The 144,179-nt window shown below is 39.2% G+C and overlaps 2 protein-coding genes across 3 annotated transcripts; one reads left to right on the plus strand and one right to left on the minus strand.

The window, feature by feature from the left end:
• The first annotated feature begins 4,435 nt into the window (after positions 1-4,435).
• ECHDC1 (ethylmalonyl-CoA decarboxylase 1) lies at positions 4,436-57,617 on the plus strand. Its single transcript, XM_070795820.1, has 6 exons — positions 4,436-4,728; positions 26,257-26,475; positions 31,153-31,295; positions 35,939-35,991; positions 41,077-41,157; positions 55,986-57,617. Exons 1-6 carry the CDS (start codon positions 4,719-4,721, stop codon positions 56,392-56,394), a joined length of 915 nt encoding a protein of 304 aa, XP_070651921.1. The 5' UTR covers positions 4,436-4,718; the 3' UTR covers positions 56,395-57,617.
• A 464-nt stretch (positions 57,618-58,081) lies between these two features.
• On the minus strand, positions 58,082-85,429 carry RNF146 (ring finger protein 146). Of its 2 annotated transcripts, none has more exons than XM_070795818.1 (3): positions 85,291-85,429; positions 76,933-77,040; positions 58,082-59,794 (listed from the first exon to the last, which is right to left on the minus strand). In XM_070795818.1, coding segments are annotated over exons 2-3 (1,044 nt in total). In that variant the 5' UTR covers positions 76,935-77,040; positions 85,291-85,429; the 3' UTR covers positions 58,082-58,752. The 2 variants fall into 2 exon arrangements, with proteins under 2 accessions (XP_070651919.1, XP_070651920.1); XM_070795819.1 differs by having other exon boundaries at positions 76,933-77,035; positions 85,291-85,409.
• Positions 85,430-144,179: the final 58,750 nt, after the last annotated feature.

The raw sequence follows: 144,179 nt of genomic DNA on the forward strand, positions 1-144,179 counted from the left end.
GGTAGGTGTTGCAAGAGGGCATCAGAGGGCAAACACACTGAAACCATACTCACTGAAAACTAGTCAATCTAATCACACTAGGACCACAGCCTTGTCTAACTCAATGAAACTAAGCCATGCCCGTGGGGCAAACCAAGACGGGGGGGGGGGGGGTGATGGTGGAGAGATTTGACAGAATGTGGTCCACTGGAGAAGGGAATGGCAAACCACTTCAGTATTCTTGCCTTGAGAACCCCATGAAGAGTATGAAAAGGCAAAATGATAGGATACTGAAAGAGAAACTCCCCAGGTCAGTAGGTACCCAATATGCTACTGGAGATCAGTGGAGAAATAACTCCAGAATGAATGAAGGGATGGAGCCAAAGCAAAAACAATACCCAACTGTGGATGTGACTGGTGATAGAAGCAAGGTCCGATGCTGTAAAGAGCTATATTGCATAGGAACCTGGAATGTTAGGTCCATGAATCAAGGCAAATTGGAAGTGGTCAAACAAGAGATGGCAAGAGTGAATGTTGACATTCTAGGAATCAGCGAACTGAAATGGACTAGAATGGGTGAATTTAACTCAGATGACCATTGTATCTACTACTGCGGGCAGGAATCCCTCAGAAGAAATGGAGTGGCCATCATGGTCATCAAAAGAGTCCGAAATGCAGTACTTGGATGCAAGCTCAAAAACGACAGAATGATCTCTGTTCATTTCCAAGGCAAACCATTCAATATCACAGTAATCCAAGTCTCTGCCCCAACGAGTAATGCTGAAGAAGCTGAAGTTGAACGGTTCTATGAAGACCTACAAGACCTTTTAGAACTAACACCCCCAAAAGATGTCCTTTTCATTACAGGGGACTGGAATGCAAAAGTAGGAAATCAAGAAACACCTGGAGTAACAGTCAAATTTGGCCTTGGAATACGGAATGAAGCAGGGCAAAGACTAATAGAGTTTTGCCAAGAAAATGCACTGGTCATAACAGACAACCTCTTCCAACAACACAAGAGAAGACGCTACACATGGACATCACCAGATGGTCAACACTGAAATCAGATTGATTATATTCTTTGCAGCCAAAGATGGAGAAGCTCTATACAGTCAGCAAAAACAAGACCAGGAGCTGACTGTGGCTCAGATCATGAACTCCTTATTGCCAAATTCAGACTGAAATTGAAGAAAGTAGGGAAAACCACTAGACCATTCAGGTATGACCTAAATCAAATCCCTTATGATTATACAGTGGAAGTGAGAAATAGATTTAAGGGCCTAGATATGATAGATAGAGTGCCTGATGAACTATGGAATGAGGTTCGTGACCTTGTACAGGAGACAGGGATCAAGACCATCCCCATGGAAAAGAAATGCAAAAAAGCAAAATGGCTGTCTGGGGAGGCCTTACAAAATAGCTGTGAAAAGAAGAGAAGTGAAAAGCAAAGGAGAAAAGGAAAGATATAAGCATCTGAATGCAGAGTTCAAAAGAATAGCAAGAAGAGATAAGAAAGCCTTCTTCGGCAATCAATGCAAAGAAATAGAGGAAAACAACAGAATGGGAAAGACTAGGGATCTCTTCAAGAAAATCAGAGATACCAAAGGAACATTTCATGCAAAGATGGGCTTAATAAAGGACAGAAATGGTATGGACCTAATAGAAGCAGACAATATTAAGAAGAGATGGCAAGAATACACAGAAGAACTGTACAAAAAAGATCTTCATGACCCAGATAATCACGATGGTGTGACCACTGACCTAGAGCCAGACATCCTGGAATGTGAAGTCAAGTGGGCCTTAGAAAGCATCACTACCCACAAAGCTAGGGGAGGTGATGGAATTCCAGTTGAGCTATTGCAAATCCTGAAAGATGATGCTGTGAAAGTGCTGCACTCAGTATGCCAGCAAATTTGGAAAACTCAGCAGTGGCCACAGGACTGGAAAAAGTCAGTTTTCATGCCAATCCCAAAGAAAGGCAATGCCAAAGAATACTCAAACTACCATACCGCGTAATACAGTATACTAACGCATATATATGGAATTTAGAAAGATGGTAATGATAACCCTGTATGTGAGACAGCAAAAGAGACACAGATGTATATAACAGTCTTTTATTTTTATTTTTTTAATTTTATTTTATTTTTAAACTTTACATAATTGTATTAGTTTTGCCAAATATCAAAATGAATCCGCCACAGGTATACATGTGTTCCCCATCCTGAATCCTCCTCCCTCCTCCCTCCCCATACCATCCCTCTGGGTCGTCCCAGTGCACTAGCCCCAAGCATCCAGTATCGTGCATCGAACCTGGACTGGCAACTCGTTTCTTACATGATATTTTACATGTTTCAATGTCATTCTCCCAAATCTTCCCACCCTCTCCCTCTCCCATAGAGTCCATAAGACTGTTCTATACATCAGTGTCTCTTTTGCTGTCTCGTACACTGGGTTATTGTTACCATCTTTCTAAATTCCATATATATGTGTTAGTATACTGTATTTATGTTTTTCCTTCTGGCTTACTTCACTCTGTATAATAGGCTCCAGTTTCATCCACCTCATTAGAACTGATTCAAATGTATTCTTTTTAATGGCTGAGTAATACTCCATTGTGTATATGTACCACAGCTTTCTTATCCATTCATCTGCTGATGGACATCTAGGTTGCTTCCATGTCCTGGCTATTATAAAGAGTGCTGCGATGAACATTGGGGTACATGTGTCTCTTTCCCTTCTGGTTTCCTCAGTGTGTATGCCCAGCAGTGGGATTGCTGGATCATAGGCAGTTCTATTACCAGTTTTTTAAGGAATCTCCACACTGTTCCTCATAGTGGCTGTACTAGTTTGCATTCCCACCAACAGTGTAAGAGGGTTCCCTTTTCTCCACACCCTCTCCAGCATTTATTATTTGTAGACTTTTGGATCGCAGCCATTCTGACTGGTGTGAAATGGTACCTCATAGTGGTTTTGATTTGCATTTCTCTGATAATGAGTGATGTTGAGCATCTTTTCATGTGTTTGTTAGCCATCTGTATGTCTTCTTTGGAGAAATGTCTATTTAGTTCTTTGGCCCATTTTTTGATTGGGTCGTTTATTTTTCTGGAGTTGAGCTGTAGGAGTTGCTTGTATATTTTTGAGATTAGTTGTTTGTCGGTTGCTTCATTTGCTATTATTTTCTCCCATTCTGAAGGCTGTCTTTTCACCTTGCTAATAGTTTCCTTTGATGTGCAGAAGCTTTTAAGGTTAATTAGGTCCCATTTGTTTATTTTTTATTTTATTTCCAATATTCTGGGAGGTGGGTCATAGAGGATCCTGCTGTGATGTGTGTCAGAGAGTGTTTTGCCTATGTTCTCCTCTAGGAGTTTTATAGTTTCTGGTCTTACGTTGAGATCTTTAATCCATTTTGAGTTTATTTTTGTGTATGGTGTTAGAAAGTGTTCTAGTTTCATTCTTTTACAAGTGGTTGACCAGATTTCCCAGCACCACTTGTTAAAGAGATTGTCTTTAATCCATTGTATATTCTTGCCTCCTTTGTCAAAGATAAGGTGTCCATATGTGCGTGGATTTATCTCTGGGCTCGAATAGCCAAAGTGATCTTGAGAAAGAAGAATGGAACTGGAGGAATCAACCTACCTGACTTCAGGCTCTACTACAAAGCCACAGTTATCAAGACAGTATGGTACTGGCACAAAGACAGAAATATAGATCAATGGAATAAAATATAACAGTCTTTTAGACTCTGTGGGAGAGGGAAAGGTTGGGATGATTTGGGAGAATGGCACTGAAACATGTATAATATCATATAAGAAATGAATCTCCAGTACAGGTTCAATGCAGGTTACAGGATGCTTGGGGCTGGTGAACTGGGATGACCCAGAGGGATGGTACCGGGAGGGAGGTGGGAGGGGGGTTCAGGATGGGGAACACGTGTACCCCCGTGGCGGATTCATGTTGATGTATGGCAAAACCAATACAATATTGTAAAATAATTAGCCTCCAATTAAAATAAATAAATTTAAATTAAAAAAAGAAAAGGTACAGCCTTGGTAACTTCTCTCCCCTCCCCTTTGGAAATTCTCCTGGACTGTCTTTCTTCTCCACGTTTACATGGAAGCCTGAAAAAAAGCAGGACTGCAGGATTTCAGAGCTTAGGGGCCCCAGCCCTGCATAGCGAAGCTCGGGCCCAGAGACCCGCTTTCCGAGATCGCTTACTACATGAGCACCTGCAGGCACCTGGCAGAGAGCGGGGCGCTCCGCGTCCGGGGCTCCTGGGTCTGGGGTGCCCGCAGAGGAGCGGAAAACCCAGACGCCCAGAGAAGGAGCAGACATTTAACATAGGAACCTGGAAGCAGCGGGCCAGAGAGAGGGCGGCCGGCGCGGCCGGGACGGAGTGGAAAAGCGGAAGGGAAGCCGGACGGACCGGAAGAGGGGCACGTCGGGGCGGAAGAAGGGCGCAACGGGGCGGAAGAGGGGCGCAGAAGAAGGGGAAGGGGATGTCGTCGCCAGTGCTGTCTTCAGGTCCCTGTGGCTGCGGGAGCTGCACTTTAAGGAGCGTGTCTTGGCGAACCCTAGCAGTCACTGTGTAATGGACTTTAGCGCTTCTTCACTAGAATTCCAGACGACGACCCGCGGGGCTTCGGCGGCGCTGTCCGTATGAGGCCATGCGCAGGCCCACTGCCCTGTGCGGGGCGCAGGTATCCTGTGCAGAGCGACGCAGAGCCCTTTGAGGGAAGGTGATGGGAAAAGGTCAGTGGAACTTTCCTGTGAAGGTGAAGAAATAGCTGATGTTGACATTTTCAAAAGGATAAAGACGCATGATTTCAGTGCTGAATTTATTTAAATTTCATTCAAATGCTGAATACTTTCTTATTCCTGTACTCAGTTGTTGTTGTTCAGTGGCCAAGTCGTGTCAGACTCTCTGGGACCCTGTGAGCTGCAGCACACCAGGCTTCCCGGTCCTTGAGTATCTAACTGAGTTTGCACAATCTCACGTCCATTGAGTTTGTGATGCCATCCAACCATCTCATCCTCTGTCCGCGGCTTTCTCCCCTTGCCCTCAATCTTTCTCAGTAGTGTTAAAAAAAAAAAAAAGACGAAAGAAGATACTTTAGGTGATACATTTAAGTTCACACTGCCATGAAGTGGGCAGCCTCCTTTTGGAGAACTGCAGAATAAAGTGGAAGGCATGAAGCTTTCAAGATAAAAATAAAATATCCAGTTCTTTTACCAGCAAAATGGGCTTATTTGGGTGTAGCCAAGGAATTGGAGTTGGGACAAGCGAACTATAGCAAAAGCCATAGGTAAGTTCAACAAAGGAGAGGCCCATTATGTTAAAGAGAAGAAGGAGGAAGTTGAAAGGAGTTGTTTTGAAGAAAGTCCCTGGGTTGAGGTGAGAGTTCAGGTAGTGATGGTTTCTCATAGGCTAAGTAGCTAGGTACACAGGAAATGTTCCCTTCCAGTGGGTCTGTGAGTGATGCTCTCTTGTTGGAGTATGTTATTAACAAGGAGTAATTGATGCCTTCTTTGGTAGTGTGTCCTTCCAACTATTTTAAATGATTTTTTTTTTTTAATTCAGTTTGACGTTTTCTACTTTTTTCTGAAAGCATCGCTGATGAAGAGGCAGGTTTTCTAGTTTCAGTGGCCTTTGTCCTTCGGTGCCAAGAAGGACTTCTTGCTGGGTGTTGTGCCCCACCTTGGCGGGAAAATGCACCGATTGGAAACCTATTGAGAAAACCTACCAAGGAGGAGTAGGAGGGAGAAATTGCGATCTTAAGATCTTAAATCGTTTGAGATCGTTCTGATCATTTTGAAATGTGGAGCAGGCCTCATCTTGTTGGACAAACTGGTTGTACAAAGATTTGACAGGCAACAAAATACAGAACTTAAAATAGTTATACAGAGTTAGAAGTTTAGAACCAAATTGTGTGATGGTTCTAAACAAAGACCTTAAGCCTGAGAGTAGCCGATAGAAGAAATCATGTTGGGAAAGGGGGAGTGTCAGGTGACTCTGTTGGAAGTGGTCTTTCTCTCTGATTCTTCTATGCAATTGAGTTTCTGCTTCTCTAATCATGTTTTGTTTGACATTTACTCAGACCCAAGGGAAAAAAGGCTCTTCCTACTGAGCCAAACCTGGAGTCAGGTATGCTTCCTGGAAGTTCCCACTCAAGGTGACCATGCATGCATACTAATTCGTTTGAGTTGTCTCTGACTCTTTGTGACCCTATGGACTGTAGCCTGCCAGGTTCTTCTGTCTATATGATTGTTCTGACAAGAATAGTGGAGTGGGTTGCCATGCCCTCCTCCAGGGGATCCTCCCGACCCAGGGATCTAACCCACATTTCTTACATCTCCTTCACTGGCAGGTTCTTTATTACTAACACCACCTGGGAAGGCCATTAAAATAGTATTGTTATTTCAAAAGAACTGTTTAGAACCAAATGTATTACCCAATAATACAGGCCGTAAGGTTGCAAATTCAGAAGCCATGAATCTAGGTAAGAATCCAGAATAGTTAATAGTCCAGACAAAGAAAAACTTAAGTGAATTCTGAACCTTCTAACTCAAAAAAGAAAAACAAACAAACAAAAAAACTGGCAAGTGAAAAGATTAATTTGTCATGGAGATTCTGAAAAGCCATAATCAAAAGAAGAAGTTGTCCCCTTTCACTATAATTTGAGAAATACCAGTAGGTATGTTGGGTGTTGTCTTTCCGTGAAAGAGAGAAAGGGTGTTGTCTTTCCGTGAAAGAGAAAAGCAACAGTGACTAAACGGGTATACAAGCCTGGTCAGGTCATCTTTGGAAAGCTGTCTGCCTCAGTTATTAGCTGCTTCTTTTCCTAGTCAGTTTGATTTAGGCGTTTCCAGTGTTTGTACTGGAGAAGGCAATGGCACCCCACTCCAGTACTCCTGCCTGGAAAATCCTGTGGATGGAGGAGCCTGGTAGGCTGCAGTCCATGGGGTCGCTGAGGGTCGGGCACCACTTGAGCGACTTCACTTTCACTTTTCACTTTCATGCATTGGAGAAGGAAATGGCAGCCCACTCTGGTGTTCTTGCCTGGAGAATCCCAGGGACGGGGGAGCCTGGTGGGCTGCCGTCTATGGGGTCACACAGAGTTGGACATGACTGCAGTGACTTAGCAGCAGCAGCAGCAGTGTTTGTACAGGACCAGCTGTCAGGTGCAGTCTTCTTTAGCTGTGAGATGTGTACTCAAGTTTCAAGTCCTTGAAGTTTGGTTACCTTCCAGGTCGTGAGGAGGACCTGGTATAGACTGTTCTAAGGAAATTCAAGAGCAGTCTTTTTTTTCTTACTGATTTCAAACCAGAAAAGTGGAAGAAAATTGAAAACATTAGTTTGAAGAGGAGTAGCCAGACATGTAAGGATAGGAAAAATATTTGACCAAAGAGTTACTTTGGCTACCTGCTGCCAAGAGCTGGCTCATTGGGAAAGACCCTGATTCTAGGAAAGACTGAGGACAGGATGAGAATGGGGCGACAGAAGTTGAGATGGTTGGGTTGAATCACTGACTCAATGGACATGAGTTTAAGCAAACTCTGGGAGGTAATGAAGGATGGAGAAGCCTGGTGTGCTGCAGTACATGGGGTCACAAAGAGTCAGACATGGCTGAACAACAACAGCAGAAAAATTTGGAATCCAGTCCAGCATATATAGGTATGTAACAAAACCTTGAAGATCATTGGTAGGACTAGAACTTAATATCTGTGTAAGTGAAAATATGATTTCTTTCTCCCATGTTTATCCTTTTATTAAAGACACTCATAGTAAAACTAACTTGTTGGTATTGAACTTGTTTTGATTATTTACATAAATGCCATGAGAATAGTGACTGACCATATAAGCTCTTTTTCAAGTTTGTTTTGCTTGAACCTTGTAAACAAGGTATCTGGCCAGTTTATTTATTTATTTTTCTTGAGTAGGTCCTTAAAGCTGTCTGGTCACATCTGAGTCTATGTACACCTTTCCTGAGTATGATAATGCAGCCAAAACTATGGTAATATAGCCAGTATTTCCAGTGGTGTCTTGTTATGAGGAGAACAGATTCCCAGTGAATTTATGCAAATATACATATTGTCACGAAGAAAAAAAAAAACTTAGGTTTTCAAATTCTGGAGGAATCAGGAAGGGAGGAAAAAAAATAAATGTTTTAACCCTTGTTGTAAGATACATTTTCTTAAAGGAGAGGAAAAAAGGGTCCTTTAAATCCAGTTCTGTGCAATATCTTAAATTTATCTAATACTTTCATCCTAGAGTATTTGTCAGGATCTTTTCCATGAATTTCTTTGAAGATAAATACACTTGCAAAAGCCTCGGCGTATGAACAATAATTGTGTATAAATGACAAAAGACTTAAAAATAGTAATAATTAAAGATGAAGGTTCAATTTAATGTAATCGACAAATCTGTTTGGTCATTTCTTTGACCACATCTTTAAAACCATGGCTGTATATCGTCAGCCTGTTTATTTAACTTATGTGTAGGGTACGTCATGAGAAATGCTGGGCTGGATGAAGCACAAGCTAGAATCAAGATTGCTGGGAGAAATATAAATAACCTCAATTATGCAGATGACACCACTCTTATGGCAGAAAGTGAAGAAGAACTAAAGAGCCTCTTGATGAAAGTGAAAGAGGAGAGTGAAAAAGTTGGCTTAAAATTCAGCATTCAGAAAACTAAGATCATGGCTTCTGGTCCCATCACTTCATGGCAAATAGATGGGCAAACAGTGGAAACAGTGACAGACTTTATTTTTGGGGGCTCCAAAATCACTGCAGATGGAGGCTGCAGCCTTGAAATTAAAACCACTTGCTCCTTGAAAGAAAAGGCATGACAAACCTAGACAGCATATTTAAAAGCAGAGACATTACTTTGCCAACAAAGGTCCATCTAGTCAAAGCTATGGTTTTTCCAGTAGTCATGTATGAAGGTAAGAGTTGCATTATTAAAGAAAGCTGAGTGCTGAAGAATTGATTCTTTTGAACTGTGGTGTTGGAAAAGACTCTTGAGAGTCCCTTGGACTGCAAGGAGATCAACCAGTCCATCCTAAAGGAGATCAGTCCTGAATATTCATTGTTAGGACTGATGTTGAAGCTGAAACTCCAATACTTTGGCCACTTGATGCGAAGAACTGACTCATTGGAAAAGACCCTAATGCTGGGAATGGTTGAAGGCGGAAGGAGAAGGGGATAACAGAGGATGAGATGGTTGGATGGCATCACTGACTTGATGGACATGAGTTTGAGAAAGCTCCGGGAGTTGGTGATGGACAGGGAGGCCTGGCGTGCTGCAGTCCATGGGGGTCTCAAAGAGTTGGACATGACTGAATGACTGAACTAAACTGATAACATTATACTAGAACACATGAGAATTGTCAGAATTTTCATACAATATCTAAAATTTCATACAATATCTAGATATTTCATACAATATCTAGATATCTACAATATCTAATATTTAAATAACATTCATGTATACAAGATAACCTAAGAAAGTTTATTATAATTTCTTTGACAAAGCTTCCCATAAAATTTGACATATCAAATAAACCTAATTACCATCTCCTTTTATAAGAAGAGAGAACATGTTCTTTAAGAAGTTCTAGGGGCCCCTCTGGACATTCCTAAAGTTATTTTCAGGTCAAAAAAACTTAATTTAGAGTTTGAATTTTGGGGGGAAGTTTTTCAAAAATATCAAAAGGTTTTGGACAATTCAACAAATAGGATTACAGAAGATTACAAAACACTAAGTATCTGTTTAGTCAAAATGACAAAAAGATTTCAGAAGATAAATAGACAAGGTTACATAGCTGCAAAACAAAAAAGCCAAACCAAACCCTTAGCTCTTCTTTATAAAAAAGACAATTTTTAACTTAAAGCACCTGAAATAAATTTGATTAATGTTTTGCCAAAAGTTTTCACTTTTGTCTCGGTTCAAAGGGTTTGTTAACCTAATAAGCCACTCATTCTATACAAACTAAATAATACCAATATTTATTAGAGTTTTCTAGCTTACTTTCAATATGCTGTAACATTGAAGAGAGAAATAGAAATAGCAGAGGATACGTCATCAAATTGGGTTTTAACCAACATCCAGACTCAAACAGCGCTGGGAAGTCCCATGACACAGCACATCTGGAGTCCTAATTGGGAAAAGGTCCTAGGTAGCACGTCCACTCTGTGGAAGAGACTTCAAAGACTGCACTTCAGGGTTCCTGCTTATAATCCTAGGACACAAACTGATATCATCAACCTGTGAGCAAATTGCAGCTCTGAGTTCCTGTTTATCCTTTAAACTTGGAATGTTGTTAAGCCCGGGGCTTGACTGGCCACCCTGTCTTGAGGGGCTCAACAGTCTCAAGATTCGTCCCCTGTCTTACCTATGGTGCTGCAATTCTTACAGTCATAGCTGTCACTCACAGCCAGGGCAGTGTCCAGGCAGGTTAGAAACAAGGTCATAGGTCTGCTCTGCTGTGTCTCTGAAGCCTAAACAAAACTAATTTCTCTAACAATGAAATGGTCTCTGAGGAAAATGAGAGATACCAAGGGAACATTCCATGCAAAGATGGGCACAATAAAGGACAGAAATGGTATGGACCTAACAGAAGCAGAAAATATTAAGAAGAGGTGGCAAGAATACACTGAAGAACTATACAAAAAAAATCTTAATGACCCAGATAACCACGATGGTGTGGTCACTGACCTAGAGCCAGACATCCTGGAGTGTGAAGTCAAGTGGGCCTTATGAACTATCACTATGAACAGAGCTAGTGCAGGTGATGGAATTCCAGCTGAGCTATTTCAAATCCTAAAAGACGATGCTGTTAAAGTGCTGCATTCAATATACCAGCAAATTTGGAAAACTCAGCAGTGGCCACAGGACTGGAAAAGGTCAGTTTTCATTCCAATCCCAAAGGCAATGCCAAAGAATGCTCAAGCTACCACACAATTGCACTCATCTCACACGCTAGCAAAGTAATGCTCAAAATTCTCCAAGCCAGGCTTCAGCAATATGTGAACCATGAACTTCCAGATGTTCAAGCTGGATTTAGAAAAGGCAGAGGAACCAGAGATCAAATTGCCAACATCCGTTATGTAGAAAAAGCAAGAGAATTCCAGAAGAACATCTTCTGTTTCATTGAATATGCTGAAGCCTTTGACTGTGTGGATCACAACAAACCATGGAAAATTCTTCAAAGATGGGAATTCCAGACCACCTGACCTGCCTCCTGAGCAACCTGTGTGCAGGTCATGAAGCAACAGTTAGCACCGGACATGGCACAACAGACTGGTTCCAAATTGGGAAGGGAGTATGTCAAAGTTATATATTGTCACCTTGTTTATTTAACTTATGTGCAAAGTACATCATGTGAAATGCCAGACTAGATGAAGCACAAGCTAAAAACAAGATTGCCGGGAGAAATATCAGTGCACCTCAGTGGTGCAGATAACACCACTCTAATGGGAGAAAGCCAAGAGGAACAAAAGAGCCTCTTGATGAAGGTGAAATAGGAGAGTAAAAAGGCTGGCTTAAAACTCAACATTCAAAAAACTTAAGATCATAGCATCCGGTCCCAACACTTCATGGCAAATACATGGTAAACAATGGAAATGGTGAGAGACTTTATTTTGGGGGGCTCCAAAATCACTGCAGATGGTGACTGCAGCCATGAAATTAAAAGATGCTTGCTCCTTGGAAGAAAAACTATGACCAGTCTAGACAGCCTATTAAAAGCAGCGACAAAGGATGAAACAGAAGTGTTTAGAAAAGACACATGTAGGTGGGAAATTAGTGTGTATGATAAAAACAATTCTAGTCAATCATGTAATTTATCTTGCAAAACTCTGACGTTTTAAGTTACCTCAAAAGATTTCAGTATGCTATTTTAAGTACATATATCGTAAAATATAATTGTTGCACCTAAAAACTCTTATCCCATTTTCATCTATCTGAACTATTTGTTCCCAACATTTATGTTTAAGTTCCTCACAAAAACTTAATGAGTCATTAGACAAAGTCTGCCATCATCTCAAGCAAATTTTTTTTCTGACAGATTTGCAGCAGAGATAATGTGAATTTATCTGACTAGTAAACGCATGTGGGATTAAAGTATTCAGTGCTGATGACACTAAAGACGTGCCTGTTTCAGTTAGACTAACAAATTTAAACTATCACATGAACCACAAAAGCATTTGTGTGAGTTGCTCTTATGTTTCTGATAATTTACTTAAGTAATATTTTTAGACCAATTAAATGGAGCTCTTTTTATAAATTAATTTTGGTAGTACCATCTGGCAGTATAAAAATAAGACATACCTGTGACATAACATACAGCCATACACAGAGATCTTTTAGCATGGTACAAAACTCAAAGGAGAATATTTAGATACAAATTGTACTTCTGACAGATAAACTAAGTTAAGCCTACCTGTTTATTTGCATGCTGTAAGGATCCTCTTGGAGCTCTTTTCAGACTCATCTTGTCTTTTTAGAAATTTCTGCTTACCAATAAAAGAAAGCATTCCATGGTCTTTGAGATCAGGTGCCCCAAATATCAAACCTGAGTTTGAGCAAAACTACAGTTGTTTTGAAGATTTATATTCCCTTGAGGCCAAATGTTTTAAAAGGTAGGTGCTGTCTTCCTATGAAGAAATTGAGAAATTTCGGGGGGGGGGGGGGGTGGGGTGGGAGAGAAACAGATTATTTACATAGTATAACAGAGTAGAGAATATAAGACTTTATCGAAAAATTTGATCTCCATAGGAATGGATGTCAGTAGCATGTAGAAGTTGGGAACAATCAAGTGTCAAGGGATAACAGTGTTATTTATTGCCCCGAGGTTCTGAGCAAACCTATCCCTCTGGCCTTGGGTTTTCTCATGGGGAAAATAGATGTGTTACAGGGAATGCGTTTATTGCTTTGAAAGATATTTATCTACTATCAAGTTCTGGAATTATTATTTCCTTTTTGGGGGAGAAAGAAATCCCAGGATGATAACTTTTCTAAAAAGTCTTGGCTGGATCATCGAAAAAGCAAGAGAGTTCCAGAAAAACATCTATTTCTGCTTTATTGACTATGCTAAGGCCTTTGTGTGGATCACAATAAACTGTGGAAAATTCTTAGAGATGGGAATACCAGACCACCTGACCTGCCTCTTGAGAAACCTATATGCAGGTCAGGAAGCAACAGTTAGAACTGGACATGGAACAACAGACTGGTTCCAAATAGGAAAAGGAGTGTGTCAAGGCTGTATATTGTCACCTTGCTTATTTAACTTATATACAGAGTACGTCATGAGAAATGCTGGGCTGGAAGAAGCACAAGCTGGAATCAAGATTGCCGGGAGAAATATCAATAACCTCAGATATGCAGGTGACACCACCCTTATGGCAGAAAGTGAAGAGGAACTAAAAAGCCTCTAGATGAAAGTGAAAGAGGAGAGTGAAAAAGTTGGCTTAAAGCTCAACATTCAGAAAACGAAGATCGTGGCATCTGGTCCCATCACTTCATGGGAAATAGATGGTGAAAGAGTGGAAACAGTGTCAGACTTTATTTTTCTGGGCTCCAAAAATCACTGCAGATGGTGACTGCAGCCATGAAATTAAAAGACGCTTACTCCTTGGAAGGAAAGTTATGACCAACTTAGATAGCATATTCAAAAGCAGAGACATTACTTTGCCAACAAAGATCCGTCTAGTCAAGGCTGTGGTTTTTCCTGTGGTCATGTATGGATGTGAGAGTTGGACTGTGAAGAAAGCTGAGTGCTGAAGAATTGATGCTTTTGAACTGTAGTGTTGGAGAAGACTCTTGAGAGTCCCTTGGACTGCAAGGAGATCCATTCTAAAGGAGATCCAGTCCATTCTAAAGGAGATCAGCCCTGGGATTTCTTTGGAAGGAGTGATGCTAAAGCTGAAACTCCAGTACTTTGGCCACCTCATGCGAAGAGTTGACTCATTGGAAAAGACTCTGATGCTGGGAGGGATTGGGGGCAGGAGGAGAAGGGGACGACAGAGGACGAGATGGCTGGATGGCATCACCGACTCGATGGACGTGAGTCTGAGTGAACTCTGGGAGTTGGTGATGGACAGGGAGGTCTGGCGTGCTGCAATTCATAGGGTCGCAAAGAGTTGGACACGACTGAGCGACTGAACTGACTGAACTGTGGTCCTAGTGTGATTAGATTGAACAGTTTTCTGTGATTATGGTTTCAGTGTGTCTGTCCTCTGATGCCCTCTTGCAACACCTACCATCTTACTTGGGTTTCTTTTACCTTGAACGTGGGGTATCTCTTCGAGGCTGCTCCAGCAAAGGAAATAGTGAAGGACAAGGAAGCCTGGCTTGCTGCAGTCCATGGGGTCACAAAGAGTTGGACACGACTGAGTGACTGAACAGCAACAACAGAGTCCCTGAAAGGGGAAAATTCCTAAACAAATTGCAGGTCATAGTCCAGCACAGTTCCAGTGGGAACAGCTTAATTTCAAAGGAGTTGGGCCAAATGCTAAGTGCATGAGTGCTCACAGGAAGGATAAAGCCTTTAATACAGAAAGTTATCTACTGGAGGTTGTGTCAGTTTGGATTTGCTGAGGAGGCAGCCCTGGCAGCAGTAGCTGTATTTTGTGCCTAGAAATTGATTCCAACCGTCAGTAATGTTCTCTGGGAACTCTATAATTGTCCTTCTTGCTGCCCATATTAAGTTATCTTAAGTAAAATTTGCATCATTGATTTCATGCAGCCAGCTTTTCAACAACAAAAATGAAAAACTCATTTTTGGTAAATGTTCTTTCATTCTAGTATTCTTTTTGAGCCTCAAAAATTCTTTTAATACTACACACACACATGTAATTGTGAAATCAGCTGGGGGAGGGAGGAGCATAGTAATAAAACAGCTGATCTTTTCTTGATAGTTTATTGGTCTGACCTGAAAGATGAGTAGATCTTAGTTAGCTGGTGAGTTGGCAGTGATAAGCATTCCAAGAAGAGAGACCAGCTTGCATAGAAGAATGGAACTGAAACAAGGTAAGTGGTGGGATTAATGAACAGGGTAGGTGGAGTTGACTTGTGGAAAGATTCTTTAGCCTGTCTCGTGTTGTGGATTCTCAAGCCTTGTGTGCCAAATTGTTATTGGCAAATATTATTTGTCAAGTACTGTACCAGGCATTCGGAGAAGGCAATGGCACCCTACTCCAGTACTCTTGCCTGGAAAATCCCATGGACAGAGGAGCCTGGTAGGCTGCAGTCCATGCTAAGGGTCGGACACGACTGAGCGACTTCACTTTCACTTTTCACTTCCATGCATTGGAGAAGGAAATGGCAACCCACTCCAGTGTTCTTGCCTGGAGAATCCCACGGACGGGGGAGCCTGGTGGGCTGCCGTCTATGGGGTCGCACAGAGTTGGACACGACTGAAGTGACTTAGCAGCAGCAGCAGCAGCAGTACCAGGCATTGCCAATGTCCTCTTGCAGCTAAATCTAGTGGGAAGATTTGGTTAAAGGAATAGTTACAGCAAAGTTTGAGTGAAGGTTAATGAAGGATCTAAACATTGTGAGAGCAGACAGAGTATTTTGTGTAGTTGAGGGTATTAGAGGAGTTGATTTGGAGTTGCTTTGAGGAAGAAAAAACTGTAATGGGGAATCACATACTCAGAGGGTTGGAATGAATAGAACAACTGAAGGATATGAACAACTGAAAGAAGTTCATTTTGGCTGGCAGGAAAAAAGGTATATGTGGCATACTCAGTACATACACAGTATAGTGTATGACTCAAGTAGTGAAACTTGAAAGTTAATTAAGAAAGAAAGAAAGTGAAGTTGCTCAGTCTTGTCTGACTGTTTGTGACCTCATGGACTGTAGCCTACCATGCTCCTCCCTCCATGGGATTTTCCAGGCAAGAGTACTGGAGTTGGTTGCCATTTCCTTCTCCAGAAGATCTTCCCAACCCAGGGGTCGAACCCGGGTCTCCTGTGTTGTAGGCAGACGCTTTACCGTCTGAGCCACCAGGGAAGTGAAGTGTTAATTAATGACAGCCTAAAACCAAATTCAAATGCCAAAAACAAGTCATATGCTGACAGTCTGAAACGGAATAGTTCTGATTTTTTTGTTTACTCCGTGCCTTATGCTTATTTTTTTCTTGCTCAGTATGTGTTTGTGTTTACTTTCTGGATATTTCCAGCACCTGATGAAACAGGTTACAGCTTCTGAGAGAACAGAGAGCTTAGTCTCTGTGTAGGGAAGGGAGCTTACTTGTTTGCCTTTGAAAAAGTTAGAAAACATGGAGAGAGTGAAACCTTTGATCTCGGACCTCTTCTCTTTCCCCTTTCTGATGGCATGGTTATGAGCTTGTTCAGCTGGGCTGAATCTGGTTGTGGTAGGACAGCAAAGCAACCAGCAGGATGGATTAGCAACCCTGACAGGCTACAGTCCTTGGGGTCACAAAGAGTCAGACATGACCAAGCAACTGAACTGAACTGATCCATATGATTTGTGGTAAGTTGCTCAGTCGTGTCCAACTTTCTGCAGCCCCAAGGACTGTAGCCTGTCAGGCTCCTCTGTCCGTGGGGATTCTCAAGGCAAGATACTGGAGTGGGTTGCCCTGCCATTCTCCAGAAAGTATTCATAATAGGCTCTCATCCAGTGTCAAGGATTAGACCCCTAATCTTGGAACTGGCAAACTTGAGAGGCTTAGCATTGTACTTGAGTTTCTCAGGTACTACTCTTTGCCACAAACAAGGGGATCTGAGGAGAGAAAAGAAGGGAGAGTTAGTGGAAGGAGGACAGGAGTTTGGGGGGCCAAAAAATGGAATCAATAGAGGAAAGGATCCATGAGGTTTTTATTATGAGGTTTCCATGGAAAAATGAGTATATCAAAGATGTCCAATGAGGCAAAAATATTAGTGACATAATGTTGAAATTTGGTAATGATTTAAGTGTAAAAAGGTACATCTGATGATGTCTATACTGATTGCCCTTGTTTTGGATATTGGAGTGGGGTGCCATGCTAAGTCACTTCAGTCATGTCTGACTCTTTGCAACCCTATGGACTGTAGCCCCAGCAGGCTCCTCTGTCTGTGGGATTCTCCAGACAAGAATACTGGAATGGGTTGCGGTTTCCTTCTCCAAGGGATCTTCCCGACCTCGCGTCTCTTAGATCTCCTGCATTGGCAGGCGGATTCCTTTACCACTAGCGCCACCTGGGAAGCTTCATTGGAAGTGGTGGGCGGGGAGGGGGATGTATGTGAAGACAAAACAGACAGACTCCTTACAATGAGAAAAGATATGTTGTTTATTGATTCTATTATCCCTTCATAATTAAAAATGCTAATGATTTTATAAGTCTTACTCCTTATTTTCTATTTTAACTATTTTTTTATTTTCCCTAAACAGAATACTGTGGAAAACATAGGCAACTTTTTTCTTTTTTTAAATAGCCATCTAAGTTCTCATCAAGTTTCTTTGGCACAGTTCTCTTACATTAAAGTCACGGTCAACGTGGAAAAGACCTCACCCCCAAATGAATTTTACATTTAATGGTCTCTTTTATATATGACTATATATGACTTATCACTTGGGGCAAAATGTGCAGAGAGCATATTCTAGGCAAAAGCCAGCTTGGTCATGTTGTGTTTGGCTCTCTCTGTGTAGGCCCCTCAGTTTTGTGAACTGATCTGGCCAGTGACCTTGAGAGCTTATTTTTCCTAGACTAGAAGCAGGCCTAAGGAACCCTGAGCCCTACAGCTTTAATCTTCTTCAAATGCCTTCCCAAGATAAAGGCAGCCCCTGGTTCCATGTCCCACACAAGCTGAGAGGCAGAGAGGGGAGCATGAGAGAGAAGGCAGTAGAGATGAAAATGACGAAAGAAGGGAAATTAGAACAAAGAAAATTCAAAGCGGCAGCAGTACCAGTGGAAATAGTTTCACTCTGTTGCCTTCTACGGAAAGCTGTAGTGCTGTGACTGAATTACTTATCTTGGCTCAAAACCAATAGTTTTGTTCTTTGGAAGAAGGACTGGGGAAAGTAGATCAAGTCATGGGTTCTCCACTTAAGTTTGCCGCTAACAGTTACTAGGTCTTAGGCTCAGTACTCCCTGGGTAAAATGCCTCTGATTCTGAGAAAGTCAGAGAACGTAACTGCCTCGCTCTAACCCTTGTGATAGAAATCGTTATATAGTTAAAATATGAAGTACACTACTAACCAAATCCTTGTAAAATGTGAATCACTAACCACAGACATTATAAGTAGGTAATGTCTTATTATCTATAACTTAACCTCATTTCTTAAAAAGTGTCAGTATTTTTTTTAATCATGTGGTAAAGATTGTGTTGTATGCAAACCTGATTTGTATACCTGAAAAAAAAAAAAAAAAAATCAGACCCACAGCTCTTATCCTTCTTGTGAAGAGGGGTAGGGACTCCTAAGCTGGGAATGATAGTGGAGTGGTGGTTCTGCATCAAACTGACCAGGGGCCAATGAAAGGGAGACCTTCTTCTCTGGCTGACTCTAATACCCTTAAGCACTTAGAGCTACATATTCTGGACTTGGAATTCCTAAAATCCCCACAATGAAATAAACTTTTTCTGTCTGGCAGATAGAGATCTTTTATTTAGTTTGGGAAATGATGGTTAAGTATACAGTAATCACTGGGCTTCCTGGGTGGCTCTAGGGGTAAAGAAGCCCCTGCCAGTGCAGGAGATGCTGGTTTGGTCCCTGGATGGGCAAGACTCCCTGGAGGAGGAAGTGGCAACCTACTCCAGTATTCTTGCCTGGAAAATTCCATGAACAGAGGAGCCTGGAGGGCTAATAGTCCGTGGGTCACAAAGAGTTGGACATGACTGACCATACAACAATAACAACTATAGTAATCCCTATACAGTAATAACCACATTAGGTGTCATTTAGTACCACAAATGTTAAATGTAAAAACTCTGTGCGCTAAAACCATGAGTAAGATGTGGTCCCTGCCAATAGGGAGTTTTTAAATTTACTGGAGGCAGGAGCATCATTATGAGTCGTTATAATTTACTGGAGGCAGGAGTGTCTCTAATTCTTTCTTACCTGGTTTCTGGTCATACATCAAGTTTTAAGAAATATTATTACCTTTAATGAGGACACTTCTTAGTTTTCAGAACTGCCAGAGACTGCAGATACCTATGTGGCCACCTATAGCAATATGTGTGTTCTTTATTAAATATCTTCTATGCAAAAAACAGAATACTTACAAAAATTAGTTTTGAAATTAGTGTTTTAGAAGATTGGGAGAGATTATTGGTAAAGGCAGAGACATCTCTCCATTCCACATTTGAAATGGTATCCTTTAATAAAAAAAAAGTTTAATGAGAAATGTAGCATACTTGCACATAGTTTCAAAGCATAAGAAGAGTTTAAAGAACAGCAAAAACAAAAATAAGTACCTGTTTATCCATTGTCTAGGTTAGGAAATACAACACACTCATTCTGAAACCTAACTTTTTCAAAAGTATGTTAGGTTAGCTTTATTTATGTCTACGTTTATTTTCCTTCTAGCCACTGTACTGAAACCTGATTTCAAATTTAAGACAACAGTCTTTTATAGAAGTAATTTAGGAATAATAATATCACAGTTTCATAACATAAATATTTTTATTTCATCAGATACATATTTTATGTAAAATATATTCTTATCTGTTCAAAAGATTTGTGATTCTGGGCAGCTGTTTAGTTACTTGAAGTGATGCCTCAAGTTTTAAAGCTTTTTAATAAATTAATATTATGCTATAAAAATATATGTATTTATTTAGAGAAAAAGAGTAAGAACTTTGAGGTCTTTCCTATTGCTTCAGAATTTGACAGTAAGTAGGTGACTCCCTAGAGGAAAGCTTCACATATAGGTAAGCTTTCATTACTTATGAAATGGAAATGTGGGCCTTGTTTCTTGTTTTCTTAGATTTGTTTTGGAAGGGGAGTGGGGCTGTATCATTTTCATTCTAATTGATTAGTGCTAATTTGGCTGTGTGGATCACAGTAAACTGTGGAAAATTCTCAAAGAGATGGGAATACCAGACCACCCGACCTGCCTCTTGAGAAACCTATATGCAGGTCAGGAAGCAACAGTTAGAACTGGACATGGAACAACAAACTGGTTCCAAATAGGAAAAGGAGTACGTCAAGGCTGTATATTGTCACCCTGCTTATTTAACTTATATGCAGAGTACATCATGAGAAACGCTGGACTGGAAGAAGCACAACTGGAATCAAGATTGCCAGGAGAAATATCAATAACCTCAGATATGCAGATGACACCACCCTTATGGCAGAAAGTGAAGAGGAACTCAGAAGCCTCTTGATGAAAGTGAAAGTGGAGAGTGAAAAAGTTGGCTTAAAACTCAACATTCAGAAAACGAAGATCATGGCATCTGGTCCCATCACTTCATGGGAACTAGATGGGGAAACAGTGGAAACAGTGTCAGACTTTATTTTTTGGGGCTCCAAAATCACTGCTGATGGTGACTGCAGCCATGAAATTAAAAGACGCTTACTCCTTGGAAGGAAAGTTATGACCAACCTAGATAGCATATTCAAAAGCAGAGACATTAGTTTGCCAACAGAGGTCCGTCTAGTCAAGACTATGGTTTTTCCAGTGGTCATGTATGGATGTGAGAGTTGGACTGTGAAGAAAGCTGAGCGCCAAAGAATTGATGCTTTTGAACTGTAGTGTTGGAGAAGACTCTTGAGAGTCCCTTGGACTGCAAGGAGATCCAGCCAGTCCATCCTAAAGGAGATCAATCCTGGGATTTCTTTGGAAGGACTGATGCTGAAGCTGAAACTCCAGTACTTTGGCCACCTCATGCGAAGAGTTGACTCACTGGAAAAGACCCTGATGCTGGGAAGGATTGAGGGCAGGAGGAGAAGGGGACGACAGAGGATGAGATGGCTGGATGGCATCACCGACTCAATGGACATGAGTTTGGGTAAACTCTGGGAGTTGCTGATGGACAAGGAGGACTGAATATAGTTAGGTGAAGAACGGATACTCTGAAAGTATATAAGATGAGAGTTTCTTAAAGGTAGCCCCCTCTGCCAACATTTTGGCCACAAGACACTGTAGAGAAAAGCTAATCTGAGTTTACTTTTTCCTTTCCTTACTCCCCAGCAAATTAGGATGGTGCTTAATTTTTGTTCTACTTCTGCCTAAAATGTTAAAACTTGGAAAGAACGAAGGGAAGTTAAATATCATAATCCTATGCACTGATTTAGTATCTTCAGGTCCCTTTCTGCCTATAGAAAATTCTCAGACTTCATGATAAAAGTTTACTGGTGAAGAGAGGGGAAAAAAATCAGGTCTCTAATAAAGCTTAATAAAAGGAGGAATTTTGTTCTATTTTCAATTAGAGAATTGAGTTATTTTTGCTTAGTAAATACTTCATTTCTTTGATAAAACTGAAAATTTGTTGAGGGTAAAATTTTTTTTTCCTGAAATAGCTAGTTGATAGAGGGGAGATGACTAATAAGAACTCAGTTAATTTCCACTGAACTGTTACCAATTATATCTTACCAAATGCACATGTGTTTATATACTAGGATCCCAGTCCTATGAATTTCTTGACTATAAAAACCTACATGTAGTGTGTAATTTACTTACTGGGTCTTAAGCACAGAAACTCTTCAACCCACTTTTTATTCTTAGAATGAAACTATTGTCTATTTTAAATAATCCAATAAAGAATCCTGACCTGTTTTAAAAGATTTATCTTAATTGCTAATCTAGTCGTTATGTATATTTCTCAAATTTTGTCTTCAAAAAGCAAAAAGGCTTCCAAACTCATTTTGAAATGATGTACAGTAATTTGATCTATTTCTTTATTTTTCCCACAAACATTGATCACTGAACTTGAATCTGGGGATAGTGAAAGGGGAGATGAAAAAGAAAGAACAGTGTTTGAGGTCGAGATGGATTTTTTATGCACATGGCTGGAGTTGTGAGCTTATGTATGTTGTAGGAAAGGGTCTGCAGGAAGGGAGATGCCGTCCAGGGTCCAAGAGTAGTCTCTTGTCTAACATTTAGAAATGAATTGTTCCAGATGATAAATGTGTTGACAAAAAGTGGCTCCCAGATGAAGAGCAGCAAGGTAAGGGAACCCAGAGCTGCTCTGCCACGTGGCTTGCAGTGTTGGTTTTATGATAATGGAGTTAGTTTCTGGGTTGTCTCTGGCTAATCATTCTGACTCAGGTTCCTTCCTGGTGGCCTGCGCATTGCTCAGCCAAGATGGATTCCAGTGAGAAGGATTCTGGGAGGTTGGCAGGACATATGAATTGGTGTCGCACTCCTTTTGACTTCCCGAGTTCTTTCAGTTGGTGGTAGCTTCCGTGTTCCCTACCAAGGTCTCCTGTTGTAAGATAACTCATGCAAGGGGTTACTGTTGACCCTGGCCAGCGTAGGTGGTTTTGGGCAGTGGTTCTCCTATGTATATAGGCATGAGAATATAAGTTTTGTTTGCTAATTTAATTTGTTTCGAGCTCCATTGCTTGTCATTTCTCAACAACTCCTGAAATTTTTAGTGTAGATTTCCTCTGCTAGCTAAGAGAATCTTGAGAAAACTTGATATTTACATTTAGCAAATAATTTAGAAAGCCTCTAAAATCCTTTATTTTTTCATAGCTATTTCATATTTTAATTAGTAAAAATACTATATTTTTGAACTTCACCTTCCATTTCCAATAGACCTAAGTTTATCAACCTTTATCACTTTATTTCTTCTTCATGTTCATTTAGGTTCATGCTCAAGTCCTGAGAAGTCACCCTATTTTAAATCTTTTCAGTTTCTTTGAAAATGTATTTGTAGATTTGTGCTTTTAGGAGCATACAGTATAAAGGTAGCTCTGATTTTAAGGAGTAGTGTGAAACTAATGGTGGCCATTGTATTCATCCAGAGACATAGGTTTGAACTTTGTTGTAGGGGAAATAAAGGATTAGAAAAATAAAAAAGGTAGGTTGTACATGAGATATGAAGGAGGGGAAGGAGATTGGGAGATTGGGTTTTCTACTCTGGCTTTCTCTGTGGTTGATACTACAGATAGTTAAGGGAAGGAATAAAGTAGTTACAGGTTTTAGTAGATTTAAACTGATTTTGAGAAGCCTGTGGTACATCTAGAGGTGAGGAATATGGAAGTAGATTTTTGTTTGATTTAGGAGTACACAGGCATTTCCAATGGAGATGGAAATGCAGGATTTATTGTCATAAGAATTTTAATAAAAGCTGTAGGCAAATGAATAAAAGAATTTCTACAAGGTAGTAGTAAAAGGTTCAGTTCAATGCCATGCAGTGCAGTCGCTCAGTCATGTCCAACTCTGCAACCCCATGAGCTGCAACACGCCAGCCCTCCCTGTCCAACACCAACTCCTGGAGTCCACCCAAACTCATATCCATTGAGTCGGTGATGCCATCCAGCCATCTCATTCTCTGTCGTTCCCTTCTCCTCCTGCCCTCAATCCCTTCCAGCATCAGTCTTTTCCAGTGAGTCAACTCTTCGCATGAGGTGGCCAAAGTACTGGAGTTTCAGCTTTAGCATCAGTCCTTCCAAAGAACACTCAGGACTGATCTCCTTTAGAATGGACCAGTTGGATCTCCTTGCAGTCCAAAAGATTATCAAGAGTCTTCTCCAACATCACAGTTTAAAAGCATCAATTCTTCGGCACTCAGCTTTCTTCACAGTCCAATTCTCACATCCATACATGACCACTGGAAAAACCATAACCTTGACTAGACGCACCTTTGTTGGCAAAGTAATGTCTCTGCTTTTGAATATGCTATCTAGGTTGGTCGTAACTTTCCTTCCAAGGAGTAAGCGTCTTTTAATTTCATGGCTGCAGTCACCATTTGCAGTGATTTTGGGGCCCCCCAAAATAAAGTCTGACACTGTTTCCACTCTTTCCCCATCTATTTCCCATGAAGTGATGGGACTGGATGCCATGATCTTCGTTTTCTGAATGTTGAGCTTTAAGCCAACTTTTTGAGTCTCCTCTTTCACTTTCATCAAGAGGCTTTTTAGTTCCTCTTCCCTTTCTGCCATAAGGGTGGTGTCATCTGCATATCTGAGGTTATTGATATTTCTCCCGGCCATCTTGATTCCAGCTTGTGCTGGAATAAAAGGTAAATAAATAGAAAAAATGGGTAAAAAAACTTGGAAGAGGCACTTTACAATAGATGATATACAAATAACAAATTAGCATATGAAAATGGAGTTTCACTTCATTAGACATCATAGAAATGCAAAGTAATACCACAATGACTGTATCACTATCTAGAATACCTAAAATGGAAAGAAAGGAAATAAAAAGACATTAGCAAATGATTAATAAGATCATGGAGCAACTGGAATGTTCACTGTGTTTGGATATGAAAACTCTTATTAGCCAATATCTCTTAAAGTGGAACAAATGAACTGGTATGATCATTATGACCAGCCCTTGGAAAATGGCAAATGGCAGTGTGTGTGTGATATGTGTGAGTGTGAGAAGGAGAGAGAGATTGATATGTAGAGTTTGCTGATACTTTTCACCATGAGTAATTTCTGTGGGAAATAAAGCCCACTTGCCCAGACTGAAAGAGGAACTTGGAGACACTAGGTGCAGCTAGAAGAGAGGCTTTATGACGGTCTTGCAAGGTCTGGTGTCTGGTGGGCAGGCATACCCAGTGTCATTAAAACAAGCAGTTTTATCCCCTAGCATGCAAGCCCTTCCCCCGGTTCCTTTTTGGCTGAGTACTGTGTGATGAACAGTCTTCCTGGATGTTGCCTAGGTTTGTTCCCTCTCTCTATATGGGCTTGCCCCTCCCTGACATCTTGTTTCTTCCTTTCCTGTGCACTCATTCCTGTTTTCTGTTTTGAATTCACTAGTAGAATGAGCCTCCATGAAAATCCTAGACATTCCACTCTCCCTTTGTTTGCCCGGACTTTCCAGTTTTATAACCCTTATGGTTACTGTGTCAGTAAGCTGTTAGGCCACTTTGGCTGGTAGTAATTTTTCCACCCACAGTCAGCACCCTTGAAAATGGACCATTTTAAGTTTTTTTATTTCTTATAATTTCAAGCTACCAGTGGTTTAAAAAAAACAACTTGCAAAATTCTTCACTGTTTAACAATCAGTTTTAGCCAGCTGCTGCCTGATCCACTACTTCTATTTTTAGATATAGCCAACAGAAGTGCATATGTGTTGACCCAAAGACAGATACTAAAATGTTCACAGCAGCTCAACTTGTAATGCCAAAACCCAGAAACAACCCTAATGTCTGTTTACATTGGAATTGATGAATGGTGGTATATTCATATAATGAAATACAACAATGAAAAGAATGGACTATTTAGAATTTCATTACACATAATAATAGTAATAGGTGTCACAAACATAGTTGAAACCAGACAAAAGACGATATACCATATTTTTCAATTTGTATAATGTTCAATAGCAGGCCAACTAATCTTGAGTGTTAGAAGTCAAGATAGTTGTTATCCTTATTTGGAGTCATGACCAAAAAGTGGCACAATGAATGGTGGACCTTATAAGGTTCATGTTCTGTTTCTTGATCTGAGTGCTATTTACTTGAATGTATTTGCCTTGTGAAAATTCATTGAACTGTAACTTATGATTTGTATCATTTCTGAGTGTATTTTTTATGTCAGCAAAAATACTTAAAAAAAGCATTTGAACAAATAGGTGATTACCCGGAGATGAGATATGTAAAATGAGAAGAGTTGACAGAACTTTGGGGGATGCAGAAACCTTACATATGTGTTCCTATTTCTTTCCCTATTTTCCTTGGGACTCCTTCCAGCTGTTTCTGTGAGAGCATTACATAAGATAAGGATAATACCAAGAATACCGCTCTGTTGCATTTCTGCCTAGAGGTTGTTTCCAAAGGGACTTTTGGACTGAATTTTTTCTTAGATTTAGAGTTAGAAGAAGAACTGCCATCATGAAGAAGACTCCCTGAAGGCAGGAGATGATGCAAACTACAGAACAGCAAGTTTTCTAAACCCTCCTAGTGTGTTGGATCTCAGTAAATGTCCTGTAACTGTGTCATCATCTCCTAGTGATGTACTGAAATCATGTACTTTGGGAATTGTTTGGTTTGAGAAGCTGGGAAAAGGGAAGTAATCCGGTACTTAGAGTGCTTTGAGAAGTAGGGAAGTCCTTTCAGTAAACAGAAAGGTTCCTCGCTAAAGCCTATTAATGTGTTATATTAGAAAAGTGTCTGTTTAGCTAGACTACTGCCTACTTCTCTCTTTTTTCCAGAAATGGCAAGTCTTTTGAAGACATCGCCTAACGCTGTAAAGAAAAGATTGCTGCATCAGATAGGATTGTCACTTTATAATACTTCTCATGGCTTCCATGAAGAAGAAGTGAAAAAAAAACTTGAACAGTTTCCTGGTGGATCCATTGACCTTCAGAAGGAAAACAATGGCATTGGCATTCTTACTCTGAACAATCCAAGCAAAATGAACGCCTTCTCAGGTATAGAGATCTTTGTTATGTTAAAGAATGATACTAAATCTAACCTGCTATCTTGTGATTTTTATTCTTAAACTCTGTAGACAGAATTCTTGAAAGTCATGGTACTCTTTGTAGAACATGTAAAAATGAAAAGCTGTCACATGAACCAGGAATATTTTTAAAATTTATTTATTTTTAATTGGAGGATAACTATGTTGTAATATTGTTTTGGTTTCTGCCATACATCAGTCAGTCATAGGTATACATATGGCCCCTTCCTCCTGAACCCCCCCTTCCACCTCCCACCTGATCCCTTCTATGTTGCCACAGAGCACTGGTTTGAGCTCCCTGCATCATACAGAAAATTCCTGCTGGCTATCTGTTTTACATATGGTAGTGTATCTGTTTCCATGCTCCTCTCTAAATCTCCCCCAGCTTCTCCTTCCCTCACCGTGTCCACAAGTCTATTCTCTATGTCTGTGTCTCCATTGCTGCCCTGCAAATAGGTTCATCAGTTCCATTGTTCTAGATTCCATGTATATGTGTTAATATATGATACTTGTTTTTCTCCTTCTGACATAACTTCACTCTGAATATTAGGCTCTAGTTTCATCCACCTCATTAGAACTGAACTGACTCAAATGCATTCCTTTTTATGACTGAGTAATATTTCATCGTATATATGTACCACATCTTCTTTATCCATTCACCTATTGATGGGCATCTAGGTTGCTTCCATGTCCTAGGTCTTGTAATAGTGCTGCAGTGGACATTGGGGTACATGTGTCCTTTTCAGGTTTGGTTTTCTCAGAGTGTATGCCCAGTAGTACAATTGCTGGGTCATATGGTAGTTTTATTCCTAGTTTTTTAAGGAATCTCCATACTATGCCCCATAGTGGCTGTACCAGTTTACATTCCCACCAACAGCGCTAGAGGCTTTCCTTTTCTCCACACCCTCTCTTAACATTTATTTTTTGTAGTTTTTTGATGATGGCCATTCTGACCTGTGTGAGGTGATACCTTGTGATTTTGATTTGCATTTCTCTAATAATGAGCTGTCGACATTGAGCATCTTTTCATATGTTTATTAGCTATCTGTATTCTTTGGAGAAATGTCTGTTTAGGTCTTCTGCTCACTGTTTGACTGAGTTGTTTGTTTTTCTGGTATTGAGCTTCATGAACTGCGTATCTATTTTGGAGATTAATCCTTTGTTAGTTGTTTCATTAGCTGTTATTTTCTCCCATTCTGAGGGTTGTCTTTTGTTGTCTTTATACCTTGTTTATAGTTTCCTTTGCTATGTAAAAACTTTTAAGTTTTTAAGGTTCCCTTTGTTTGTTTTTATTTCCCTTAATCTAGAAGGTGGGTCATAGAGGATCTTGCTATGGTTTATGCCAAAGAGTATTCTGCCTATGTTTTCCTCTTAAGAGTTCTATAGTTTCTCATCTTATATTTAGTTCTTTAATCCATTGTGAGTTTATCTTTGTGTATGGTGTTAGGAAGTGTTCTAATTTCATTCTTTCATATGTGACTGTCCAGTTTTCCCCACCACCACTTATTGAAGAGACTATCTTTTCTTCATTGTATATTCTTGCCTCCTTTGTCAAAGATAAGGTGCCCATAGGTACGTGGGTTTATCTCTGAGCTTTCTATCTTGCTCCATTGGTCTGTATTTCTGTTTTTGTGGCCATACCATACTGTCTTAATGACTATAGCTTTGTAGTATAGTCTGAAGTCAAGCAGGTTGATTCCTCCAGCTCTGTACTTTCTCAAGACTGTTTTGGCTACTCAGGGTCTTTTGTGTTTCCATACAAATTGTGAGATGTTTTTTTGTTCTAGTTCTGTGAAAAACGCCATTGGTACTTTGATAGGGATGCATTGAATCTGTAGATTGCTTTGGGTAGTATAGTCATTTTCACAGTATTGACTCTTCCAATCCAAAAACATGGTATATCTCTCCATCTGTTTATGTTGTCTTTGATTTTTTTCATCAGTGTCTTACAGTTTTCTGTATACAGCTGTTTTGTCCCCTTTAGGTAGATTTATTCCTAGGTATTTTATTGTTGCAGTGGTAAATAGGATTGATTCCTTAATTTCTCTTTCTGAAGGAATGCAAATAATTTCTGTGTATTGATTGATTTTGAATCCTGTGACTTTACTAAATTCACTGATTGACTCTAGTAATTTTCTGATAATATCTTTGGGATTTTCTATGTATAGTATCATGTCGTCTGTAAGCAGTAAGAGTTTTACTACTTCTTTTCTTGGATCCCTTTTATTTCTTTTTCTTCTCTGATTGCTGTGACAAGTACTTCTAGAACTCTGTTGAATAATAGTGGCGAGAGTGGGCACCATTGTCTTGTTTGAACTAGGAACATTTTTACTAATTGTGTGTTTTAATTATTTTTAAATATATGAATACAGATATTGATAAAATTAATCAAATTGAGCTTGATTATGTTTTCCATGGAAATTTTAAGTGCTTAATAACTTCATTTGTGTTCAGCTGTCACTAGGAGACAAAGGGAAGGATATTTCAAAGATTAAAAACTAAAGAGAAAAGCCTAAAATGAAAAAAAAAAGTTAGTTTGATTTTTTTGTGAACTAAAATAAGACTGCCATTTTAACCATGTAATTCTAATAATCAGTGAAAGCACTGCACTTGCCTATTTGCTGCCCCTTTTCTAACTCTGAGATACAGGTAAATACCTTCTATTGCTAGGCAACACTCTTGGCATATAAGAATTTTACATTTAAGAGACCTCAACGTCCAGGACCTGGATAATTTGTAATTTTTTGCCAAAGCTCAAATTTGAGTTATTCTACCATGATGTAATACAGAAGGCAATGAATAACCTTGCTGACTACCCAGCACTCATGTTTCAAGGTGATTTTGGCAGTCTCTGTTTATCAGTTATATGCTTCATGGAGGGAGGGGGTTGTGAATTATATTTTGTAGTAGCATTTGAAATATTGGGTTCAAAAATATCCCAATAAAGTTTTATGTGTCTTTACATAATCATAACTATAGACATAATTCGATAGACTGTAAACTTTGTAAATTATCAATGATGTCTTTCAACACAAGATGACTTTTCTTTACACTCAGCAGAATTCAGAGATATCTCTTGCTATTAATGTTAACGAATAGAAATATAATGCAGGATACAAGTGTCAGCTATATATATCATTTAAAATTTTCTGGTAGCCCTATTTTTAAAAGGAAAAAGAAGGGTTAATTTTAATAACATTGTGTTTAATCAGTGTATTCAGAATATTGCAACTTGTGATTGATATTAAAAGTATCAATGAGATATTTTCCTCTTTTTCATACCAAGTCTTTGAAATCTGCTATGTATTTTACACTACTGTTAGTAAAGTGAGTCTGGCTGCTTGCTACTCAAAAATCAGCATTCAAAACAAGTGTTATTAGGAAAGAAAGTTGCTTTTAGTCAGAATGCTGGCAATTTGGGGAGATGGTGGACTCAGTGTCCCACAAAAACCACCTCTGAAGATTCTGCTCAGCCATGAAAGTTTTAAGGGAAAAAGGGGACATAATCTCAGTCACCGGGATAAGGTGTCTGAGTCATTGCCATCCCCCACTGTGTGCTGGCTTGTTGACTTCTTGTAATTTTTCTTTAGATGCTCTCGTTCACACAGTTTGCACGGATTTGTTCTTGAGATTTCTGAAGAAGAAGCTAGGGAAGAGATCTAGTCCTCTGTTACTTATTCTTCGTCTCTACTTATCTGATCTATGGAAAGAACCAACATGTTAGGCAATGTATTGTGTCATCCAGAGATCTGATAGTTGTGCCTAAGGCCAGAGATGAGTAGAGGATGGGATTGCCTGGCCTAAGGTTAGTGACAAGACAGGGGCTTCCTGTCGAGAGCTCTTTCCTGCCAAAAACTGTTTACACTACTGCACATCTCAGTTTAGACTAGCCATATTTCAGGTGCTCAGTGACTTCATGTGGGTGGTGGCTACTTCATTGGACAGTGCAGCTCCATACCTTCAGTTGGTTCAGAGAATAAAAGGCAACTTTTATATGAGCCTAGAAAAAAATAAAATTAGAAAGGTAAGACTGTTCTAGAGATTTTAGACTAGCTAGCTACTAATTTTAACTAACTACTGAATAGCTATACTTTATGATTTATATCAGTAAAGCTTTTTATTCAAATGGAAACAAATATTAATTTGATGCCTAGTGTTTAAAACTAATACAAGCAGAGCTACTTTGATTAGAGTGATGGGGTTGGTTTGGGTTGAGAGATGATGAATGAGCCCTACACTCAGAACTCTCAGGTCTTTGCCTGAAGATCACCCAAGCAGATACTCTTCATGGTCCATTTCATCTCATGTTTATTTCACAGAGTCAATAAGATTAGTTTAACTACTGGTATAGGTTTCTCATACTCAGTGCCAGCTTTTTTTTCCTACCTAACCACATATTTATGTGGTGTCTTAATTAAGGGGAAGATAAAGAGAGATCACTAACAAATTGTAAATTTTTAAAGCAGAGAGACTGTCATGCTTATCTTCTTCGTATATACTCAGTACCAACATTATAGGCATTTGATAGACATTCAGTATTTGTAAAATTTGTGATCTAAGAGTCTTGTTTGACACCTTACAGTTACTAAATTATTTCTATTTGTCCAATATTTTATGTGTATGTGATTCCCCCTCCCCTCTCCGGCAGGTGTTATGATGCTACAACTTCTGGAAAAAGTGATTGAATTGGAAAATTGGACAGAGGGGAAAGGCCTCATCATCCGTGGGGCAAAAAATACTTTTTCCTCAGGATCTGATCTGAATGCTGTGAAAGCACTAGGAACTCCAGAGGCAAGTATTGTATGAATTATGCAGTAGATTCTACACGTTTGTCAGCCATCTATGGCTAAGATATTTATATTCTACTTATATGGTTATTATGATGACAGCTATTCTCTAATAGCTTTCCAAAGATCAGAGTTTTTGTTTTTGCATCTTAAAGATTAGCTTGTAATAGTGTGAAGTGATGGGGAAAAAATGAAGGACAGGAAGGTTAGCAATAAAACGTCCACTATTAAAACCAGCAAGGATGTGAAGCCCTATAGCATCTCATGATATGGAGTTTTGCATGAGGTACATATATAAAATACCTAGCATGGCTTTGGCACTTGATAGGCTCCAACAAATGCTGGGAGTTGAAACATTTGCTTTTGAATTATGGTGACAGAAAAGCAGTCTGAATCATCTCTCAGTATTTGTCCTCCATGGAAGCTGTTTTTCTTGAATTCACCCCTCCACTAACATCCCCTAGGCAGGAAAAAAAAAAAAAGCAGATGAGAGAGAGAGGAAAAAGGGAGAAAAATGTATCTGTTACCATTTAATGATAGATGTGAACTGTATGTAGGTAATAATGTTTTAATGTTATTGGACAGCTCTGGCACCACTCTATGTAGTATAAGGATTTCAAGTTGCATAATATCTATGAGGAAAGATCTCTCTTTCATAGTATCTCTTTCTTTCACAGTATCTCTTTCTCTTTCACAGTATCTCATAACCCTGAGAAATCGCTCTGAGGCTGTGAAGGGGAGCCAAGATATATGGGTGTGTTTGCAACAAAGGGCAAGTAGTCAGGAAATTATTGTTAATTAAAGAAAGCCAGACATTGAAGTTAAGGAATTCAGCACTTTTCTGTGTATGGGTAGATTCAAGAGTCTGGGCTCACTGAAATCGTTTCCTTTGGTATGTACCTCAGCTGTAGGGGCCAGTATCCTGTTTTCTCATCCTGAGTTCCCTCAAGCTGCACTGTTGGGAGTGGCTACAGTCTAATGACTGCTCGATGGGGGTGCATTCCTTGTTTCAGTTCTAAGCTCCCTTAGGGTTCACCATCAGGGTTGACTGTGATCGCTGATGACTGCTTCATCCTTTGTTTACCTATAGGATAGGCAGTATTTTATTTTTCAGACTAATGTGTTGAAACCCTCCTGTACTCAGAATCGACAATCATCAGCATTGTATTTGCTTATCTATCGGTAGTTTTTTTCTTTTTTTCTTTAGGACCTGGTCTCAAGAGGTTGGTTTCATTTTGATACCCTTTTTTTAATGAGCAGGGAAAAAAGCTCTCATTGTTCCTAGTGAAAGAAAGTGAAAGTCACTCAATCATGTCCGACTCTTTGCCACCCCTATGGACTATACAGTCCATGGAATTCTCCAGGTCAGAATACTGGAGTGGGTAGCTGTCCCCTTCTCCAGGGGATCTTCCCAACCCAGGAATTGAACCCAGGTCTCTCGCATTGCGGGTGGATTCTTTACCATCTGGGCTACCAGGGAAGTCCCTAATTGTTCCTATTAGACAGTTAATCCTTCATTAAGATGGTCCAAGCAGAGAGATGAATTAGCCCTGAAAAGCATTAGCCTTGAAAAGTTTTGGAACAGAAAAAAAGAATAAAAGAGGAAAAAAATCTAGTGCAATATTAACCCATTTCTAAGATGTGACTTGATGCTGCAGATGTTCTGCAGACTCTGAGAAGTCTTTTTTCAGAGGACAGAAATAATAAGAGTCCAGTTGAAGCTTTAAGATAGGGGGAAATAAAAACCTTCTTACTCTGCAGTGAATGGGTTTGATGCCTCGAGGAAAAGTTTGGCCTTTTAGAAACCTGTATATTTCTCTATGTTCCTTGAAGATAGTATCCTCCTTTGTTCAGTGACTTCCCTTGTTAAGTTTCTGGCCAGTCTGTTGCCCCCTATTTCTCTGTGGCCTAAATTTTCGCAGTTCTTGTCAAAGAGCCTCAAAGTTCTTGTCTAACTTCTTTGCTTTTGCTGTGCTTATTGTACAGTTCCATTGTAACCTTATTGATTTGTAGACAAGCTGTTATAAATTTCTCAAAACACTTCTGTGTATTTTGAGGAAATTAGTAAATTCATACAACAGGCACTTAGGGAAAAAAAGGAAGGCCCATTTATGGTTCTCTTACTGGAAGGGGGACCGCTTCCAGGGCCCAAGAGTGGGCTCCTGTCTAACACTCGGAAATGAATTGTCCAGGGAGACACATACTGACAAAGCAAAATGCTTTATTGGGAAGGGATGCCCAGGCAGAGAACAGCAGGGTAAAGGAACCCAGGAGAACTGCTCTGCCACATGGCTCTTGGTCTCAGGTTTTATTGTAACTGGGAGTTAGCTTTCCAGGTTATCTCCGGCCAGTCATCTTGCTTATATCCATATTTGGTCCGATTCCTAGCAGCACATACATCTCTCAGTCTCGATGGTGTCCAGCAAAAGGATTTCTGGGAGGTTGGCAGAATATATTATGGGCTGGCATCTCCTCCCTCCTTTTGGCTCTTCCCAAATTCTTCCCAGCTGTATCATACTGGATCTACTACTCATTGATTGCCTTTATTTTGTGAAACAACGTAGTTCTCCATCTCAAATTCATCTGAGTCAGTTAACTTCAACAAGCACATACTATATGCAGAACGTTGATTACACTGCTAGCTTCTGAGGATAAAGAATGCGTTTTGTCAGCCTCAAATTATCTAGCAAATGCCATCTCCTCTTCTTCTCTGTAAAGCCTCCTCAACTACTCCAACCCAGTGAATCGTTTCTTATTTGCCACTATTCTCAGCTTGTTTAAGCATTTCTCAGAATACTTAATGTGTACCTTGATGCATGATGCATTTCTTTTTTCTCACAAGACTTTTGAAGACTGGGAACCAAGGCCACATTCTACTGATCATGTTCCCTATCTTTATCTTGTATAGATGATGTGACTAATAATAAATCTAAACACAATGTATACAATCTATAAATTCTCTAGTTAAGTTAGAAAAAGGAAAATACTACAGAAACACAAAAGGAAAAAGTTGTTACTCTGGGATTTAGAAAATCTTGTTGAAAAAATGTTTGATTCAGGCATTCCTTGAAATAGGTAGAGACAAGGACCAGCTGTTCCAAATAGTGGGAATGACGTGAGCCAAGACATAGAACAACAATAAATGTAAGGTGTTAAAGGAATGGCAAATAGCTTGTTGCAGAAGAAGTTAGGATGCTTTACTGAAGGGTACAGTAGTCAATAAAGTTGGTAAAATAGTTTGGGATCAATCCTTCCCAAGGAATTCTGACCTTATTTTATTGGTGATATGAAATTATCCTGTAAGAAGGTTTTTCAGGCAGGATGCAAGATACATTACAGAGGAAAGAGAAATTAAATACAGAGAGGCCAGTTAGGAAACAAGGCTGTTACAATAATCTAACCATGAGTAACACAAGTTCAAACTTGTGAAAATAGAAGACAAAGGGATTTAAATTAGGAATATTTCAAAAGAAGGATTGAGGGGACATGCTTGGTAACTCAGCAAACACAAGAAAACTGAAATGGAGGAGTTAAAGATAATGCCAAGAATTAGACTGAACCTGTTGGACTAGAGAAACCGTTCCTGTTAATTCAGAACTCTGTGATCTATTACAAAGCATCTAGGTACATTTTCATCTTTCTAACCATTCTTTAAATCAAATGGAACAAGTCTTTAAATTTTTTCGTTCCTTCCTTATTGTGTAAGAAAACTGAAGTTCATTGTTATGACTTGCTCAAGTTTATGTTTTTATTATGTGGTGATACTCGTGTTAAAAGTAAGCTTTTTCATAACTAGTTGGTTTTGTCATGCCAAATTTGAAATGTTGGCAGAATGTGAAATTTCTTAGCAGGTTTTGGGACTCTTAAAGGAAACACTAGTTGAAGCAATGGGAATGGATGACACTTCCAAGGAAGAAATTATAGATAAGGTAGAGAAAGAGAATCATGGATTGGATTTTTGGTAACATGTATTTAGCTGAATAAAAAAGAGACAAGAAAACTAGAATATAGTAATCAAAGAAATAGGAAGAGAATTGGGAGTTGAAGTGTCGCTAGAAACGGAGACTATCAAAATGAAAAAATTGATCAAAGGAAGATGCTACGTATGTTATGGGGATACAGAAGGAGATGAGAATAAGGAAAAGCTATTTAATTTAACAAATAGGAGATTGTTAGAAACCTTTGAGGAAAGTTTTTTGACAGAAGGCTGAAGACCCCATTATACTTGGTTTAAGAAAGTATATGAGGGTAAAAAGAAGAGGCAATGAGTTTATACTATTAAGAAATTTGTTTTTTATATGTTTATATTCATAGGGGATCAGAGTTTGGGATAATAGGTGGGTATGTCTTATGCCTTGTCCTTCCAAGTTACCCTGAGTAGATCTCTACACTTTTCTGAGACCTGACTCTTACACCTAAGTCCATGGTAATACCTCATACAAAGCTGAATTCAAAAAACCCTTGAAGATCAACACAATAAATACACTATAATTTGCATTTCAGACAGCTTCAAAGAGTTTTTAAATGAAAACCTCATTTTAAAAATTTCATTATTTTTGGCTCTACTTTCTAAATCCTAAAAGTGTTTTTCTTTTTAAATTTCTTATGTAAAACATTTACATTGTATCTTTGTGTTTATTCTTAAAGGATGGAATGGCCGTATGCATGTTCATGCAAAACACCTTAACACGATTTATGAGGTAATGTGTCTTTGTTTTTAAAACATGATTTCTATGCTTTCTTCTCTGTAACCACCCTCTGTGTTTTTTCAGTCTTCTAACTTTATTGAGGCTTTCCGTGGCTAAGTCAAAGATCTCTCTTGGTAAATGTCACATGGTACTTGAAAATGCATGGGTTATTTTCAAATATCTTTTGATACTGATTTTTAGCATCATTCCACAGTGGTAAGAGAACAGACTCTGATTTCTATACCTTTAGACCATGAAATTTTTGCATCTTGTTTTATGTCCCTGGATATGTTCCAGGGCCTCCTAGTTTATAGTCTATGAGAACTTGAATAGAATTTGTATCCTCCTATTGTATGAAAATTGTATAAATCTTAATTATGTTGAATTGGTTCATGGTACCTTTCAGGTCTACTGTATCCTTCTACTTTTTTGTATGTTCAGTCCATTAATTTTTGAGAGTTTGATATTGAAACTCCAACTAAAAATCTTTATTAAAAAAATAATTGTAATATATAGTGGAACTGTATGTAACTTTGTTCTGTATTTTCCAAGTCTCCTATAAATGTGTTATATTTTCATAATTTAAAAAATAAAAAAGGCAATAATTAAAAAAAGAACACAATTTCTAAAAAAAACCCAAATAACTCTTTATTAGTCTATGCTTTGCACTAGTTAAAAAATAGTCACTGATACTCTATTCATATTTAGAATATATGAATCCAATATTCATATATTCTGGTTCATATTTATTCTAATGATGAACTGTTTATTTTTGCCATCAAGGACAGTCATATAATTAGGTGTTAGTGAAGTACATACAAATATTTAAAAAATAAGAGCCTTGAGAGGTAAAAAGAGTTTAAGACTTAGCTCTTTTCCCTAAAGAGTGTGTATTTAGTTATAAGCTGGCTATATTTAAGTATAGTTAAATACTGATACTAGAGCAGAAAAGATGCATAAAGATAACCTAATATTCAAAATTAGTAGAATGTATAGGAGAAGGCAATGGCACCCCACTCCAGTACTCTTGCCTGGAAGATCCCATGGATGGAGGAGCCTGTTAGGCTGCAGTCCATGGGGTCGAGAAGAGTCCTACTGGACTGCGCGATTTCACTTTCACTTTTCACTTTCATGCGTTGGAGAAGGCAATGGCAACCCACTCCAGTGTTCTTGCCTGGAGAGTCCCAGGGACGGGGGGGGCCTGGTGGGCTGCCGTCTATGGGGTCGCGCAGAGTTGGACACGACTGAAATGACTTGGCAGCAGCATAGTAAAGTGGTCTGTATCCACAAGGAGAGAGAAGAAGAGTTACCAGTTGGAGAAAGCTTTTACATATGTCTGAGAAAGATGGATTCACTTTGCACCTAGAAGAGGAAGAAAAGGGAAAAAATTTGGGTCCTGTCATTATGCATTTGGGGTTACAAACTATGACATGATTGGGGTGATTAGCTTTCTACTTCCATATTCTGAATGTAAAAAAAGTTAAAATTCGGGGAAACTAAGGAAATTCATACTTGTTTAGCACACTTATTTATTGGACATGAATGTATTTTTGTTACTCTTTATATATGAGAGTCTAGAAAGAGTGATCTTCGTTGTATTAGTTCCTATTCATCACATTTGACCTTTTCTTAAGTAAATCTTAGAAGTTTTTTTCTTTAGATAATCCTTTTTATTTGGAAGCAGTGTGTGTTAAGAAATGTGTAATTTCTTAAGACCTGTATCTTTTCATTTTGGTTAGACCTACAAAAAAATTTATATTTTTGAAACACTTTAAATTCACCTTTTAATACACAGTTCTGCAAACTGTGTCTTTGCAAACATGTCTTTTCATGTCTTTGCAAACATGAAAGGTGAAGACTATTTTTACTTCAGAACCATTCTTTTATGTAGGATCAGTTTCTGGGTCATTTCAATGAGGAATGAAAAGATTTTTGGTAGGAACCTTCCATACCACATTTCTTCCTTTTTGATACAGCCTTAATTTTCCCATCTATAATTTGATATCAACAAAAATGGACTAAGACTATAGCACACCGAATAATTCCCAATTGTCAGGTGCTTAGAAATTCCAGGAGCTCTCTACAAGCTTGTTAGTCAGTCACTCAGTCATGTCTAACTGTTTGGACCCCATGAACTATACCCCACCAGGCTTCTCTGTCCATGGAATTCTCCAGGCAAGAATACTGGAGTGGGTGCCATTCCTTCTCCAGAGGATTGTCCCGACGGAGGGATCAAACCTGGGTCTGCTGCATTGCAGGCACATTCTTTACCATGTGAGCCACCAGGGAAGCCTGTATACAGGCTTACCTCGGAGATGTTGCAGGTTGGGTACCACACCACCACAACAAAATGGTAGCAAAATAAAGCAAGTCACAGAATTTTTTGGTTTCCCAGTGCATATGAAAGTTAATTTATACTCTACTGTAGTCTGTTAAGTATGTGATAGCATTATGTCTTTAAAAATGTACGTATTAATTTAGAAACACTTTATTGCTGAAAAATGCCAATCATCATCTGAACCTTCAGTGAATCTTAAGTCTCTTTGTTGGTGCAGGGTCAGTATTGATGGCTGCTAACTGATCAAGGTGGTAGTCACTGAAGGTTGGGGTAGCTGTGGAAATTTCTTGAAATAAGACAACAGTGAAGTTTTCAGCTTCATTTGACTCTTTCTTTCATGAACAATTTCTCTGTAACATCCAGTGCTGTTTGACAGCATTTTTACCCACAGAGGAACTTCTTTCAAAATTGGAGTCAATCCTCTCAAACCCTGTGGCAGCTTTATCAAATACGTTTATTTAATATTTAAAATCTTTTGTTGTCATTCCAATAGTCATCACAACATCTTCACCAGGAATAGATTCCATCTCAAGAAACCACTCTCTTTGCTCATCCATGAGAAGCAACTCCTCATCTGTTAAAGTTTATCATGAGATTGCAGCAAAATCAGTCACAGTTTCAAGCTCCACTTCTTATTCTCTTGCTGTTTCCACCACATCTGCAGTTACTTTCTCTTTCTCTAATGTCTTGAACCCCTCAAAGTCATCCAAGAGGTTTGGAATCAGCTTCTTCCAAACTCCTGTTAATGATGTTTTGAGTTCTTCCGATTAATCACAGATGTTTTTAATAGTGTCACCAGGCTCCTCTGCCCATGGAATTTTGCAGGCAAGAATACTGGTGTTGGTTGCCATTTCTTCCTCCAGGGGATCTTCCCGACCCAGGGATCGAACTCCAGTCTCCTGGGTCTCCTGCATCACAGGCAGATTCTTCATCTGCTAAGCCATTGGAGAAGCCCCAACAGCATCTCAAATGGTGAATCCTTACCAGAAGGTTTTCAATTTACTTTGCCCAGATCCATCAGAAGAATCACTCTCTGTGGAAGCTAAAGACTAATGAATTATATTTCTTAAATAATGAGACTTGAAAGTTAAAATTACTACTTGATCCACAGGCTGCAGAATGAAAGTTGTATTAGCAGGCATGAAAAACAGCTTTTATTTCACTGTACACCTTCATTGGAGCTCTTGGGTGATCAGGTGCATTTCATTGTCAATGGGCAGTAATAGTTTGCAAGAAATCTATTTTTTCTGAGCAGTAAATCAGCAGTGGACTTAAAATATTCAGTAAACTACGTTGTAAACCAATGTGCTCACCCAGCCTTTGTTGTTCTATTTATATAACACTGAGTAGATTGAGCATAATTCTTAAGAGCCCTAGGATTTTCAGAGTGGTAAATGAGCATTTAGTTTCAACTAGTAACAGGCTGCCCCTAAAACGAGAGTTAGCCTGCCCTTTGAAGCTTTGAAGCCAGGCATTGATGTCTCTCTAGCTGTGAATGTCCTAGATGGCATCTTCTTCTAATATAAGGTTGTCCTAGATGGCATCTTCTTCTAATATAAGGTTGTTTTGTCTGCGTCCTCACCTTCATGAATTATGTTAGATCTTCAGGATAACTTGCTGCAGCTGGCATCTGATCTGCATCAACACTTGCTGCCTCACCTAGCACATTTATGTTATGGAGACGACTTCTTTCCTGAATCCTCATAAACCAACCTCTGCTAGCTTCACACTTTTCTTCTATGTCTTCCACATCTCTCTCAGCCTTCATAGAACTGAAGAGAGTTAGGACCTTGCTCTGGATTAGGCTTTGGCTTAAGGAAATGTGGGTAATTTGATCTAATATCTGGACCAATAAGACTTTCTTCCTATTAGCAATAAAGTTGTTTTGCTTTCTTATCTTTCATGTGTTTACTGGAGGAGCACTTTTCATTTCTTTCAAGAACTTTTACTTTGCATTCACAACTTGGCTAACTGTTAGCCAAAGCTTAATCCAGCACAATAAGTGAAAGTGAAAGTTGCTCAGTCATGTCTAACTCTTTGCAACCTCATGGACTATATGCAGTCCATGGATTTCTCCAGGCCAGAATACTGGAGAGGGTAGCCTTTTCCTTCTCCAGGAGATCTTCCCAACCCAGAGTTTGAACCCAGGTTTCGCACATTGCTGGCGGATTCTTTACCAGCTGAGCCACCAGGGAAGCCCAATAAAATGAAGCACAAAAAAATGAGGTGTGCCTGCATTATACAGAAGCAACTGTTTATTTGGAAGAAAGTTAATATGCCTATAGTTTAAATAATGATTTGGGGAGGTATGTTGATCAGTTTGGGGCTTCCCTGGTGGTTCAGAACAGTAAAGATGGCAATGTAGGAGACCCAGGTTCGATCCCTGGATCAGGAAGTTCCCCTGAAGAAGGGAATGGCTACCCACTCCAGCATTCTTGCCTGGAGAATTCCATGGACAGAAGCTGGCAGGCTACAGTCCATGGGGTGGCACAGAGTCGGATACAACTTAGCTACTAACACCTTCACTTTGATAAGTTTGCATAGCATTTAGTATGAATTATTATATCTTCATTATTATACTGTTTTGCTTCTCATGATTTACAGGCTAATGAGTCTACTGTACCTTGAGGTGTGCTTGTTTTTTAAACATAGATCAATAATTTTGTTTCTACTGTATTTCAAGTTTTTAAAATATTTGTAGATTAATATCAGAATTTAAAATATTAACATCCATTTGTCCTTCTTCCTTCAATATACAGACTTCCTTTAATAAGTGTTGCACTGGTTCAAGGTCGGGCATTGGGTGGAGGAGCAGAAGTTACTACAGCATGTGATTTCAGGTAGGGTAAAAATTGTATTACTCCTCACACAAATATAATTAACGTGTGAAATTTATTTCTTTGCCTGAATTATAAGTATTTAATATATTTTAAAATAGGATGATTGATGAGGAAATATTTTCTTTCTGCCAATCATATCATTAAAGTAGATAATGAGTCTAATATAACTCCATAATTACTTCATTGCTGTGCATTTCAAAAAGTTAAAATGATTTTGAAAAAAATCCATATTAACAAAGTCCCCAGGGAATGAAGCCAAGGAAATACAAGCCAAGAGTCACAAGAATTATACAAGAAAAGAATAAATACAAGCCAAGGAAATACAAGCAAAGAGTCACAAGAATTATACAAGAAAAGAATTAAAAAAAAAAAAAAAAAACAAAGAAATAGAATGGGGAAAGGGTCTGCTTGGGTCTTCCTCTTACTAATGACAAAAGGTTTTCTGAGACCCTGTCTCTACTGTGATTTGTAGAAACTTTGTGGGGATTTTGAGCTGATTAGAGAATTCATTTAGAGAAAATTATTTGGTATCAATTAACCCTTTAATCCAGAGAAGGCAATGGCACCCCACTCCAGTACTCTTGCCTGGAAAATCCCATGGATGGAGGAGCCTGGTAGGCTGCAGACCATGGGGTCGCTAAGAGTCGGAAACGACTGAGCGACTTCACTTTCACTTTTCACTTTCATGCATTGGAGAAGGAAATGGCAACCCACTCCAGTGTTCTTGCCTGGAGAATCCCAGGGACGGCGGAGCCTGGTGGGTGGCTGTCTATGGGGTCGCACAGAGTCAGACACGACTGAAGCGACTTAGCAGTAGCAGCAGCAGCAGCAACCCTTTAATCCTAGAATTCTTTTTAGTATTGGATAGCTGTACTTTTGGAGAAGGGAATGGCAGTCCACTCCAGTGTTCTTGCCTGGAGAATTCCAGGGATGAAGAAGCCTGGCGGGCTACAGTTCGTGGGGTCGCAAAGAGTCAGACACGACTCAGTGACTAACACATGCAGCTGTACTTTATAGGAATGATACAGTTTTTGTAAGGCTTTCTGTATTTTGGTTTTGTGTGTATAAAACATAAATGTCAGTTTAATGACTTGCTACAAAATAGGAAGCTATGTAACCATCTTATAGGTCAAGAATTGAAACATTATCAGCATTCCTGAACTCCTTAAGTCATAACCCCTTCATTTCCATCTGTAAGAGAGTATTACCCGAAATTTTATAATTACTTTCTCATTATCCTTTATAGTTTTATAAGTTAACCATTCTATAACCAATATATTCTATTTATTTTCCTTTTGAACTAAATATAAATAGCATACTAATAGAAATACTATGAGGAAAGATTCAGTTAGCTAATTCATGCAAAAGAGGTAACTTTTTAAAATTTATGACTCAGGTTTCAGTTTATAAGTTGAAATATGTCACTTTATATTCAAATAAATTGAGATTTTAAAATAGTTTGGGTGTATAAGACAAATTACAAAGATCCTAGTCTCTTTGAAAACTGTGTTAAAGTTGCTTCAGTTGTGTCTGACTCTCTGTGACCCTATGGACTGTAGCCTGCCAGGCTTCTCTGTCCGTGGGATTCTCCAGGCAAGAATACTGAAGTGGATTGCTATGCTCTACTCCAGGGGATCTTCCCGACCCAGGGATTGAACCTGTGGCTCCTATATCACACGCAGATTCTTTACCTTTGAGCCACTGCCACCTGGGGAAGTCCCTTTGAAGACTACTGCTGCTGCTAAGTCGCTTCAGTCGTGTCCGAGTCTGTGCGACCCCATAGACGGCCGCCCACCAGGCTCCCCCGTCCCTGGGATTCTCCAGGCAAGAACACTGGATGGGTTGCCATTTCCTTCTCCAATGCATGAAAGTGAAAAGTGAGTGAAATCACTCAGTCGTGTCCGACTCCTCGCGACCCCATGGACTGCAGCCTACCAGGCTCCCCCGTCCCTGGGATTTTCCAGGCAAGAGTACTGGAGTGGGGTGCCATTGCCTTTTACTTGCTAATTGGGGAGCATTCTTGTATACAACAAAAACTGGCCATTTCACACGACAGTGCCCTCTGCTGTCATCAGTGCAGATTGCATTCAGTTCAGTTGCTCAGTTGTGCTCAACTCTTTGAGACCCCATGGACTGCATGCAGCACACCAGGCTTCCTTGTCCATCACCAACTCCCGGAGCTTACTCAAACTCATGTCCATTGAGTCGGTGATGCCATCCAACCATCTCATCCTCTGTCGTCCCCTTCTCCTCCTGCCTTTGGTCTTTCCCAGCATCAGAGTCTTTTCCAAGGAGTCAGTTCTTCGCATCAGGTGGCCAAAGTATTGGAGTTTCAGCTTCAGCATCAGTCCTTCCCATGAATATTCAGGACTGATTTCCTTTAGGATGGATTGGTTTGATCTCCTTGCAGTCCAAGGGACTCACAAGTGTCTTCCTCAACACCACAGGTCAAAAGCATGAATTCTTCAATGCTCAGCTTTCTTTATGGTCCAACTCTCACATTCATACATTACTACTGGAAAAACCATAGCTTTGACTATATAGACCTAATTGCAGATTCTATCAGGAAGCTACATTTTCATTCTATGAGGAGGAAGCAGTTATATTGGCTTTATGGACGATATGAGACTAAATAGAAAATGTGTGTGAAAGGATTAAATGCTTTTCTCACTTTACCCTGAAATAAAGGTACTTATGAAATATATCATTTAAACATATAATTATATGATATATAAGTATAAAGTATATATTTAGATATAATGTAATATATCTAAAGAATCCTAAGCTATATGTAAATATACATTATTACACTTAAAAATCCTCTACATAAAAGTAAGTGAAAATTAAAACTTTATAGATGTACTCTGGACAAAATGTACCCTCTAACACAGAATGGTGTGCTCATCTTTAAGCATTTATTAGACTTTTCCTTCATCTTTTATACTCATTGCTGATCTGTGTTTGGGTGGAGTTAGGGTTTAGGACAAAAGGCAAAATCACAGAAAAAATAATTAAAGATTACTTAGTCCTTTAATACTACTAATTTACCTTTCTATGTTTTTCTGTAAATGAAGTGTCATATGTCCTAGAACCTCATAAAATACTGAGTTTTTTTGATTATGAGAAGTCTCAGGGTACTACCCTCATCAGATATATTCAGTATCATAAACTGATACAGTCACTTTTCCGTGAAGACATATTCATTTGTGGATCAATGACTTGGCTTGTATAGATCCTCATATTAAGCTGCATTCAGTAGAGTCATTCATTAAACATATATTTAGCACACATTTATGCTAGCTCGGGAAGCAACAGTTAGAACTAGACATGGAACAACAGACTGGTTCCAAATACGAAAAGGAGTACGTCAAGGCTGTATATTGTCACCCTGCTTATTGAACTTATATGCAGAGTATATCATGAGAAACGCTGGGCTGGAAGAAACACAAGCTGGAATCAAGATTGCTGGGAGAAATATCAATAACCTCAGATGTGCAGATAACACCACCCTTACGGCAGAAAGTGAAGAGGAACTAAAAAGCCTCTTGATAAAAATGAAAGAGGAGAGTGAAAAAGTTGGCCTAAAGCTCAACATTCAGAAAATGAAGATCATGGCATCTGGTCCCATCACTTCATGGGAAATAGATGGGTAAACAGTGGAAACAGTGTCAGACTTTATTTTTTGGGGCTCCAAATCACTGCAGATGGTGATTGCAGGCAAGAAATTAAAAAACGCTTACTCCTGGAAAGGAAAGTTATGACCAACCTAGATAGCATTCAAAAGCAGAGACATTACTTTGCCAACAAAGGTCCATCTAGTCAAGGCTATGGTTTTTCCAGTAGTCATGTATGGATGTGAGAGTTGGACTGTGAAGAAAGCTGAGCGCCAAAGAATTGATGCTTTTGAACTGTAGTGTTGGAGAAGACTCTTGAGAGTCTCTTGGACTGCAAGGAGATCCAACCAGTCCATTCTAAAGGAGATCAGTCCTGGGTGTTCTTTGGAAGGACTGATGCAAAGAACTTTGCAGTACTTTGGCCACCTCATGCGAAGAGTTGACTCATTGGAAAAGACTCTGATGCTGGGAGGGATTGGGGGCAGGAGGAGAAGGGGACGACAGAGGATGCGATGGCTGGATGGCATCACCGACTCAATGGACATGAGTTTGAGTGAACTCCGGGAGTTGGTGATGGACAGGGAGGCCTGGCGTGCTGCAATTCATGGGGTCGCAAAGAGTCGGACACGACTGAGTGACTGAACCGAACTGAACTGACTGATGCTAGCTCAGCATTGCCATTCAAGAAAGTTGTGTGTCTTGGTTTTTCACTTAGTATTTTTAGTAATACAGTTTTATTACATTTTATAAAATCCTTGGTTCACAACTTATAAGAAGTTTTAAAAACATAGAAACTGATCCTTCACAGTAGAAGTGTGAAAAACACTCTGCTAGACTATTCAGCTCTTTTAAATGTACGCACTCAATACAAGGGTTCTTAAAGGTAAAGCCTAATAGAAAGGCTTGTATAACTGAAGTACATCACTAAGCACTAGTTACAAGGTAGTGATAAACCAATATAAATTACTCTAGCTGATCTCCCACCTAACTGTACCATTGTTCTGTCGCATATTTTCTATAACAAACTGGAAACTATTTCTGGAGATGAGAGATACTTTTTTTTTGAGACATATTTTTAATATGAATATTCCTGATAAGTGAGTGCATTACCCCACTCCCTGCCCTGAAACCCTTTAAGCACCAGCTGATAATACATGTAATGAATTAATATGTCAGAAACACTCAGGTCTACATAACATATATAGACTCTCAAACTGAATTGCCTTCAGTTGAGTCATCATTTTCTGTAAAACTTGCTTAGAGAAAATGGCTTTTAAAAAACATTTTCTAAAGTTGGTAACTTAAAAATTGTCATTCCACAGTGCTCAAAAACTAGTCATTCAAACATTATGTTTCTCTTTAGTGACAAAATTGATGAGGAAATAAAAAGGTAGAACCATGATAAAATCATCTGCTTCTAACTTTTAAATTTGTCTTGATTAAATGAAACACAAATTAAGAAAATATGTATTTGGATATTAGTTTTCTATTGCAGCCATAACAAATCACCACAAATTTATTGGCTTATAACAGCACGTGTTCATCTCACAGATATATAGGTTGGAGTCTGGCTGGGCTGAACTGCGTTCTCTAAACCTGGTCACGCAAGGCCCAAGTCAGTAGGTTGACCGGACTGAGCTCTAAGGACTCGGGGGAGCGTGCACTTCCAGGCTCATCCTGGTTACAGCTGGCAGAATCCAGTCCCATGCACTTGTAAGACTGAGGTCTCTGTTCTTCCATCAGCATGCCAGCCAGGGGTTAGTCTTCGCTCTTGGAAGATGCCTGTATTCCTTCTCATGTTTTCCATGTGACCCCCTTCAGCAGCGGTGGGTTAAGTTCCTTTCATACTTTAAATCTTTCTCACTTTTCCCTCTGCTGCATCTCTCTGACTCCAGCTGGAGAAAGTTTTCTGCTTTTAAGAGCTCACTGGTTAGAATGAGCCCACTCAGATAATCTGGGATAATGCCTCTGTTTTGAGATACACACACACACACACACACATAACCTTAATTAGATCTGCACAGTCCCTTTTATCATGTAAAGTAACATATGCACAGCTTCCTGGGATTAGGGCCTGGATGTCTTTGTGGGACCATTCTGTCTCCATCACAAGGGCTTGTCATAGAGAATATAGTTGCCAGCTTTTTTTTTTTTGCTAACTTTTATATTCCTATTTGATCACCAATTAAAATTGGTAACTTTGTTACTCTAAGTTACCTTTGTGAACTGCATCTTTTTAAACTTGTTTAGATATACCAAATTGGTAAAGGTTCATTGATACAAAAATTACTTAATGTGTTGTTATATTATAGTTTCTTAGATTGGTTTCAAGCTCAAGATTCTAGAGTGTGCTTTAGGAGGTACTTAGAACACTCATTCCTTGATTCCCCTTGTCTTATGCCCTATCATTCAACAAAAGGAAGGGGGTGTGAGAGGGAAGGGGAAAGGAAGGAAAATCTCTCAGAAATATCCTAGAAAATAGAAAATTACAAACTCAAACTGCTTGAGTTTTCAGCATCAACTTTTGGCAGTCAGAAACATGTCAACAGTTTAATTCAGTTTTTGCTACTTAATTTGGTATAAGAGAGAAATTGGAATTGTGCTTTTGGTTTGAATTTACAGTCAGCTCTCTGTATCTGTGGGTTCCAAATTCAAGATTTCAACCAAGGATTGAAAATACTCTGGAAAAAAATTCCAGAAAATTTCAAAAAGCAAAACTTGAATTTGCCATGTGCTTGCAACTACTGATGTTCCTTTTACACTGAATTAGGTATAAGTAATCTGATAGAAAAGTGAAAGTGAAGTCGCTCAGTCGTGTCCGACTCTTTGCAACCCCATGGACGGTAGCCTACCAGGCTCTGCCGTCTATGGGATTTTCCAGGCAAGAATACTGGAGTGGGCTGCCATTTCCTTCTCCAGGGGCTCTTCGCAAACCAGGGATCAAACCTGGGTCTCCTGCATTGCAGACAAACGCTTTACTGTCTGAGCCACCAGGGAAGCCCTGGTGGGTAATCTAGAGGGATTTAAACTATATGGGAGGATGTGTACAGGTTATATAAAAATACTACACCAATTTATGTAAGGAAATTAAGCATCTGAGGATTTGGTATCTGTGAGGGATCCTGGCACCAGTTGTGGAATGGACAAAGACTCCCTGCACCATAGTATAATGTAACTTCACCAATTTTTAACATTTTGCTGTTCTGTTTTTCACCTCTTATGTGTGTGTGTATATGTATGTTTTATATATATACACACACATATATATGTAAAATAATTTTTTATGAGAAATTTGAGAGTAAGTTGCAAACATCTTACCCTTTTACTCCTTTATACACACACACACACACACACATATAAATATATATTCTTCTTTTAAGAACTAGTTGTTCAGTTGCTCAGTTGTGTCTGACTCTTTGCGACCCCATGGATTGCAGCATGCCAGGCTTCCCTGTCCATCACCAACTCCCGGAGTTTGCTCAAACTCATGTCCATTGAGTTAGTGTTGCCATTCAGCCATCTCATCCTCTGTCTTCCCCTTCTCCTCCTGCCCTCAGTCTTTCCCAGCATCAGGGTCTTTTCCAATGAGTCGGCTTTTCACATCAGGTGGCCAAAGGATTGGAGCTTCAGCTTCAGCATCAGTCCTTCCAATGAATATTCACGGCTGATTTCCTTTAGGGCTGACTGGTTGTCTCCTTGCAGTCCAAAGGACTCTCAAGACTCTTCTCCAGCACCATAGTTCAAAAGCATCAATTCTTCAGCGCTCAGCCGTTTTTATGGTCCAACTCTCACATCCATACATAACCACTGGAAAAACCATAGCTTTGACCAGATGGACCTTTGTCAGCAAGAGTCCATATAGTAACTGACTATACTGTAATGAAGAACTAGAGTGTTCTTTATATAACCACAGCACACAGTTGTCAAATGCAAGAAATTTAACATTGATGCCATACTTCATCTAATATACTATCCATATTGTAATTGTGTCAGTTTGGCAGTGATGTCCTTTATAGCACTCCTGACATTCCCTCTACTGCAGGGTCGTGCACTGCACTTAGTTGGCAGAGCTCTTCATGTTCAGAACTGAGATAATGCTTATAAGCCACTAAGTTCGTGTGATAACATCAATAGAAAGTAACACAGATAATGATACTTTAAAAATGTTTATTGTGCTTTCTATTGTAAAAGGATATTTTGTGCATTCTGGGGAATATGAATCACCTGAGGATTTTGTTGAAATGCAGTTCTGATTTCATCTCAGGGGTGAAGCCTGAGTTGATGCTGATATTACTGGTTCACAGACCACTCAATGAATAGCAACGTTCTAGATTACTTTGTGTGTTGGTCATTCAGTCGTGTCCAACTCTTTGTGATCCCATGGACTATAGCCCGCCAGGCTCCTCTGTCCATGGGATTCTCCAGGCAAGAATGCTGGAGTGGGTAGCCATTCCCCTCTCCAGGAGATCTTTCCGACCCAGGGATCAAACCTGGGTCTCCCACACTGCAGGCATATTCTTTACCATATGAGCCACCAGGGAAGATTGTTTTGAAAATACTTACTTTGAACATATTGTAAATATTATAATAATAAAATATACCTTACTGTATATTAAATTTTAAGAATATAGAGTTAGCTATAGCATAAAAATTAAAGTTGCAGCCAAAGGTAATTAGCAGTAGCACTGCAGTGTGCTTTCTTCATATCTTTTTAAAATAGACATAATTTTCTATTTTTAAAAAATTAGGATCATATGACCTATATTTTATATTTAATGACAGTGTTCCCATATCACTTGTGTACTTGAAAAATATGAATTTAAAATTTTTTAAAATATCCCATCAGTTTGGATGTACTAAAATATCCTCTTTTGGCTGTTTCTAATTTTCCTCTATCATGATTAATGCTGTGATAACTGCCTTATATGTAAGGCTTTGTCATTTTGGATTATTTTCTTTGATTTATTCTATAAATCCTAACACTTACTAAGTATTTCAGGTACTTAGTCAAAGAATGTGAACATGTTTGAAAGTTTGGATACATAGTGCCAAGTTACCCTCCAGGAAAGATTCTGCTAGTTTATGCTACGACCAGCAGTATATGAGTGTCTATTGGAGAGCATCCTTTTTACAATAAGTATTACTCTTTTAAAAGCTCTCTTCTAACTTTGATAATCAAAAATTAAATTTTATTTTGTGTTTTTTAAAGTTTTGGTGAGGCATAAATTTTCATATATTCATTGATGTGTATCTGTGTGAATTGTGTGCATTTTCTTTTTGTTTTTCTTTGGAGTATCTTAAGATTTTGCTGTTTATACACTGGATGAAAAACACATTTTTATTCCGTCATCTCCCTAGAGGAATAAAATTCTCAATTATGCAATTTAGAGCCTGTTATTTAATTTGTTTTCAATCTTGAACATTGATTTTATGAATATAAATAACTCTCAGCCAAAGGTATTAGCATTTCCAGCTGCTACCTTTTAGTTCAAAGTATATCACAAAGAAAGGGAGCTGTAAACAGGCTTGTCCCAAGGGAGCTACTGTACATAGCCCTTTTCTTAAAATACTAACCTAATAAGTCAAACATGAAATACAACATAATATTCATACTTGCACAAATGTGCACACAAACACACACACACCCCCTAACCACCACATCCCAGAGTCATTAAAAAGCAAACTCCATTTTTGCTGTGGCAGTGCCTGTATTCTGAATATGAGATGTCCAGCTCAGGAAGCAGTCACATTTCCTGTGCATGTTGCTTTTTCTGTAGTTATCACTGTTTTATGTGAAAAGTCTTACTTCAGAGCCTGTGGTATCAAGAACATCCCCTTCTCTGAGCATGCTAGGATTACAACTGAATACTAAAATCAGACTTTATATTCCCCAAACATTCTCCTGCCTGTTGCTCTCTCACTGTACCACCACCGTCACACACAAATGCGCACATGCACAAATAGAAAAAAACTTCATTCAACCACATACTTCTTACTCAAGCGGTCTCTTTACATAAAGTACATGGAGCCTCATGAGACCAATCAGCTAAGAGCAGGAAATCAGAAAGGTGAGATAAGGGGAGGATCTTTGAGATCTTTCCCTCTCTTTTCTGTAATTTGCCTGTGATGTGATAGACAACAGGAGGAAGAAAATGCCAGGAAGGTACGCACAAAAATAAATAAGTGTCTGTGTTCAAGGCATGATTCTAAAAAGTATTGTTTGCGGTCAGAGATGTTGCTGCTTATGTACCGTATTTCTCACGTCACTACAGTTTGCTTTGTTGTATTTGGTTTGTTCTTAATGTCATGTAAACGACCAGCAATTTCTGACCCTAAAAGTTTATTTAAATCAATGATTCCGGACTTTAAATTTATGATATCATGTGATTTAATTTTATAACAGGACTGCTGTCTTTAAAATTTTAAATATTTATGCTTTTACTTATATTGCACAATATTCCTTAAGTTAGTCTTAGGTATATGTCTATTTCTATGTTTTTAAAAAAAAATCAACTTGGAATCTTCCACTTCAGTCATATCTATAACGGAACACAGTATTATTTCTACCTTTATTTGGAAATTAAGAATTGTATATAGTTTGTAGTCTCCGTTAACAGATATTGAGGAAAGATAGTGTATCATTCAGAGAAGGCGATGGCATCCCACTCCAGTACTCTTGCCTGGAAAATCCCATGGATGGAGGAGCCTGGTGGGCTGCAGTCCATGGGGTCGCGAAGAGTGGGATAAGACTGAGCGACTTCACTTTCACTTTTCACTTTCATGCATTGGAGAAGGAAATGGCAACCCACTCCAGTGTTCTTGCCTGGAGAATCCCAGGGACGGGGGAGCCTGGTGGACTGCTGTCTATGGGGTCGCACAGAGTCAGACACGACTGAAGTGACTTAGTAGCAGCAGCAGCAGTGTATCATTATTTGCTGGGCTTCCAGTGCAAGTATAGCTCTTTTACATTTCAATACTTTAGGGATTGAATGACTTTAGTCCAGCAAAAAACTTTATAATGCCATTCTAGCAGAAACACTGCTATTATTTGTAGTGACTTACCTGTTAAGGCAACCAACTTGATAATAATGAAAGCTAGTACACAGAGAATGTAATACGTGTACTGTGAGGCTATAAAATACATAGTTTTTATATACCAAATAAAAGTATAAATAATACTGTGTTCTATAGATGTGGCAGAGGCAGAAAATTTCACACTTTTTTTTTTTTTTTTTTGATGTGGACCATTTTTAAAGTCTTTATTGAATTGGTTACAATATTGCTTTTGTTTTATATTTTGATTTCTTGGCCAGGAGGCATGTTAGAATCTTAGCTCCCTAATGAGGGATCAAAGCCACATACCCTGCACTGAAAGGTGAAGTCTTAACCACTGAACTGCCAGGGAAGTCCCACACTGATTTTTTTTAAAATATATGTATAAGCAAGTTCCTCTAGGATTAACAGAATTGTGGTGTATATATGTCCTAAGTAACTTTCATATATTAACTCATTTATTGTAGTACTCATAGAAATTCTAAGGCATAAATACTATCTTTATATCTATTTGCTGGACAAGCATACAGAGGCCCAGGGATGTTAAATAATCTACTCTTGCTCCTCTTTATAACATTGAGTCTTTGGTCTCTGCTGTGTTTTACAAGGTGTAAAATGCAGCCGGTCTAGTGGTCAGGCCTGGTAGTCTGGCTTAAGTTATATTCTTCCCCAGTGCAGTTATCTATTTGTTTCTCATTTCTTTGCCATTTAGTTCATGAAAAGTACCTTTCTTTAATAATAAACATTTTTAACACTTAAAAAAAATAACTTTTAGGAAAAAGTTTCCTATTTTAATACAATTTGGTAATTGTTTTTCTTGAATAAGTTTGTTCAAAGTCCTGAAACTTATAGCTCAACTTATCAGAAATTAGTAGCACAATGAACAGTCTTTTCAGGTATCAACATTGACTTTGCAACACCTGTCAAAAGATACTCTCTTCCAAGTTATGGTTAGTTTTTCCTGATGTATCCATACCACAACACCAGGTATATCCAGGTTAGATTAATTTCCTTATCACCCCTCTCAGTGGGTGTCACAGGAGATTTTCAACCTTGCCAACGATAATGACACTAACAGTCAGAGGATACTTACAGTTCTACTTGTCAAAATTCTAAGAGAGTTAATATGGTTTAATGAGTCTGCTATAGGGCTTCAGAATCTTAAGATTTGGGTCTTCCAGTTTTCTACATAGATTAATAGATTATCACTTGCAGGAAACTACATTATACGTGGTGCCAGATAACTGCATCTAAACTAGCAGGAATTCGTGTATAATCCTGTAAGGGCTCTTAGGAAGAAGTTTCTAATTTTGGATACATCTTGTTGATGGGACATTTTCTTCATAAATTCTGATTATCACCATTGAAAATTTTATATTTAAACTTGAACTTTTAGATTAATAAAGAGTCTTGTGAAGGGTTATCATCTAAATGTCCCATATTTCTCTCATTGTTAAACTACTTTGTGTTCGTCACTAATAAAATTTTTGGTCTTATTTTCTAATGTAATATGCACTTCAGTTCACAAGTACACCCTAGGCATGACGTATAAAGAATGGATGTCAGAGTTTGATGACAACAGGTATTTATACAAGGACAGCCTCAGGATTTGTTAGCGTTCTTTACAAGTGATACCTCACCTTATAAAACGTGGCAAAAGGAAAACAACCAGTATAAAGATGATGTTATTCTTCAGGAGAAGTGAAGTCGCTCAGTCGTGTCCGACTCTTTGCGACCATGGACTATAGCCTACCAAGCTCCTCTGTCCATGGGATTTTCCAGGCAAGAGTACTGGAGTGTATTGCCATTTCCTTCTCCAGGGGATCTTCCTGACCCAGGGATCAAACCCGGGTCTCCCACATTATGGGCAGATGCTTAACCATCTGAGCCAACAGGGAAGTGGCTTTAGAAGGCATTCTTTACAAGCAATTCCAAATATATATATGTTTTATACATAATAACTTTTGTTGTCATAAGTTCATCTGCATTAGCCCAACATCTAGGACTTTAACCAGCTTTTATGTTCAGATGATTTTAAGTGAATTTTTTCCTGACATAGTCCTTCTTTGTATTGTAGACATAGCTCTGAGCCATCAATGTCAGTTCCAGGGCATAATTAGGAATTGTGACAATTTTATCTGTGAAAAGCTTTTTAGGATTTTCAACATTAATAATATTATTTCCCAGTTATTAGACATTACTGTAATTTCTACTTTCTTTTGACCTTGATTTCTGTTTAACGAAGCTGTTCTTCCCTCACAATCTGGGGCTAGTTCAGATTCTTAAGACACTTGGTTCCTTCTTCCTCCCATTTGAAAATTATTTATTGAAAACTACTACTTTCATGGCTGTTTGCTTCTAAAAACAGTGGTCCATAATTGAGGCAGATTGTCCCTCATAGGAATTCACAGCTGCCAAGGAGAACGTCCTCTTTCCCAGTGGGTTAGTAAATAGGCTTTTGTGAGAATTCTCTATTGGAATATTTCTCTTGATTAAAGGATCAGAGACTGAGAGTCTGTTGTTCTTGGTGCTGAAAGAACCAACCACCTGCAGCTGGGCATTGAACACTTGGGAAATGCACAACTAACTTAGTCTTCATTTTTGTAATGAGTAGCTTGAAAGCAATAATTTTTCTTAAAAAATTAAAATTCAGACATGACCTTTAAACCAAATTAGATTTTAATAGTGAATGCATAGAGGCATGCAGTCAAAATACTGATAGGCTGCATTCCCCAAACACTGTGGCTTTATGCAGCCTATTAATAACAGCATACACATAAATGATAAATGGTAAATGATTGCTGTGCCTACTAGTCTCCTTGTTTATTCCCTTTTATTGTTCCACTTGATTAATCATCCTGTACATAAAAGTCCCAATATTTGGGGAAAATGAATCCCTGCTGTAGGAAATCATCCCTCTCAAGTCCAACCCAAGCCACTGTCAGCTTTCTTACTAGCATCCCCGCTTCCACTCTCCCCTAGTTACCTATTGTATGTAGTGGGAGGTTTAGAGCATGCGTGGGGAAGCTAACTTGCTTGGATTTAAAATTCTGTCCCTGCTATAGCTGCATGGCCTTGGGTGTGCTATTTATTTCATCTGTTGCCTCTGTTTCCGTCTGCAAAATGAGCATATTACTATACCTCCAGGGTTGTTCCGAGGATGTTAACATAGAGTTCCTTAAATAGTTCGTGTGCTATTAAATGCTAAATAGGCAACTCTTACAAAATAAATCAGATACTACTCCTTTGGATGGTCTCCTCCTAAAGAGCCTCACACTTAAAAAATAAAATCTGACCTCCTATCCAAGTGCCTATAAGCTCGCTCTGATCTCATCCCCCATTTCTGTTCGCTGTATTCCTGCTACATAAGCCTGGTCCCCAGAGATACTAAGCAGTTCTGCTTCAAGGCCTTTGCACTTGTAATTCCCTCTTCCTGGAATTCCCTTCCAGAATTTTGCATTGCTCACTCACTTGGGTAGTTGCTCAAAAATTCAGAGGCCTTTTCCATATAAGATGGCACACACCCAACACATGTATCCTCATACTCTAGTCCCTTGCCCCGTTTTCTTTGTAGCATGTAGCACCACTGACATTATATTGTTGTTCAGTGTCTTTCTCTCCTAACAGGAATGTAAACTGAGCAGATTTTATTTTGGTTATTCCTGTAGTCCTGCATCGAGACCACCTGGCATTGATAGAGCTTAGTAAATACTTGTGGGAAGAGTGGAGCTAAAAAACAAGTCCCAAGTTAGAAAACAGTATTTTTACCCTAAGGACTAATGACTTGAACTTATTATAATTTTTTTTTTATAGTATGCACCTAACATTTTCTACTCCCATATATTCACTTTAATCCAGGTTTTCTCATTAGGCTACCACTCACTTTAGATTGGGTTTTCAGAATAAACGTCAAGATTAGATTCATATATGCAAAGTAAAAGATAACACAAGATTGGTGACCTTGTTTTCAGACAGAAGCACTAAATGCCATGTAGTAAATTGAATTCTATACTTAGCCAGGTTTTTTGAACATTATTTTGAATGACACAGCTACCTATAAAGACCTATGAGATTTCAGGTCAGATTATGAATAGGTAGTACTTTGTGACTAAAGCATACATACTTTCAATTAGTTTTTTTTTTCTTTTTTTTTTTTTGCAGGTTAATGACTACACAGAGTGAGATCAGATTTGTCCACAAGGAGATGGGCATAATACCAAGCTGGGGCGGTGCCACCCGGCTGGTTGAGATCATCGGCGGTAGACAAGCTCTCAAAGTATTAAGTGGGGCCCTTAAGCTGGATTCAGAAAAAGCATTAAATATAGGAATGGTGGACGACATCTTGCCGTCTTCAGATGAAACCGAATGTCTCAAAGAAGCACAAGAGTGGCTACAGCAGTTTATCAAAGGGCCACCAGAAGTAATCAGAGCTTTGAAAAAATCTGTTTCTTCATGCAAAGAGCTTTGTTTAGAGGAGGCATTACAGAGAGAGAGAGATATTCTAGGAACAGTTTGGGGTGGACCAGCAAATTTAGAGGCTGTTGCTAGGAAGGGAAAGTTTAATAAATAATTTTTAAAAATACATCAGATCAGATCAGATCAGATCAGTCGCTCAGTTGTGTCCGACTCTTTGAGACCCTGTGAATTGCAGCACGCCAGGCCTCCCTGTCCATCACCAACTCCTGGAGTTCACTGAGACTCACGCCCATCGAGTCAGTGATGCCATCCAGCCATCTCATCCTCTGTTGTCCCCTTCTCCTCCTGCCCCCAATCCCTCCCAGCATCAGAGTCTTTTCCAGTGAGTCAACGCGCAAGTTAAAACCCCAATGATTAATATGGATAAAAGTTGAATGATACCAAATATGAATATCAAAACTACTTAGAAGGTAGTATTAGTATTTGTAGTATAACAGCTGTTTGACTACTTGAACTCAGTTGGCCTAGTTTTCAGTTTATTCAGGTAGTTGCTAAGTAATTCTGAACCTCTAACTAAAATACACAACACTTTGGGCTTAAACATAATCATTAATTCCCAGATTCCCATGATAGTTATTAGGCTATACCCAAAGACTAGTTTTTGAAAGGAAAAACTACACAAAACCTATTCCTGGTGTTCTTTCTCAAAAAGTCTTTGTCTTGTCTTAACCTGGAAATAACTTACAAAAATAACGTAATGAAGCTAAGAGAACAAAATTGTAAAGGGGTCAGGGGACAGGAAGATACGCAAAGTTATGATTCGTCCTTTTCTTCCCCTCCATGCAGCTGCATTAAAGAAGTCATGGACTGGCCCTTCTTTTAAGGATGCTCCTCACCCCACCCTTCTACGTATTTGGACCTTATTTGATGTTTCAAATAATTACTAATTTCTATTTTTGGTTATCTATGAAACAATGATGGCCACCATACAAAAAGTCTGTTGATTCTACAAAATTGGCCAGTTGATTTGTATGCACCAGAATTTCCAAGCTAGCAATTACTATAGTTTATGTAGTAATCAAATTTTCTTTGATCAGAGACTCATGAAGCACTGTGTTACACATGAATCAGATTTCTTTTTTTCCTAAGAAGTAGCCATCTTCTTTTATAACTAGCTATATTTAAAAGTAAATTTAATAATAATGGATGACAAACTTTTATGATCTTAGTAATACAGACTTAAAAAAAAAATCTAAGTCAATTAAGTCCTAATCTAAGAGGTAAAAGGTGATTTTATTAATGCCAGTTTATACTTGCCATTGTAACATTCAATTCACATTTGATAAATTGTATTAAAGACAACTTGCATATGCTTCATCAACATGATCCTGCTGTTTTGATTTAGGAAAATACAGAAGATAAACTCATGTTACTTTTTTGCAGAATCAAATTCTGGATTACCAAGTTAACCCAACATTTCCAACCTTGCTGTAGATTCTACATTTTGTGTTGAGTGAGTTTGTGTCTACTAATGCTATTTAGAAATAAACCTATCATTTAATTCATGTAAGTGCTAGCCATTAATGAAGACTGGCAAGGAAAACCCAGTATATACATAGCCTCTACTATCAAGTTATTTAAGACAGGCTTTAGGTTTATTTCCACACATATTTATTCCATGAAAATTCCCTGGAGACTGTTTAAATATTCTCTATGAAGAAATCAAACTTTTCTGAGCAAGTGGCCATGTAAGCTGAATATACCAATTTAAATCACCACTTTTAGTGATCTTTGGCCACAAAATGTTTCCCATTCCCTTCCAGATTCAAACAAGAGACAGATTAATTTTGATAAATTCTAATATTTATTAAATTATAAAGTCTGTAATCAAAAAAAAAATGTGGAGCAAGAGAAACCTCTTAACTACAAGGACTAGACAGCAAAGCCTATGAGAACGCTATGAAGTGTGTTACAAACAAGATTCTGAAACATAAGTTATAAGCTGTTTCCTTTACATTTCCATTTCAGTAACTTTACTGTTAAGTAGTTGTTATTTTAAAACCCCAAATTCACATTTGTTCTCACGTTATTTAAGCTTTCTGTTCATACTGATACCAGACATCTTGTAGGTGCCAAATTTTGGTAATGGTTTTACGTCAATCCATGCAGAAAAATATGAACCAAGGCAATAGTCAGATGAGGACCATTAATGCCCAAATACACACACGCTGGCCAAAAGAACTGAAGGTATTTTAAAAAACTATAAAATAAACAGACCTCAAGAAAACTGCGTTATTACTAAACAGCTCTCAACTATTAACACCCAAGTTCTTTATATTAAATAAATTTCTCAACAGAGGTGTGTTAGACATATTAATTACAAGTCTATCCTTCCCATACCCCTTCCCACCCCAACTCCCAAAATGCACTACTGGGGATGAGTATAATGTTACGTGGGCAAAAATTTACAGATAACCATTTTCATCTTGAGCATGGATCTGAAAACTTTTATTTAAACTTCCGTTACTGTGCACTGTCCATCAGGCCTTCGAGATCTGACACTCACTGTTCCACCCGCTGCCACTGATCGATCAGATACTGTCTGACTTGGATTAGGAACCAAAAGTCTCTGTTGGGTCAAGGAGTGTTGTGCAACAAGCGCAGATACATCCTCACTATCACTACTGGCATCGGATTCGGTTTCTTCAATCGAAGTGTCTGGTGCTGGTACCCTGCCTGAAGATGGTGATTCATGCTCTTCTTCTCCTTCCCCTCTATGACTCCTTTCCGCTATGCTGTCTCCACCAAGTTGTAAATGTGCAAAAGAGTCTTCCAGAGAAGTGCCTGCATCAGGGGATGGTGTGGCGGGGCTTGTTAGCTGACCGTCTACTGACGTCAGGGGCCTCACAGAAGACGACTGAACAGAAGCTCCGCTCTGAGCTGGTACACTGTCCGCTCCGTCAGCAGAGCTCTCTCTCGCCAGGTTTACAGTATTAGCATCACAGTCCAGCCTAAGTCCAGCTACTCCCTTCTTTGGTATATCTATTATATCCCGCTTGATCTTCCTGCGACGTCCATGTTCGTTTCTCCTATACTGTACCATATTTTCAAGATCGGCAACATACAGAAACCCGGCAATTAACATTTCAGTGCTCTTTTTACCTTTGGAAAAAGCATCTTCCAGCTCTCTGCTAGTGCGCTCGTCATACTGCCACCACCCATTTCTTCCTTCATAATACCAGGCATATTCACCGTTTCCTCTACTTGCTGCCTTGAGTTCTTCTGGTGACAACAAGGTTGGCTTATCAAGGAAATCTTCGGGAATTTCTTGTCGACAGAGGGCACATCGCTTTCCAAGCCATGAAGCTCCCTTCACACACAGATAGCAGAAAACATGCTTACAAGGCAGACTGACTGGGTGAACACATGTCTGCAGACAAATGGCACATTCAGGGACAGTTAGAGAAGGTGCAGTATTAGAACAGGACTCATTTGCTTTCCTGTTTGTAGGAAGCATGTTTATAGAGTGATCAATTTCTCCACAGCCAGCCATCCTGAGAAAATGAGAGAAAATACATGTAATATTAAAATCTTGTTTTAACTCTTCCAAAATCTTAATTCAACATTCAGAAAACACTTATTAAGCACCAATTATATGCAAGTCAAGACAATGGGGACACAAAATTGAAAGCAGAGAAAAAACTTATGTAGAAAAATATTTTTGATTTGAATTTATTCTTATTTGTGGGCAGGAAATGAGGCACAAATAAAAAGGTACAACCAAAGTATAGATTTGAAATAAATATACCATTTCTATTCACAGAATAGAACTAAATGCTAAGATTTTAAAATGTACACTCCATCTACACTTTTAAAATCAGTCTGGACAGTAGAGAAAAACAAAAAAATGGTTAAAAATAATTCAGATTACAATCTCAGAAAGTAACAAATTTTATACCTTTTAGGATACCACTAAGTGCAATTCTGCAATACTTCCATGTATTAATGTACTTCTGGTACTTGACAAGTAGACCATGTAAAATGACTAGAGCTGAAATCCTAGAAACTCCGTTTCTCTGCTGTATAATCTTAAAAACACTGGTTAAACCAGTCATCTCATTCCCCCTCTGTGAAACAACTTTTCTTTTAATGGCCTTTTTATTGTTGAGGCTTGTTCTAAACCACACAAACGTTCCTCTTGCTGTACTCTTTCAAGATGATCTCATCTACGTTCATGGCTTCAATTTGTTACCAACTCCTAAAATGATAATCACCAGCCCGGGTTTTTCGTTTTAGCACTAGAACTATCTTTTAATTGCCTACTTTAGCTCTCTTCTTGGCTAAAAAACTGAATTTATGATCTGTTTCCTCCTTATTTACTTATTCCCTAAATGCCCCTCTGGAGACACCTCTATTCATTTGCTTTTCAAGCCAGAAATCCATCACTGAAGCTGTCCTCGGTTCGGTTCAGTTCAGTCGCTCAGTCATGTCCGACTCTTTGCAACCCCATGAATCGCAGTACGCCAGGCCTCCCTGTCCATCACCAACTCCTGGCGTTCACTCAGACTCATGTCCATCGAGTCAGTGATGCCATCCAGCCATCTCATCCTCTGTCGTCCCCTTCTCCTTCTGCCTCCAAACCCTCCCAGCATCAGAGTCTTTTCCAATGAGTCAACTCTTCCCATGAGGTGGCCAAAGTACTGGAGTTTCAGCTTTAGCATCAGTCCTTCCAAAGAAATCCCAGGGCTGATCTCCTTCAGAATGGACTGGTTGGATCTCCTTGCAGTCCAAGGGACTCTCAAGAGTCTTCTCTAACACCACAGTTCAAAAGCATCAATTCTTCAGCACTCAGCTTTCTTCACAGTCCAACTCTCACATCCATACATGACCACAGAAAAAACCATAGCCTTGACTAGACGAACTTTTGTTGGCAAAGCAATGTCTCTGCTTTTGAATATGCTATCTAGGTTGGACATAAGTTTCCTTCCAAGGAGTAAGCGTCTTTTAATTTCATGGCTGCAGTCACCATCTGCAGTGATTTTGGAGCCCCGAAAAATAAAGTCTGACACTGTTTCCACTGTTTCCCCATCTATTTCCCATGAAGTGATGGGACCGGATGCCATGATCTTCGTTTTCTGAATGTTGAGCTTTAAGCCAACTTTTTCACTCTCCACTTTCACCTTCATCAAGAGGCTTTTTAGTTCCTCTTCACTTTCTACCATAAGGGTGGTGTCATCTGCATAGCTAAGGTTATTGATATTTCTCCCGGCAATCTTGATTCCAGCTTGTGTTTCTTCCAGTCCAGCGTTTCTCATGATGTACTCTGCATATAAGTTAAATAAACAGGGTGACAATATACAGCCTTGATGTACTCCTTTTCCTATTTGGAACCAGTCTGTTGTTCCATGTCCAGTTCTAACTGTTGCTTCCTGACCTGCATATAGGTTTCTTAAGAGGCAGGTCAGGTGGTCTGGTATTCCCATCTCTTTCAGAATTTTCCACAGTTTATTGTGATCCACACAGTCAAAGGCTTTGGCATAGTCAAGAAAGCAGAAATAGATGTTTTTTTTTGTTTGTTTGTTTTTTTAAAGTCTACAAGCAATAAATGCTGGAGAGGGTGTGGAGAAAAGGGAACTCTACAGCCACTATGGAGAACAGTGTGGAGATTCCTTAAAAAACTGGAAATAGAACTGCCTTATGATCCAGCAATCCCACTGCTGGGCATACACACTGAGGAAACCAGAAGGGAAAGAGACACGTGTACCCCAATGTTCATCGCAGCACTGTTTATAATAGCCAGGACATGGAAGCAACCTAGATGCCCATTAGCAGATGAATAGATAAGAAAGCTGTGGTACATATACACAATGGAGTATTACTCAGCCATTAAAAAGGATACATTTGAATCAGTTCTAATGAGGTGGATGAAACTGGAACCTATTATACAGAGTGAAGTAAGCCAGAAAGAAAAACACCAATACAGTATACTAACACATATATATGGAATTTAGAAAGATGGTAACAATAACCCTGTGTACGAGACAGCAAAAGAGACACTAATGTATAGATCAGTCTTATGGACTCTGTGGGAGAGGGAGAGGGTGGGGAGATTTGGGAGAATGGCATTGAATCATGTATAATATTATGTATGAAACGAGTTGCCAGTCCAGGTTCGATGCACGATACTGGATGCTTGGGGCTGGTGCACTGGGACGACCTAGAGGGAGGGTATGGGGAGGGAGGAGGGACGAGGGTTCAGGATGGGGAGCACGGGTATACCTGTGGCAGATTCATTTTGATGTTTAGCAAAACTAATACAATATTGCAAAGTTAAAAAAAAAAAAAAAAACTATAGAAGGAAATTTCTGCTGCACCACACACACAAAAAAAGATGTTTTTCTGGAACTCTCTTGCTTTTTCCATGATCCAGCGGATGTTGGCAATTTGATCTCTGGTTCCTCTGCCTTTTCTAAAACCAGCTTGAACATCAGGAAGTTCACGGTTCACATATTGCTGAAGCCTGGCTTGGAGAATTTTGAGCATTACTTTACTAGCGTGTGAGATGAGTGCAATTATGCGGTAGTTTGAGCATTCTTTGGCATTGCCTTTCTTTGGGATCGGAATGAAAACTGACCTTTTCCAGTCCTGTGGCCACTGCTGAGTTTTCCAAATTTGCTGGCATATTGAGTGCAGCACTTTCACAGCATCATCTTTCAGGATTTGGAATAGCTCAACCGGAATTCCATCACCTCCACTAGCTTTGTTCATAGTGATGCTTTCTAAGGCCCACTTGACTTCACATTCCAGGATGTCTGGCTCTAGGTCAGTGATCACACCATCGTGATTATCTGGGTCGTGAAGATCTTTTTTGTACAGTTCTTTTGTGTATTCTTGCCACCTCTTCTTGATATCTTCTGCTTCTGTTAGGGTCATACCATTTTTGTCCTTTATCAAGCCCATCTTTGCATGAAATGTTCCCTTGGTATCTCTAATTTTTTTGAAGAGAACTCTAGTCTTTCCCATTCTGTTGTTTCCCTCTATTTCTTTGCATTGATCGCTGAAGAAGGCTTTCTTATCTTTTCTTGCTATTCTTTGGAACTCTGCATTGAGATGCTTGTATCTTTCCTTTTCTCCTTTGTTTTTCGCTTCTCTTCTTTTCACATGTATTTTGTAAGACCTCCCCAGACAGCCATTTTGCTTTTTTGCATTTCTTTTCCATGGGGATGGTCTTGATCCCTGTCTCCTGTACAATGTCACGAACCTCATTCCATAGTTCATCAGGCACTCTATCTATCAGATCTCGTCCCTTAAATCTATTTCTCACTTCCACTGTATAATCATAAGGGATTTGATTTAGGTCATACCTGAATGGTCTAGTGGTTTTCCCTACTTTCTTCAATTTCAGTCTGAATTTGGTAACTTTAAGGAGTTCATGATCTGAGCCACAGTCAGCTCCTGGTCTTGTTTTTGTTGACTGTATAGAGCTTCTCCATCTTTGGCTTCTCCTAACCCCTCCCCATTCAAAACATTAGCAAGTCCTACATTTTATCTCCTAAATATCCCCTAAATCCAACTATAGCCCATCTCTGCCCTTCCAAGTCATCAAGTAAACAATATTTATTAAATTACTGCATATGCCTTTTAATGGGTCCAGCCTTGTGTCTTGTTAAAAACTTGGTTTCAGGTTAGAGACCAGGATCTATATGCCCTGCACAGTCTGTCTGGACGCCAGCTCTCATGCCAGCTTCATCTCACAGCATGCTTCTTGGACTTCAGTTTTCTTATCAGTAAAATGGGGAAAATTCATGTTTTGACTCAATTCCCTTTTCTAAGATATCTAATACACACTACATAATAAATACTTGATAAACTGAATTTAGCTCCTCTCTTTTCTGTTTATTGGCAAAAGCAGATTGATTATATTCTTTGCAGCCAAAGATGGAGAAGCTCTATACAGTCAGCAAAAACAAGACCAGGAGCTGACTGTGGCTCAGACCATGAACTCCTTATTGCCAAATTCAGACTGAAATTGAAGAAAGTAGGGAAAACCACTAGACCATTCAGGTATGACCTAAATCAAATCCCTTATGATTATACAGTGGAAGTGAGAAATAGATTTAAGGGACGAGATCTGATAGATAGAGTGCCTGATGAGCTATGGAATGAGGTTCGTGACATTGTACAGGAGACAGGGATCAAGACCATCCCCATGGAAAAGAAATGCAAAAAAGCAAAATGGCTGTCTGGGGAGGCCTTACAAATAGCTGTGAAAAGAAGAGAAGCGAAAAGCAAAGGAGAAAAGGAAAGATATAAACATCTGAATGCAGAGTTCCAAAGAATAGCAAGAAGAGATAAGAAAGCCTTCTTCAGCGATCAATGCAAAGAAATAGAGGAAAACAACAGAATGGGAAAGACTAGAGATCTCTTCAAGAAAATCAGAGACCAAAGGAACATTTCATGCAAAGATGGGCTCGATAAAGGACAGAAATGGTATGGGACCTAAAAGAAGCAGAAGATATTAAGAAGAGATGGCAAGAATACACAGAAGAACTGTACAAAAAAGATCTTCACGACCCAGATCATCACAATGGTGTGATCACTGACCTAGAGCCAGACATCCTGGAATGTGGAGTCAAGTGGGCCTTAGAAAGCATCACTATGAACAAAGCTAGTGGAGGTGATGGAATTCCGGTTGAGCTATTCCAAATCCTGAAAGATGATGCTGTGAAAGTGCTGCACTCAATATGCCAGCAAATTTGGAAAACTCAGCAGTGGCCACAAGACTGGAAAAGGTCAGTTTTCATTCTGATCCCAAAGAAAGGCAATGCCAAAGAATGCTCAAACTACCGCATAATTGCACTCGTCTCACATGCTAGTAAAGTAATGCTTAAAATTCTCCAAGCCAGGCTTCAGCAATATGTGAACCGTGAACTTCCTGATGTTCAAGCTGGTTTTAGAAAAGGCAGAGGAACCAGAGATCAAATTGCCAACATCCGCTGGATCATGGAAAAAGCAAGAGAGTTCCAGAAAAACATCTATTTCTGCTTTACTGACTATGCCAAAGCCTTTGACTTGTGGATCACAATAAACTGTGGAAAATTCTGAAAGAGATGGGTATACCAGACCACCTGATGTGCCTCTTGAGAAATTTGTATGCAGGTCAGGAAGCAACAGTTAGAACTGGACATGGAACAACAGACTGGTTCCAAATAGGAAAAGGAGTACATCAAGGCTGTATATTGTCACCCTGTTTATTTAACTTCTATGCAGAGTACATCATGAGAAACGCTGGACTGGAAGAAACACAAGCTGGAATCAAGATTGCGGGGAGAAATATCAATAACCTCAGATATGCAGATGACACCACCCTTATGGCAGAAAGTGAAGAGGAACTAAAAAGCTTCTTGATGAAGGTGAAAGTGGAGAGTGAAAAAGTTGGCTTAAAGCTCAACATTCAGAAAACGAAGATCATGGCATCTGGTCCCATCACTTCATGGGAAATAGATGGGGAAACAGTGGAAACAGTGTCAGACTTTATTTTTCGGGGCTCCAAAATCACTGCAGATGGTGACTGCAGCCATGAAATTAAAAGACGCTTACTCCTTGGAAGGAAACTTATGTCCAACCTAGATAGCATATTCAAAAGCAGAGACATTACTTTGCCAACAAAAGTTCGTCTAGTCAAGGCTATGGTTTTTCCTGTGGTCATGTATGGATGTGAGAGTTGGACTGTGAAGAAGGCTGAGCACCGAAGAATTGGTGCTGTTGAACTGTGGTGCTGGAGAAGACTCTTGAGAGTCCCTTGGACTGCAAGGAGATCCAACCAGTCCATTCTGAAGGAGATCAGCCCTGGGATTTCTTTGGAAGGACTGATGCTAAAGCTGAAACTCCAGTACTTTGGCCACCTCATGCGAAGAGTTGACTCATTGGAAAAGACTCTGATGCTGGGAGGGATTGGGGGCAAGAGGAGAAGGGGACGACAGAGGATGAGATGGCTAGATGGCATCACCGACTCGATGGACATGAGTCTGAGTGAACGCCAGGAGTTGGTGATGGACAGGGAGGCCTGGTGTGTTGCGGTTCATGGGGTCGCAAAGAGTCGGACAGCACTGAGCGACTGATCTGATCTGATCTGATATATCTATTGTTCTCAGGAAAAAACAACTGAAAACAGTTGTAAGGCACTGACTAACTAGGTTTCATTCATCAGGTCCTATTGCTACATTTAAATCATAGAATAACTTGAAACATTGTACTAACAGAAAGAACTAAAATTAGCTAGAGAAAGGGTGAACAATATCATCTTTTGTCCCTTTCAATTAAAAAAAATTCACTGTCAATGAAATTCTGAAAAAAAAACTTTAATTTCCACATTTAAGGCCCAATTAAAAATAATGAAGTCCTTCATCCACAAGTAATAATTTAACTGAGTAAGAGAGATGTTTGATTCTATTTGTAAGACAAAATGTTTAAATGAGCTACTGATCACCACTACTTTGGAAAAACAATAGCAACATCTCATATACACCTAAATGATCTAGGTACCTTCTGGACAAAAGAAAGGCCAATAAATTTAAAAATTTTAAGAAGAAAAATAGAAGTCTACTAAAATGTAAATTAAGTATCTAACAGTGCAACTTGGATGAATGCCATACTTTTAAAAGATACACAGTCTCAGACCCTGTTGTATTATAAATAAAATTAACCCCAAATATCAATTTTCCATTAGATGCAGTTACCTTATCTATGAAAAAGAAGTTTTCAACCTAAAAGCATTACTCTCCATCCTGACCAATACTTTATATGAATCTTACTCTTGCATGCATAAATAAATGTAAACATATAATTAACAAATTAAAAAAAAAATGATAGACATCCCAGGGGAAGATATGAACTGTGAAAATAACATACTAGGAAAGGCAAAACAATTCTTTTTGGGCAGGTATTCTGGTTCCCTCATTAGAATGAGATAAAACTGGGTAAACATCATCAGAAAACAGGTAGAAGATAGTTAAAGCTTCATTATTTCACCTAAAGAACTTTCAACGTTCAGTTCAGTGGCTCAGTCGTGTCTGACTCTTTGCGACCCCATGAATTGCAGCACGCCAGGCCTCCGTGTCCATCACCAACTCCCGGAGCCCACCCAGACCCATGTCCATTGAGTTGGTGATGCCATCCAACCATCTTATCCTCTGTCGTCCCCTTTTCCTCCTGTCTTCAATCTTTCCCAGCATCAGGGTCTTTTCAAATGAGTCAGCTCTCCACATCAGGTAGCCAAAGTATTGGAGTTTCAGCTTCAACATCAGTCCCTCCAATGAACAACCAGGACTTATTTCCTTTAAGATGGACTGGATGGATCTCCTTGCAGTCCAAGGGACTCTCAACAGTCTTCTCCAACACCATAGTTCAAAAGCATCAATTCTTCGGCACTCAGCTTTCTTTATAGTCCAACTCTCACATCCATACATGACTACTGGAAAAACCACAGCCTTGACTAGATGGACCTTTGTTGGCAAAGTAATGTCTCTGCTTTTTAGTATGCTCTCTAGGTTGGTCTGGAGAAGGCAATGGCAACCCACTCCAGTACTCTTGCCAGCAAAATCCCTTGGGGGGAGGAGCCTGGTAGGCTGCAGCCCATGGGGTCTCGAAAAGTCGGACACGACTGAGTGGCTTCACTTTCACTTTCATGCATTGGAGAAGGAAATGGCAACCCACTCCAGTGTTCTCACCTGGAGAATCCCAGGGATAGGGCAGCCTGGTGCGCTGCCATCTATGGGGTCGCGCAGAGTCAACTTCACATGACTGAAGCGACTTAGCAGCAGCAGCAGCAACAGCTAGGTTGGTCATAACTTTGCTACCAAGGAGCAAGCGTCTTTTAATTTCATGGCTGCAATCACCATCTGCAGTGATTTTGGAGCCCCAAAAAATAGCCACTGTTTCAACTGTTTCCCCATCTATTTGCCATGAAGTGATGGGACCAGATGCCATGGTCTTAGTTTTCTGAATCCTGAGCTTTAAGCCAACTTTTTCACTCTCAGTTTCATCAAGAGGCTCTTTAGTTCTTCTTCACTTTCTGCCATAAGGGTGGTGTCATCTGCATAGCTAAGGTTATTGATATTTCTCCTGGCAATCTTGATTCCAGCTTGTGCTTCCTCCAGCCGAGCATTTCTCATGATGTACTCTGCATTTAAGTTAAATAACCAGGGTGACAATATACAGCCTTGACGTACTCCTTTTCCTATTTGGAACCAGTCTGTTGTTCCATGTCCAGTTCTAACTGTTGCTTCCTAACCTGTATACAGGTTTCTCAAGAGGCACATCAGGCACATCTCTTTCAGAATTTTCCACAGTTTGTTGTGATCCACACAGTCAAAGGTTTTGGCATAGTCAAGAAAGCAGAAATAGATGTTTTTCTGGAACTCTTGCTTTTTCCATGATCCAGCGGATGTTGGCAATTTGATCTCTGGTTCCTCTGCCTTTTCTAAAACCAGCTTGAACATCTGGAAGTTCAGAGTTCACATACTGCCGAAGCCTGGGTTGGAAGAATTTTGAGCATTACTTGACTAGTGTGTGAGGTGAGTGCAACTGTGCGGTCGTTTGAGCATTCTTTGGCATTGCCTTTCTTTGGGATCGGAATGAAAACTGACCTTTTCCAGTCCTGTGGCCACTGCTGAGTTTTCCAAATTTGCTAACATATTGAGTGCAGCACTTTCACAGAATCATCTTTTAGGATTTGAAATAGCTCAACTGGAATTCCATCACCTCCACTACCTTTGTTCGAAGTGATGCTTCCTAAGGCCCACCTGACTTCACATTCCAGCATGTCCAGCTCTAGTGAGTGTGAGTGATCAAACCTTAGTCATTATCTGGGTCGTGAAGATCTTTTTTGTACAGTTCTTCTGTGTATTCTTGCCACCTCTTCTTAATATCTTCTGCTTCTGTTAGGTCCATACCATTTCTGTCCTTTATCAAGCTGATCTTTGCATGAAATGTTCCCTTGGTAACTCTAATTTTCTTGCAGAGATCTCTAGTCTTTCCCATTCTATTGTTTTCCTCTATTTCTTTGCAATGATTGCTGAGGAAGGCTTTATCTCTCCTTGCTATTCTTTGGAACTCTGCATTCAGATGCTTATACCTTTCCTTTTCTCTTTGGCTTTTGGCTTCTCTTCTTTTCACAGCTATTTGTAAGGCCACCTATCAAGATCTCTTCAAAAAGTTGAAGGTATCAAGGGAACATTTCATGCAAGGACAAGCATGAAGGGCAGAAACACTAAGGACCTAAGAGAACAGATCAAAAAGACGTGACAAGAATACACAGAACTAGAGAAAAAAAAGTCTTAATGACCTGGATAACCACAATGGTGTGGTCACTCACCTAGAGCCGGACAACCTGGAATGTGAAATCAAGTGGGTCATACATAGGAAGCATTACTACGAACAAAGCTAGTGGAGGTGGTGGAATTCCAGCTGAGCTATTTCAAATCCTAAAGCTGATGCTGTTAAAAGTGCTGCACTCAGTATGTCAGCAAATTTGGAAGACTCAGCAATGGCCACAGGACTGGAAAAGGTCAGTTTTCATTCCAATCCCAAAGAAGGGAAATGCCAAAGACTGTTCAAACTGCCATACAATTCTGCTCACTTCATATGCGAGCAAAATTTTGCTCAAAATCCTTCAAGCTAGACTTCAATAGTAAGTGAACCGAGAACTTCCAGATGTACAAGCTGGGTTTCGAAGAGGCAGAGGAACCAGAGATCAAATTGCCAATATGTGCTGGATCACGGAGAAAGCAAGAGAATTCCAGAAAAAAATCTACTTCTGCTTCACAGACTACGCTAAAGCCTTGGCTGTGTGGATCACAACAAATTGTGGAAATTCATAAAGAGATGGGAATTCCAGACCATCTTACCTGTCTCCCGGGAAACCTGTATCCAGGTTAGAACTGGACATGGAACAACAGACTGGTTCAAAATTGGGAAAGGATCACGTCAAGGCTGTATATTGTCATCTTGCTTATTTAATTCTGTGCAGAGTACATCACATGAAATGCAGGGCTGGATGAATCACAAGATGGAATGAAGATTGCCAAGAGAAAGATCAATAACCTCAGATATGCAGATGATACTGATCTAAAGGCAGAAAGTGAAGAGGAACTAAAGAGCCTCTTGATGAGGGTGAAAGAAGACAATAAAAAAGCTGGCTTGAAAGTCTACATTCAAGAAAAGAGATCATGGCATCCAGTCCCATCACTTCGTGGCAAATAGAAGGGGAAACAATGGAAACAGTGACAGATTTTATTTTCTTGGGACTCCGAAAATCACTGTGGATGGTGACTGCAGCCATGAAATTAAAAGATGCTTGCTTGGAAGGAAAGCTATAACAAACCCAGACAGTGTATTAAAAAACTGAGACATCATTTTGTCAACATCTGTATAGTTAAAGCTATGGTTTTTCCAGTAGTCATGTACGGATATGAGTGTTGGACCATGAAGAATGCTGAGCACTAAAGAATTGATGCTTTCAAATTGTGGTGCTGGGGAAGACTTGAGAGTCCCTTGGACAGCAAGGAGATCAAACCAGTCAATCTTAAAGGAAATCAACACTGAATACTCTTTGAAAGGACCGTTGCTGGGTAAGATGAAGGCAAAAGGAGAAGGGAGCAGAGGATGAGATGGTTAGATAGCATCACCGACTCAATGGACATGAATTTGAGCAAACTCTGGGAGCGAGTAGAGGACAGGAAAGCCTGGTGTGCTGTAGTCCATGGGGTCACAAAGAGTCAGATATGACTTAGGGACTGAACAACAACAACTTTCAACTATCAATTTGCCATAGCAAATACCAAATTATGATTCTGTGTAGCTCACCAAGTATACTCCTAGTGTATCCCAAGTAAGACATGAGGAGGAAAATCTTTAAATACTTTTTACATAATTCTGTATTAAGTACATGCAGTAGACAAGATACCATTACGATATGTAAGAAGATAAAGACATAGCAACCCAAACCACTAGCCTGCCCATCTGTAAGACACACTCCATGCACGTGTGCTGTTGCTTCAGTTGTGTCCAACTCTGTGACACTATGGACTGTAGCTTGTGAGCCTCCTCTGTCCGTGGGATTTTCTAGGCAAGAATACTGGAGTGGGTTGCCACGCCCTCCTCCAGGGGATCTTCTGGACCCAGGGATCAAACCTGCATCTCTTAGGTCACCTGCATTGGTGGGCAGGTTCTTTACCACTAGCGCCACCTGGGAAGCCTTCGATGATCCTCAAATAGGCTGAAGGCTAAACTTGTGCAGAGGATCATACAAATATGTAAGTAAGAAATGTTTTTATTTCTTTCCCTTTTGTAGAGTAAGGATTTGACAAAGAGAGTGCTAATTAAATAGAAATATTCCCTAAGTAATAAATTTCTTAGGAAACTTTAGAGATCATTTTAAAAAAGGAAATTTATTTCCTGGTTACTAAATTAATATGTAGAAATTTGGAATGAAGTTGGTCCAACTCTACTGAAGAACACAAATGTATCACTCACTTCCCAAGACATTTTTTTTTTTACCAACTGAACCCTTAATGGGCTATTATTACTTTTACACATAAATTCCATTCTTCTAAACGATGTAAAATATTTCTGGAAGATGAAAAAATGTCTATCAATGCTAGTTAAGACTTCTCTGCAACAAGACCAAATACAGAGGGATATAGGCAAATTCAGTGGAAATCTGTAAGTATTCAGATTTTGTCTAATCTTCTTAAAGACATCTAATCAAAAGAAAGGTAAAATTACTATAAATGAGAAAGATCTTTAGCTTACTAATATTGAGGAACTTTCTGACACCAATAAAAACTACAAATACTGAAAAACCGATTTTTTTAAAGTATGGGCTCAGAACCCAATTAAAAGCATGAAAGAGAACAAAGAATAAAGTACTACAAGCTCTTTTGTGGAGACCTATCAAAAAAGAACGTCATCTTCTTTCCCAAAATTTTGTTTTTTTGTTTTTTAATTCCTCAGATCTTTACTTCTGTTGGAATATAAAGCGTTTGAACTTTAATACAAGTTAAAAAATTTAACATTAAAATTTTCACAATGACCATTTTTAAGTCCTTAAGACAAAATTCTTAACTTTTCCTATTGCACAGTGTCTTGTAATTGGTGGTGGTCGTGGTTTAGTTGCTAAGTCGTGTCTGACTTTTGCAACCCTGTGGACTGTAGCCTGCCAGCCTCCTCTGTTTGTGGGATTCTCTAGGCAAGAATACCGGAGTGGGTTGCCATTTCCTTCTCCAGGAGATCTTCCTGATCTAGGAATCGAACCCGGGTCTCCTGCATTGCAGGCAGATTCTTTACCAACTGAGCTACAACGGAAGTAATTTCATTTCTGTTGGATGCCTATTGATGTATGTTTTATTATAGTAAACTATTTAACAACTAACAATTACTGATTGCATAATATGTGGCAGATATTTTGTGAAATACTTTAATCCTCCTATCACCCTACGAACTGGGTCTGTTATTTTCCTTTTTACAGATGAGGAAACTGAGGTACAAAAAGCTCAGATAATATACCCAAAGTCATAGTTCATTAAGTGATTGAGCCAGCCTCAAATCTAGGTTCCATAACCCAGATGATCTGACTTCAGAGTCTTTACTCTTAACTGCTACATATTGTTTCTAAAACAACCATGTCTATCCAAATATAAGAACCACCATCAGTAATTTTAGGAAAGATAAGGCTTCAGGAAGTTACAAGAAATTTCACAGACTGATAGAAGAACGGCATCTTATCACCTGCTGCAAGAGCTATCATGTATTTCTCCTTATTCCTTTTCAACTTTGAACAGAGAACACATGTGAGCATCTACCATGCCCATGGCACTAGGAAAGGAAATGCATAATAAAGTCTGCCATCAAAGTTAAAGAACACTGCATTACCTAATGATTTTTTGATAAGTGTAACAGACACCAGGGAGTACAAAGGAAGAAATGGTAACTAGCAAGGAGGGGATAGATACATTTGAATAGATGAAAAGTACTGTGCAAAGAAGTACAGCAGAGACCTTCTATATTATGGAATCTTAATAAAGTTTAAACATTTTAAATGCAAACGGTTCATAAACACTTCTGGTCACAGCCTTATTAAAAATTTAGGGAAATCTTACATATAATTTAAGGAGTTCAAGGATCTCTATGAAGTTGGTCCTTATACTAACTCCTAAGGAGTCAACAGGAATTCACTGAAAGGTTATGTTAGGAAGTGACAAGTTGGTTTACTAGTTTATCAAGACCAGTTGGACAGAAGTTTGGAGGAAGACTTGGCAGGATGAGGCCAAAAAGAAACTAGAATTTATAATAATCCAGGTAAAAAAGATAATGGGAAGGAAGGGACAGATGTAAGGTTCTAACAGTAGAACATAAGAAATACTAAGGAAACAGAAATGAAAGCATTTAGTTACTGATGGATGATCAAGATTCAGAATCTGAGGTGAGTTCTGACATTGTAACTTTAAGATACTTATAATGTCTTCAAATGAAGACAGGCAGATGACAGTTGAGTTAACTGGACAGGTACGCTCAAGAAATCTAAGCAGAAAGAAGTGTCTTGAGCCACCAACACATACATGATTACTGACACATGAAAATGGATGGATGCCCAAATTAAATCTGCACACACAGCACACAAAAGGGCTAATCACAGAACCTTGGATTACTCCAACATTTGTAAGTGAGGCAGTGGACAAGAAGAATGGCAGAGAAGGATGGGGAATAAAGTGAGACTACTCCCTCAAAAGCCACAAGGAGAGACATTTGCAAAAAAAAAAAAAAAAGATCAAGCAAGGAGCAAAGTTACAAAAGTTACTCAACTTATGAAAATTTCCACAATTGTAGTGAAATACATGGTGCAAAATATGTGAACATCACACACTGATTAGCTATTTTGAGTTCCCAGAACCCATTGTGCCTGGTATCAATTACTTTTTACTTAACCAAGACACCTTTCTTTCCTTATTGTCCCAAAGACTATTATAAAAGTTTCCCAACCTCTTAGTTAAGAGATATCCTGAACCCTCAAATTAAGAAATTAGGTATGAATGACTTCTCAAAATTTATCTTTATCTTCATTCTATCTTATTCCTCTTGGCTCAGGATGGAGTACTGGTAGCTTTCCAAGCTAAACCATCCCAATTCCTCCAAGATTTCAATTAATATTCTATTCCTAAATTTCAAAATCAACTAACATGCTAAGTCTAATGATCTCTTTCAGTCTTATCTATTTGATTCCATTGCATTAAATCATATTAACCACAGACTCTATCTAAAAATTTATATTATTCATTTCCATGATGGTACTCTCTCCCAGTTATCATTTCCCCCTCTCCCCCCCCACCTTCTTTAGTTTCCCTGAAATACCAGGATTCCTCACAGAGGCTCTGAGTGACAAAATTTTCAATATTACATTTTATGCCTAGACAATCTACAGGATATTCCAAATTTATATGTATGAATGTAAATCTCATATCCCCAAAATGTAGTATCTGGAACTGTTCTGGATTCCTAAGAGCTGTATTTCCAATTCTGTATTCAAAAGGTCTACCTCAATATTCTCCAGTCACCTGAAATCAAACATGACTAAAATAAAAATTAACTCCTTTAAACCCACATCCTTTTCTCTTGGTCTCTATCTTGGATAAAACTTAGGAGTCATCCTCAGCACTCCCCTATTCCTTGGCTACTTTGCTTTTCTGCAACAAAAACCTTTATAGAATGTGTCCCCTTTGTTACTAAAGCCTGTGACCTTAATTTTGGCCTCCTGGGCACACTCTTATACAAAATACTGACCTCTCAAGTGGCCTTCCTGACCTCTCAGTCTTTTCTTCCTCTCATCTTTCCTCAGTTTAATTATCTAATTAGTCTTTCCTCCACTCAGTCTTCAGTAGTTTTCTATTGCCTACATAATGGAGAAGGCAATGGCACCCCACTCCAGTACTCTTGCCTGGAAAATCCCATGGACGGAGGAGCCTGGTGGGCTGCAGCCCATGGGGTCGCTGAGAGTCGGACACAACTGAAGCGACTTAGCAGGAGCAGCAGCACTGCCTACATAACGTCATCAAAATTGCTAAGCACTAACTTTCAAGTACACTGACACAGACTTCAGAGTAAAACAAGACTTAGTTAAAAATCCGTCATTTATTCTTACTATGTTGACCTAGAACAGTGTTTCCCAAACTTCTCCAAAGATAAGAATTAGCTGATGTGCTGTCTCTTGGAAATTTGGACTCATCTGCATTAAGAGTCTAAAAATCTGTTTTCAGTAAGTGCCCTAGCAGATAATTCTGAGAAATTTGGTAAACAATGACCCAGGGAAAATGAGTTTTATCTGTTTCATTAGTAAATAAGGCTACTACAATCTTATGACTGAGTTCAATAATCCAAGTAAAACATCCAGTAAGCACCAGGCAATAAGTAGGTACAAATAAACACACTCATTCCCTTTACTAACTGTGAAGTCTCTGTTTCCCATTGACCTTCACACACAGGATTGCTCCCTGAGTCCTCTAAGATGCCTGGATATTTAGGCAGCTGTGCCCTTCCCCATTCCCTTGGCTTGAAAAATAATTCCTAATTTTCTGATTGTTAAGATTCTATTCATTCTTTAAGACCGAACCAAAAGTTCCCCTGTTCACTCTGAACTCTTCAGATGGAATACACTCTCTCAGTTCTGAAAGTGTTTTACTGGTGTCTCAATATAGTATTTCTTCCACTGTATTAATTATATATGTGTCTTACTTACTAAACTACAGTCTAATTCCTTGATGGCAGGGATAGTCTGATGGTCAGACTATCTGACCTACAGGATTAAAAAATATACAGAAGTATATAAACAGATAACATGTAAACAGGGTTAAATTAAAACTATATTTGCCCCAATTTTAAAGAAAAATGCTTACTGGTTTCATTTGTCTTTTATTAAAATTCTCAACACTAAAAATGATATGGTAATACTTTTAATGGGAGTATATAATCAAAGCATCACACTAGAAAAGTAGATAACAACAGTTACATGTCAAATGGGGAGAACATATGAAGTAGTATCTATAAGGGTTACTCTTTGGTCAAGTATTTTAACTACTGTAATCACCAAAAACTGTCAACTTGCAAGATGGCAATATGATGTTCACTGTGTAAAAAAGTTTCATCAATAACAGACTAAAGTTCAATATGGCCAAGACAGAGGTAGTGTTAACATTTTAAAGCATATTTCACAAAGAGAAACTGATAGGAAAATAGAAGTAGTAAAACTGGGGACTAGAGTGACTCCAATAAGAATTAAAATGCAATAATGTACTTAAAAAAAAATAAATTAACTTTGTTTATTTAAATAAATTACTATGTAAAGAATAAGTAGAACCTAAAAGACCTGGAGATCCTTCCAGTTTTTTAGCCTTCTATGTGCAAATTTCTCTATCTTCCGTTTCACTTTTATAGGGATTATTCCCTATGAAGAGATTTTTTTTGGAAGCCTATATTAATAGTAATTAAATGTGAAGAAACTTGTCAATTCAATTAAAGATCTAAAAGTCAATATAAAACATTCATTTTGTTTGATTAAAACTAACTGATACTCTATTTATTACATTTTATACCAGTCATTTAACTTGTTGCAGCTTTGTAAAAACCATGATGCCATACTTACATTTCTATTACAGACCCCACAGATGCCTGCCACAAAAATAAAATCTTATCTTCATGAGTAATCAGCCAGTTTGCAGAATTTTCTCCTCCATTGCTGGATCATCCTGTGCTGCAAAAGAAAAATTTCAACATCAACTTCTCAACAAAATTAGTCAATTATGTATGATTCTTTGATTTAATAAAATTCAGTGGCAAATTTTATCTCGAAGAGGAAAAATTTCTAGACAAGGATGCCAGCTTTCCCCACTGCTATTCAACACTTCACTGGAAGTTTTAGCCAGAGCAATCAGATCAGAAAAAGATATGAAAGGCATACAAATTGGTAAAGAAAAAGTAAAACCAGATCTATTTGCAGAGATAGTAAAATTTTCTCTGTTCTCTATACAGAAAATTCCAGAGAATCCCGAAGAAAGCTGCTAAACCTAAAACAAATTTAGCATAGGTGCACTTTATAAGTTCAATGCACAAAAAGTCAGTTCTGTTTCTATATCAACAATTCAAACAAGGAATCAAGAAAGCATTCCCACTTATAATAGCATCTGAAGGAATGAAATACCTTGACCAAGGAGGTGAAAGACTTACACGCTGAAAAACTACAAGGCACTGCTTAAAGAGATTCAGAGCAAAATAATGGAAACACAACTGGTGTTCATAGACTGGAAAACTATGAAGACGACAGAACTATCCAAAGTGATCTACAGATTCAACATAATTCTTATCAAAATCCCAATAGTTTTTTTTTTCTGTTTTTCAGAAATGAAGAAACTCATCTTCCAATTCATATGGAATTGAAAGGGGCCCCAAATAGCCAACACACTTTTCAAAAGGAACAAAGATGGTGAACTCACACTTAAAGATTTCAAAACTTATTACAAAGCTACAATAATATACGTGTGGTTTTGGCGTAAGAATAGACAAATACGCCAACAAAAGAGAGAGTGCAGAAATAAACCCATCTCTATGGCCAACTGATTATATTTTACAAGAAAAAAGAATTGTTTTTTAAGTGAAACAAGTTCTATATGGACATGATATGTATTTCACAGCCTCTGCCTTCCTACAGGAGGTAATGCACGGGAAGGCAAGGTCATCACATTAACTAGGACCTCCTGGTACCTATATGAATGTCCCAGTTTACAACCATTAAGATGGTTCCTGGACAGCAGGCATCTTGAGGCACCAACCAAAACATCATCTCAGTCATTAGTCCTCTTTCTTCACAGTTAGTGTTACCTCCATCCACTTCATGCCCACTACAGGAGGCTCATTTACTGCAAAGAACATACATGATGATGACAGAGACAGGCTCTACAGTAATAAGACAGAAGAGACAGCTATTCTTTCAGTTCCATGCACCTCTTACAGTGTGGGAATCTATCTCCCTAAAAAACTTGGAATTTTATTTAGTGTTTAAGATTTTTTAGATAAATGCCCTTTTAAGATAAGCCAGCATATCTCACCAAATGTTTAACAGAACAGACCAAACAATATGTAATCTATCTCAAAACTGAAGACCTTTCAAAGTAACTGACTAAAAGTGTTTATAAACAACTTGACTTTTTGTTTTACTCTGACTTCAGAACCTAGTCTTTCCATGACAAGGACTCCAGTGTCCTGACTTCCCTCCACAACCCTTTCACTTTACTAAGTGCCTACAACTTCAGTGGCACCAAAGAGGACTCCATCATTCACTTCCCTCCTAGAGTCTACTCAAAATATTAGAAACCACCCACTTTCACACACAGGACAATAGGAAACATTCTACTATTCTAATATCATTACTCTTAAACACAAAACAAACAAACCCCCACTTATTTTTCGAAGTCTCTAACCATTGGCTGTAATCCCCTAAAGCTATTCTCTTAACCCTTAAAATACTGACAATCTATCTACTCACTACTGGTCATCCAATTCATTATAATTCCTGACACCTGACTATGAATTTATTAAATATCCTTGAGAATAAACCATTCAACACCTAACTCAGAGGTTCTTGAACTTCCCCAGAGACACACATCCTCAGACTCTAACTCGAGATACTATAGGCCAGTAGACATGGGTTTCAGCCCAAGAATCTCACCTCAAGTGATGCTGATGCAGGTAGTCCCATCAAATACAATTTGGGAAACACTGTCCTTATTTTTCAATTCCTAAATTCAACAAACTTCACCCTCTGCCCCAACAAAATATGATGGCCACCTAAAACTGCTGTCTCTCTAAAATCTTAAACTCACTCTCAGACCACAAGGTCTGGTTCTTCCAGCTCACTTACTCATTTTTACACCCGTTCTTTAATTCCAAGTGCCTCTTCAGTCTCTTGCCCACCTCCTTTCCTTTCTCCAATACCTGATTCCATTTCCTTTTCTGCCCAATCTGGAGTCCAGCGATTTTAACTTCTTGAGAGAATGCTTGGCTCTCTCACATCTCTGTCTCTCATCTACACATACTCTACACACCCCCATCTCCGCATGTATCTTACAACGTGACATCTCGGCTTCTGTGCCTTAACCAGAAGTGCCAATGGAGAAATACAAAATTATTTTTCTCACTGCCCTTTCAACATGTTACATCAAACTGTCAACTTTTAGCCCTAACACCTTTGGAATCTATCCTCCATTCTCTTGCCATTGCTAGTGCCCTAGTTCAGACTTTTACCATCATTGGACTACTGCTCCATCTGATTATTTTGCTTCAGTATCACCCCTTAAATTAAGTCTCCGAATGTGATACACTTAAAAAGAAAAATGAATCCTCCATACGTGAAGCCCTATATGGGCTCTCCAGCCTACACAATAAAGTAAAGCTCCTCAGACAATATTCAACAGCCTTAAAGACCTGAAACCTAAATAACTCTCTCCCACAACCACTCTCATAGATTAATACTCTAGTTACACCAAATTACTCAGTTCTCCAAATTTCTTTTTGTAATTCTGTATTTCCTCCTACCTGTATAGTCTTTCTTTTAAGGTTTATGAATGCTACTATCTTTCTCTGATTGCCTCTGGAAAAGCTGTTCCTTCCCCTTTATTTTGTAATTTTTCTATTATTGAATTTACCATATGCATTGCAATTATCTGTTTGCTTCTGACTCTTCCAGTAAACCATGGGACCCCTGAGATAAGGATTACTTATATCTCTAAGTGGCTAGTCAACTGCCAATCAGTTGTTGCTGTCTTGAGCTGGTATTCCTTGGATGAATGAAAAACTAAATGCATTTAATCACCTAACACAATATTTACATTCTAATTGTGAACAGGCACCTAGCCACAAAAGCTATAAAGGTATACAACTTTCAATCCTTTCTTTAAACAACTTAAAATCCAACAGAGGGAGTTACCACATTTACAAATTATAAAATTGATGCCATCTTTATATCTTTTGACAAGTATATAATTTACCCAGCTATTCTTCACTGGCAGTGAATTCTCCAGAATGCAGATTAAAATCCAGGAATAAAACAGACTTTAGTAAATCTTGTCAGCTACAGGGACCTTTCCAATTACTATCTCCCGTGGCTAAAATTTCAAAGCTGACTGTAAATGGATAATAGCTGAGGGGAGGAAAATGAACTAAAACCTATATAGTAATCTAGACTTCCAGATATGACAACTGTGGTCCTCAACCAGCAGTATCAGTAGTACCTGAAAATTCTTTACAAACAAATATCCAAAGCCCCACTCTCTGCCAAGAGAATCAGATCTCCAGGTATTTCATATGCATACTGAAGGTCACTAAGTAGATGCATTATATCACTGAATCCTCAAAATGACTCTGTGAGAAATTGTATAAATGAGGAAACCCAAGCCCACAAGGATTTAGCCCCAATTCACAAAGCTATCAATACTGGGAGATGAGATTCAAACTCAAGTATATCCTTAAAAAAATATTTTCCTCAATGTGCTGTATCTCAAAGAATATCATTATCTAACAGAAATACCATGCAAGCCACATAGGTAATTTCACATTTTCTATTAATGACAATAATAAGAAACAATCAAATTTAGAGAGTATATTTCATTTAACCCAATATATTCAAACCGTTACCATTTCCACATGTACTTTATATAAATTATTAATGTGGTATTTTATACTTCTGTGTGTGTACACTCCTTGAAATCTGATACACGTTTTACTTTATAGCACAACTCAGTTCAGACTAGCCACACAGCTTACTCAATAGCTCCATGTGGCAAGTGGCTAGCATGCTCACGATGCAGGTTTAGAATGTCTTGCATACCAACAGTCTTAAAAAAAAAAAAAAAAGAACCTGCAATTTAGTGCAAGAATTGTTGAATAAAGAAAACGAACTCCATGTTCCTTTACTCACACCTTTGCTTGCATAGATTAAAAAAAAATCGTATATTCTACTGTGATCAAAACTGACTGGTTTAGGTATCCCAATTCTACCAATTAGATCCATCAACTCTAGCCTCTGAAAATTGTAATGCCAACTGGGCACAACATATGGTGTGGCGTGTAATATTCAGAATAGTCATGTGTAATATTCAGAATAGTTGAGTGGCTCTCAGAAAACTTACACATTTGAAATCAAAGAATTTTTTTAAGGGAGGGAGGGGGAGTCTTTTACTTTTAACCAAAGATAAAAGAATAGTGTAATTCTAACTGCAGACCACAAATAATTTGGCAAACATAAATAACTCAAACATACATAATTCATTCTGCAATGAATGATTTGTAAATTATCACCAAACTAAATACAATTTATGAATTATTCAGTAAAATTTACCATTATATTTTGGCATGCATCTATCAACTAGTTAATGGGTTAAGTTTCCTTCTTAAGGTGCAAATTTATACAGAAACAAACTATGAGGAAGGTAACATAAAAAGAGAAAAGATTTGAAACTAATCAGTTATTTCTGCACCTCAATTCTAAAGGGAAAAAGCGGCAGACTATTTTTTAAAATATATAAAAGTTTAGAGATTATCATTTACCCATTCAACCAATCAAGTTAAACTGAAAATGAATATTGTATTATTTGTAATTTTGTGACCACTCAACAAATTCATGCGCCTATTATCTGCACCCACTGTTATTTTCTCTGAAAATATTTAGGATTAATTACGATTCTACTTTTTAAATCAGTCATGGACTAAGTTTTTTTTAGATAATAGATTCAAATAAATGATTATCTTTTTAAAAAAATCAAAGAAAAGATAAGCATGTTGAAGTTAAAATATCGAATTATAAAGATCTGAAGATTTCCTGTATTTTTCCAATTATTAACAGCCAGTGTTTAATAAAAGTTATTACTCTTTATTCAAAATACACATAATGTTCTACATAAAATGTTCTACATAAAAGAGATCAGTGACAGAAAAGAAAAATATCACACATCTTACAACTTTTGTTATAGTCAAAAAAGAAAAAGGAAAAAAAAAAATTAAGGACCAGTAAAAGGAACAGAGATAGAGTGGGTGTAATTTAGCAGATACATCTTAATATGTAAGAGAGAGTCCCAGATTGAGAGATGTAACTAAATGCCCTAACGTTTTTCCATTTTTAGCTTTCCTTCTCCTCTCCTGTTAAAACAGCTTACAGAAAGCACAAGTCATACTAGGAAACAAAAGTCTTCAGTCAAAACTCACTTCTACTAAATGGGGTCCAATATTTTACACTACTCTGTGTTAAAGAATTATATTTCCACCACTTCATTTAATATTTCCCATAAAAAAAAGTTACTGTATGACAATCTCTGGGCTTCACAATCTTCATATCCAAGCATTAAACCTTTACTTTGCACTTCTCACCCAAAAATGTGGGCTTTGCATTTTAACATTAAATGTGAACAGGTAAACATTTGCAGAATTATTTTCATTTAGCTCACAATTTACATTACAATTTACATTGGCCCATTTGAAACAAAATTCTAAATCAAAGACTGAGCTTAACAAACGCTCCAATTTAAGATGTACAAGCAAAAGCAAACACATCCAAAATCTATTTTTAGAGTGGGCTTTCACTCTTCCGGTTTGCTCTTTAAAATTAGATATTTTTGGACATATTTTCATGTTTTGTTAGCGCACTTCACAGACTCCCAGACACTCAACACAAACAATATTTGCTGGTCACAAAAACAGCAAAGCCAACATCATAAATCCCGTTACTTGAGCAGGTGCTTTTCTTCCTGTGTCCTATATGTCAGGTCTTTTAAAAGTATGAATATAGAATCACTTATTAAAAAACAAAATAGCCTTAAGTCTTCCAATTTCTGGAAACGTATATTGCTTTCAATGACATATTTTCAAACCCTATTTTAAAAGGACACACATTGTAAGCACTTCCACTTACCACATCACAGTTTGACCATCCAAACTGTATATAATTATTTTATAGTTAAGTTAATCATGTTCCCATTATGGCCTGCAATTGTAATTATCTTTTATCTTGCCATTGATTGTGAAAACTGATAACATCTTTCACTATTGTGATTATATAACTATTACTCACTTATTATCATTTATAATGATTGATCAACAGAAAAATAGAACTCAGTATCACCAAAACTATGATTTAATAGAAAGACCTGTATCACTTTTTAATATCCAGATGCATATCCGAATTATCTTGAAATTTTTTGAAAAACATAAATGCCCAGGTATTGCTTTTCTCCAGAGTTCCAGATATGTTTCTAATGAGCAGTCATGTTTAAAAACAACTGGACTATATGACGATCTTTTATCTAGTTTGTTTCACTTTTTCTATTTCATATTCAGTGCTCCCATTTCATTTATATTTTCCAATTCTCCATCTTTTCTTTTTGATGTTCTCAAATCTTTACCAAGCACAGTAGAAAAGCTTTGTATACATATATACAATATGCACATTTTAGAAAACTTGTGACTTTTTAGGACATTTTGATTCCACTTGCTTGACTCACTATGAATAGAATGCAGATTTCTAATTTAAAAAAATAAATACGCAACAATCAACAAAAACTTACTGTATAGCACAGGAAACTACAGTCAATATCTTGTAATAACCTATAATGGGAAATAACTTCAAAAATAATGTATGTATAACTGAATCACCTTCCTGTGCACCTGAAACAGCGTAAGTCAACTATACTTCAATAAAATATATATGTTAAGTGAAAAAAAAAAGTAATCAAAAAAGAAAAGTACACACATTGGAGGGGGACCTGAAAATATCAATCACAAAGACAATGCGTTTTTCTACCATTTCTTGGCTTTCTTCTCTCAATTCCAGTTTCACTATTACTTAACAAACAAAATGTACCTACTTTAGAAACTTGAGAAATAAGTGCTCAGTAAAATGGCACTTAGGGAACAGAAAGAAAGCCGTACTAAATCTGATATCAAGAGAAAAAGATCTAGTTGCCAGAAGTACGTATAAACTCAAAACAATTTTTCTGCCTTTCTCTAGGTGCCCACAGAAAACAAAAAATAGCGGCCACAATGGAACATCCATTTACCCTTTCAGACGGGATGCGGGGGGAGGTGGAGGGGTGGTAGGGAGAGAACTCCGCACCCAGCAACCAAAAGAACAAAGCAACAGCCTCGTCTTTTAAGATGCACTGAGGTTTTGGAGACTCAGCGGGTACGGAGACACCTCTCAGTGGTTCTGATGCTTTAACAACAGTGCTGAGCATTAAACCCGGACAAGACGAGGGACTGGACTGCTCGTCGGATTAGGCAAGACCCAGGAACTGAGCAGGAGGAGGAGGGAGAGAGGGGAGAGAAAGATGCCAAAGACACTCCGGAAAAACAAAATGCAGGAACTGTACGTCCGGACCCAAGGCCCGAGTGGACGCCTCCGCACGGGATGCTGGGGGCGGGGGGATTACCCCTCCAACCATCGCCGCCCCTACATCTTGAGGCCCATAAAGTCCCCTAGTAGAGGCCTGACACCTGCGCTGAGGGGACAGGAAAGGGACCTGGCTGCCACCGAAGGCAGCTACGAGGACCCCGGCGGAAGAGGCTGCGCAGTAATGGCCGCTGCTCCGCCTCTCGCACCCCGACCGTGACCAGCTCCGGGCTCTCGCCCAGGGCAGCGGCTGCGGCGGCCACGGGCAACGCGGCGTCCGTCACAGTCTTCCTGCTTCTGAGAGCAACGAAGCTAGGGGCGGCGGAAAGGGCTGAGCTGTGCCACGCCGGCTCGGTTCCACTGCCGCGGCCGCGCCGGCCCAAGGGCGTCCACCCGCGTCCCAGCCCCTGACCCCGCCGCCGCCCCTCTCAGGCCCGGAGAACAGGGCCGACCCGGGGAGTGCCGCGCTTGGAGGTGACGCCGCGGGCCATCACTCCTCTCCCCGAGTAGGACCCAGAAGTGGCTTCACTTTCACCCTGCCCCTCGAGTGGGCTTCGCCCCGACTCCCACCTCTGTGGCCACAGCCGAAGCCGCCTCGCCGTCTTTTCTCTTCGGCCTCCGAGCCTGCAGCGGCCGGGAACGCGCGCGCGGGCGCGCGGCCGTCACGTGACGGCCGATCGCGTCGCGGGGGCGGGGCCGCGAGAGGCGGAAGCAGCGCCGCTCCAAGGGAGCTCGCGCCGGCCCCGCCCCCGCCTTATTTCCCCACGCCCCGTCCCTGAAGCCCGAGCGGCTGATCTTCTCGGATCTCTGGTGATGTGTAGTTTCGCGGCTTGGGTCTTTCTAACTACATTATATTTTGCTGTGCTTGTAATTAGGTGCCGAAGAATTATGAAAGACTGCAAGTCCACCAGAGAGAGAGAGAGATCGGGGGCCGAGGAAGTAGGACGCGTGTAGGGCCAGCAGGTGGTGCTGCTCAGAAACCCGGCTTCCATACCCAGGAGAACCTTTTGGGCACCTAGCTGGATTTGAGGTTGAAGAGTCTGTGGCAACACTGCGCGTTCTCGTTCAAAAAAAGTCCAGTTTATTCCTCTTTTGAACCATTGAGCAATTAATTTAATCGGCAAAAAAAGAATTACTTTGCTTTTGGGCCCCTTTTTCTTAGACTGGCTCACATGTGGTCAGTCGTGTAATGGACTGTAGCCCGCCAGGCTCCTCTGTCCCTGAAATTCTCCAGGCAAGAATACTGGAGTGGGTTGCGAGTTCTTCTTCCAGGGGATCTTCCAAACCCAAGGATCCGACCCAGGTGTCCCGCATTGCAGGGGGATTCTTTACCTTCTGAGCTACCAGAGAAATGCAGAAGCTGGAAAAAGATTAATCAGTATACAAATCTAAAAACTAAAGAAATGGCTTAATTTGTTGGACATGTGTGGTTTTAAACATCAAACTCTTGGCTGTATCCTCCATTTCATTTGAGCCTGTATGTTGTCTTTTTTTGAAACTGTACTTTCTTAATTCTTAGTAAAATGAAGGTGGAAGAGCATGGTTTCTTACCTTTAAAAGAGCAGTATATATTTTAGATTCTTTGCCAGTATCTTCTTACTTGCAGTCCTGTCGAATTTCCAACTCTCATTAACTGTTTAGTCAAGGTTCAAAATTTTTCATTTCTTATATGTAGAGAAATCAGAGCATTTTATTTTATTCTGTTTATCTGTCTGCTGATTTATCCATCTGCACGCAGAAATGGAATTCGTCTACAGGAATCTCACTAAAATGCCCTTGTGGGCTTCAAGCTCTGTCTCAGTTGCACTCGTAGTGTTAATCATGTCAGTGAATAGCTCTATCTTTCCTTGTTCAAGCTGAGGCAGGATGTAGCTGCCCCAGGGCTCCTAAGGTAAAGGGATTGGTGAGTCATTCCCTGTGGTTGAAACTCCAAGAGAATTTTGTTGTTGTTCAGTCCCTCAGTCATGTCCGACTCTTTGTGACCCCATGAACTGCAGCATGCCAGGCTTCCCTGTCCTTCACCCATCTCCAGGAGCTTGCTCAAGGTCACATCCATTGAGTTGGTGTTGCCATCCATCTGGTCGTCCTCTGTTGTCCCCTTCTCCTCCTGCCTTCAATCCTTCCCAGCAGCAGGGTCTTTTCCAATGAGTCAGCTCTTCCTATCAGGTGGCCAAAGTATTGGAGCTTTACCTTCAGGATCAGTCCTGCTAATGAATATTCAGGGTTGATTTCCTGAGAAATAACTTTGGCCAAGATGAGAATAGCAGGACAACTGAGAGAGGAGGCTGGGGCCTGCCCAGACACCGTATTAATAATGCTCATTCTTTAAGTCAGGAGACCTCCCTGACCACAGGCAGAAAGGCTCCTTGAAGGTGAAAGGACTATGATGGGAAGAAATGCTATACCCAGAGGCCTCTTTAGTAGAATCCTTTTTAGCGAAGAGATTCGAGTGCACACAAGGGAGGAGCCTGAGATATAACAAATATGGACTCTGAACCAGGCAAGTCAAAATGACTGACCAAAGGAAAATCAGAAGAAATGACTCATAAAAGTAATTCAGATTGCCATGAAGTTTTGACTCAGAAACTCTGAGTCTGCCCATGTGTCTATCCACACGTGCTATACTCTTTTTCCTCCCAATAAATACTGGCTTCACTACATTCCATCTTTGTGGGAATTCTTTTCTGCAAAGCCAAAAAGCCAGGGCCCTTGTCACTGACCACTGGTCCAGTGGTTAGGATTTGCTGCTCTCACTGCCACGACCCAGCCTCTATCTCTACTTGGGAAGACAAGCCACTCTTCAAGTCATTGCAGGCTGAGGCCATCCGAAATCAAAACCTATCTTTAATTTCTCTCTTTCTCTTATGCTCATATCCACTTTGCAAATAATCTGTTGGCTCTTCCTTCAAAACACATTCAGAATCGGACTCCTGACCTCCTCTGCTACAACCTACCTTATCTCTTTTAAATGGTTTACGAAAGAGATTAAATCAGAGTCCAACAGATTCAAGATATTTTTGTAATAATGTTATTATCATTGGCATTCTATTTTTCTTCATTGAATCAGGGAGAAAGGAGTGGCAACAGAATGCTAGGATCTGCTCAGTATTCATAACTCTTTCCCCCAAGAATATGAAATGTGTTCATAAATACCACATATCTCAGGCACCCCTTCTTCCCCATACTATCCCCCCAACATATAAAAATGTTTGATGTTGTTAGTTTAGTGATCAAAACATTCTGTTTGGTTAATTCTGAAGACATCCATGAAAATGTGCTTGAGAAAATTATATGTGTTTCAGTGGAAAATGCGTTGAAAACCATTGCTGTAACTAGTTTAGGGCAGTGGTTTTCAGAGTGTTTCCTAGTGTTCCCTGGGGGTTGTTCAGATCCTATCAGAGGGTCCTAGAGGTAAAAAATTATCTGGATAATAATACATACAAAAACTCTAGCTGCCTTGTTTCTCTTTCTCTCTCTTTCTCCCACCCCTCTCCTTTAACTTTACCACGGTGGAGTTTTCCAGAGGTCACATGATGTGTGACCATCTGTGTGGCCAACAGATTGAATGTAGAAGCAGATTCTAGAATTTACCTATATTAATTAGGCCAGGCACTAAATAAATTTGTAAAACTTAAGATAATACTGTTCTTTTTCATTGTTAACTTTGCTTTGAAAAATATAGTTATTTTTCAGGAAATATTTATGTACTTACTTTAACATTATGGATTATTATTTTAAATGACTTAATTTTAATTGATGAATTTTAATGAATGTAAAGTACTCATGAATATTTTAAACTGTTTTCAGTTTTAGTTTTGTAACTATTGATAGATTAACATATATAAAACAGTTCTTTTGAGGCTTCTATAATTTTTAGGACTATTAAAAGTTCCCAAGACCAAGAACTTTGAGAACTCTAGCTCTAGAATAGTCTGGGACCATTTTGTGCACCAGCCCTGAGCTAGATTTCTTCCCACATGCCAGCAATCATCTGATAACTGTGGACACAACTTTCTCATGTGTTTGGAACCAGAACAAACCAGATTCAGGAATGCACCCAGTCATTATTGCTAGCAGATGAATAGAAATAAAGCCAAGAGGAAGTTTTGGAAAGCAAACTTTTCCATTTCCAGTTGAAGATTTTGCTTCAAGAGCTGATATATAGCTTGATCTCTGTCCTACTATTTGACATGTTGTTCAGTAATCAAAAATATCTACTCTTTGAGTAGAGTTCCTTTGTAAATAGTAGCAGACTGGACAGTTTTGCTTGTGCTCATCCTTCACCTAACATGATAACCAGTGCTCTTCCTTTGGCTCACTCTTAGTGTTTCTACAGCAGCCCTGGAAGCTACAGCTGAGTTCTGACAATTTTATGCTTGGGAAATAGCCCAACACAAAACAGTCCCTGAGTAAGATGTTATAGTTTGACTGTAAAGGCAAGCACACCTTTCCTAACCTTAACTGTATGTGTACATTATATACATATTAGTTTTTAGATGTTTTATATTGACAACATTAGCTATTATCTCCAAAGTTCATATTTCCTTCATTGGACATGACCTTATTGAGCATTATGTTGAATAACTACTCTATTTTATTTATTGGCAGAATTGCTTATTATTTTAAAGCTAGATCATTATTTTAATAGAACTGACACAGTGCACCCTATTGCATAAAGGAAATAGCTCACAGTCATAAGGGAAGCAAATATGTTTTGCAATGCCACATTTTCCTCCAAATGGTTAGGATTTAGGAAAGCAATGTCAAATAGTTTTATAATTATGCATATTTGAATTTTTATTTATTTATTTAGGAATTATATACATATCAATGATCAGTTTAATGCAATTATAACCTAGAAGCTTGAAATATTTTCCCCAGTGGTATATTCGTTAGGGTCCTGTTTGAAAAACTGACACCACTGTAAGTATTTAGAACAAAGGGACTTTAATGCAGTGAATTGGCTGCAATATATTATGAAACTGGAGGACCCAGAGAAGGAAGATGAGGATACCCTGAAATCACTAACTGCAGACACTCACAAGCTCTCCTAAGGATGGAGGAGCAAAATTTTCATTGATGTTTCCGAGAGCCTATTCATATTCTCCCATAGGCTGTTCAAGCACCCCTGTATGAACTGCTGTAGGAGGAAGCCAGGACTCATAAGCTCACTAAGCCTACAGGAACTCATGGTGATTAGCAGTCGCTTACCCCACCACTGCCAGAGCCAGGAACAAGAAAAGAATCACATTCTCCCTCCCCCTTCTTCTATTTCATATAAGTTCCTTGCATTACTAGAACCACACAGGAAACCAGTGGTCAGTGGCTTCTGGGAAATAACTTTTCCAGATCCCTTTGATATAAAACAGAATATGCAAGTGCCAATGAGAGGCTGGGCATCAGCAGACAAGGAATTTGCTGCTACTCTGACTAGAATTGAGTTCCCCCTTTTGTCCCCTGATATCCATATCGGCCCATGAGATTCTGGGTAATATGACTTCATTCTTATAAATGGAGAATGTAAACTAGATGAAGTCATTGAGGATACATGAACCCCTGGCTAATGACTGTAAGATGTGGACATTTGACCCAAGATGGTGCTATCATCTGAAATTTGAGGACATTTACAGAGAGTTTGAGGATAGGGAGCCTCTGCTTCTTCAGAGGGCATCAAGTGCAGGTGTGACGCCTGACCTGCCTCATCCATGTTGATATCCTGAGGAAAACCAGCCCGAAGGGGAAACTAATAGATAGAAGACAGAAGGGCTCGCAGAACGGCAAAGGCCTCACCGAAGCATGCAGAAAAGCTGTCCTTTCTCCTGACTTCTCAATTTTCAGAGTTCATAGGTAGCCCTTATGTTGTTTATCAATTTGAGTTTGTTTTTCATGTAGTATTTGCAACAAAAAACAATCTAATAAAATGATTCAGTTCCTGAATCTAGCAAAAAATGGTTGCATACTTGAGCTATAAACTTTCATATTTCTGGCTGTCACACTTTCATAATCCTTCTAAACTGTTAGAAGTGTAAGACAAGTGTGGGAAAAAAAAAACTGTTTTGCACAACTGATTCATCTTTCAACCTTCCACAAAATACACAGGAAAAAAGAAGATAATGATAAGGAGAAATTGCATGATCATTTAAGTCTGAATCAATGGATATATAATAAACTTTATATCTATGAGAAGATATACCTTATATTCAGATGGCCATGTAATAATTACTAAACAAAGAAAGAAGAAAAAAACTCATGAACTCATTTACAAATATTTCAATAAATTTCTCAATGCTTTATTGGGCTATATTTTTTCTGATTAGCAATGTAGTTAAACTTGATATTAATAAGAAACTATTAAATGGGAAAAAATCCGGTATCATTTCAAAATTCCAAGTCTCTAAACCTTGGACCAATAATAAAATTAGTATTGTAATCTGAGACAATCTTAAAACAAGAATAACAAGAACATAATATATTAGCACTTCTTGAACATGGGCAAAACTAAACTCAGAGAAAATCTCATAGACTTAAAATGTTTTATTGCTAAAAATAAAGAATAAAACTAGGAATTTTTAAAAGGACACAAGAATAGAGAAATAAAATTGTAGGTATAAAAATCAAAGAAGGATCAATAATCCAAAAGTTTTCTTTGATTTAGAAATAAATGCACAATATAACAGAAAAATTTAGACAAATTTTATTAAGAAGAGATATAAAGTACAAATAAGCATTATTATTCAGAATAAGAAAAAGAGCCACATATAATGGGAGAAGTTAGCGTCATTAGACAACAGTATACTAATAAATCTAAAACTTCCAGTGACTTGAGTAACTTGGAACATACCAATCTCTGTGTGCACAGAAATTTTTCCTACATTTTGAACTAACTGTGTCTTCTACATAAAATCTTGCTATGGTCTGAATATTTGTGCATAGCCAAAATTCAGACTGAAATCCTAAATTCACAAAGGCAATGATATTAGTAGATGGGGGCTTTGAGGTCTTGAGGATAGAGCTCTCTTAAATGGGATTAGCACTCGTATAAGAGACCTTGAAGAGCTCCCTAGAGCCAGATATGCTGGAGTGCACAGTTTTTTTTTTTTTGCCTTCCCTCTACAGTTCAACAGGACTGAAGCGGCCCACTCCAGCCAGCCTGCCTGTCACAGATAACCATCACAGGGCTGGAGCCAAGGGTGCAACTGGATTGGCAGGTAGGTCCAAGAATCTCTTGGTTGACACAGGGGCTACCTACTCTGTCCTGACCTACTCCAGAGCCTTCTCCTCCCAAACCTGTACCATTTTGGGTGCTATAGGAAAAACAATTACAAAAAGATTCACCCGAGCACTTCTTTGTTTTGGGGTGGACAAATATTTTCCCACCAGTTTCTGGTGGTCCCTGTGTCCTAACCCCTTATTGGGAAGAGATATACTCACTAAACTGGGGACCACCCTTGTGATGGGAAGCTTTTCAGCCCCTAGAGCCCTACAGCTCCTGGTTACTACTGAGGAACCTGTTACACCCTCTCCAACAGGGAGAGACCAAAAACTATGGGAGGACAAAATTCACCACAAGGTGTGGAACCAGGGGACTCCTGTATGAGCCCACAAAGCTGAACTGGTCATCACTGTCCTCCAAGATCCCACTGGTTTCCAAACCAGAAACAATACCCTCTCAGAAGAGAAGCTCGAGGACTACAGCCTCTAAAATAAATAAATTCCTTGCCTGTGGGCTATTGGTCCCCACCAATTAGGCATGTAACACCCCAATCCTCCCTGTAAAGAAAAAAGATGGGACCTGGCAAATGGTTTAAGATCTCCAGATCATAAATGAAGCTATAGTCCCTCTCCTTCCCACAGTACCCAATCCCGATGTAATCTTCTGGAGTGCACAGTTAAGTGGGCCTTAGGAAGCATCACGACTAACAAAGCTAGTGGAAGTTATGGAATTCCAGCTGAGCTATTTCAAATCCTAAAACGCAATGCTGTTAAAGTGCTGTACTCAATCTGCCATCAAATTTGGAAAACTCAGCAGTGGCCACAGGACTGGAAAAGGTGAGTTTTCATTCCAATTCCAAATAAAGGCAATGCCAAAGAATGTTCAAACTACTGCACAGTTGCACTCACTTTACATGCTAGCGTTCAAGCTGGTTTTAGAAAAGGCAGAGGAACTTGAGATCAATTTGCCAACATCTGCTGGATCATCAAAAAAGCAAGAGAGTTCCAGAAAAACATCTATTTCTGCTTTATTGACTATGCCAATAAAGCCTTTGACTGAGTGCATCACAATAAACTGTGGAAAGTTCTGAAAGAGGTGGGAATATCAGACCACCTGAACTGCCTCTTGAGAAACCTGTATACAGGTCAGGAAGCAACAGTTAGAACTGGACATGGAACAACAGACTGGTTCCAAATAGGAAAAGGAGCACATCAAGACTATATTATCACCCTGCTTATTTAACTTATATGCAGAATACATCATAAGAAATGCTCAGCTGGATGAAGCACAAGCTGGAATCAAGATTGCCGGGAGAAATACCAATAACCTCAGACATACAGATGACACCATCCTTATGGCAGAAAGCAAAGAGCAACAAAAAAAGCCTCTTGATGAAGGTGAAAGAGGAAAGTGAAAAAGCTGACTTAAAACTCAGCATTCAAAAACCGAAGATCATGGCATCTAGTCCCATCACTTCCCATCTATAGCATCTAGTCCCATCTATAGCAAATAGATGGGAAAGCAATGAAAATAGTGAAAGACTTAATTTTCTTGGGCTCCAAAATCACTGCAGATGGTGATTGCAGCCATGAAATTAAAAGACGCTTGCTCCTTGGAAGAAAAGCTATGACCAACCTAGACAGCATATCAAAAAGCAGAGACGTTACTTAACTGACAAATGTCCATGTAGTCAAAACTATTGTTTTTCCAGTAATCATGTATGGATGTGAGAGTTGGACCATAAAGAAAGTTGAGCACTAAAGAATTGATGCTTTTGAACTGTGGTGTTGGAGAAGACTCTTGAGGGTCCCTTGGACTGCAAAGAGATCAAATTAGTCAATCCTAAAGGAAATCAGTCCTGAATATTCATTGGAAGGACAGATACTGAAGCTGAAACTCCAATACTTTGGCTACCTGATGTGAAGAAGTGACTCACTGGAAAAGACCCTGATGCTGGGAAAGATTGAAGGAAGAAGGAGAAGTGGATGACAGAGGAGGAGATGGTTGGATGCATTACCAACTCAACGGACATGAGTTTGAGCAAGTTTCTGGAGATGGTGAAGGACAGGGAAGCCTGGTGTGCTGCAGTCCATGAGGTTGCAAAGACTGGGACATGACTGAGCGACTGAACAACAACAGAGCTCCTTAGCCCTTCCACCTGGGGGGCTACGAGGGAGAGGTTTACAGCCTGTTAGAAGGCTCTCACCCAGTCATGCTGGCACCCTAATCTTGGACTTACAGCCTCCAGAACTGTGGGTGTAGGTTTCTGTTGCATATAAGCTACCCAGTCTGTGGTATTTTGGTATAGCAGCCCAGATGTGTTCAGTTGCTAAGTTGTGTCCTACTCTTCGTGACCCCATGGACTGCAGCATCCCAGGCTCCTCTATGTCTATAGAGATAGAGGCTTCTCTATCTCTATAGTTCTTCACTATCTCCCAAGGATTGCTCAAATTCATGTCCATTGAGTTGTTGATGCTATCTAACCATCTCATTTTCTGCCACCCTCTTCTCCTTTTGCCTTCAATCTTTCCCAGCATCAGGGTCTTTTTCAATTAGTCGGCTATTCACACTTGGTGTCCAAAGTATTAGAGCTTCAGCTTCAGCATCAGTCCTTCCAATGAATGTTCAGGATTGATTTCCCTTAGGATTGATTGGTTTGATCTCCTTCCAGCCCAAATGGACTAAGACAAATGTCTTTCCATTGATTTTTGCTGGTTCTTTCTTGTCAATGATGTCTTAGCCTTAAATGTCACTTGCTCATAGACGCTTTCTTCTGACTCTTCAAAATTTTTCAGCATCCCTCAGCATCATTCCCTATCATATCACATCCTTAATTTCACCAAAATATTTTTGTTAACTTGATATTTAAACCTTTTTATCTTAATTTATTATGCTTTTTCTTCTGAGAATGTAAGTCTTTTGAGATTAGGAACCTTGTAAACCTTTATTGCCCAAAGCTCATAGAACAGAGGCACAGAGCTTCTATCAATAAAAGTCTTAAATAATTAAAGTCATTTTTAGGAAAGTAAAAAATGATAAGAATCACAAAATATACATACAATAATCATGGTATTACTTTAAAAAATAGTTTCAAGGCATTACAGTGTTAATATTGAACTCTTTAAATATTCAATAAATAGAAACTCTCTGTGTTATATAAAATGTTTGATAGCCCAGAAAATTATGACCATTTATTCAGCTATACATTTAGAAAACCCAAAAAAATAAATTTCAAAATACTTAGAACTAGAAAAAAATTAAGTCAAATATTTAGATATAGAATAGATTATAAAAAATTAAAATTTTATTAAAATAGCAAAAAGAAATATTATTTATTTTATAAATATTGTTTGAATTAATAATGATTTACTCTGAAATTAAAATTTCAAAATCAAAATCAAAATCTGAAAGGATGTTGTTGGACATGAACAAGTTAGTCTTCAGTTCAGTTCAGTTCAGTCATTCAGTCATGTCCGATTCTTTGCAACCCCATAAATTGCAGCACACCAGGCCTCCCTGTCCATCACCAACTCCCGGAGTTCACTCAAACTCACGTCCATCGAGTCAGTGATGCCATCCAGCCATCTCATCCTCTGTTGTCCCTTTCTCCTCCTGCTCCCAATCCCTCCCAGCATCGGAGTCTTTTCCAATGAGTCAGCTCTTCTCATGAGGTGGCCAAAGTATTGGAGTTTCAGCTTTAGCATCATTCCTTCCAAAGAAGACCCAGGACTGATCTCCTTTAGAATGGACTGGTTGGATCTCCTTGCAGTCCAAGGGACTCTCAAGAGTCTTCTCCAACACCACAGTTCAAAAGCATCAATTCTTCGGTGCTTTGCTTTCTTCACAGTCCAACTCTCACATCCACACATGACTACTGGAAAAACCATAGCCTTGACTAGACAAACTTTTGTTGGCAAAGCAATGTCTCTGCTTTTGAATATGCTATCTAGGTTGGTCATAACTTTCCTTCCAAGGAGTAAGCTTCTTTTAATTTCATGGCTGCAATCACCATCTGCAGTGATTTTGGAGCCCCAAAAAATAAAGTCTGACACTGTTTCCACTGTTTCTCCATCTATTTGCCATGAAGTGATGGGACCAGATGCCATGATCTTTGTTTTCTGAATGTTGAGCTTTAGGCCAACTTTTTCACTCTCCTCTTTCACTTTCATCAAGAGGCTTTTTAGTTCCTCTTCACTTTCTGCCATAAGGGTGGTGTCATCTGCATATCTGAGGTGATTGATATTTCTCCCAGCAATCTTGATTCCAGCTTGTGCTTCTTCCAGCCCAGCGTTTCTCATGATATACTCTGCATAGAAGATAAATAAGTAGGGTGACAATATACAGCCTTGACGTACTCCTTTTCCTATTTGGAACCAGTCTGTTGTTCCATGTCCAGTTCTAACTGTTGCTTCCTGACCTGCATATAGGTTTCTTAAGAGGCAGGTCAGGTGGTCTGGTATTCCCATCTCTTTCAGAATTTTCCACAGTTTATTGTGATCCACACAGTCAAAGGCTTTGGCATAGTCAATAAAGCAGAAATAGATGTTTTTCTCTTAGTCTTAAATTTACCCCAATATGCTGGTAGCTCAGCTGGTAAAGAATCTGCCTGCAATGCAGGAGACCTGGGTTTATCTCCCTGGGTTGGGAAGATCCCCTGGAGGAGGGCGTGGCAACCTACTCCAGTATTCTCCTCTGGAGAATCCCCATGGACAGAGGAGCCTGGTGGGCTGCAGTCCATGGGGTCGCAAAGAGTGAGACACGACTGAGCAACTAAGCATGCATGCAAGCAGTAAATAATAGACAGTGGCTAGTAAACAAGTGTACAGTGTGTGATGAAGCAAGAAAAAGATCTTAAGAAAGTCTATGTTTTCAGCAACCAGTTTGGGGGGAAAATTGTGTACTTGAAGAAAAAATATCTTCTCTCCATCTCTTATACTGTAAAATCAAGATTACAAACTGGCCACCCTTTTGCCATAATTGGGCCACAAATGTATATGTTTATTGCATTGTATTTTAAAAATCAGAAAATCTTACGTCAAAATATAAAAGTTAAAAAAAAAAAAAACAGCTTGGGAAGAAAAAGCAAATCGGAAGATAGAGCGAGGCTGAACCCACATTTCCAGATGGCACTAATTGGCAGGAACAGAGGAGTGGCAGCCCTCCTGGTGCTCAGCAATTTGGCACAACTCTTCTTGCCTCCTGTGCTATGCCAGCTTGCCTCACGCATTTATTTGAGTGGCTCCAGTCCTGTAGCCATTTGAGATGAAAAACGCCAGATGGATCAAGAGTTAGATGTGAAAGATGAAACCATGAAATAAATTAGATGAAAACACAGGTGGATATTTAACTGGTTCTCGTGAGCTGGACTAACTCTTTGATTATTCTTGTTAATGAATGGTAGGCTCCAGCAGTTAGGGGTGAGTGAGGATTAAGTATTTCCTCACAACTCTGTATCAAATTCTAGAGAAAGCAATCTTCACACCAAATTCTTCCCCACAAGCAGCCATTTATCCAGCAGTTTTTATGAGAAAGTTGGCAAAACATCTCATCAGGATAAATGCTGTGCTGTGCTTAGTGGCTCAGTCATGTCTGACTCTTTGCGACCCCATGGACTGCAGCCTGCCAGGCTCCTCTGTCCATGAGGATTCTCCAGGTGGAATGCTGGGGTGGGCTGCCATGCCCTCCTTCAGGGCATTAGGATATTTAGGGCTTCCTAAATTCTTACATAGATGCTTCCCAGGTGGCTCAAGGATAAAGAATTCACCTGCCAATACGGAGACATGGATTCGATCACTCAGTCTAGAAGATCCCCTGGAGGAGGAAATGGCAACCTACTCCAGTATTCTTGCCTGGAGAACAGAGGAGCCTGACAGGCAATAGTCCATGGGGTTGCAGAGTTGGATATGGCTTAGCAACTGAACAAGCAAATTCTTATATGCTAATTAAACAAGAGTAGGAAGTGTCTCTGAATTTTTTTATCCAATGTGCATATCTCAAATGCCATTAATTTCACCAATGAGTTTACCAATAAGAACTCATCTCACCAACAAAAACCCTTTTCCACAATTTGTATATTGATTAGCCAAAGCTCTAGCAGTAGTAGTGTTAGAGACAAACTCGCTGAAGCATTCAGAGTCTTTGGAGTGCGGCCTTTCTGATTGAGTGCTAGTTAATCACCATTTGGATGGGAAATTCTAATTAGGACAAATAGTTATACATAAGGAGTAGCTTAAGCCAAGGAGCATGTACCTCGTAGCACACTGTCTACGCTCAGGTTCTTCAAAGTGAAGTATACTGGCATTTTGCAGAAAAAGCCCTTTCCAAGTATAAAAGAAATGGAAGAAATTACAAGAGAAAAGAAAATATTTAATGCCACAAAAATGACAAGTTTCTGTACATTAAAATACCTTAAATTAAAAGGGGAATGAAAAACTGCTGGGATTATTAGGAGCAGTTATTTCTTAAGTGAAATACACATTTACATGTTACACACGTGTGTGTGTTTCTAGTTTCCTCTTTGTCTTTTTATATGAATCTCATTGTGCAAAAAATGGTTACAAGAATTTTCACTAAATGCTTGCTTCGGACTAAGCAGTTTCTTTCACTCCAGCATTCTCATCTGGCTTCTATGCTATATTGCTGCTGCTGATTCTCTTGAGTGTTACTCTGCTGGCCACAAACCATCTATTGGTCACTGTTGAGGAAACCCCTTCCTGATCTTAAACAAAGAAAAAACTCCTGCAGTCCAAATGACTGCAGTTTTCCTTTTTTTTTTTTTTAGGAGAGAACAGTTTTGGGGGAATGTGTTTATTTTGTTTTCAGAGTTTTTTTTTGTTTTGTTTTGTTTTTGCCATGCCCCAGTTATCACCGACCTGGTGGACATAAGTTGGAGCAAGCTCTGGAAGCTGGTGATGGACAGGGAAGCCTGGTGTGCTGCAGTCCATGGGGTCACAAAGAGTTGGACACGACTGCAACTGAACTGAGTTATTACTCAGAGGTGCCTTCCATGACACAGAAGAATTCTACAACCACGAAAAGCTCCAGAAAATAGCTTATCTTTCTTCACTGTTGCTATTGCACCTCACACAGCACACGGAGATTCCCAGAAGCCACCCTAGGCAGAAGTAGTTCTAGGATAACATCTTGGTGTCATCATGATGCATTCAGCTCCAGAGAGTGAAGGAAGACCCTTTTTCTCCCAGATAGAGGCCCATCTCAATTCCTACTCTAGTATTAACCACTTCCTGGAATGACTGATCTTGAAAAATCCTTTCTCTTACTAAAAAATATCATGGTCACGCACCAAGGTTCAACTTGCATCACAGTGTTGTTCTATATTGGTACAATTCCCAAAACCTGTGTTATTCAGTCATGCACTGGACATCTGTTGTTAAAGGCTGCCAAAAATCCACTTCCCCTTCTTTTGAAATGGTGCCCTGAACTTAACATTGGGAAAACTACTCCTTTACTATTAGTTGCAACCCTGGAATGATCAATCGAGATGTCCCCATTTCCCCTGGCCAAGGGATGGACACGTGAACCAAGCTATACCAACCAGATCCTTTCTCTCCTTGGAATTTGAAGCTCATGTGGAATGTGGGGAAAGGTGGAAAAAGCAGTTGGAGTGGATCCACTCCATCTGGCTGTGACTTTTCATTCCTTTTAGTTTTTGCCATAGAAACTTTGGCTTCTGGCTTTTCCAGGACTGACTCTGAAGTTGTGTAAAGATGTCCCATGTTCCTCAATCCTCCAATATATTCCTCTATGGTTTTTCCTTGCACCTAAAATTCTAAGTAATACAAGTTCTACTCATGATTATATTTTTATGTAAGTGTGCTTTTTCTCTAAACTTCCTGTTGTGTGTATGTGTGTTAGTCTCCCATTCGTGTCCGAAGCTTTGTGATACCGTGGACTGTAGCTCACCAGGTAACTCTGTCCATGGAATTCTGCAGACAAGAATACTGGAGTGGGTTGCCATTCCCTTCTCTATGGGATCTTCTCGACCCAGAGATCAAACCCTGGTCTCCTGTCCAATCCTAGGGGCATTCTTTACCATCTGAGCCACCAGAGAAGCCCAACTTCCTGTTACTCAGCTGCATCTATCAGGATGGAATTCTACATTGGTCTTACCAACTCCATTCACCCATCTGGTCTACTTTTCTCTTGAGATGTTGGATCTATCTCAGCATGAGATCAAGATCAGGTCATTCCTGGAATGTGGTTGGTAAGGTAAAATAACTCTCAGGATGCATTTTCAAATAATAATACTTTCATTTTTGCTTTTCTATTGCTTCAAATCAAAAGCACTCTTTGAGTCCATGACTGAAAGAGAAGAAAAGAATGGAAATAATGACCAGAGATGTGCAAGGTCTTTCCCCCTGTCCTTGCCACTTGGCAGGAATGAATAGGTCAATGCAAGTGTAATCAGAACTGAGGCTTATGAGTTCCGGGTGAAAATTTGAGTTTATCTTTGGGCAAGACAATCCCTTGTTTTGTATTAGACTTCTTAAAAATGTCTCTCTAAGTATTTCTCTAATCTCTTTGGTGGTGGTGGCCTAAAAGTTAAAGTGAAAGTGTTAGTAGCTCAGTCGTGTCCAACTCTTTGCTATTCCATGGGCTGTAGACTGCCAGGCTCCTCTGTCCATGGGATTCTCCAGGCAAGAATACTGGAGTGGGTTTCCATTTCCTTCTCTAGGGCATCTTCTTAACCCAGGGATCAAACCCGGGTCTTCTGCACTGCAGGCAGATTCCTTACCACCTGAGTCACCAGGGATGCCCCAGTGGTGGTCTAATGGCTAAGTCATATCTGACTCTTTGAGACCCCAATGACTGTAGACCACCAGGCTCCTCTGTCCATAGGATTTCCCAGGCAAGAATACTGGAGTGGGTTGCCATTTTGTACTCCAGGGGATCTTCCTGACCCAGAGATTGAACCCATGTCTCTTGCATCACAGGTGGTCTCCTGCATTGCAGACAGATTCTTCACCGTTGAGCCGCCAGGGAAGCCCTAACTGCTTTAATCACAGTTATAAAGCAAAAATCTGTCTGTAAGATAATAGAAAAAAATTAAGTGTGTTTGTGGGTCTGTCTTGGGTTCCTGGCACAAAGCTCCTAAAATTCTTGTAACTTCCTAAGTGATAATGGAACTAGGAGTATCCTTTGTTCTAATATTTGGTGTTTGACCTTATTCCAAACTCAGAGTTCCTAAATCCCTTGGAATCTCCTGGGTGATAACAGTGTCTTTCACTCTAATGAGGTGACTCCTGACAGGCTCTTCAACGTGTTAGTGATGATCGTGTCTACATGATGAAGCCTTCATAAAGATCCCAAAGATACTAGGTTCAGGGATCTTCTGGGTTGCTAAACAAAGTGGAGGTGCTGGGAAAGTGGTGTGCCTCAGAAAGCTTAGATGCCCCACACTACTTCCCACTTACCTTTCCTTCTGTATCTCTTCCATCTGGCTGTTCTTCTGTATTCTTTGTTATATTCTTTTAAAATAAACTGGTAAATAGTAATTAAGCTCTTTTCCTGACTTCTGTTAAAAGCTATAGAAAATGAATCGAACCTGCGGAGGTGGTTACAGGAACTCTGATTTAGAGCTGATCAGTCAGAAGTATAGGTAACAGCCTGGACTCTGGACTTGCTGTTAGCGTCTGAGGATGTGGGCAGCTTCGTGAGACTGAGCCCTTACCTTGTGGCATAAGATGCTCTTAGTAGATAGTGTCAGAATTGAATTCAATTGTAGGACACACAGATGGTGTCACAGAATTGCTTGGTGTTTGGAAAACCCCCACACATCTGGTGTCAGAAGTATTCTGAGTCTCATGCATACTTCCCAATATTCACTGCAGCATTATTTACAATAGCCAGGACATGAAAGCAACTAAACATCCATCCACAGAGCAATTGTTTGTTACAGAGAAGAACTGATTCTGACTCCATGTTGGAACTGTTTCTTTGATTTGCCTTTTGTTGCTGTTATTATAATCATATATAATGCACTGCCTCAAAAGACCCTGCCCTCTGCCTGACTTAAAGTGCCTTTGTTCAGCTCACAGAGAGATAATCTGACCCTGCCCACCTGTGAATAGAAGGGATTACCACACCCCTTCTAAAGGCTGGCCCTTCCCAAAGATGTTTTGCAAGACTGCAGACCCTTTTTACTTTACCTCCTCACTGCCTCTTCCTCTCTATTCTGCCCTTTGACTTTAGTTCTGCATTGCTTCTCGAATCTCTAGTTCTACGAAAGGACCTGCATCCAGACCCAGACAAAATGATTACTTTGAGGCTTTAGTCTGCCGTCTTCTTGGTCAGCCAGCTTTCCAAATAATGTATTCTTTGCGTCAACGCCTCTGTCTCTTGGATTCATTGGCCTGTCATGCGGTGAGCAGAACAAGCTTGGACTTGGTAAAAGAATGGATAAAGATGTGATGCATATATACAATGGGATGTTCAGTTCAGTTCAGTCGCTCAGTCGTGTCCGACTCTTTGCGACCCCATGAATCACAGCACTCAAGGCCTCCCTGTCCATCACCAACTCCCAGAGTTCACTCAGACTCACGTCCATCGAGTCAGTGATGCCATCCAGCCATCTCATCCTCTGTCGTCCCCTTCTCCTTCTGCCCCCAATCCCTCCCAGCATCAGAGTCTTTTCCAATGAGTCAGCTCTTCACATGAGGTGGCCAAAGTACTGGAGTTTCAGCTTTAGCATCATTCCTTTCAAAGAAATCCCAGGGCTGATCTCCTTCAGAATGGACTGGTTGGATCTCCTTGCAGTCCAAGGGACTCTCAAGAGTCTTCTCCAACACCACAGTTCAAAAGCATCAATTCTTCGGCACTCAGCTTTCTTCACAGTACAACTGTCACATCCATACATGACCACTGGAAAAACCATAGCCTTGACTAGACAGACCTTTGTTGGCAAAGTAATGTCTCTGCTTTTGAATATGCTATCTACGTTGGTCATAACTTTCCTTCCAAGGAGTAAGCGTCTTTTAATTTCATGGCTGCAGTCACCATTTGCAGAGATTTTGGAGCCCAAAAAAATAAAGTCTGACACTGTTTCCACTGTTTCCCCATCTAGTTCCCATGAAGTGATGGGACCAGATTCCATGATCTTTGTTTTCTGAATGTTGAGATTTAAGCCAACTTTTTCACTCTCCTCTTTCACTTTCATCAAGAGGCTTTCTAGTTCCTCTTCACTTTCTGCCATAAGGGTGGTGTCATCTGCATATCTGAAGTTACTGACATTTCTTCCGGCAATCTTGATTCCAGCTTGTGCTTCTTCCAGCCCAGCGTTTCTCATGATGTACTCTGCATAGAAGTTAAATAAGCAGGGTGACAATATACAGCCTTGACGTACTCCTTTTCCTATTTGGAATGGTTACTTGGCCATAAAAAGAATGAAATAATGCCATTTACAGCAACATGGATGGATCTAGAGATTTTGTACTGAGTGAAATAGACAAGAAATATACTGAGCAAAAAGACAAGTATGTGATATCACCTATATGTGGAATCTAAAAAAAAAAAAATGATATGAATGAACTTGTTTACAAAACAGAAATAGAGTCACTGATGTAAAAAACAAACTTATGGTGCAGGGGAGGGATAAATTGGGAGATTGGGATTGTCATATACAGACTACTATATATAAAATAGATGATTAAAAAGGAAGGACCTACTGTGTAGCATAGGGAACCCAACTCAAAACTCTGTAATGACCTATATGGGAAAAGAACCTAAAGAAGGGTTGATTTATGTGTGTGCATAACTGATTCACTTTGCTATAGAGCAGAAACTACAGAGCATTGTAAATCAACTATACTCTAATAAAAATTTTAAAATGTGAAATATTGTGAGTCTGATAGTAATATGAGAGTAAAGGAGAAACACAGGAATAGTATAGATTTTCTTTACATTATCCATTATTCTTAGAAAAGCCATGTTCATATTTAATATATTGCATGTTTTACTCCTCCATATGATTTTTAGGATTATTTCTAAATTTAATTTAAAACCTGTTGGGATTATTTTGGATCATACTGGATCAATAGATGAGTATATTATAGAGTTACCTAGTAAAATCCAAGATGTTCAGTTAAATTTGAAGTTCAGATAATCAAAATATATGTATATATTTGTATAATTGTTGTATGTATATAATTTTGTAGTATAAGTACAGTCCATATAGGGCTTCCATGTTGACTCAGGTGGTAAAGAATCTAACTACAATGCAGGAGACCCAGGTTCGATCCCTGGGCCAGGAAAATCCCTTGGAGAAGGGATTGGCTACCCACTCCAGTATTCTTGGCTGGAGAATTCCATGGACAGAGAAGCCTGGCAGGCTACAGTCCATGGGATCACAAATAGTATAATACTTGGGACATATTTATACAAAAGAGCCTTTTGTTATTCATTTGAAATTGAAATTTAACTATTTTCTATTCTAATTTGATAACTCTGGCAATGTAATCTGGGAAGAAATGACATCTTTAAAATACTGTCATCATTTTCACAAATACTATATCCTTTTCATCTATTTAGTGTTTGTATCACTAAATCATTGGTGTTTATCTGTCTCATTTTGTTAGATTTATTCCTAGGTGACTTAAAATTTTTCAAGTTATTTTAAATGAGAAAATTTGTTACTGTCCAGAAATTCTATTAATTTTTGTTTAGTGATCTCATATTTAGCAGTCTTATTGAACTTTATTAATACATTTGCCTATAAACTATCCTGAATTTTTGTATTTACAATGCTGCTGCTGCTGCTGCTGCTGCTAAGTCGCTTCAGTCGTGTCCGACTCTGTGCGACCCCATAGACGGCAGCCCCACCAGTCTCCACCACCTCTGGGATTCTCCAGGCAAGAACACTGGAGTGAATTGCCATTTCTTTTTCCAATGCATGAAAGTGAAAAGTGAAAGTGAAGTCGGTCCCTTGTGTCTGACTCTTCGTGACCCCATAGACTGCAGCCCACCAGGCTCCTCGGTCCATGGGATTTCCCAGGCAAGAGTACTGGAGTGGGGTGCCATTGCCTTATCCATGTATTTACAATAACATCACTTAAAAAGAGTGAGCTTTATTTACTTCTTTCTAATCCATATTTTTTTATCGTGTTTAAAAAATATATATATATATATATTTTAAAATTTGGCTATACTGGGTCTGAATTGTGGCACACATGTTGCAGCATGTGAACTCTTAGTTGCAGTTTCCAAACTCTAAGTTTCAGCATGTGTGATCTAGTCCCCTGACCAGGTATTGAACCCAGGCTCCCTGCATTGGAAGCTCTAAGTTTTAGCCACTGGACCACTATATTAGTCCCTAATCCATACCGTTTTTGTTTTTTTTTTAACTGCACAGAAAGGATCTCCAGTACAATGCTGGGAAGAAGTGGTAATAGCAGGTATCTTTGTCTTGTTTCAATTAAAAAAAAACATGTCTATAATTTTATCAAACTTTTATGTTTATTGAAGGTCTTTAATAGATAATTCCTATCAGGCTAAAATTTTTCTATTTCTAGTTTGCTAAGAGGAGGGTTCGGGATGGGGAACACATGTATACCTGCGGTGGATTCATTTTGATATTTGGCAAAACTAATACAATTATGTAAAGTTTAAAAATAAAATAAAATTGGAAGAATAAAAAAAAAAAAAGAGTTAATCATTATTACAGTGAACAGGTATTTAAACATCAAAAATATTTTCTGTATCGATAGAGATCATCATATGGTAGTTTTCCCCTTTAATTTCTCAATGTGGTAAATATAGTAACAGATTTCCAGATATTCTCAACTTAGTCATCAGTTCAGTTCAGTCACTCAGTCGTGTCTGACTCTTTGTGATCCTATGAATCGCAGCACGCCAGGCCTCCCTGTCCATCACCCACTCCCAGAGTTCACTCAGACTCACGTCCATCGAGTCGGTGATGCCATCCAGCCATCTCATCCTCTGTCGTCCCCTTCTCCTCCTGCCCCCAATCCCTCCCAGCATCAGAATCTTTTCCAATGAGTCAACTCTTCACATGAGGTGGCCAAAGTACTGGAGTTTCAGCTTTAGCATCATTCCTTTCAAAGAAATCCCAGGGCTGAGTCAAGGCATACACAGAAACAAACACACATAAACACTGGTGGATTCCATTCGTTAATAGTTTGTTTAGAGGGTTTTTATCCCACGTGATGTCAGCTTATAATTTTTCTTTCTTGTAGTATTTGTATCTGACTTTGGAGTGAAGGCTTTCTTGGCTTTCTAAAATGAAGTCATTAGAGAGGGGTTTCTGTTTTTACTGTCCTTTAAAATAGTGTGTATAATTTTAGATTGATCTTTTCCTTGAAACAAAATTCTCAAACTTCAGCCTGCCTTGTGTACAGACTCATCAGCTCTCACGTGGGATTGCTCATTTAGTAGGTGTGAAGTGGAACTTGAGAATTTGTGGGTCTGACAAGTTCTCAGGTGATGCTCATGCTCATGTTCTAAGGGCTCAACTTCAAAAACAACTGCTATAAGTATTTGGTAAAATTTATTCATAAAATCTGATGGGCCAAGTTGTTCAGTTTTGTTTTCTTAAGTAATGAGTACATTTGAAACTATTAATTCATTATAGATCTAATTCTAGTCTAGTTTTCTTTTGAGTCCGTTTGGAAAGGTATAGCTCTCTAAGAAATTGTCCAAAATTTCACTTATGTCGATAGAATTATTCAGGATATTCTCTTATAATGTTTTAAGTCTTGGAGCATTGTGCTCTAGTTTTCAATTCTAATAATATGTGTTTGTGACTTTTCTCCAGTGGTGTCCTGGAGCTGGTTTGTGCCAGCTGCCCAGAACCATTTATATGGTCTCTTCCTAATGTGTACAGTGACATCATGTCAGGAGATTAAAATCAGCAGAAGTGCAAATATTTACATAATAGGGATCAGAAATCTTACAACTTAGAGTCTACCTCCACCCCAGAGACAGCTGATGAACCAGCATAACTCCCTCTCTCTTTCTTTGCCTACTCTTTTTCTCCCCTTTTCCCTCTAGTCTTCTCTCTTTTCCATCAAACTTATTATATATTTTTCTGTTTTATTCAGTTCAGTTCAGTTCAGTCGTTCAGTCATGTCCGACTCTTTGCAACCCCATGAATCTCAGCACGCAAGGCCTCCCTGTCCATCACCAACTCCTGGAGTTCACTCAAACTCATGTCCATTGAGTCAGTGATGCCATCCAGTCATCTCATTCTCTGTCGTCCCCTTCTCCTCCTGCCCCTAATCCCTCCCAGCATCAGAGTCTTTTCCAATGAGTCAACACTTTGCATGAAGTAGCCAAAGTACTGGAGTTTCAGCTTTAGCATCATTCCTTCCAAAGAAGACCCAGGACTGATCTCCTTTAGAATGGACTGGTTGGATCTCCTTGCAGTCCAAGGGACTCTCAAGAGTCTTCTCCAACACCACAGTTCAAAAGCATCAATTCTTCGGCACTCAGCTTTCTTCACAGTCCAACTCTCACATCCATACATGACCACGGGAAAAACTATAGCCTTGACTAGACAGACCTTTGTTGGCAAAGTAATGTCTCTGCTTTTGAATATGTTATCTAGGTTGGTCACAACTTTCCTTCCAAGGAGTAAGCGTCTTTTAATTTCATGGCTGCAGTCACCATCTGCAGTGATTTTGGAGCCCAAAAAAATAAAGTCTGACACTGTTTCCACTGTTTCCCCATCTATTTGCCATGAAGTGATGGGACCAGATTCCATGATCTTTGTTTTCTGAATGTTGAGTTTTAAGCCAACTTTTTCACTCTCCTCTTTCACTTTCATCAAGAGGCTTTTTAGTTCCTCTTCACTTTCTGCCATAAGGGTGGTGTCATCTGCATATATGAGGTGACTGATATTTCTCCCGGCAATCTTGATTCCAGCTTGTGCTTCCTCCAGCCCAGTGTTTCTCATGATGTACTCTGCATAGAAGTTAAATAAGCAGGATGACAATATACAGCCTTGATGCACTCCTTTTCCTATTTGGAACCAGTCTGTTGTTCCATGTCCAGTTCTAACTGTTGCTTCCTGACCTGCATATAGGTTTCTCAAGAGGCAGGTCAGGTGGTCTGGTATTCCCATCTCCTTCAGAATTTTCCACAGTTTATTGTGATCCACACAGTCAAAGGCTAGTTTTGTCAAAAAATAATTTTTGATTATTTAATTCTCTGGTTTGTATCTTTGTTTCTTAGAGTAATAGATATTTGATCTTAGTTATAATTCTCCTTATCTATTTTTAGGATTTATCTTATTATTTTCCTAAGTTCTTAGATGGATGATTGACTCATTCATTTTTAGTTTCTCTTGTTTTGTAACATATTTTTCCTCTGAAAAGTATTTAGATGGAACTCCACAAGTTTTGCTTTATGGGAGTCTAGTCGTAATTCATGACCTAATATTTAATAATAAACACAGTCCATTATTTCTTCCTTGACTCATGAGTTATCTAGACTCCTGCTCATTTAAATGCCCAGATATTTGTTACTGTGATTTTTATTTGTTTATTTTTTAGGCTGTACATACTGGTTTTTCATTTTGTAGCAGAGTAGTTATGGAACACAGTGTACGTTATTCATTTTGGGGCATTTGTTGAGACTACTTTGTTGTCTGGAACCTAGTCAGCATTTGAAAATGTCTCATTTGAGCTTGAAAAGAATGTGCATCCACCAGTACACTAATTTAGTACCTTCACTAACTTATTAATTTTGTTGCTCACATCTTTTAAAAAATGTTTTAAAATTAACTATCAGTAGTAGTAGTGTTAAGTCGCTCAGTATTGTCTGACTCTGTGATCTTTTGGACTGTAGTCTGCCAGGCTCCTCTGTCCATGCAATTCTCCAGCAAGAATACTGGAGTGGGTTGCCATGCCCTTCTCCAGGGAATCTTCCCGACTCAGGAATTGAATCCAGGAGTCCTGCACTGAAGACAGATTCTTTATTGTCCGAGCTACCAGTGAAGCCCTAACCATCAGTAACTATGCGTAACTGTCAGTTTCTTGGAGACAGGTATGAAAATACTTGTTTCCATTGTGCAGATACCTTGTCACACTTCAATTTTCCTTTCTGCCTGTGAATTCCAGCCCCTACGGATATATCTGATTGAATACTCCATGAGCTGAGACCTAGCTTCACCTTTGATCTCTACTATTGCTTTGTGTCTATGTTTATGGCTCCTGGAGTTTTCCTGTCTTCTTTTCAAGCTGAAAGTTGTACTAAGCCATTGAAAAAATATTTCATTCAGAATTTTCTTTATTGTCAGAGGGAAACCATCTATATTAGCTAGGTTTGCTGTGTTTGTTCCTGCTTTACATCTGCTTTCCAATTCTGTCTTGAATTTCAACTAAGATAAATATTCCAACGTTTGTGTTTATTAATTCCTCTCACTGTGTCTCCCTTATTTTCACTTACTGCATTCTTTTTTCTAATTTCTTGGATTGGACTCCTTGTTTTCTTGTCATTATTTTGTACTAATTTTGTAAAAGCACTCAAGAATTTTGATTTCTCCATGAAGAATGTTTTAAGGAGAGGCATATGCCTTGAATATCATTTTCTTAGTTTTCATTTGTAGCATTGGTTTTTGTTCCTCTGCATTATAAACCTATCTTTCAGTTTTGAACAGGATACTATGGTGAAGATAGTGGTAGAGAGCAATCTATTTGGCACTGTTGAACAAGAGGTCTGAGTTTATTTTAATCTAGAGATATATGATGACAAGAATGCTGCAAGGCAAAATTGAGAAAAAATAGGAAACACTGCCAAGAAATATCACATACATCTATTTAAAAAAAAAAAAAACCTTTTTGGGGAGTATAGTTGATTTACAATGTTGTTAGTTTCAGATGTACAGCAGATTTAACCTGCTGTACATATACATATATCCACTCTTTCTTAGCTTCTTTTCCCACGTAGGCTCTTGCACAGTGTTGAGAAGAGCTCCTTGTGCAATTCAGCAGGCCATTATTAGTTACCTATCCCACATACAGTAGTGTGTATATATCAATCCCAGTGTTCTAAATTATCCTTACTTCCTGTTACTCCTGGTAACCATAAGTTTATTTTCTATATCTGTAATTCTGTGTCTGTTTTGCATTTGTAGCCTTTTTTTCTTAAAGATACCATGTGTAAGTGATATCATATGATATTTGTCTTTCTCTGTCTGACTTCCTTCACTCGGTAAGACGATCTATTATTTTGTTCTTTCTTATGGCTGAGGAAATTTTCTATTGTATATACATACCACATCTTCTGTATCTATTCCTCCATGTTGATGGACATAGAGGAGTGGATAAATGTTGATGGACATTTAGGTTGCTTCTATGTCTTGGTTATTGCAAATAATGTTGCAAATTGAGATGCATGTATCTTTTCAAATTATGGGTTTCTTTGGATATATGCCAAGGAGTGGGATTGGTGGATCATATGGTAGCTCTATCTTTAGTTTTTAAAGGAACCTCCATACTTTTCTCCCTAGTGATTGTACCAGTTTACATTCCTACCAACAGTGTAGGAGGGTTCCCTTTTCTTCAAACCTCTCCAGCACTATTGTCTGTAGATTTTTTTGATGATGGCCATTCTGACGTGTGAGGTGATACATCACTGTAGTTTTGATTTGCATTTCTCCAATGATTAGTGATGTTGAGCATCTTTTCATGTGTTTTTTGGCCATCTGTATGTCTTCTTTGGAGAAATGTTTATTTAGCTCTTCCTCCAATTTTTTGATTGATTTTTTTTTTTTTGGATATTGAGCTGCATGAGCTGTTTGCATGTTTTGGAGCTTAATCCCTTGTCAGTTGCCTCATTTATAAATGAAATATCACATAAATCTTGATGAAAATCAAGTTTCCAGAGTTTCAAAGTAAATCTTTAAGATTTGTACTTCATACATCTATAAATTCTCAGACTTTAAAAGGGAAAATTAGCTTTTATTTATATTTAAAAAACTTTGTGAGCACATAATTTTTTTAAAATACAATTTAAAATTTTTAACTAGAACTTTCTCTTCCAGTCACAATGAACTAATAGAGAGCAGATTGCCTTCAAGACCAGAAACCCACCCCCCTTGCCTTAAACAACTAGAAAAAGTGACACATGAGAAATACATGGTTTTGGACACTGGACAGCAAATAGCACAGGACTATGACTCCTGAGAGAAGGGAAATAAACAGTGCAAGACTTACGTTTTTACCAGTTTATTCTCACAGATAGTTTTCATGCTGCAATATAGTTCGAGGAAACTGAATTACCAAGACCTTACTAAATTGAAGAGAAAAAAAAAAATAAGAGTTTGGGAGCCTGAATTGACTAGAATTTGCTGCTAAAATTTCTGAAGAGATAAAAAGCTGCACAAAAAGAGTTCCAGAGATTTTTCAGAGGGATCTCGTGAGTTTTTAGCTGAAAAGCAACCTACACATAAATAAGAAAAACTATCAGAGGATCATAGAAAGAACTGTCATGAAGAAGTAAGCAGAATAATTCCTAGAGATCACTCACAGTTTGGAATTGTTCATGTTCTTACCACCAAATGTGTGAATACCATACAATACAAAGTTCATCAGATGACATCTTCCGAAGAGCATCACGTTAGTGGGACTACTTTAGTTCTAGACTGAAGGGTACTTTGGACATTGTTCTGATGACCTCCTATTTAGCCTGTTGATGAAGGAAGATGACTTCACCCTAAATAGTATTAAGTGGCCAAACACATGACACTCAACAATGGACAGAGGAGACTGGCCGAGGTTTACTGTCCACATACTCTCCCAGCTTGGGAGTGGACACGTGTGCATGCCAAGTTGCTTCAGTTGTGTCTGACTCTTTGCAATGCTATGGATGTGTAGCCCACCAGGCTCCTCTGTCCATGGGTTTCTCTAGACAAGAATACTGGAATGGATTCCTCTCCTCCAGGGGATCTTCCCAACCCAGGGACTGAACCCAAGTCTCTGTATACCATATAGGAATACATGGAAGGGGGGAGCATGTGGGGGCAAAGTAATCCCAAAGGGCCAGGGGAAGCAGTTTCCAGGCTGTGGAGAGGGAGGAAGTTGTTAAATTGAAAGACGTCAATCACCAAAGCTCACTCAAGCAGGAACAGATAATTTGAATGCTCCTACATCTGTTAAAGAGATAACAATTATATAACTTATATAATTATATAACAATTATATAACTTCCCACAAAGATAGTAAAGCTACCACTAAAATGATACCAAAACCAAGCAAAGTTGTGCAAAGAAACAAAAGAAAACAAATAAGAAAACTATGGATCAACATGCCTCATAAGCATCTATAAAAAACTCCGAACAAAAGTTTAGCAAATTGAGCCCCTAAATATATTGAATGGATAATATATCATAATGAAATGGGTTTTAGCCTAGGAATAGAAAGCTTGTTTTACAGAAAATAAAACAATGCATTCACTGAATTACAAGTTAAAAAAGAAAAATCATATCGAAAACATCTCAACAAATGGAAAGAATGCTTGACAAAATTACATCTATTCCTCGTAAAAATACTAGCAAAGAAATAATAGAAGCATACTCCCACAACCTGAAAAAGGAAATCTGTAAAAACAAAAGCAAAAACAAAAACCTACAGCTGATGTAATACTTAATGGTAAAAGAAAGAACAAATGTTTTTCCTCTAAGGGCAGGAACAAGACATAAATGTTGGCTCTTCCTAAATTCGTCATTGGGAGGAAGGGCTACATCATGACAGAGTTGCATATCTGAAGTGAAATTTCCCTTGTTTATATCTGTAAGAATACATGCAAGTGCCTAACTGTTTATTTCTCAGTGATAGAATGAATAGGGAGGTCACGAATAGGGAGGTCACGAATAGGGATGTCACGAATAGGGAGGTCACATATAGGAGGATTCCTTCCCAGAAGCCAAAAGAATACAACCTTTCCATGCTTTTTAAGAATTTTTGGTTAACCTGACAATTTTTAACAAATGATGATTTTATTTTCAGTCCCAAATTCTACCTCACATTGATTCAATTTGAATTCAATTCAATCCAAATTCTACATAGTATTAGCCCAAAGTTTTTTTGGTTTGCTTAAGAGGAGATTTTTTTTTTTAGGGAGGTTACGCTGAAAAAAAAAAAAAACAACAAAACACTGGTCTGGAAACAAAAGTTCTGATTGTGATCTTGGTTCTGCCATTTAGGCAATTACCTTATCCCTTCTTAGCCTCCATTTCTCATCCAATAAATAAGTAAAAGACTAGACTCAAAAGATTCTCTAACTCTCTTCCAGCATAGAGTTTTTCTTTTCTTTTTTTTTTTAAAAAAGAAGTATTTAGCAGTGTCTTTCATACTTAAACAAGCAACGAAATCACCCAGTGAATTTGTTAAAACATAGATTCCTGATTTCTGCATTGAGAATTTCTGATTCAGTGGATCTGTGGTAAAGCCAGATACTTTGCATTTTTCACAAATTCTGAGGTCAAGATGCTATTGTGGTCTTCAGACTATACTTGGAGTAACACTGGTCTAAACTCTAGAAATTATAGTTGCAATTCTGTTTCAAGACACTAGATGATAAATTTTTGGATTAAAACTAGTCAGAAATACTCCAGTAAGGACAGTGTTTTGAAGAGTTCATCATAAAAATATTTCTGTTGCTATAGAAAGCCAATATTTATTGTTTTATATTATCATCTGGTTCTGGTTGGTTAATGAAGTACATGCCTAGCTTATGTGTATGCTTTAGCAAATTTAATCCCTTTTATTGAATAACTTTTATGTACAAAGATTCTTGACTTGTATTTTGGGCTGTATTTTGAGCATAGGTTAATGTCTTTAATCTTTCATGAACTCATTAGTAAGTGAGGGAGGCAGGCAGAAAACAAACAACTTTATACAAAGCATCAAATAAAAATGTTAAAATAAGTTCTTTAAAAAACACAACATATCCCCTTTAAAAACAGAGGAGGATGAAGAAGAGATTAATTCTAACTGAAGTGTACAGAGAACAGCTAACAAATAATATGTTACAACCTGGTGACCAGATCCCGGTCATAGAGGAAGTAGAAAATTCTAGTGTAAGGGAACCTATAAAATAGATATGGGGAGGCCTGTTTTATTTTTTAATATTTGCTTGACTTTATCGGGTCCTAGTTGTGGCACATGGGGTCTGTGTTAGGGCACACAGCATCTTTCATTGCAGAGCAGGGGCTCAGTAGTTGCTCTGTCGCACGTTCCCCAACCAGGCATTGAACCTTCATCTCCTGCATTGCAAGGCAGATTTTTAACCACTAGCCCACCAAAGAAGTCCCTATAGGGACCTATTTTAAATTCTCTTCCATATTAGAAGACTCACTTTTTGGAGTCTTTCTTTTGTAGTGCTACACACATTTTTCAAGAGTATTCCTTTTAAATATACTGGGGATGATTCAGAAATAATCCATCAAGCAGTCATTATGATTTTAAAAAGTCATTTTTAAATCTATTGCTTCTCATTAACAGTAATATCTTCTACATTTTCATGTTAATGAAGAATGGATAATCAAATAGATAATCAGTGAAATCATACACTAGTCAAATCAAATTTGCAATAGAATGAACAATATTTCTAAAAATAAATTTTGGTAAAAAACTTCAATGTAATGTGTTTTCTGATTTAAGGAGAGTACATAATCATATGAGTTATACGTATAAACTATCTGCATGATATTCATGTAATTATATGAGTTGAACTATAAAATAAGTAAAATATTAGAAATTAAAGTTCCAGAGGCGAAGAGGTTTAACTGGATCCAAGGGCTACACCTGTAGGTTTTATTCTTTTATTCTAGTTCCCTACTTGCATTGTGATATTGAGCTGTTATGGTATTCATAATGATTGGTACAATATGTTGAATGACTATGTGCTATCCACATAACATGCATTTTCTTGAATAATCCCAACAATCTTAGAAAATAAATATTACTAACTTCACATTAAATACAAAATTAGAAAGTTACCTTTCAAATGGCATGGTAGATTTATACTTGACTCCAGGGTGAGTACTTTGCCCATACCACTTACTTTGTTTTGAATTATTCTATTTTCACCTTGGAAGTAGAAAATCCTGCTGATTTAATTACTAATTGGCCAGTACTATCAGCTTCCCTGGTGGCTCAGTGGTAAAGACTCCACCTGCCAATGTAGGAGACACAAGAGATGCAGGTTTGATCCCTGAGTCATTAAGATCCCCTGAGCAAGAAATGACAACCTACTCCAGAACTATTGCCTGGAAAATTCCATCGACAGAGGAGCCTGGCAGGTTACAACTACAGTTCATGGGGTTGCAAAAAGTTGGACATGACTGAACAACAATGCTGTTATCAGGCATGTATCCACTTTGTGTGTGACTTAAAAAAAAAAATATTATCTTTATTTGTTTGGCTGCACCAGGTCTTAGTTGAGGCATGCAGGATCTAGTCCTCAAGCCAGGGCCCGAACTCCAGCCCCTGCACTGGGGGCAAGGAGTCTCAGCCCCCAACCACTGGACCAACCACCAAGAAGTCCTTGTCTGTGTCTTCTGATTAACAAATCAAGCAGGGACAGGGGGAATAAGAGGGTGGAGGAATCGGTGGATGTGGAGTACATCCCTCTCCTTGGATACATCAGGACCAAATCAAGCAGAAGAGTTATCCTGATGGTGCTATATGTGGGTGGGTGCATGCATGCTAAGTCTCTTCAGTCGTGTCTGACTCTCTGCGACGCTATGGACTGTAGCCAGCCAGGTTCCTCTGTCCATGGGGTTCTCCAAGCAAGAATACTGGGGTGGGTAGCCATGCCCTTCTCCAGGGGATCTTCCTGACTCAGGGACCGAATCTGGGTCTCCTGCATTGCAGGCAAATTCTTTACTATCTGAGCCACCAGGGAAGCCCCCATGGTTCCTTTCAAATCACATCAACAAAGCCAGTCCTGCCTAGATAAAGGTTTCTTTGCCTGAATTCCAGTTCCCAGTCTCCTTTAGTGGCCCATCATCCCATTCTTCCTGAGTTCTGCTTGTTTATGTGTATGTATGCTCTTTCCTGTTTCGGTTTGTGTATTGATCTGTCTTTATAAAATGTACTTTATAAAGTACATGCCTCTTTCATATGTGTGGATCTCTCTTTGTGATTGTGTTACCGTATGAATTTTTTAATATCAATTTCCCGTTGCCTCTCTGGGATGTGTTTGTGCTTCTCTCTGTTCATACCTTCTTGCCCAATCCTTTATCTTTATGTATGGGTCAGTTTTTACATGTTTAATTCACTTTCTCTTTTTTTCCTTTTCTGTCTCTGCCACTTTCTACTTACTTCTCTCACTGTCTCCCAGGGCAGGTAGTACAGCAGAGTGGGTTAGAGCACACGCATTGAAGTCAGATTGCCTGGGACCAGACCTCAGCTCCGCCACAGACTGTGAGATGACTTTGGACAAATATCTTCACATCTCAGAGTTGCAGTTTTCCCATTTGAAGTATGCTGATGATAATAGAGCCCAATAAACACACAGACACAGACAAACTTTGAGATGGTCTGTCAAAAACTGTTTAGGACTCCAAGTTCACCCACAGAACCATCCTTCCTGGAATGCTATCTTGTCAGAGGTGTCACTCCAAAAGAAAGCTTGTAATCCCTCCACAATTAAGCCTAGATGGAGAATCTTTTTAACATATTCAGTCTTTCTGCCTTGGAAGAGAGAAAAATGTTTATCAGTTTCTCTTCTATTCGAGATAACATATAGTCTTAGGCCAAGTTTCTGAGAAGCACGGGAGCCCGCAGGTTCATGATTCGTAAAGGAAGTGCTCAGAGACCACAGGAAGGGAGCCATGTTAGCAGGACAGGGAAGCGAAAGAAACCAGGGAGGAGCCTCAGCCTGATTTGAGGGAATGTCACATTCTCCAGAATGTGAATTTCACCTCAACATTTGTCCTGACTGGAGGGGGAAAGAACTGGGCTTTCATATTTCTATGTCAGTAGTTATAAGAGCTGGGACCATGGCAGGTACATAAGCTCTCAGGTGCCTTTGCTTCTTTGCTCCAAGTCTACAGGCAAACAGCTTCAGGTGGCCTTAGGCAGTTTTCTGAGGAGACTCAGGGACAGGCTAGAAATGGGCAGAGGGCCATTCAGGGAAGGTAATGGGGCCCCAAGGAGCTCTAGGCAGAACACTGAGAACATCCCCAGCCCTACACATATCAAAATGCAGGATGAATTGACAACATTTTAGGAATAAAATTTGAATAGGTTCAAATTTACTTTAAAATTTTAGTCCTTCATAAGCATTGGTGCTTTAACACAGGTGGTATTTTCCACATCTGGTGTTCTTCTTCTTGAGTCATGACAACACTTACCTAGTTAGATTAGACACTAGTTCCATTTTTTTTTTTTAAAGAATAGTAACTATAGTCTGTCTGAAACTTAATTCAGACTCACTTTTCTTATAATTATACTTACAAGTTGGCACAAGTGATAATGATGTAGGAAAGAGAAGAGATTTTCCAAGGTTAACACATATCACAGGCTCATTAACATTTTCAGGTGAAGAAGTCTTCTAAATGAGGGTGTGGTGGTGGTTTATTCACTAAGTTGTGTCCGACTCTTGTGACTCCATGGACTGTAGCCTGCCAGGCTCCTCTGTCCATGGAATTCTCCAGGTAAGAATACTGGAGTGGGTTGTCATTTCCTTCTCCAGGGGATCATCCCGACCCAGGGATCAAACCCAGGTCTCCCACATTGCAGGAAGATTGTTTACCCACTGAGCTACGAGAGAAGCCCAAATGAGGGGGCAAGAGGTAACTTCTAATGACTGTGCTGGGCTCTCTGACAGGAGCCAGGCCACCACAAAACAATGGAAGTTAAGGCAGATGCCATCTCTTACTGATTCTTTGATTTCAAATGTACCAAATGGATCATTCAGTTCACTCCTAGGCCCTGCAAAGCCTTTCCCCACCTCATTCCAAAGGCCCAGAAAAGGCCAAGCAATGAGGCAGTAAAGTTTATACTTGGCAGCCTCAGTCTCTCTTTTCTGAGCCTTTTTTTTTTTTTTTTTTCCCTTAGCTGGGGCTCCTGAGAATTTATCCTCAACCAATACAGAAGCAAACTGAGTTTTAACTATGTTTAACCTCTTTGGTGTTGTGTGCGAAGCTGTTAAATAGACACATCTTCAACTGCTATGGTCTGTGTTGACATAGGGCATATCATATATGATACTCATGTTTTAATCAACATCTAAGTTTTTATCAACCCATTTGGAGATAACCCATCTTACCAATGTCTACAGAACATTTCTCTCTGAGAACTTTCTTTTTTTCTTCCTTTCTTTCTTTCTGTTTTCTTCCCTCCCTCCTTCTCTCCCTTCTTTCCTATCCATCCACTATCCATCCATCCATCCATCTATCCATCCAGGGAAGAAACAGATAGGAGAAAGAGAGAGAGAGAGAGAGAGAGAGAGAGAGAGGGAGGGAAGGAGAGGGGAAAGGAGAGAGAGAAGGTGCATTTCAAGGTTAAGAAGTAAAGCAGGCTGAAAGCATTTTATAGAACAAATTAGAGGAATCAACTCTCCATAGGAATCAACTGGTAGTGGAATCTAAGCATGTAGATAGAAAAAATGAAGATACTCTGAAAATAGTAACGAGGGCTTTCAAATAAGAAATACACAAATCCCAATGTAGGTGGCCTGATAAAACTGTCACAGCCATAGAAGAGAATATAAGAGAATTACAGATTGAAGCAGTATATGTACTATGTATTCTCATCTACACTGACTAAAATGCTCTCATAAGCTCCCCAGTAAAAAAGAACTAAACATGTAGTTTAGAAGTATATCAGTCATGTCTGACTCTTGTGACCCCATGTGCTGTAGCCCACCAGGCTCCACTGTGCAGGGGATTTCCCAGGCAAGGATACTGCAGTGGGTAGCCATTTCCTTCTCCAGGGTCTCATCCTGACCCAGGGATGGAACCTGCATCTCTTATGTCTCCTGCGTTGTAAATGATCTCCTACATTGCAGGCAGATGCTTTACTGCTGAGCCACCAAGCACAGCTGTAGAAAAGTATATGAGTGTGTGAGTGTGCATATATACATATGTGTGAACTGCAACTGACTTTTATAGAAAAAGACATGGTTAGCCAAGATAGAACACTTTAGTTCTAATCTTAACAGGTGAAAGTGAAAGTGACTCAGTCGTGTACAACTCTTTGTGACCCCATGGACTGTAGCCTGCCAGGCTCCTCTGTCCATGGAATTCTCCAGCCAGAATACTGGCATGGGTAGCCGTTTCCTTCTTCAGGGGATCTTCCCAACCCAGGTCTCCCACATTGCAGGTGGATTCTTTACTATCTGAATCACCAGGGAAGCCCAAGAATACTAGAGTGGATAGCTTATCCCTTCTCCAGTGGATCTTCCCTACCCAGGAATCGAACCAGAGTCTCCTGCATTGCAGGCGGATTCTTTCCAAGCTGAGTACCCTACCCATAAAACAAAAACAAAAACCCCCAAGCCATGCACAGAAAAAACAAACAGAGGAACACTTTCATTATCTGGTGTTGGTTCCAAAGTCCCATGGGGATCTTCAGTGGCTGGGCTAGCCTAGACCATACACTAATTCTTTTGACTTGGCCGATTGGTCATAAGTGGCGTAGGACCGAGTCCAGAGGAAGACTTTCTTGTTTTCTTTGCTTCTAGTTTAAGGTTTAAATCTGAATTCTGAATATCAGCACTCAAGGAAAGCACATCATCTAGCAACAAACAGGAAGAAAGCACAAAAATCAAGAAAGTATTTGGCTCAAGGCATAGGGCAAAGCTGGTTGGATTCCCTCCTTCTCCATTTTTTTTTGGGTTGTCTGGAAGATGAACTCAGTGAAGACCCCTTGGCTTTTCTTATGCAGCTGGGTGGAAGAATTATCCAGGGCTATGCAACATAGATCAGACGAAAGCCCCGTTCAGTTATATGAGGCCAGAAATATGAAGTGTCTGAAAATAGTTTGCTTTCTATAAAACTAAGCAAAATGAACCTGTTCTCTTAATCAAGAATACTCTTTGTTATCACAAGAGAATGACTCTTTGTGACCCCAGGAACTATACAGTCCAAGGAATTCTCCAAGCCAGAATACTAGAGTGGGTAGCGTTTCCCTTCTCCAGGAGATCTTCCCAACCCAGGGATCGAACCCAGGTCTCCCACATTGCAGGCAGATTCTGTACCAGCTGAGCCACAAGGGAAGCCCAAAGGGGTCTTACTCTTCAAATTATTCCTGAAGAAATATTAAAATTCTAAAATATGTACAGAACCGTCTATACTCTTTCAGCCTCTCACTCTGCTGTTAAAACCAATGCATAGGACTTTCAACACTGTAGTATATCAGCTCCAAGTCTAGCAAGTTTTGTTGAGTTTATTTGCTCAGCTGTTTTCTTGCTTCTTCATGTACAGCTCCCATTTACTCCTGTTTTCATCTGTTTGGTTCACTTGGGGGCTGACAGTGATTGGTCCATTGATGGTAATATTTCCCAGAATGGGCAAATCAGTCTCTTTCTAGGAATTTAATCTCTTTCTATCTTCTGTCTGGTCAGAAACTATAGGATGTAAGTAAATAGTCAGGAAGCATTCTACATATTGACCAGAACGAGAAATCCAGGAAAATAAAGCTAATTCCCACCCCTCAAAATAGAGATGAGAAGTAGAGAGAAAGTCTTGAGAATATTATCATATACAGAAGAGTCCTTCAGTATTGATTTATTCTTGAGGCTAGTTCAACACCCATTCTTCCAAAGTCTTGATTGTTTTCTAAGTTCTGAACATTAGACAAATATCCTTCCAAAAAAATTTCCCCTTTCGCTTAAGCTAGTTCAAGGTGGGTTTCTGTCACTTATATGTGATAGAATCTTGACTAATACATCAAGACTTTCAATTGTTCTATTTTTTCTAACATAAAAGTGGCTGAATTTCCTTGGTGGTCCAGTGGTTAAGAATCCACCTGCCAATGCAGAGGACATGGGTTTGATCCCTGGTCCGGGAAAATTCCACATGCTTCAGGGCTGCTAAGCCCATGCACCATAAGTACTGAAGCTGGCATGCCCTAAAGTCTGAATGAAAAGCCCATGCATGCACCGCAGTTAGAGGAAGCCTGCATGCAGTAACTGACCCAGTGCAGTTCCCCCCAAATTGCTCTATGAGTCCTCATTGGCTTCAACCTTTAGATTCTGTACTGAGAATGCTAGTTGACAGTGCTGGCCCAGGTAGAGCACCCCTATTGTCTAGACCAAGTTAGCCTGAGTGACCAAAACAAAACTGGCCAAAAGGGGAGGACTTTGCCTCCCAAAGTCCAATAGTCCTTTGGACTATTCCACCCAAACTCATGCCTTGGCTTAGACCTCATGGCAGAGACTGCTAGTTGCCACTCCACTTTTCATTCCCAGTTTCTTCCTTGTGATGAAAACTGTGGATTTTAGATGGAAACATGATTGCCTGAGGAAGAAAAAAGCTCTACTTTCTAATCTTCCCGGCAGGTAGGTATGGCATGCGATTGAAATGAATGATATGTAAGCAGAAGGTTTTCTTTTTTTTTTGCTTTTGTTTTTACAGTTTCTCAAATACCTTCTTTACTGATCAGCTGGTATGTGTTCTTTGCCCCCTTTCTTCTTCAAGCCTCCCTCTTTTCAACTGGCTTTTCTCTCTTACCAGTTCCCCTGTGACTGGTTCCCTTGCACAGACAAGTTCCCTTGCACCATGAGGTGGAAGGCATGAGCTGAAGTTGATGAAACCTGGGTCTATGATATCATGAAGCTCCGTATCACCCCTGGCATACATATCTTCAGGCATTTTTTTTAAACATGAGAGAGAAATAAACTTACTTTTTGTTTAAGTCAATATTATTTTGTTATATGCAGCCAAGCTAGTCCTAAATGATGAGCCATTCCAGTTGGAGAAAATTCTAATTAAGATCACATGCAAAAATATCCAGAAATTAAAGAAGAGACTTGAGTGACTAGACCGGAGCAGACACCTAGGACTGTGGCACAAGCTCAGGGCTCTGAGGCTTCAATTAGACTTGAATTAGAAAAAAAAAATCAGTTATTTTGCATTGTGAGTAGAGTTTAAGGTAGGCTTATTAGAGACACTTGAGTCCTCCCAAAGGCAATGCATTTATGTTTATACGTGGCAAAAAGTCCCAAATTCACATTTCATGAATAAGTCGAATCAATCTCAACAAACAATAATCTCTTCATAATGTTCAGTGTTATTTTCAGAAATGCCATCTGAGTAATAACACCATTCTACTAAAAGCCCTTTAATGACTGAAATCTCTTAACATGATTAGCAAAGATTGTACCTATTTGTTTGGGGTTTTTGTTTGTTTTATTCTCTCAGGACTAAGTATAAGCTCAGTGAAGGCGGAGCTATGCCTATGTTATTATGTCACCAATGCCTAGCATTGTGCCTAGTATATAGTAAATAGTCAACAAATATTTGCTAAATGAATGACAGATAAATGAAGAAAGCAAAAATTCATGAATATGAGAAATCCTGTTCTGGTACTGTTACCTAACAGTATTCCATCATTATGCAGAGTGAACCAGTCAAGATCTAGTGTGCTAAAAGATTAAACCAAGTTGTACTTTTTATAAAACTTTGCTCTAATTGTTTATATGTGAGGAGTGGGTGTAATGATATGCTGCATAAATAGGCAGGATTCTAGACTAATACCCAAGGATCCATGACCTTGTATGGCCCCTACCCTTTGAGTGTGGGTGAAACTGTGAATATGGTGGGGTATCTCTCTTATGACTAGGTTACTAACTAGTTGACTGACCAATCTCAAGATGGAGATTATCTTTGTCAAATGAAAATATCGCCTACCATATCAATAAATAAGAATTATCACAGCCATCAGTGATTTCTGGCCTCCAAATGTAAATGAGGGCTCCCCAAACTGTGATCCAGCAGATGCTGCCACCCCCACGGTGATTGCTGAGGAGCCGGGGAAATGCAAGAAGCAGCCACCTGCCACTCCTCAAGGTGCAAAGGGAAACAGGATTTGGCCCCAGAGAGCTGAGGTGCCTGGTGCTTCCCAGGTGGTGCTAGTGGTAAAGAACCTGCCTGCCAATGCAGGAGACAGAAGAGAAGCGGGTTCCTTTCCTGGGTCCAGAAGATCCTCTTGATGAAGAAATGGCAACCCTTTCAGTATTCTTGCTTGGAAAACCCGTGGATAGAGGAGCCTGGCAGGCTACAATCCATAAGGTCCCACAGAGTTGGACACGACTAAAGCAACTTAGCACAGCACAGCACACAGCTGAGACACATATGGAAGGAAGGAATTCAGTGAACCCAGAGGCTTGCAACTTCTCATACGTAGAATGCTAAATTGTTTAACTTGATATCTGAGTTTTCTTACCTCAAAATAATTTTTGATGTTCAGACTCTGCTCCCTTTGTTGCAAACTTGTATATAGACTGATTCCCCCTCCTGCCTCCTTGGAGCAGTTTTCTCGGGGCTACTGAGATGCTATCTCCTTGCCTCAGGGTCCTTAACATTCCCACCAAATAAAATAACTCTCTACTTTCAGGTTGTGACTATATTTTTTAGTTGACATCCTCAGTGAGCTTGACCTAATCGAGTGAGCTCTTAAAAGATATAAGAAACATCAGAAGATATGCTAGAAGAAAGCAGACTTTGGTATTGTGGACTTATTATGGGAGACACATGACAAGGAACTTTGAATGGCTTTTGATCACCAGTCAATAGCTAGAAAGAAAATGGGTACCTCAGTCCTACAACTGCAAGGAACTGAGTTCTCCCATAAATGACTAAGTGTGGAAGAGAAGCCTGAGCTCCAAAGGATAACAGCATCAAGACCAGCACCTTGATTGCAGTTTTATGAGACCCTGAGCAGTGGATCCAGTTAAGCTATGCCCAGACAATTCATCCTGGGGAATTTCAAATAATACATTTGTGTCATTTTAAGCCTCTAGGTATATGACAATATTGTATATAGTAATAGAGAACTACGACAAACACTTTTACATATATTACTTCATTCTCAGGGAAATGAACAGATTAATGTTTTTACTTTAGTGTTTACAGATAATGAAACTGACTTCAGAGAGGTTAAACAACTGGTCAGTGTTTGCCAACCTAGTAAGTGTATGGAAGGATGGGGAGAGTTTAATAGAAAGATCATATTAGAGGTGGAAATACCCCCATCATGTATGCATATATGCAAATGATGGAGTAGACTGAGAACTGAGGCTGCAAACACCTCCATAAAGTAGTATAATTGCTTCTATGCAGATGACAGTGTTGATTGAATATCTTTATTCTAATTATAGCATAGTAAACTAAGCCAAATCTTTTCAACTTTGATTGGGAAGACTGATGCTGAAACTCTAATACTTTGATTACCTGATACAAAGAGCCAACTCATTGAAAAAGACCCTGATGCTGGGAAAGATTGAGGGCAGGAGGAGAAGGGGATGACAGAGGATGAGATGGTTGGATGGCATCACTGATTCAGTGGATATGAGTTTGAGCAAACTCCAAGAACTAATGAAGGACAGGGAAGCCTGGCGTGCTGCAGTCCGTGGGGTCGCAAACTAGTACAGCTCTGTCAGTGCTTTTTAGGTTACTTATTTGTACTCCTGCCTTCTTACTCCTATTTTCATTTTTCTATTTTTTACTCAGTATGTTTGTTTTGAAATCTGCCTTAAATTCTATATGGCATGAAGTATAATAGGAAGAAGGAGGAAAGGAAGAAAGAAGGTAAGAAGGAAGGGAAAGAGATAGAGAAGAAGAGGTAGAAAGAGGAAGTGGAAGAAAGTAAAGATGAAAGGGAGGAGAAAACTAAGAAAAACAGGAAGAAAAGAAAGGCAAAAACTACAGAATGATGCCTTATAACTCATACGACTCAGATTAAATGACTTGCCTGAATTCAGTTTACAAGCTATAATGTGTAGTTCCCAAGTCTTCTGGCTTTAAAATGTATGCTTTCTTGTTTTTTTTTTCAGGCTGACATAAATATTTGATTATCCTTATCCTGGGACTTCCTATTTTTAAAAGAGTGTGTGTCCTTTGCTTGAGCAAATAAGGCAAATACCTATTTCACCTACTCTCAATGAAAAGAATTATCAGTCCGTCTCTGTTACCAGTTAGGTTTTGTAGTAGATTTGGGTCTTTTGTGTCACTAACAGAAACAGGCTGATGAAAATAAGACGTGATGAATTTGGATGAGTTTCATCCACACATGCTTCAAAATCACATTTTAACTTAAGGGTAAAACCGATGTCTTGAAAATTTAACAGATTGAAGAGAAACCAAGAAAAAAAAAATGCAATTTTAGAAAGGAGAAAAGAATAGCAAAGTAAATAGAAGGTAATAGAAGAGAGGAAGAGAGGATGAAGAGGGAAAACGTTATAAAACAGAGCTAAAGAAAAATCAGTTTTTCAAAATAAATCTTAAAATCCACTCTGGTATTTATATTGTATTTTTTCCAAGTCTTAAATGGTTCCTGTTTGTGACTCATTTATTATGGATGCAGTTTGGATTGTAGTGTGCTTTAGACCATATGGAATATCAGAGTATATAGAACACGCTGATCCACGCAACTTGTCATTATCTCACTGTACAATTTGAGATGGGATTGCTTTGTTGGGATTATTTTTTTGTTCAGGGAAGAAGGTATGTTTTCAAAGCTTTTGTATACAGTAACAATTACTGTTCATTGAGAAGAAAGATTAAACTTGAAAAGAAAGAATAAATGCTAAGACCCTACCTGCAGTATTTCCTATCAGAGTTAGCAACCACTCCATTTTTCTACATACTGAGACCAAAACATATTGGGGTCATTTGAACTGCTCTATTTCTTTCACATCCCACTTATAACCTATGACCAAATCTCTTAGCTCTGTTTTCAAAACACTATCACCAGCTCCACAGCTATCACCCTATTCTAAGACACTGCTGTTTATCAGCTGCTTCCCTTGCTTTTTGCCCAAATCTATTCTCAACCTAGAAGTTAGAGTGATTCCATTGAAATATTGGTCAGATCAAGGCACTTCTCTGCTCAATCCCTCCAGTGGCTCCCCATTCATCCCAGAGTAAAATCTCAAACTCACCAAGGATCACTTCCCTGAAATCTTCTCTGAAACCTATTTAAAATCACCAACTGCCATCATAACCCCTCTGGAATGAAGTTTCACAGGTACAGGTGTGCATGTCCACTTTATTCACTGATCTACCCAGAGTACCTAGAATAATGCCAAACACACTGTATGTATGTGCTAACCATTTGTTGAAGAAATAAAATGAATGCTCATTGACTTGAACCTCTGAGGAATACTGCATAAATAGGTACTGTTAGTAGCTCAGTCGGATCTGACTCCTTGCGACCCCATAGACTATAGTCCACCAGGCTTCTCTGTCCATGGGATTCTCCAGGCAAGAATACTGGGGTGGGTTGCCATTTCCTGCCTTTTAGCTAAGATCAAGTGTATTAACAGTTAACTAACCTGTTATTAACCTTGGTTGATTTAAGTTTTTCTACTCATATTTGAGTATTATTTTATTACCCCAATAAAGAAGCTATCATAGGACCAACATGAGACAGAATATGGCCAATTGAAGAAATGCAGTTAGTAAATCACCATTGGATTGTAGCAGGTACTAAGAAAAAAATCTACAAGAAGTGAGGCTGGAGAAACAAACCAGATGATGAATTCTCTCATGCTCTGATAAAAAGATTGGGTTTTATCCTAAAAAAAGTATAGTATAGGCACTGCCCAGGTTAGATGATCTGGGGCTCATCAAGGAAAAAATATGCCCAGGAGAGACAGCGACACAGAACAAGCTTCATTGGGCCGTGCATGGACAGAGTTGCATAACAGGGAAGTCTCTCTAGACTGTACAGAGGCAAAGGGACCCATAAGTACTTACATATGAAAGTAAGAAAGAATGAATAGCAACATCAACCATGTACTGGCTCTTGCCAAGGGCATTTGCCATCTGCCTTGTGAAGACTGAATCCTGTGCTGACCTTTGACACGCCCTGAAGGGAGTTCAGTGTGGAGAGTGGGGCACTTTGTGCTCCAAAGAAACCGGTGGGACAGGTCTTTAGACAGTTGGATATTCTCAGGAACTGATTTCATGATCCCAATCCTTGCAACTCCTGTTATCTAGAAAAGCACTTAATCCCTTCCTGGTGACATCAGCTCCTCATGACTAGCAGAAAATCTTTTGTAAGAGAAGTGCTTGATTGCATTGAACTCCCTCTTCACCAAAAATCATATATATTGACCTCCTGCCACTGTCTTTTTGGTGCAGTTTCTCTGAGCTCTCTGAGGTGCTGTCTCCCAGGTTGCAGTCCTCACTGTGCCCCAAATCCAACTTAACTTGTACTCTCACGTTGTGTATCTTTTTCAGATGACAGCAATATTTATTTTAATATGGCTCCAGTGACTTTTGGCAGGCACAATGAGGAACATCTTGCAGAAAACCACACAGAAGGCCAAGTGTTTGATATGATCATGGAATAATAATAATAACAAAGTTATAGATTTAAGGAATATTAAGGGAAAAAATTGAGAGGATTTAATCATCAGATAAATGTGAAGGTTGAATGCAGTTTCTGACTTAAGAAAATGGATGGGCAGCTTGCCAAAATAGGAAAAAAAGAAATGCGAGGAAATTTAAAGGAGGGAGCAAGAAAGTGAGTTCAATTTGGGACATAATAAATTTGAGGTGCTATAGGACATCCAAGTCAAGGCATTTGGTTTGCTTGCTTGTTTGTTTGTTTTTCTTAAAAAACACATTAGCTAAATGGATCTGGAGGGAATCAGGGATGGAGATTTAGATGTTGGAGTAGCAGTGTTAAATGGTAGTAAAAATCCTATAAATAAATGAGATTTTCTCTAAGGGAGTGTCAAGTACAAATTGGCACTTGCCGATAGCATTGTCAACTACTGAACAACAAAGGCATTTGCCACCTGCCTCTACTGAGATTCCTGGTGGACTTCCCTGGTGTCTCAGATGGTAAAGTGTCTGCCTACAATGTGGGAGATCCGGGTTCAATCCCTGGGTCGGGAAGATCCCCTTGAGAAGGAAATGGCAACCCACTCCAGTATTCTTGCCTAGAAAATCCCATGGATGGAAGAGCCTGGTAGGCTACAGTCCTTGGGGTCGCAAAGAGTCGGACACGACTGAGCGACTTTCTTTCTTTTCTTTTCTACTGAGACTGAACCCAGAGCTGCTATAGCTGTTGACCTTCAACAACCCCTGAGCGAGTTCAGGGTGGAGTGATGCACTCTGTGCTCCAGGGAATCTGGTGGGACAGGTCTTTAGTTAGTTGGATGTTTTTAGGAACAAATTTTATGATCTCAATCCTTGCACCTCCTCATATCTAGAGAAGCAGTAAATCCCTTTATGATAACATCAGCTCCTCATGACTAGCAAAAAACCTTTTGTAAAATGAGTGCGTATTGGTATTGAATTCCTCCTTCACCAAAACCTTATATGTTGACCTGCTCCCACTGAGGCTTTGGAGCAATCTCTCAGAGCTGTCTGAGGTGTTGCCTCCTGGGCTTCAATTCTCATTTTTCCTCAAAAAAAACTAACTCACAACTCTCAAGTTGTGCATTTTTTTTTAGTCAACAGGAGATAAAGGAGGAAAATCAAGAGTCAGTGATGTCGTAACAATCATATGAGGAAAGAATTTGGAGGAGAAAGATGCTAAATAGCATCAAGAGTAGTATAGAAGTCCTATAAATTAAGGATTGAAACGTCTTTTGTTTTTAGCAAGGTATTTGTAAGACTTCCTTTAGTGAAAATGAATAAGCATCTATATAGTGATTTAGACAGTCCTAGGAAGTGGGAACGGAGAAGGCGATGGCACCCCACTCCAGTACTCTTGCCTGGAAAATCCCATGGATGGAGGAGCCTGGTGGGCTGCCGTCTATGGGGTCACACAGAGTCGGACACGACTGAAGTGACTTAGCAGCAGCAGGAAGTGGGAAAGTATATATATCACTCTTTGGAGAAACTTGGTTCTAAGAGAAAAAGTGAAAGTCACTCAGTCATGTCCAACTCTTTGAGACCCCATGGACTATACAGTCTGTGGAATTCTCCAGGCCAGAATATTGGAGTGGATAGCCTTTCTTTTCTCCAGGGGATCTTCCCAACCCAGGGATTGAACCTAGGTCTCCTGCATTGCAGGTGGATTCTTTACCAGTTGAGCCACAAAAAGTAAAGTGATCATTGCTGCTGCTGCTGCTGCTAAGTTGCTTCAGTCATGATCACTAGAAGGAGATAAAGAGATAGGACATGTTGGAAGAAAAAGAGAAGTCAAAAGTACAGAAGAAAGGAAGAACACTTGATTTAAGTAAGGTTCCCAAAGAAATGGAAAGATGTGATTCAAAGAACAGATGGAAGGATTTGAAAGGCAGAAGGGCAACCACTTAGCTAAAATATAAAGAAAAAGGTAAGGGTTGTGTTAAGTATATTTACCTATATTTACATTTGGTTGTGTTGTGGGTAGACACAGGGAGTGGAGAATGGTCTTACGTGGTTGTCTCTATTTTTCTCTCTAAAGGAGGGTTCATTTACTTAGAGTGATGGGAAAGATCAGAGTGGTGAAGGTTTGAAAATACTGTTGTGGAGAATGAGAGAGGAAGTGGACTAGAGGTAGAGATTTTACTGTGTAGTGTTAATAGCTAGACTGATATGAGAGACCATGAATTTGTAATGGCATCAATCCATGTGGTTGTGGCATTTGTTTTTAGCAGTGCTCAGCAGCCAGAGACAAGAAAAGAGTGACTGGTTGATCCTGGGCTAGAGTTTAGCTAATTAGGTGCAGAAGAAGGATAAGGGGCAAAGGCAGCAATCGTTTTCGTAAGAGAGCTTTTAAGTAATAAATTATGAAGTTTAGATATGTTAGGTAGTTAAAATAGGAAAAAGGAGTTCAGAATGATGGTAGCTAGAAGACAAAGAAGGGGAAAGCCCATGAAAATAGAACAAAGGAAGGTCGGAAGAGTGGAGTGAGGACCTCAGGTAAAACAAACAGCCCTGATGGCTAGCCCAACTTACATAGGGCAGGATCAGGGAGGGGACAAAAAAACATATAAAAAGAGGAGCCAAAAGTGAGCCAGGGGCCTCTCTTTTCTCCATCTTTTGGGTCGGCCCACTCTCATTCCTCAAGGGTGTACTATCCTTTTTCCTAATAAAACTGGGCTGTAACATCGATTCATCTGTTGCTTCAAATTTTTCCTGCAGTGAGACAGAACCAAGGAAGTTACAAACTCCCCCTGACAGACAGATTGAAGTTGATAATGATTATTTAATGCCTACACTTAGCAAGGAGTAATGTTATGCATTTTACATAATTTATTGCTAATCTTCCCATCAAATACATGATATAGGTATTACTACTCTCATTTACAAATGAGGAAAATAAAGCTCAGTTGAATAATTTAATGAAACCAGGAGGATTAAAGATTAAGATAACTTAATGGACCAAGGATTAGAGTTCTTATTGAGATCTAAGAATAGTTTTTGTGGACCAACAAGCTGAGGGAGCAGAAACTATAGATCACCATAGAGTGTAAAGAATACTAGATGGCATATGGTCCAGGATGTCCATACAGAGCTATATAGACAGTGGGTTTGGAGTGTTAGGTATACTGTCTATACAGAATTGGCAGTCATCCAAGATGCAGTAGAAATGGGGGCAAAAATCTAACATTGTAATTGATAAACTCAAGCCTTTGGTAAGCATGTGGAGAGTAAGTTGGAATCAGAAAATGGCAACTTCTTGTGTGAACCGTAATTATGCTCAAGGTCCTGAGTTTTAAGAAGTTATGTTGCAGGGAGGAAGCCAGTTCTGACTCCATGTTGGAAACTGTTTCTTTGACTTACTTTTTCTTGCTTTTGTATCAGTTCAGTCGCTCAGTCGTGTCTGTTTCTTTAGGACCCCATGGACTGCAGTACGCTAGGTTTCCCTGTCTATCACCAACTCCTGGAGCTTGCTCAAACTCATGTCCATCGAGTTGGTGATGCTATCACCGACTTTTGTATAGTCATATTTACTATGATTATGCTTTTGTATAATCGTACATAATAGCCTGCCTCAGAGGACCCAGGCCATCTGCTTGACTGTAAAATGTCTTTGTTCAACTCACAGAAGCATAATTTATCCCTACCCACCTGTGAATAGAAGAGATTAATACACCCCTTCCAGAGGCTGGCCATTCCCTTGGAGATGTTTTGCAAGACTGAAGACTTTTAGTACTTTACCTCCCCACTGCCTCTCCCTCTCTTTTCTGCCTTTTGAATTTAGTTCCTCATTGCTTTTCCTCTGAATCTATAAAAGAACCTGGCATCCAGACCCCCTATAAGATGGTTATTTTGAGGTGGTAGCCTACCACCCTCTCGGTCAGCTGCTTTCTGAATAAAGTCCTTTTCCTTGCCCTTACACGTTGTCTCTCAGATTCACTGGCCTGTCATGCAGTGAGCAGGGTGAGCTTGGACTGATAACAGTTAAAGCTTAAAAACAGGAACAAGAGGGACTTCCCAGGCAGTCCAGTGGTTAAGACTTTGCCTCCCAATGGAGAGGGTACAGATTTGATCCCTTATGAGAAAATCCCACCTGTGTTCTGGGGTTCACTGGCTTCCCATTTCCCCATTGAGGTTAGGAGTGAACTTGAGCAGGCAGTGGCTTGAGAGCACAAGTGATCTGTCACTTTTCAAGATTCCTAACTAACTGATAATGGGACTTAACCACAGGTCTCTGAAGACATCCTAGCCCAGGTATGCAGACACTAAGGTTAGCTAATTCCCAGGACCTGCCCTTTAGGTAAAAATAGCAGCAGCCCCGAGGGTGGCTGGTCCACAGCACCGTCCTTCATTAGCTCCCTTCTGTACCATATCAGATTCTTAATCCCTTTGAAGCTTGTGGTCAACTAAAACCTCTATGGGTTGACTTTTTTCCATGCCAGTGGCTATTAATTCCCTTGCCTCTTTGTAGTTTGCTTTACTTTAATGTAGGTCTAGGCTTTCTTTTCGTCTCGATTTTATCTTTTTGGTCCCAGCCTGTCATTCCAGTTTGACTGTTTTACAGTGTTTATTTTCTCATCCAAATCATCATTTATATCTCTCAGCATTCTCTCTCTCTTTTAGATTTAGAGAAGTATGCTTTCTTTAGCTTCATCCAAGCTACTGAGATGAAATAACAGTAAAGGGTGAAGGACATAGACTTCAGTGCTCTGTCGTAGAACCTGCAGGCTGACACAAAATTTTATCAATATTCCTTCCATGAAGCTGCTCAGCTAGATAGAGATCCATCTCATTGTAGCCACTTCTGTAAATGTATGGGCTTCCCAGGTGGCACAGTGGTAGAGAATTCACCTACCAATGCCAGAGACCGAAGATACCCAGGTTCGGTCCCTGGGTTGGGGAGATCCCCTGAAGTAGAAAATGGCTACCCACCCCAGTATTCTTGCTTGGAAAATTCCATGGACAGAGGGGCCTGGAGGGCCACAGTCCAAGGGGTCACAAAAGGTTGGACGTGACTGAGCACAGCACACAGCACAGCTGTAAATTTATTCATGAAAATATTCAGAGAAACTCTGTTGAAATTCAAGATATAGTGTATGAAATTTCCCCAATTTATTACTTTAAAGACTCTAAAAGACAAAGCAAACAGCAAACAAACAAAAAGCAAAAACCCTCCTAAATCATGAAACAGCACAGGAAAGGGAAAGAGTGTTTTGTAAGGCAGAGCCTGAGGTCTGAGAGCTGTGGTGACTCCATGGTGGCCTATACAGTCTCTCCTGAGTGTGATGTCTGGTCTTCTTGCTTCTGTGTCAGTAGCTTAATATTAGTTTTAGAATTCATTTAGATATAAATGCATGACTTCAGTGTAGTCTTCAGGTTCTACATTTGTTCCTCGTGGCAGAAAATATGTTTTGAAAATAACATGTTTAAAAATGAGTGGTTTTGAAGATGTGATAAAACATAATTGATGTTGTTTTTCAAAAGAATATACAACATTTAAGAAAAAAATTTAAATCAGACTTGAAAGCAAGTTTTTCTCTTTTTTTATTTAGGAGGAACTGTGAGGATATGTGATTTTTACTGGCTATCTGAGTTTCTATCTGGCAGAAAACTAGAATTCTACATTTATCATTGGATCTATACAATAAACATTACATTATGTTTCTGTTTTTAGACATCAAATAAGTTAATGGAGACAATTTAGCCTGATTTTTGCTGAATATACTGAACACAAGATGCTTCCTATCAGCAAATAAACACATTAATAAAACATCTAATTTTTAATTGTATAGATGAAACTGTGCCAATATGTGAAAGAGTTACAAACTGCAACAAAATAAAACTGGTTTCATTAAACAGGACTGTATACACTGTACTGCTGCTGACTATATCTGAAAATAGGAAAACAGTTATGAAACCAAAAATTTATGCTTCATAGAAAGTATACTTACTAAATATTTCCTTGTAAAGATTTCCTCCTAGGTACTGATAAGTTGACTTGGACAGTTTATTTTTTCTTGCCAACCACTTGTATTCATGATTCAAACACTGACTTATGATTAAAGAGGAGATAAGTCAACCTTAAAGTGATGTTAATAACATACTTTATATTTTTATACTTTACTATTAAACTTCATATTTTGCAGTCTTTAATATCTTTAAAAGGACTCACATCTAGGTTTGATTTTACTTGTAATTCATTTATAAAATAACATACAAAAAAGTAGAAGTTAATATAGTATATGCAAGTTTTGGATAAAATGTTGAGTAGACAATATTGCCTAAAAGTTGAGAAGCTTGACCTAAGTGTTAAGGAGGGCAGTAATACAGATTGATTTTTGGATAGCAAAATCAGTTAAGATGAAATAGTATTACCAAATGCATTCTTTTAAGGGAAAAGAGACAAAGGAGAAGACCAAAAAAAAAAAAAAAAACCTTGCTTAGAATTATGAAGTGATATGGGAATTTGAGAGAGAGTTGGAAGAAGTGTTGGGAGAAGAATGTTAAATTGGAAATGCTGTTTACATTCCCATTTGTCTACCGTGTTTATTACAATATTTAAAATTGCACTTTTATTACGGGTTAGTTAATAATTCTACTTTTTGTCTGTTAAGCCAGGAAATGCCTTTTTCTCCTTTGCTTTAGCAGGGAACATGCTCTGCTGCTGCTGCTGCTAAATCGCTTCAGTCGTGTCCAACTCTGTGCGACCCCATAGACGACAGCCCACCAGGCTCCCCCATCCCTGGGATTCTCCAGGCAAGAACACTGGAGTGGGTTGCCATTTCTTTCTCCAATGCATGAAAGTGAAAAGTGAAAGTGAAGTCACTCAGTCGTGTCTGACTCTTCGAGACCCCATGGACTGCAGCCTACCAGGCTCCTCCGCCCAAGGGATTTTCCAGGCGAGAGTACTGGAGTGGGTTGCCATTGCCTTCTCCAGAACATGCTCTAGTCTAATTTCTTTCTTGGAAAGCGGGTCCAAGGAAAGGATGACTTGACTTTGTATGGGTCCTGGTCTGAGTTCCCTTTCTCATCTACTAGAGGAGAGCTTTTCCACTGCTTTGCCTCTGTCCCTTTTCCATCTGCAATTCCCTACCTCCCATTCTGTTCTCAACACACTGAGATCTGGGGCTTTCCTGGTGGTCCTGTGGTTAAGACTCCTGGCTTCTACTATAGGGGCAAGGGTTCTATCCTTAGTTGAGGAGCTAAGCTCCCCCATACCATGCCCTGTGGCAAAAAAAAAAAAAAAAAAAAAATTAAAATTAAAAAAACACACTGAGGTTTGACTTCTGTTTGTATAATTTTGAGGAAACAAGTTCTGGCAAGTCATGGCAACACAGGGTCTTTAGATTAATTGATTTTGTTGTAGTTTTTGATAGCATCACACCTTTTGATTTCCGCCTGTAACTGTTCTGTGCTGTCACTTTTTTTGTTCTTTATTTACCTCTCAGTCTGACTTTGTTTTTCTCTGTGCATGCATGCTAAGTCCCTTCAGTCTTGTCCAACTCTTTGTGACCCTATGGACCACAGCCTGTTAGGCTCCTCTGTCCATGGGATTCTCCAGGCAAGAATACTGGAGTGGGTTGCCATTTCCTCCTCTAGGGGATCTCTTAAATATTGCTAAGTGTGTTCAATCTTGTTCCTTTACTTTTAGTGTATTCTGCTCAGATCCACTCACCTCTGCCCTCTGGTTTATTAATTAGATGATTACTTCTAATTTGATGTTTCATTTTACACACTCTGAAAGGGACTGACTTGTATCTCAGACTCCCTTGAGTTCATCCCCATTGAATGCTTCACACATTTCAACATCAACAAGGCAAGCAGGCAATCTACTTGTGCCTATGGTCAGTTCTCTGTGTAGTGATACCACTAACCTCAGACACACCAAGAGACACATGGATTCACCTCACTTGCCAGCTTCCTCTTGTGGCTCCTACTTTCAAATTATGTCTCATACCTATTCTCTCCTCTCCTTCACCTTCTCTGTGCATTCATTCAGGCTCTGGGTATTTTTTAGTTCAGTAATACAATTTTATTGCAAGTTATCAGTCACTCAGTAATATGTGACTATGTGACTTCAAGGACCATAGTCCACCAGGCTCCTCTGTCCATGGAATTTTCTAGGCAAGAATACTGGAGTGGCTTGCCATTTCTACTCCAGGGGATCTTCCTGACTCAGAGATTGAACTGCTCGTCTGAGGTTTCTTTTGTTCCTTCTTTTTAAAAATTCTGTCCTTTCTTTGTCACCAAACTCATCTTTGTAAGCCAAATAGAATGATTCCGTTGCCTTTCTCAAAACCTTTCCCAGACTCGTCACTTTTCAAGATAAAGTTCCAAGTCTTTCACATAGCATATAAGGCCATTTGTCATCTGTTCCCTGCCCACACACCCACCAAATCTCTTGCCAGAGAACACAACAGCTACTTGGAGTTCGCAAACAGCATATGTATGCTCTTTTATGCCAGAGTCTTCTCATGGCCTATGACTCTATAACTTCCTTCCTATCTTGTTTCACTGTCAAAGAACTACGTGAAACGTGAACCTGAAGTCGCTCAGTCATGTCCAACTCTTTGCGACCCCGTGGACTGTAGCCTACCAGGCTCCTCTGTCCATGGGATTTTCCAGGCAATAGTACTGAAGTGGATTGCCATTTCCTTCTCCAAGGGATCTTCCCAACCCAGGGATCGAACCTGGGTCTCCCCTTATTCATAGAGGGTGCATCTCAAGACCTCCAGTGGTTGCCTGAAACTGCTGCTGCTGCTGCTGCTGCCAAGTCATTTCATTCGTGTCCGACTCTGTGCTACCGCATAGATGGTAGCCTGCCAGGCTCCCCCGTCCCTGGGATTCTCCAGGCAAGAACACTGGAGTGGGTTGCCATTTCCTTCTCCAATGCATGAAAGTGAAAAGTGAAAATGAAGTCGCTCAGTCGTGTCCGACTCTTCCAGACCCCATGGATTGCAGCCTACCAGGTTCCTCCATCCATGGGATTTTCCAGGCAAGAGTACGCCTGTAACCATAGATAGTATCAAATCCTATATATACTATGTTTTTTTTTTCCTACACATACATATCTATGATAAAATTTAATTTATACATTAGGCACAGTAAGAGATTAACCATGATAACTTATAATAAAATCAAATAATTATAACAATATACTGTAATAAAAATTAAATGCATATGATCTTTGTCTCTCTCTCTGAATGTCTTATTGTACAAACTTAATGCCTTTTAAAATCTTATCTAAGTACTAATCACTCACTGTGCCTGTAACTTTTGCAGTTTGAGGTGTGACAGCAAAAGTAGCATGAATTTCTTTTTCCTTCTTCACAATTTCACGGATAGAAAACTTGTTCTTACCATAGAATTTAGCAACCTCAGCACACAATTTTTTTTTCTTTCCTTATTGAAAACTTTCACTTTTTCACTTAAAGGAAGCATCTTTCAGCTTCTCTTTGGCCTATCTGAATGGCCAGCATCACTACTCTTGTGTTGTGGGGCTGTTATTAAGTAAAATGAGGGTGACTTGAATACAAGCACAAATATCATGATATCACTTACGTGTGGAATCTTAAAAAAGAAAATGAGACAAATGAACTTACATACAAAACAGAAGTAGACCTCAGACACAGAAAACAAACATGGTTGCCAAAGAGGAAAGTGGGGGAGGGATTAATTGTTTGGGATGAATATATACATACCACTATATATGAAACAGATGACCAACAAGTACCTACTGTATAGCAGAGTGAAACATATCCAGTATTTAGTAATAATCCATAAGGGAAAAGAATCTAAAAAAGAATATATATATATATATATATGTATAACTGAGTCACTTTCTTGTACATCTGAAAATACATTGTAAATCAACTATCCTTCAATAAAAAATTAAAGTTAAAAAAGAATATTTAGAAACACATTGCTGAATTCTACAAAGCAAAACAAAAAATCTTATTGCTAAAAAATGCTAACCATCACCTGACAAAGCAAGGTGGTCACAAATCTTGCCTGTCAAAACCACATTATCTGTGAAATGCCATGAAGTAAAGTGCAAGAAAATATGCTTGTATATAAGAACTTACATTTCAGAGTGATTTGGAAATTCTAAGTGTTTTAAACAAAGCATATAAAAGATCTGATGACGACAGGAACAACTTACAGAGTACCCACCATGTGCCTGGCAAGTCATACACTTTTTTAAAATTTTATTTTAATTAATTTATTCTGCAATCCATATACTATGTTTCCTTTAATCCTGACAACAATTCTGCATAGTCTGGAATAATATACTCATTTTATACAAGAAGATACTGAGAATCAAAGAACTTCAATTATTTTTCCAAGATTGCACAGTCTGCCAAAAAGGGATTTAATTGAAGCTCTTTGAGTCTCCAAAGACTGTGCCCTTTCCACAAAATTTCACTCCATCAGGTAACCTCAGGCTTATTTCCCAGTGTCCTCCAATGATTCCATCTAACTAGTCATCTTGGCTTTTTCTTCTGTAGCACATTTGGATTTTGTGTCTCATGATGCTGCCAAATGGGGGTCTACTGACTGGGAGAGGAACAGGAATCTGGAGTCACTGAGCTGGTCAGTCAAGGGAAGTGGAGGAAGAGAGGTGGAAAAATGGCGGACACCGTGGCGCACCGCCCCACCCCTGCAGCCATGTTTGTATGTCCTCTTTCTTTTTTTTTTTTTTTTTTTTCTTCCAATTTTATTTTATTTTTAAACTTTACATAATTGTATTAGTTTTGCCAAATATCAAAATGAATCCTCCGCAGGTATACATGCGCTCCCCATCCCGAACCCTCCTCCCTCCTCCCTCCCCATACCATCCCTCTGGGCCGTCCCAGTGCACCAGCCCCAAGCATCCAGCATCATGCATCGAACCTGGACTGGCAACTTGTTTCCTACATGATATTTTATATGTTTCATTGCCATTCTCCCAAATCTTCCCACCCTCTCCCTCTCCCACAAAGTCCATAAGACTGTTCTATACATCAGTGTCTCTTTAGCTGTCTCGTACACCAGGTTATTGTTACCATCTTTCTAAATTCCATATATATGCGTTAGTATACTGTATTTATGTTTTTCCTTCTGGCTTACTTCACTCTGTACAATAGGCTCCAGTTTCATCCACCTCATTAGAACTGATTCAAATGTATTCTTTTTAATGGCTGAGTAATACTCCATTGTGTATATGTACCACAGCTTTCCTATCCATTCATCCGCTGATGGACATCTAGGTTGCTTCCATGTCTTGGCTATTATAAACAGTGCTGCGATGAACATTGGGGTACACGTGACTCTTTCCCTTCTGGTTTCCTCAGTGTGTATGCCCAGCAGTGGGATTGCTGGATCATAAGGCAGTTCTATTTCCAGTTTTTTAAGGAATCTCCACACTGTTCTCCATAGTGGCTGTACTAGTTTGCATTCCCACCAACAGTGTAAGAGGGTTCCCTTTTCTCCACACCCTCTCCAGCATTTATTATTTGTAGACTTTTAGATCGCAGCCATTCTGACTGGTGTGAAATGGTACCTCATAGTGGTTTTGATTTGCATTTCTCTGATAATGAGTGATGTTGAGCATCTTTTCATGTGTTTGTTAGCCATCTGTATGTCTTTTTTGGAGAAATGTCTATTTAGTTCTTTGGCCCATTTTTTGATTGGGTCGTTTATTTTTCTGGAGTTGAGCTGTAGGAGTTGCTTGTATATTTTTGAGATTAGTTGTTTGTCGGTTGCTTCATTTGCTATTATTTTCTCCCATTCTGAAGGCTGTCTTTTCACCTTGCTAATAGTTTCCTTTGATGTGCAGAAGCTTTTAAGGTTAATTAGGTCCCATTTGTTTATTTTTGCTTTTATTTCCAATATTCTGGGAGGTGGGTCATAGAGGATCCTGCTGTGATGTATGTCGGAGAGTGTTTTGCCTATGTTCTCCTCTAGGAGTTTTATAGTTTCTGGTCTTACGTTTAGATCTTTAATCCATTTTGAGTTTATTTTTGTGTATGGTGTTAGAAAGTGGTCCAGTTTCATTCTTTTACAAGTGGTTGACCAGATTTCCCAGCACCACTTGTTAAAGAGGTTGTCTTTAATCCATTGTATATTCTTGCCTCCTTTGTCGAAGATAAGGTGTCCATATGTGCGTGGATTTATCTCTGGGCTTTCTATTTTATTCCATTGATCAATATTTCTGTCTTTGTGCCAGTACCATACTGTCTTGATAACTGTGGCTTTGTAGTAGAGCCTGAAGTCAGGTAGGTTGATTCCTCCAGTTCCATTCTTCTTTCTCAAGATCGCTTTGGCTATTCGAGGTTTTTTGTATTTCCATACAAATTGTGAAATTATTTGTTCTAGCTCTGTGAAGAATACTGTTGGTAGCTTGATAGGGATTGCGTTGAATCTATAAATTGCTTTGGGTAGTATACTCATTTTCACTATATTGATTCTTCCAATCCATGAACATGGTATATTTCTCCATCTATTAGTGTCCTCTTTGATTTCTTTCACCAGTGTTTTATAGTTTTCTATATATAGGTCTTTAGTTTCTTTAGGTAGATATATTCCTAAGTATTTTATTCTTTCCGTTGCAATGGTGAATGGAATTGTTTCCTTAATTTCTCTTTCTGTTTTCTCATTATTAGTGTATAGGAATGCAAGGGATTTCTGTGTGTTGATTTTATATCCTGCAACTTTACTGTAGTCATTGATTATTTCTAGTAATTTTCTGGTGGAGTCTTTAGGGTTTTCTATGTAGAGGATCATGTCATCTGCAAATAGTGAGAGTTTTACTTCTTCTTTTCCAATTTGGATTCCTTTTATTTCTTTTTCTGCTCTGATTGCTGTGGCCAAAACTTCCAAAACTATGTTGAATAGTAATGGTGAAAGTGGGCACCCTTGTCTTGTTCCTGACTTTAGAGGAAATGCTTTCAACTTTTCACCATTGAGGATAATGTTTGCTGTGGGTTTGTCATATATAGCTTTTATTATGTTGAGGTATGTTCCTTCTATTCCTGCTTTCTGGAGAGTTTTTATCATAAATGGATGTTGAATTTTGTCAAAGGCTTTCTCTGCATCTATTGAGATAATCATATGGTTTTTATTTTTCAATTTGTTAATGTGGTGTATTACATTGATTGATTTGCGGATATTGAAGAATCCTTGCATCCCTGGGATAAAGCCCACTTGATCATGGTGTATGATCTTTTTAATGTGTTGTTGGATTCTGATTGCTAGAATTTTGTTAAGGATTTTTGCATCTATGTTCATCAGTGATATTGGCCTGTAGTTTTCTTTTTTTGTGGGATCTTTGTCAGGTTTTGGTATTAGGGTGATGGTGGCCTCATAGAATGAGTTTGGAAGTTTACCTTCCTCTGCAATTTTCTGGAAGAGTTTGAGCAGGATAGGTGTTAGCTCTTCTCTAAATTTTTGGTAGAATTCAGCTGTGAAGCCGTCTGGACCGGGGCTTTTGTTTGCTGGAAGATTTTTGATTACAGTTTCAATTTCCATGCTTGTGATGGGTCTGTTAAGATTTTCTATTTCTTCCTGGTCCAGTTTTGGAAAGTTGTACTTTTCTAAGAATTTGTCCATTTCTTCCACGTTGTCCATTTTATTGGCATATAATTGTTGATAGTAGTCTCTTATGATCCTTTGTATTTCTGTGTTGTCTGTTGTGATCTCTCCATTTTCGTTTCTAATTTTGTTGATTTGATTTTTCTCCCTTTGTTTCTTGATGAGTCTGGCTAATGGTTTGTCAATTTTATTTATCCTTTCAAAGAACCAGCTTTTGGTTTTGTTGATTTTTGCTATGGTCTCTTTTGTTTCTTTTGCATTTATTTCTGCTCTAATTTTTAAGATTTCTTTCCTTCTACTAACCCTGGGGTTCTTCATTTCTTCCTTTTCTAGTTGCTTTAGGTGTAGAGTTAGGTTATTTATTTGACTTTTTTCTTGTTTCTTGAGGTGTGCCTGTATTGCTATGAACTTTCCCCTTAGGACTGCTTTTACCGTGTCCCACAGGTTTTGGGTTGTTGTGTTTTCATTTTCATTCGTTTCTATGCAAATTTTGATTTCTTTTTTGATTTCTTCTGTGATTTGTTGGTTATTCAGCAGCGTGTTGTTCAGCCTCCATATGTTGGCATTTTTAATAGTTTTTCTCCTGTAATTGAGATCTAATCTTACTGCATTGTGGTCAGAAAAAATGCTTGGAATGATTTCTATTTTTTTGAATTTACCAAGGCTAGCTTTATGGCCCAGGATGTGATCTATCCTGGAGAAGGTTCCATGTGCGCTTGAGAAAAAGGTGAAATTCATTGTTTTGGGATGAAATGACCTATAGATATCAATTAGGTCTAACTGGTCTATTGTATCGTTTAAAGTTTGTGTTTCCTTGTTAATTTTCTGTTTAGTTGATCTATCCATAGGTGTAAGTGGGGTATTAAAGTCTCCCACTATTATTGTGTTATTGTTAATTTCTCCTTTCATACTTGTTAGCATTTGTCTTACGTACTGTGGTGCTCCCGTGTTGGGTGCATATATATTTATAATTGTTATATCTTCTTCTTGGATTGATCCTTTGATCATTATGTAGTGACCTTCTTTGTCTCTTTTCACAGCCTTTGTTTTAAAGTCTATTTTATCTGATATGAGTATTGCTACTCCTGCTTTCTTTTGGTCCCTATTTGCATGGAAAATCTTTTTCCAGCCCTTCACTTTTAGTCTGTATGTGTCCCCTGTTTTGAGGTGGGTCTCTTGTAGACAACATATGTAGGGGTCTTGTTTTTGTATCCATTCAGCCAGTCTTTGTCTTTTGGTTGGGGCATTCAACCCATTTACATTTAAGGTAATTACTGATAAGTATGTTCCCGTTGCCATTTACTTTATTGTTTTGGGTTCGAGTTTATACACCGTTTTTGTGTTTCCTGTCTAGAGAATATCCTTTAGTATTTGTTGGAGAGCTGGTTTGGTGGTGCAGAATTCTCTCAGCCTTTGCTTGTCTGAAAAGCTTTTGATTTCTCCTTCATACTTGAATGAGATCCTTGCTGGGTACAATAATCTGGGCTGTAGGTTATTTTCTTTCATCATTTTAAGTATGTCTTGCCATTCCCTCCTGGCTTGAAGAGTTTCTATTGAAAGATCAGCTGTTATCCTTATGGGAATTCCCTTGTGTGTTATTTGTTGTTTTTCCCTTGCTGCTTTTAATATTTGTTCTTTGTGTTTGATCTTTGTTAATTTGATTAATATGTGTCTTGGGGTGTTTCTCCTTGGGTTTATCCTGTTTGGGACTCTCTGGGTTTCTTGGACTTGGGTGATTATTTCCTTCCCCATTTTAGGGAAGTTTTCCACTATTATCTCCTCAAGTATTTTCTCATGGTCTTTCTTTTTGTCTTCTTCTTCTGGAACCCCTATGATTCGAATGTTGTAGCGTTTAATATTGTCCTGGAGGTCTCTGAGATTGTCCTCATTTCTTTTAATTCGTTTTTCTTTTATCCTCTCTGATTCATTTATTTCTACCATTCTATCTTCTAATTCACTAATCCTGTCTTCTGCCTCTGTTATTCTACTATTTGTTGCCTCCAGAGTGTTTTTAATTTCACTTATTGCATTATTCATTATATATTGACTCTTTTTTATTTCTTCTAGGTCCTTGTTAAACCTTTCTTGCATCTTCTCAATCCTTGTCTCCAGGCTATTTATCTGTGATTCCATTTTAGTTTCAAGATTTTGGATCAATTTCACTATCATTATTCGGAATTCTTTATCAGGTAGATTCCCTATCTCTTCCTCTTTTGTTTGGTTTGGTGGGCATTTATCCTGTTCCTTTATCTGCTGAGTATTCCTCTGTCTCTTCATCTTGTTTAAATTGCTGAGTTTGGGGTGTCCTTTCTGTATTCTGGCAGTTTGTGGAGTTCTCTTTATTATGGCGTTTCCTCACTGTGTGTGGGTTTGTACAGGTGGCTTGTCAAGGTTTCCTGGTTAGGGAAGCTTGTGTCGGTGTTCTGGTGGGTGGAGCTGTATTTCTTCTCTCTGGAGTGCAATGAAATGTCCAGTAATGAGTTATGAGATGTCTATAGTTTTGGGGTGACTTTGGGCAGCCTGTATCTTGAAGCTCAGGGCTGTGTTCCTTTGTTGCTGGAGAATTTGCTTGGTATGTCTTGCCCTGGAACTTATTGGCCCTTGTGTGGTGCTTGGTTTCAGTGTCGGTATGGAGGCAATTGATGAGCTCCTGTCAATGAATGTTCCTTGGAGTCAGGAGTTCCCTGGAGTCAGGGTTTGGACTTAAGTCTCCTGCTTCCGATTATCGGTCTTATTTTTACAGTAGTTTCAAAACTTCTCCTTCTATACAGCACCACTGATAAAACATCTACATTAAAGATGATAAGTTTCTCTACAGTGAGGGTCACTCAGAGAGGTTCACAGGGTTACATGGAGAAGAGGAGAGGGAGGAGGGAGTTAGAGGTGACCCAAATGAGATGAGGTGAATCAATAGTGGAGAGAGTGGGCTAGCCAGTAGTCACTTCCTTATGTGCACTCCACAACTGGACCACTCAGAGATGTTCACGGGGTTATACAGAGAAGAGAAGAAGGAGGAAGGTAACAGAGGTGGCCAGAAGGATAAAAGGGGGGAATGAAAAGGAGGGAGACAGATCCAGCCAGTAATCAGTTCCCTAAGTGTTCTCCACCGTCTGGAACACACAGAAATTCACAGAGTTGGGTAGAGTAGAGAGGGGTTAG

This window comes from Bos indicus, chromosome 9 (assembly GCF_029378745.1).
Source record: "Bos indicus isolate NIAB-ARS_2022 breed Sahiwal x Tharparkar chromosome 9, NIAB-ARS_B.indTharparkar_mat_pri_1.0, whole genome shotgun sequence".
NCBI classification, from domain to species: domain Eukaryota; kingdom Metazoa; phylum Chordata; class Mammalia; order Artiodactyla; family Bovidae; genus Bos; species Bos indicus.

Excerpts from the sequence above, each read along its gene's own strand:
- ECHDC1 (XM_070795820.1), top strand. Across the intron at positions 31,296-35,938 it reads AAGCACTAGGAACTCCAGAG|GATGGAATGGCCGTATGCAT; the intron begins GCAAGTATTGTA and ends TTATTCTTAAAG. Across the intron at positions 35,992-41,076 it reads ACCTTAACACGATTTATGAG|ACTTCCTTTAATAAGTGTTG; the intron begins GTAATGTGTCTT and ends TTCAATATACAG.